Below are 144,179 nucleotides of genomic sequence, written 5' to 3' on the forward strand. Positions count from 1 at the left end.
CCCCGCCATCGCCCTCCACATAAACACACACACATGCACCCTCCCTCCACATAAACACACACCCCTCCTCCACACAAACACAACCCCCCTCCACTTTCCACATACACACACACCTTTCTCTCTAATTCAGACAACACTTTTATCTCCTAGTTCAGGAAACATGACTCACAGCCAAAGACTGTATCCTCCATGAAGGAACTGGAATGGTGTCAGCAACATGGTGGAAGCTTAGGGTTGAGGCTTACTGCAAACACTGAAGGGCTTGCGGGTTGTTTTTGGAACAGGCAGAAATGAACCAGAAACCCAACCCCAATAGCAATATCAGCAGGTCAGTGACACCGGCACATGGATAAATATGTTTTAATGATATTTATAAGGTCAGCCAGTTGAGAGATACAGTAACAGTCAAAAGTTTGTACACACCCACTCATTCAACGTTTTTTTCTATATTTATACTACTTTCTACATTGTAGAATAATAGTGACGACATCAAAACTATGAAATAGCACATTTCATAGTGTGTCCAAACTTTTGACTGGTACTGTACATAGATACAGATGAGTTGAAGTGCAGAAATGGGAACTGTGAGTGAATTATAGCACAGATCAGGTAATGTAGTTCAATAGAATCTGTCCCTGTCTGGTCTCCACTCCTTTGGCTGGCCGGGCAAGTCGGTTAGGACATCTGCTTTGTGCATGACAAGTCATTTTTCAAACAATTGTTTAAAGATTGTTTCACTTATAATTCACTGTATCACAATTCCAGTAAGTCAGAAGTTTACATACACTAAGTTGACTGTGCCTTTAAACAGCTTGGAAAATTCCAGACAATGATGTCATGGCTTTAGAAGCTTCTGATAGGCTAATTTACATCATTTGTGTCAATTTGAGGTGTACCTATGGATGTATTTCAAGGCCTACCTTCAAACTCAGTGCCTCTTTGCTTGACATCATGGAAAAATCTAAAGAAATCAGCCAAGACCTCATAAAGAACTATTGTAGACCTCCACAAGTCTGGTTCATCCTTTGGAGCAATTTCCAAATGCCTGAAGGTACCACTTTCATCTGTACAAACAATAGTATGCAAGTATAAACACCATGGGACCACGCAGCCGTCATACCGCTCAGGAAGGAGACGCGTTCTGTCTAATAGAGATGAACGTACTTTGGTGTGAAAAGTGCAAATCAATCCGAGAACAACAGCAAAGGACCTTGTGAAGATGCTGAAGGAAACAGGAACAAAAGTATCTATAACCACAGTAAAACATATGTCGACATAACCTGAAAGTCTCTCAGCAAGGAAGAAGCCACTGTTATAAAACCACCATAAAAAAGCCAGACTCCATTTTTCAACTGCACATGGGGACATGGTCCTTTGGTCTGATGAAACAAAAATAGAACTGTTTGACCATAATGACCATCGTTATTATTTGGAGTAAAAAGGGGGAGGCTTACAAGTTGAAGAACACCATCCCAACCGTGAAGCACGGGGTGGAGGCATCATGTTGTGGGGATGTTTTGCTGCAGGAGGGACTGGTGCACTTCACAAAATAGATGGCATCATGAGGACGGAAAATTATGTGGATATATTGAAGCAACATGAAGACATCATTCAGGAAGGTAAAGCTTGGTCGCAATTGGGTCTTCCAAATGGACAATGACCCCAAGCATATTTCCAAAGTTGTGGCAAAATGGCTTAAGGACAACAAAGTCAAGGTATTGGAGTGGCCATCACAAAGCCAAGACCTCAATCCTATAGAACATTTGTGGGCAGAACTGAGAAAGTGTGTGTGAGCAAGGAGGCCTACAAACCCTACAGTTACACCAGCTCTGTCAGGAGGAATGGGCCAAATTTCACTCAACTTGTTGTGGGAAGCTTGTGGAAGGCTACCTGAAACATTTGACCCAAGTTAAACAATTTAAAGGCAATGCTACCAAATACTAATTGTGTGTATGTAAACTTCTGACCCACTGGGAATGTGATGAAAGAAAAAAAGCTGAAATAAATCATTCTCTCTACTGTTATTCTGACATTTCACATTCTTAAGATAAAGTGGTGATCCTAACTGACCTAAGACAGGGACTTTTTACTTGGATTAAATGTCAGAAACTGAGTTTAAATGTTTTTGGCTGAGGTGTATGTAAACTTCAGACTTGAACTGTAAGTAGAGGATGAGTGGAGAGAAGTGCTGTAATGCTGTGGTTTTATAGAGCACCAGAGGAGTATTTAGGGTGAAGGTGTAAGATCAAATCTGCATTGTGTGTTGGGGTCTGTGAGGTGAGACTTGGAGCTCCCGCAGCCATGTGTTTCCTGTTTCACCACCTTTTCTCTCTGACTGCCTCAAGTTCCTAGATGAGGGGTCACACGACAGGCCTCGCTCACACATGCACCACCACACACCACTACCACCACCTTGCTCTGAGCTGTAGATGAAATATATCAATACATGTTGTTTTTCAGTCTCTGTACTGTACTGTTCCTTCTCTTTGTCCAAAGGGATTGGCTACAGAGGGGTTAGGGGGGGAGGGAGGGAGGGAGGGAGGGAGGGAGGGAGGGAGGGGAGGGGGTCATGGTTAGGGTTGGAGAGGATAGAGTTTGGGGTAATCAGACCACATAAGCATGAGTACTAAGTCAAAATGTACTTTTTTGGAGTATGTATCTTGTATTTCTGCATACTATTCAAATGAATATTTTGTTGCAAGTCCTTATTTGACAGCAAAGCCACAAAGTCCCCTCCTAACCATCACTGACGCAAGAGATGTGTGGTTTGTGTGTGTGTCACAAATTCATTTAAATGTAAAAACTGACAGAACTAAGAGTCTCCACACAAAATCAACTAGATTAGAGATTGTCACTCATAAAGCAAAGCTTTTAATCTCTTTAAATGTAACACTGGTGTGTGTGTGCCGTGTTCAGCTTTTTAACGTGTGTCTGTGTAATCTTTTTAAGGCAAAGCATCAGGTAATTCAGGTAATTGAATCGTCCCTGAGTCTCAGATGAGCTGAGGTTGCTATGCCACCCGAACAGCTTTAGCTCACACACATGCACACGCACACGCACACAAAGCTGAATCACATCATCAAAATAAACCAACTCCATGACTGTTGCTCCAGGCTCTTTCTCACCTCTGTCCTGTTCTCATTAACTCCATATGAGCCTCTTAGAAACCCAGATTTAGAAATGAAGTGTCTTTAGATTCATACATACCACTGCCTCTATTATTTAATAGTGCTAATTGAATATTCATACCCAGATCAAAGCTGTTCTATAATGTAGAGAGAGATAGGATGAGGGAGAGAAAGAGAGAGCAGAGGGAGAAATGGGGAGGGAGAAAGAGAGAGGGAGAGACAGTGAGAGAGGGAAAGGGGAGGGAGAGATTCCATGAGGGAGGGAGAGATAGAGCATGAGGGAGACAGAGGAAGAGGGGGAGAGGGAAGGAGATACATTGGGAGAGGGGAGGGAGAGAGAGGGAGCGGGAGAGAGGGAGCGGGAGAGAGGGAGCGGGAGAGAGAGAGAGAGAGGAAGAGAGGATGAGAGAGGATGAGGTATGGAGAGAGAGAGGAGTGGGAGAGAGAGGAATAGGGAGAGAGGGGTGGGAGAGAGAGAGTGAGGAGGAGGGAGGGAGTGAGGAGGGAGAGAGTGAGAGGATGAGGGAGAGAGTACACAGAGGCAGAATACCTGATCACAAGCATTTTGCTACACTCGCATTAACATCTGCTAACCATGTGTATGTGACAAATAAAATTGGATTTGATTTGATTAGATTTTTGACCCAAACTTAAGGAAAACTTTGACTATGTACATACTCAGTGAGCATAGCCTTGCTATTGAGAAAGGCCGGCAGACCTGGTTCTTAAGAGAAGACAGGCTATGTGCACACTGTCCACAACATGAGGTGGAAACTGAGCTGTACTTCCTAACCTCCTGCCAAATTTATGACCATATTAGAGACAAATATTTCCCTCAGATTACACAGATCCACAAGGAATTCGAAAACAAATCCAATTTTGATCAACTCCAATATCTACTGGGTGGAATACCACAGTGTGCCATCACAGCAGCAAGATGTGTGACCTGTTGCCAAAAGAGTGCCTTTTGTACTTGAACTATTTGCACATCGTTACAACACTGTATATAGACATAATATTACATTTGAAATGTCTTTATTATTTTGGAACTTCTGTGAGTATAATGTTTACTGTTAATATTTATTGTTTATTTCACTTTTGTTTATTATCTTCTTCACTTGCTTTGGCAATGTAAACATATGTTTCCCATGACAATAAAACCCTTTGAATTGAATTGAGAGAGGATGAGGGAGAAAAATGGGAGGGAGATAAGAAGCATGATGGAGAGGGTGAGAGCGAGAGGACAAGAAGTGACGGATAGAGGATGAGGGAGAGAGAGGATGAGGGAGAGAGAGAGAGGATGAGAGCAAGAGAGGACGAGAAGTGAGGGAGAGAGGATGAGGGAGAGAGAGAGGATGAGGGAGAGAGAGAGAGAAGATGAGGGGAAGGATGAGGAGGGAGGTAGAGATGATGAGAGGGAGGGAGAGAGAGAGAGGACGAGGAGGAAGGTAGAGAGGATGAGGTAGAGAGAGGGAATATATAATTATTAATTATTACTATTAGTCTCTGTTTCAGTGGTTAACTGAAGTCATATCACTTATATTATTTTACTACCACTCTCTTCTTCACTCCCTTCCCTCTCTCTTCCTCCGTCACTCTTTCAAAATAAAATGTGTATTTGTCACGTGCACCGAATACAACACATGTAGTAGACCTTACAGTAATAGTTACTGTCCAGCTCTTTCCCAATGATTCCTACCTCTCCCCCTAAATTCTTTCCACTACAATTATCTGTTACCAACGTCCTCAGCTTCCTCGGTCCCTGGGCTTTTAATACTTGGCATTAAGCGCTGAATTTCTGCAAAAATGACTCTGGAGTCTCGCCAAACCCTTGGCTACAGATACACACAGCTAACTGCAACGCAACACTAACAAAATGGGACTCATAATATGAGATATGGGTGTGCAGTGTAGCCAACTCACTAGTGCATAAATACATGAAGCTTACAGAACACCATCACAGCTTTAGCTAGAAAGCACATGTGTAGACACACGCACACACACACACACACATACATATGTAGTGCATGAGGAGAAAGGAACTATAGAGCTATGAGAACGCAGTTGTGACTTGTGCATGTTGTTCAGTTGTGCATCAAATCAAAGTTTATTGGTTGTGTATAAATCTGTTATAGTAGGTGCAGTGAAATGCTTGTTACTAGCACAAACAGTACAGTAGAATGTCTCGCAAAACAATACAAATGCAGAAATAATAATCAAGAAATGTCAGAACGAACCATTATAAATACGTGATGTGTATAGACAGTATCATTTCTAAAAGAAAATGAGTGTACAAAACATTAGGAACGCCTGCTATGACAGACTGACCTGCTGAAAGTTATGATCCCTTATTGATGTCCTCCATTTATTTACATTTTATTACCCAATCCACAACCCACCCTCTTGGAGGACACTTGTTAAATCCACTACAATCAGTGTAGATGAAGGGGAAGTGACAGGTTGAATATGTTTTTAACATTAAGGGATGGATTGCATGTCTGTGCCATTCAGAGGGTGAACGGGCAAGACAAAAGATTTAAGTGCTTTTGAACAGGGTATGGTAGTAGTTGCCAGGTGCACTGGTTTAAGTGTTTCAAGAACTGCAATGCTGCTGGGATTTTCACACTCAACAGTTCCCATGTGTATCAAGTATGGTCCACCACCAAAACGACATCCAGCCAATGTGACAACTGTGGGAAGCACTGGCGGCAACATGGGCTAGCATCACTGTGGAATGCCTACGACATTTTGTAGAGTCCATGCCCTGATGAATTGAGGCAGTTCTGAGGGCAAAAGGGGGTGCAACTGTATATTAGGAAGGTGTTCTTAATGTTTTGTGCACTCAGTGTATGTTAGAATAGAGTATGTGAAGAATACAGTACATACAGTTGAAGTCAAAAGTTTACATACACAGCTTGGAGTCATTAAAACTTGTTTTTCAACCACTCCACAAATGTCTTGTTATCAAACTATAGTTTTGGAAAGTTGGTTAGGACATCTACTTTGTGCATGACAAGTCATTTTTCCAACAATTGTTTACAGATTATTTCACTTATAATTCACTGTATCACAATTCCAGTGGTTCAGAAGTTTACATACACTAAGTTGACTGTGCCTTTAAACAGCTTGGAAAATTCCAAAAAATGATGTAATGGCTTTAGAAGCTTCTGATAGGCTAATTGAGGTGTAACTATGGATGCATTTCAAGGCCTACCTTCACACTCAGTGCCTCTTTGCTTAACATCATGGGGAAATCAATAGAAATCAGCTAAGACTTCCACATATTGTAAACCTCCACAAGTCTGGTTCATCCTTGGGAGCAAATTCCAAACGCCTGAAGGTACCACGTTCATCTGTACAAACAATAGTTTGTAAGTATAAACACAATGGGACCACGCAGCCGTCACACCGCTCAGGACAAAGGTACTCAGGCCCCTGACATTCTGTCTCCTAGAGATGAACGTACTTTGGTGCGAAAAGTACAAATCAATCCCAGAACAACAGCAAAGGACCTTGTGAAGATGCTGGAGGAAACAGGTACAAAAGTATCTATATCCACAGTAAAATGAGTCCTATATCGACATAACCTGAAAGGCCGCTCAGCAAGGAAGAAGCCACTGCTCTAAAACTGCCATAAAAAAGTCAGACTACGGTTTGCAACTGCACATGGGGACAAAGATGGTACATTTGGAGAAAAAAAAGGTCTGATGAAACAAAAATAGAACTGTTTGACCATAATGATCATCGTTATGTTTGGAGGAAAAAGGGGGAGGCTTGCAAGCCGAAGAACACCATCCCAACCGTGAAGCACGGGGTGGCAGCATTATGTTATGGGGGCGCTTTGTCACAGGAGGGACTGCACTTCACAAAATAGATGGCTTCATGAGGTGGGAAAATTATGTGGATATATTGAACTCTCATCTCAAAAAATTAGTCGGGATGTTAAAGCTTGGTCGCAAATGTGTCTTCTAAATGGACAATAACCCCAAGCACATTTACAGTTGTGGCAAAATGGCTTATGTACAACAAAGTAAAGGTACTGGAGTGGCCATCACAAAGCCCTGACCTCAATCCCATAGAACATTTGTGGGCAGAACTGAAAAAGCCTGTGCGAGCACGGAGGCCTACAAACCTGACTCAGTTACACCAGCTCTGTCAGGAGGAATGGGCCAAAATTCACCCAACTTATTGTGGGAAGCTTGTGGAAGGCTGCCTGAAACGTTTGACCCAAGTTAAACCATTTAAAGGCAATGCTACCAAATACTAATTGAGTGCATGTAAACTTCTGACCCACTGGGAATGTGATGAAGGAAACAAAAGCTGAAATAAATCATTCTCTCTACTATTATTCTGACATTTCACATTCTTAAAATAAAAGTAGTGATCCTAACTGACCTAAGAAAGATCATTTTTACAAGGATCAAACGTCAGGAATTGTGAATAACTGAGTTTAAATATATTTGGTTGAGGTGTATGTAACCTTCAACTGTACATACACAGTGATTAAACAACAGTATAGAAACAGTACATGAGGTGACCAGTGTTCAATGACTCTATATATATAGGGCATCAGTCTCAATGTGCAGGGCAGACTACCGACTAGCTGGCTTGTGATGGCTGGTCAACAACAGTCTGATGGCCTGGAGATAGTGTGTTTCTGTGTCTGTGTACCGTTAGCAGGTGGTAGCCCACTGCTGCTAAATTGTTGCCACCAATTTCTGCTGAGACACACTTTTAAACAGATGGTCCTTAGCTCAATAACTGGAAGTCTATGGGAACAGCTGGCATGTCATTGCGCTAACGGCCCACTACTACCCTTACACCTCTGTGTGTATACTACTGTGTGAGTGCCTATCTGTGATAGCCAGGCAACTCACACGGTGGTATACACTATCTGTGATGAATCTCAAAAAATGACTAAGCCTGCCAATATGGTGCTGATCAGAGAGAGTGTGGGGGATGGAGACAAAGAGAAGTCTGAATGACCAATCCAAGGTGTTTAAAACATTAAAGAAACTACCTTTATTATGCTTTTATGACAATAAAATGCCATGATCTTCATCATAATCAACCTCAACTGTCCATCAAGTGAGTTCAAAACATGGGGATTGGTTTCTACGGTTACAGACTGTGTAGCACGATGTTCGTGTGTGGTAGTGCGAGAGGAAATTAAAGTGGAGGTGTGAAAGAATCTCAGAGGCATTTATACACACAACCATACCAATAACCAAACACACACAACGCTTCTACTCCAAGGTCCAGGTTGAGCTCAGTTCTGTTTCAATTCAGTCATAAATGGAAAAGTCCACATAGAAGATATACAGTTGAAGTCGGAAGTTTACATACTCTTAGGTTGGAGTCATTAAAACTCGTTATTCACGCAACCTAATGTGGGAAGCTTGTGGAAGGCTACCTGAAATGTTTCACCAAATTTAAACAATTTGAAGGCTATGCTACCAAATACTAATTGAGTGTGTAAACTTCTGACCCACTGGGAATGTGATGAAAGAAATAAAAGCTGAAATAAATCATTCTCTCTACTATATCTGACATTTCACATTTTAAAATAAAGTGGTGATCCAAACTGATGTAAGGAATTGTAAAAAACGGAGTTTAAAAATATTTGGCTAAGGGTGTATGTCCACTTCTATCTTCAACCTTATCTACCGTCAGCCTGAATCTTTCACATCAGCATTGCTACGGTGATTGATTTGTGAATAATCCTCCCCCTGCTGTGTTTTAGAGTGAAAAGTTCTATATTCAGAAACATTTTATGCGTGAAAAACTTTATTTATCAAAACACAACCAGCGGATATCGTTAATAAAACAAACACAATAAATGAATGACTAAAGCCTCCTGATGTTTCAGGGATGAAACAAAGCTATTCAGGCCCCTGACACATTTGTTTTGATCAAACTAAAGGCTGTAACTTTTCTGCATTTCTTTGTGAATGTTGCATTAAAAACATTCAAATAACAGAAATGAACAAACCGGTTATTTGAACAAAAAACAGAGTGGAATGTCACTTACAACCCGAGGTCAAGGAATGTGCTGAAAACTGGCAATGCCAGAGGATGCGCACGCACACACACACACACACACACACACACACACACACACACACACACACACACACACACACACACACACACACACACACACACACACACACACACACACACACACACACACTTACTCATGCCTAACTGAATAAATAGGTTTTTGCAGAGACTGCGGCATTAGGTTAAGGAGAGACTAGCATACAGTAAGCTATGTATTATACATTGTGGTCTGCAGTGACACTGACATACACAATGAGAACAGTCACAGAAGGAATCAGAACAACATGAATATGGGAAAGGACATCAAACCAAACGAAAAACTGGGTCCATTTTAAATCTAATGGAAAAAAAACATGATCTATGGTTCACGCATGTGTCTGTGAACAGGACTGAGACGGGGGAAAGTCATGTGTCTGTGAACAGGACTGAGACGGGGGAAAGTCATGTGTCTAATACCTTGGAGCCTGACAGTCCCACAACTGTATTCCACATGAGCAAGCATAGTCCTTCACCAGTACATGTTTCTGTACGAAGAGGCTCTCTGTTTCAGATCCCGTGACACACACACACACACACACACATACATACATACATACATACACACACACACACACACACACACACACACACACACACACACACACACACACACACACACACACACACACACACACACACACACACACACACACACACACACACACACACACACACACACCTCAACAGCTAGCTATTTAATAATTCTGCTCACCATAATGTTTAATCAAAGCCTTTTCTTAAAGCTTAATTACAATTTTCCCCTCTCCATCTCTCAGTGCCCTGTTTTGCCTTTTTAGCATGTATTAATAGCGCTTCAGTCTGTATGGCTGAGGACTTGATGTTTGCGGCTGAGGCCAGCTCCTCAGTGGAATGTGAATGGACCTTTATGAAGCCTAGAGGGGAAGCAAGAAGATCTTTGCTGTTTCTATATCACAGTGAGGGAGACGGGGAGGGAGTGACTGGTCTTGTGTTCTGAGAATGTTTCAAGGTCTTTGATACACCGTCTCTCACACATGATCACAGATACAGTGCAACAGATAGTCTCTCTCACTATCCCCCCCCCCACACACACACACCTAGAATGCAGAAGATTATATAGTGACGACTCGGTGGATTATGCTTGGGGATTAATTGTCTGAAAACTGTGTTCATTAAGACTACACAACTCAAGGTCCAACCCGAAATAGATCTAACACCCATTCCATAGTGCAGTTCAGATACAAGGCCTGCAAATATTGCAGATATAAAATATTACAGAAATTCCAACCACATAACCCTTCCACCTGGGGTGTACAATTGTCTTTCTTCGTTTGGGATGAACAATTCTCTTCATATGGGATGAACAATTATCTTGCTCTTCGTTTGGGGTGTACAATTCTGATTCTCCACGTTGGGAACATTTCTGGTTTGGCTGTTGATATGATTGGAACGTCGTGTAGGGCGGAATGTTCCGGTCCAAACACATTCGTCTTTGATCTGTCGGAGCAGGGGAGAGGGAGGGAGGGGGGAATATTTGTGGAGAGGAATAAAAACAGAATGTTTTTAACTCGGCCTGGCTCTATATCCCTCCTTTTGACAAATGAAGGAGGGCGAGAAAAACAACAGCATCACAGAACAAAGCAGAACTTCACAGGAAAAGCAAATAAATAATGTTGTCTTTAGGGAGGAGTGGGAAACTGGGGTCAGCTGGGTGGGGGGGTGTGGATGTGATCGGGCTAACAGTGTTGTTCTGCCTCTCCATCCTCCTTCCCCAATGATTGTACAAAAACGGTTGCAGGAGAAGGACGTTCAAATATGAACATGAAAAACATAGAAAATGGCATAGACATTGTATGAACACACACACAAACACACATACACACCAGTGGTGGTTGCTGAGGGGAGGATGGCTCATAATAATGGCTGGAATGGCGCGAATGGAATGGCATCAAACACATGTGGTCTGTGTATTTGATACCATTCCACCTTATCCGCTCCAGCCATTAACACGAGCCCTTCCACCAACTTCCTGTCATACACACATGAACAGCTCTTCAATACCTCAGTGGATCAGCCATGTTGGGGGCTCAGGTAGTGGGGGGGGGTCATACCTCAGTGGATCAGCCATACTGGGGGCTCAGGTAGTGGGGGGGGGGGTCATACCTCAGTGGATCAGCCATGTTAGGGGCTCAGGTAGTGGGGGGGGGGTCATACCTCAGTGGATCAGCCATGTTGGGGGCTCAGGTACTGGGGGGGTGGTCATACCTCAGTGGATCAGCCATGTTGGGGGCTCAGGTAGTGGGGGCGGGTCATACCTCAGTGGATCAGCCATGTTAGGGGCTCAGGTAGTGGGGGGGTCATACCTCAGTGGATCAGCCATGTTGGGGGCTCAGGTAGTGTGGGGGGGGGTCATACCTCAGTGGATCAGCCATGTTGGGGGCTCAGGTAGTGGGGGGGGGGTCATACCTCAGTGGATCAGCCATGTTGGGGGCTCAGGTAGTGGGGGGGGTCATACCTCAGTGGATCATGCTGGGGCTTGGGCAGTGGGGGGGGTACATTTGGGTTTTGGCTGGGTGGAAGCAGGGCACAGTTCATGGTCAGAAGAGGGGTATGGGTGGCTGTGGGTGACTAGGTTTGTAACAGGTTGGTATGTGGATGGATGGCAGGGGAGCGCTACAGAGAGAGAGAGATGGAGATATAAACAGCAGTTAGTCCTAGAGCTGTGTCCCCCTGTCCCATTGTCTCTCAGCGGGGTGGTCTGGAGGGACAAACACAGTCACAGCGCTCGTGGTGCGTCAAGTGGACCTCCTCTAGGGCCCAGCTGACACGAACTGTCTGACGCCGTGAATAACCTCCCACCTCAGGAGCATACTTCAACACCTAGAGAGGGGGAGGGGGGAGAAGGGGAAAGGGGAGGAAAGGCAAAAGGGGGAGGAGAGGAGGAAAAGTGGAGAGCAGGGGAGAGGAGAAAGGGGTAGGAGAAATGTGGAGGAGACGCAGGGAAGAAAGGGGGATGAGAAATGGAAAGGGCGAGGAGAGGTGAGAGAAAGGCAGAGTTGAGAGAAAGGCAAAGGTGAGGAGAGGAGAGAAAAAAGGGGAGAGGAGAAGAGAGGAGAGAGAAAGGGGAGGAGAGGAGAAAGTGGAGAAGAGAAAGGCAAAGGGGAGGAGAGGAGAAAGGGGAGGAGAGGAGAGGAGAAAATGGGGAGAGAAAATAACTTCAATGGAATAACAATGAGATGGTGGTTGTCTTGCTGCTAACTTGACTAATAGTTATCTCCTCCCTCCCGTATCAAACCTCAGAACAGTTATATTCACAATTTGCTCACACACACATACGGCAGGAGGGTTCTCTCAACCAGCTTCATGAGGTAGTCACCTGGTATGCATTTCAATTATCAGGTGTGCCTTGTTAAAAGTTAATTTGTGGAATTTCTTTCCGTCTTAATGCGTTTGAGCCAATCAGTTGTGTTGTGTGAAAAAGTAGGGGTGGTATATAGAAGATAGCCCTATTTGGTAAAAGACCAAGTCCATATTATGGCAAGAACAGCTGAAATAAGCAAAGAGAAACGACAGTCCATTATTACTTTAAAACACATTTCAAGAACATTCCGCATTTGAGGTTTTTGGTTCCAAACACTGTGTACCTTTGTGAGACGCAGAGTAGGAAAACAGATGATCTCTGCATGTGTGGTTCCCACCATGAAGCATGGAGGAGGAGATGTGATGATGTGTGGGTGCTTTGCTGGTGACACTGTCAGTAATTTATTTATAATTCAAGGCACAGTTAACCAGCATGGCTACCCCAGCATTATGCAGTGATAAGCCGTCCCATCTGGTTTGGGCTTAAGTGCCAAATAATTTGTTTTTCAACAGTACAATGACCCAACACATCTCCAGGCTGTGTAAGGGCTATTTGACCAAGAAGGAGAGTGATGGAGTGCTGCATCAGATGACCTGGCCTCCACAATCATCTGACCTCAACCCAATTGAGATGGGTTGGGATGAGTTGGACGGCAGAGTGAAAGAAAGCAGCCAAGTTCTCAGCATATGTGGGAACTCCTCCAAGACTGTTACAAAAGCATTCCAGGTGAAGCTGGTTGAGAGAATGCCAAGAATGTTCAAAACGGCCATCAAGGCAAAGGGTGGCTACTTTGAATAATATAAAATATATTTAAATTTGTTTAACACTTTTCTGGTTACTACATAATTTTATATGTGTTATTTCATAATGTTGATGTCTTCACTATTATTCTACAATGTATAAAATAAAGAAAAACCCTTGAATGACTAGATGTGTGTCCAAACTTTTGACTGGTAGTGTATATAACAGTCCCTTGCTCCAACCTCGACATGCGTCTTTCAGAGGGGTTGGGATAAAGTAGAATTCAAACTTCGTTTGGACCTTGTGTACAATTGACAAATAATATGATCTTAATCTTATTTGGTCAACGTGTTAGAGGGAGGCTACAGGTAGGAGACAGGAGACAGGAAATTACTATCTCACACACACACCAAACCCCTACAGCATAAACAGAGAAGCAGCATAAAGAGGCAGATGCTTCCAGAAAATGTATCAATGACATAATTGAGAGAGAAGACAGAAGAGGTGAAAAGGAAGGAGAGAAAGACTGGTGCTGCAGTGCTGTCGGATTGCCGATGTGGTGCTGTCTCATTGCCGATGCGGTGCTGTCTGATTGCCGATGCGGTGCTGTCTGATTGCCGATGCGGTGCTGTCTGATTGCCGATGCGGTGCTGTCTGATTGCCGATGCGGTGCTGTCTGATTGCCGATGAGGTGCTGTCTGATTGCCGTTGCGGTGCTGTCTGATTGCCGATGCGGTGCTGTCTGATTGCCGATGCGGTGCTGTCTGATTGCCGATGCGGTGCTGTCTGATTGACGATGCGGTGCTGTCTGATTGACGATGCGGTGCTGTCTGATTGACGATGCGGTGCTGTCTGATTGCCGATGCGGTGCTGTCTGATTGCCGATGCGGTGCTGTCTGATTGCCGATGCGGTGCTGTCTGATTGACGATGCGGTGCTGTCTGATTGCCGATGCGGTGCTGTCTGAATGCCGATGCGGTGCTGTCTGATTGCCGATGCGGTGCTGTCTGTTTGCCGATGCGGTGCTGTCTGATTGCCGATGCGGTGCTGTCTGATTGCCGATGAGGTGCTGTCTGATTGCCGTTGCGGTGCTGTCTGATTGACGATGCGGTGCTGTCTGATTGCCGATGCGGTGCTGTCTGATTGACGATGCGGTGCTGTCTGATTGCCGATGCGGTTCTAGGCCCAGAGTCTGTCTCTCTCCATCTCTGATTATACTGTAGCTGGTTTATAATAAGATATATTTATAATGTCTGTCTGTCAATCTGTCTGTCTGTCTGTCTGTGTGTACGTGCCCAGCCAGTCTTGATAAGAGCAGAGTGGGAGCTATAGCGGCCAAATAGGAAAGAAAGGAAACATGAACTAAGAGCTGGGCATCGGCCAAAGACGAAACACACAGCAGTCATATGAAGTCTTGGCTGGGCTACAGGTACAGCAATGGGTACAGGTACAGCCGTACCACAGCCATTCCTAATACTACATAACAGGGCATGGTGTGTGTACCTCGTGTAGTTTGTCACTGGTCTTGGCCGGGCTGCAGGTACAGCTGTTCCAGTTGTCCGTCCCACAGGCACAGTTCCCCCCACAGCGCTGCACCAGTAGGCATCGTGGGAAGAACACGGCGTTGGTGGCCCTCAGCTCCTCCCTCAGGTTGACAGAGTAGTTCCGAGGTGTACAGCTGTAGCGCTTCACGTCATCATACAGACGGTCCAGGTCAACTATGGGGGAGAGAGGGAGGGAGAGAAGGGAGGGAGGGAGAGAAGGGGAGGACAGAACATCATTGATTGCTGATTGCAATTTGTATTTACAGTCAATACCTTTAAATTAACTGTATTGGCAACATTGTTTAATTTCAACAAAGCATCTTAATGTAAATGCATGGAACTGAATGAGAAGGGGATGGGGCGAATAGAGAGGCTGGTAGGTAGGAGAGATATGAGAGTAGGAGAGATATGGAAAGAACACAGAAGAGAGAGGGGGTTGGTGTCTGCTAGGTGTGTTTGTGTCTAGGTGCTAGGTGTGTTTGTGTCACAGACAGTAAGAGCTCTAATCCATGTGTAGTGTGTCTGTGCAGGCAGACTATTCCTGGAGTGTTGACTAGCGTGCTAGCAAGCATACCAGACAGACTAGGCCCTATGGGCAGCATAATGTATGTATGTATGTATGTATGTATGTGTGTGTGTGCGTGCATGCGAAGACTAAATCAGGACACCATTTAGCCGTGTGGAAACAGATGGAACAGCTTCTATAGTAGCAGCTATCATCAACCCTAACTCCTCATCATGTAGATCTGAGAGGATGGGTGTACGTGCTGTGGAGAGGGCTCTGACTAGCCTATCAGAGAGTGAGAAATTGTGCATTGAGACCAACAAGATCTCACGGTTTTACCAATTTGACTTCATATTCCGACGCGTGTCCATGTTTATCCAAACGTCAAATGAACAAGACCCTTGTAGCTGGAGCTTGAGGCATACACCCACAACGCCCTAGCAAACCGCAAGCCTATTTGATGGTGAAAGTGCTCACCGTTGCCCTTAGTGGGTGGTTTTCAAGCCATCTCCAGACGTCCAGGTTAGCTGGATGGATGTTGAATTGCCTAGGATCGTGACAGCAGGTCTATGTTCTCACCGTGCTGACAGACCCTATACTGTCCTAATGTTGCATAACAGGGGAGGGGACATGTGTGTGTGTGTGTGTGTGTGTAGGGGTGTCAGTGGTCTAGGAGAATGAGTGTAATCTCCAAAAGGCAGTGGTGTGGAACACTGCTCTGATACTGGCTCTGAGAGAGCGCTCCGAACAGGATGAGTATGTCACTCACACACTCCAGAGAAAATGAATAGTGTGTGTGTGTGACCGCAAGTGTGTGCAAGTGTAAAGTATATGTGAGTGTGTGTGTCAGTATGTGAGTGTGTAAACAGGGTTACTGGGTTCTGTACACCAGGGAGAGATTGAGCTTTGCGTTCCTTGATTACATGGCTTGAGGAGAGCATAAAGATTGCTTTCAATAAGGTGGTGGTGGTGGGGGACAAAACAGAAGTGAGAGACAGGAGAGTGTGTGTGTGTGTGTGTGTGAATGAAAACAAAGCTAGGTGCTGACTAGGGAACATTTCTGCTCAGCTGCACAGTTTGAATTTCTAATTAGAGTGTGATGTGGGAAAAGCCTACCAAAGACATGCAGCAACCCTGCTACTGCCACAACACACACAGATCAAATCTTATTGGTCGCATAAACATATTTAGCAGATGTTATTGCAGGTGTAGCAAAATGCTTGTGTTTCTAGCTCAAACAGTGCAGTAATATCTAACAATTCACAACAATACACACATTTGAATGTAAAATAATGGAATTAAGAAATATATAAATATTAGGACGAGCAATGTCGGAGTATGTATGTATATATACACACATACATAAACAGTACTAGTCAAAAGTTTGAACACACCTACTCATTCAAGGGTTTTTCTTTATTTTTAAATTCTACATTGTAGAATAATAGTGAAAACATCAAACCCATGAAATAACACATATGGAATCAAAAAAAGCGTTGAACAAGTCAAAATATATAATATATTCTTCAATGTAGCCACCCTTTGTCTTGATGACAGCTTGGCGCACTCTTGTCATTCTTTCAACCAGCTTTAAGAGATTCTTGAAGGAGTTCCCACATATGCTGAGCACTTGTTGGCTGCTTTTCCTTTACTCTGCGGTCCAACTCATCCCAAACCATCTCAATTGGGTTGAGATCGGGTGATTGTGGAGGCCAGGTCATCTGATGCAGCACTCCATCACTCTCCTTCTTGCTCAAATAGTACTTACACAGTTTGGAGGTGTGTTGGGTCATTGTCCTGTTGAAAAACAAATGATTGTGGCACAAACCAGATGGAATGGCATATCGCTGTAGAATGCTGTGGTAGCCATGCTGGTTAAGTGTGCCTTGAATTCTAAATAAATCACTGACAGTGTCACCAGCAAAGCACCCCCACACCATCACACCTCCTCCTCCATGCTTCACGGTGGGAACCACACATGCAGAGATCATACTTCACATTCTTTGTGTCTCACAAAGGCAAGGCGGTTAGAAACCCCCAAAATATTTTGATTTGTTTAACACTTTTTCAGTTACTACATGAATTCATAGTTTTGATGTCTTCACTATAATTGTACAATGGAGAAGAAAAAAATTATTAGGAAAAATGCTTGAATGAGTGGCTGTGTCCAATATTTTGACTGGTCGGGAGAACAAAGGAACCTGAGTTTCTGTACGTTTCCACACTCACACCATGAGCAGTTAATCATGAAACATACACCTCCGCTGTTCTTCTTCCCGGAGAGCTTGTTATGCCTATCTGCAAGATGTACTGAGAACCCAGCTGGCTGTATGGACAGGGACAATATATCTGGAGAGAGATGGACTGAGAACCCAGCTGGCTGTATGGACGGGGACAGTACATCTGGAGAGAGATGGACTGAGAACACAGCTGGCTGTATGGACGGGGACAGCATATCTGGAGAGAGATGGACTGAGAACCCAGCTGGCTGTATGGACCGGGACAGCATATCTGGAGAGAGATGGACTGATAATCCAGCTGGCTGTATGGACGGGGACAGTATATGGGGCGGCAGGGTAGCCTAGTGGTTAGAGCATTGGACTAGTAAACGGAAGGTTGCAAGTTCAAACCCCCGAGCTGACAAGGTACAAATATGTTGTTCTGCCCCTGAACAGGCAGTTAACCCACTGTTCCTAGGCCGTCATTGAAAATAAGAATTTGTTCTTAACCCGACTTGCCTGGTTAAATAAAGGTAAAAAAATAAATATATATATATATATATATATATATATATATCTGGAGAGAGATGGACTGAGAACCCAGCTAGCTGTATGGACGGGGACAGTATATCTGGAGAGAGATGGACTGAGAACCCAGCTAGCTGTATGGACGGGGACAGTATATCTGGAGAGAGATGGACTGAGAACCCAGCTAGCTGTATGGACGGGGACAGTATATCCGTAGAGAGCCATGATTCTGTGAAACAGAGTATGTTAAAGTCCCTGATGTCTCTCTGGAAGCAAATCCTTGCCCTGACCTCATCTACTTTATTGTCCAGAGACAACATTAGCGAGTAATATAATCAAAAGCGGTGGATGGTGTACACACCACCTGAGTCAGACTAGAAGTCCACTTCAAATACCTTTTCTCTGCCGGTGGAGTCTTGGAGCAGCCTCTGGGATAAGTTAAATTGCCTGGGAGGGTACAAACAAAGGATCTAATTCGGGAAAGTCCATTTTCTGGTAGTAATGCTGGTGAGTTACCACCGCTCTGATATCCAAAAGCTATTTCCGACTGTATGTAATAACACAAAAAACGTCCAGGGCACATAATGTAAGAAATAACACACGCAAAGTTGCTAATGAGCTAGACACACAAACACACAGAGAGAGAGAGAGATGCAAACACACATGCACACAGATGCACACACAGATAAACACACACACAGATAAGCAGACACACAGATAAACACACACACAGATAAACACACACAGACGCACACGGATAAACACACACACACAGAGATGCAAACACAGATGCACACACACACACACACACACACACACACACACAGAACCTAGATTCACAAACACGCACTTTTACACAAACACAGATGTTCACAGTAAGCTCTGTATGGAGATACATAAACTCAACACACACTTAGCTTTGTACGGAGGTACATAAACTCAACACACACACATAAGAGTAGCTGACAGTACTTGGAGTCTTAGCCAACCCCAACTATTTACTCCGGAACAGGAGATCAATCAGGTGGAGAGAGAAAAAGATGGAAGAGCGAGCGAGGAAGGGAAAAGGTGGGAAAAAGGAGAAAGAAAATAATAACAAGGGACAAGTGTGATGAAGAAATAAAGGACAAGAGAATAAGGCGAGCGACAGTGTTGTGATGTGTCTGGTCCAGTCTGTTGAACACAGTGATGTGTCAGGTCCAGTCTGTTGAACACAGTGATGTGTCTGGTCCAGTCTGTTGAACACAGTGTTGTGATGTGTCTGGTCCAGTCTGTTGAACACAGTGTTGTGATGTGTCTGGTCCAGTCTGTTGAACACAGTGATGTGTCTGGTCCAGTCTGTTGAACACAGTGTTGTGATGTGTCTGGTCCAGTCTGTTGAACACAGTGTTGTGATGTGTCTGGTCCAGTCTGTTGAACACAGTGATGTGTCTGGTCCAGTCTGTTGAACACAGTGTTGTGATGTGTCTGGTCCAGTCTGTTGAACACAGTGATGTGTCTGGTCCAGTCTGTTGAACACAGTGTTGTGATGTGTCTGGTCCAGTCTGTTGAACACAGTGTGTGTGTCTGGTCCAGTCTGTGAACACTGGTCCAGTCTGTTGAACACAGTGTTGTGATGTGTCTGGTCGTCTGTTGAACACAGTGTTGTGATGTGTCTGGTCGTCTGTTGAACACAGTGTTGTGATGTGTCTGGTCCAGTCTGTTGAACACAGTGATGTGTCTGGTCGTCTGTTGAACACAGTGTTGTGATGTGTCAGGTCCAGTCTGTTGAACACAGTGATGTGTCTGGTCGTCTGTTGAACACAGTGTTGTGATGTGTCTGGTCCAGTCTGTTGAACACAGTGTTGTGATGTGTCTGGTCCAGTCTGTTGAACACAGTGTTGTGATGTGTCTGGTCCAGTCTGTTGAACACAGTGTTGTGATGTGTCTGGTCATCTGTTGAACACAGTGATGTGTCTGGTCCAGTCTGTTGAACACAGTGATGTGTCTGGTCGTCTGTTGAACACAGTGTTGTGATGTGTCTGGTCGTCTGTTGAACACAGTGTTGTGATGTGTCTGGTCCAGTCTGTTGAACACAGTGTTTGACACATCACATGTGTTGTCTCTGAGAGGGAGGAAAGATACACGTTTACCTCTGACCAACTACAACAAGCACCAACAGAGAAACTTCACATATCTTCCCCTCCACCACACACACGTTTGCCGTGAAGCCCCAGTCTCTCTATAAGAGCTGGGTGAACATTTAACTTCTCTCATACTCCCAAGGTCACCTTGAAGGTTTTCTACTGGCTGACTAAGAAACTTGCACACGCAGTGTTGGTGCAAGGGAAGGAGGAAGGCTGAATTATTTGTGTTATCAATGTCTCCCTTCAGTGAAGCACAGACCACAATATGTACTCCTTTGAAATGGCTTTTCTTTGTGTGTGTAAGCACCTGTGTGTGTGTGTCCGTGTGTGTGCGCATGTCCAGTATGTTATTACTCTTGTTCTGTCTGTTGTGCTGGTAGGCCCGGGGTCTGTACATGGCTGTCTCTCTGTACAAGCTGTCCAGGTCCTGTCTCCAGCTGTCAGGGTTGAGGTGGCGGAGGAGCTGCTCCACTGTGTTGAAGGCTGCTATGGTCTGGTCCAATGCCACTGCTGTCAGAGGAACATCAGTCACCGCTGGAGCCAACACTGACAGACTGTCCTCCTGGAGGAAGGGTGGAGAAGGAGGGGGAGGGGGGGTAAAAAGTTCTGAGCAGGGACACAAGGTCTTCTTTAGTCTTTGAGAGCATTCTAGTGTGTCTGTGTGTGTGTGAGTCTATGGAATGCTCAGCACCAGTATCTGAGCTGCCCTCTGACTGTGCTTGTGAAAGCTTTACAAAGGCCAGGGGACAACCTTGATCTTTTAAAATCAGCCGAATGACTGGGCACTAGAGCCCTCTAACTGTCTCCAGGCTGGGACCAGGAGTTTCTCCTGCTGCTGATCAGGAGGGTTAGGGGCCAACACAGGTAGGTGTGTGTGTTTGTGTTGAGCATGCTTGCATGTCAAATCAAATCAAATTTTATTTGTCACATACACATGGTTAGCAGATGTTAATGCGAGTGTAGCGAAATGCTTGTGCTTCTAGTTCCGACAATGCAGTGATAACCAACAAGTAATCTAACTAACAATTCCAAAACTACTGTCTTATACACAGTGTAAGGGGATAAGGAATATGTACATAAGGATATATGAATGAGTGATGGTACAGAGCAGCATACAGTAGACTCATACATAACATGTATCAATGTCCAACTCACCATCAGGGTCACAGTCTCCCAGTTGGTCTTTGACGCTGCAGGAAGAGAATCATCCTGGAGGAAGGAAGGAGAGAGAGAATGGAGGAGTGGTATTTGGGTTATTCTGGTGCGTTTACATAACTCCTGTCAGAACATCAGGATAATCCCTGGTTGAATTCCAGGTGATGGTATCGGGAGCTGGTCAGGATGTGTCTGTCTGTGTTGGATTAGCATTCATCTGTCTAACATTGTGCTAATGGGAGTTTGCTACACAGCTGCTGAGATAAGTTCACAGACAGTCCCTAATGATTGAGCAGTGTTCCTCTGCAGGGCCCAGATTCACACAACACTTCTTCCACAATAACTTAACTACGGGATCTGTGACCCCCCACATGGGACAGTTGAGCTAAAGTGTGCTAATGTGATTAGCATGAGGTTGGAAGTAACAAGAACATTTCCCAAGACATAGACATATCTGATATGGGCAGAATGCTTAAATTATTATTAATCTAACTGCACTGTCCAATTTACAGTAGCTATTACAGTGAACTAATGCCATGCTATTGTTTGAGGAGAGTGCACAGCAATGAACTTGAACATGTATCAATGAACCAATTAGGCACATTTGGGCAGACATGATACAACATTTTGAACAGAAATGCAATGGTTCATTGGATCAGCCTAAAACTTTGCACATACACTTCTGCCATCTAGAGGCCGGAATCTAAATTGCACCTAAACTGAAATAATATATTGTGGCCTTTTGCTTGCATTTCATTATTATCTTTTACCAGATCTAACGTGTTATATTCCCCGACATTCCACAAACTTCAAAGTATTTTCTTTCAAATGGTATCATGAATATGCATATCCTTGCTTCAGGTCCTGAGCTACAGGTAGTTAGATTTGGGTATGTCCTTTTAGGCGAAAATTGAAAAAAGGGGTCTGATCCTTAAGAAGTTTCTTAGGAAAAAATACTAAATACATAAGATCGTTCGTAAGAGCAATTCCTCAACAATATCTTAAGATTGAATGATTTTCTTACGAACTTCTCAAATATCTTCTTACGAATCTTCTTAAGATGTTTGTTGCTAGGAACTAATTTAGCTAGCTACCTATTTAGCAATGTAAATCATGTTAGCATATTTCCTACTGAGATTATGGTTATAAAAACAAGTTATTGGGTTTAAAATAATCAATACTGAAACTTGCATATGAAGTTTGTGAGTGAATTAAACATGTTCAAATGCTTTCATGAGCTTTTTCTCTCACTGCCCTGAGTTTAAGACAAGGGTTTAGCCATCTTGGGTCTGTTCTCCTCACAGACCCCTTCATCAGACACAGAGAGATGAGGTGCTCTATGTAGAGAAGAGGAGACAACACACTCACTGTTTGTGAAAAGTGACTTGTGAACACACCCCTTGCAGATGTGCAACTGCCTCTGGTTGATATTATATTCTATGTAATGGGTAATGCTCTCCTAAAAACACACTCTGCAGTTCATAGTGAACCTGAGGGAAGAATATACATCTGCATAACATGCAGTCTGAACCCACTTAAAAAACTGTGTGTACTCTGTGTGTGTGTGTTCATGTTATGTATGAGTCTGCAAATGTGTGTGTGTGTTATACTGTATTTGTGCATGCTGTGTGTGTGTGTCTATATTATGTCTGATCCTTCGAATGTATGTGTGGGTGTGTCATATGAAATCAGAGATGACTTAAAAAGTTTACTGACTAATCTTTCATTTTATAGCATCTGTTTCTCGTGTGCAACCCACAGATACACACTGTGCTTTGATAGGAACCTCTGACTTCATACACAGCTGGGGTGTGGGTGTGTGTGTGTGTGTGTGTGTGTGTGTGTGTGTGTGTGTGTGTGTATGTGTGTGTGTGTGTGTGTAGACTTCCTCATAAATGAGGCTCATGGTGTGTGTGTGTGTGTGGCCCCTGCAGCAGCCCCAGATGTGTATCTCTGTCAGCATCTGACCTTATTAGGCAATACGCAGTCAGATTCAGTAAACTGTCCCACAGTCCTGTGCTTCAGAGGGGAATGCAGGGACAGCTGGGCTAAGGCCACAAACACGCACCTGGGACTTTTCATAGGAAGAACAGTTTACAGTGCCTTTAGAGAGTAGGTCAACAGGGACATGAAACCACGTCTGGTAGCTGGAGGGTCGTGACAGACTAGACTAGGTCCTCCTGGGTAGAAACGTTTTCAGGAGATGGTCACGGGGTAAGAAGGGTTTGGGGAGCAGTGCTTTCAGGGTGAAACAAAAATTAACAGATATTGCAATAAAAATGTGTATTGCCATAATTGACTTGCGTTTCCCTGCACCTGCTACTAATAATGTGTCTGTAATACCTCCTCTCAGACATGTTCTTTCTGGAGGAGATTAATGGTATCGCTTTGCCACAGACAGTCTTGGTTTATGGGAATATCCATTTATGTATGTATTTATGGGAAAATCTCAATGGGTCCCAGAACAGCTGCAGAGCCTGTCAACATCTGGGAGTGTCTGGGAACAGAGTAGCGTTCCTGGATCATATTCCTGCCTGGATGGATCGGATGTTCTGAGGAACTCCACAATTGTTTTTATCTAAGCAAGTCAGTTAAGAAAAAAAGTATTATTTTACAATGACTGCCTACACCAGCCAGATCCGGACAATGCTGGGCCAATCACGGCCGGTTGTGAGACAGCCTGGAATCGAACCAGGGTGTCTGAAGTAACACCTCTAGCACTGGGATGCAGTGCCTTAGACCGCTGCGCCACTTGGGAGTCCAAATTCCCTAAGCCTGAATCACTGGTTCTAGAGGATTCCTCGATAAGGAAATTATGAAAAGCACTACAGCGTTCAGTCATGGTCATGTTATTGCATTGTGTTGTTGAGCTTGTGTGTGTGTGTGTGTGTGTGTGTGTGTGTGTGTGTGTGTGTGTGTGTGTGTGTGTGTGTGTGTGTGTGTGTGTGTGTGTGTGTGTGTGCAGTGCATTCGGAAAGTATTCAGACCTCTTGACTTTTTCCACATTTTGTTGCATTACAGCCTTTTTCTAAAATTTGTGAATTTTTCTCCCATCATCAATCTACACACAATACTCCATAATGAAAATAGCCCATTATATTTGAAATATGACATTTACATAAGTATTCAGACCCTTTACTCAGTACTTTGTTGAAGCACCTTTGACAGTGATTAAAGCCTTGAGTCTTGGGTATGACACTACAAGCTTGGCACAGCTGTATTTGAAGAGTTTCTTCCATTCTTCTCTGCAGATCCTCTCAAGCTCTGTCAGGTTGGATGGGGAGCGTTGCTGCACAGCTATTTTCAGGTCTCTCCAGAGATGTTAGATCGGGTTCAAGTCCGGGTTCTGGCTGGGCCACTCTAGAACATTCAGAGACTTGTCCCGAATCCACTCCTGCATTGTCTTGGCTGTGTGCTTAGGGTTGTTGTCCTGGTGGAAGGTGAACTTTCACCCCAGTCGGAGGTCCTGAAAGCTTTGGAGCAGGTTTTCATCAAGGATTTCTCTGTACTTTGCTCCGATCATCTTTTTCTCAATTCTGACTAGTCTTGCAGTCCCTGCCGCTGAAAAACATCCCCACAGCATGATGCTGCCACCACCATGCTTCACCGTAGAGTGAATGCTTGGCATGCTTGGCATTCAGGATAAACAGTTCAATCTTGATTTCATCAGACCAGAGAATCTTATTTCTCATGGTCAGAGTCCTTTAGGTGCCTTTTGGCAAACTCTGAAGAGTGGCTTCCATCTGGCCACTCTGCCATAAAGACCTGATTGGTGAAGTGCAGCAGAGATGGTTGTCCTTCTGGATCTCCTATCTCCACAGAGGAACTCTGGAGCTCTGTCAGAGTCACCATCGGGTCTTGGTCACCTCCCTGACCAATGTGCTTCTCCCCCGATTGCTCAGTTTGGACGGGTGGCTAGCTCTAAGAAGAGTCTTGGTGGTTCCAAACTTATTCCATGTAAGAATAAATGGGGCCACTGTGTTCTTGGGGATCTTCAATGATGCAGACATTTTTTGGTACCCTTCTCCAGATCTGTGCCTCTACATAATCCTGTCTCAGAGTTCTACGAACATTTCCTTCAACCTCATGGCTTGGTTTTTGCTCTGACATACACTGTCAACTGTGGGACCTTATATAGACAGGTGTGTGCCTTTCCAAATCATGTTCAATGAATTTAATTCACGGATGATCAATGGAAACAGGATGCACCTGAGCTACATTGTGTCATAGCGTGTCATACAAAGGGTCTGAATAATTATGTAAATCAGGTATGGTTTTTTAATATTTAATACGTTTGCAAACATTTTGGCTTTGTCATTATGGGGTATTGTGTGTAGATTTATGAGGATGTATTTATGTATTTATAATTAGGTTGTAACAACAAAATGTGGACGGGTCTGAATACTTTCTGAATGGAGGTTTTGGGTTAAAGCAGAAGACGTATTGTGGTTTTGTTATGGTTGTTTTCTGGCTATGGTTGCATTGGGGTTATGTTGTTTTGTGTTTGTGGATGTGTTGTGGTTGCATTGTGGATGAGTAATGGTTGTATTGTGGTTGTGTAATGGTTGTACTGTGGTTGTGTTTTGTGGTTGTGATGACAAATTACTGATTTGTAGGAACTAGACTCTCTCTCTCGTAACACTCCCTCTTCGCTCTCTCTCTCCTCAAACTCCCTCTCTTTTTGTTTTGTAGGAGTTATCGGCTGTCAGCATGATAGGATCTGAGACACCGGTTCTCTACCTTTCTCTCTCTCTCTCCCTTCTCCACCTTATCTATACAGCATGGCAGAACAAATTAGAGCTGTTAAATGAAGCCTCTCACAGCCCTAGAGGTGGTGGAGGGGAAAGTGTGTGGGTACTGGGAGGCCAATCTAATGGCAGCTTCCCTGTCAGGGAAAGTGTGTGGGTACTGGGAGGCCAATCTAATGGCAGCTTCCCTGTCTGGGAAAGTGTGTGGGTACTGGGAGGCCAATCTAATGGCAGCTTCCCTGTCAGGGAAAGTGTGTGGGTACTGGGAGGCCAATCTAATGGCAGCTTCCTGTCTGTCTGGGAGGCCAATCTAATGGCAGCTTCCCTGTCTGGGAAAGTGTGTGGGTACTGGGAGGCCAATCTAATGGCAGCTTCCCTGTCTGGGAAAGTGTGTGGGTACTGGGAGGCCAATCTAACGGCAGCTTCCCTGTCTGGGAAAGTGTGTGGGTACTGGGAGGCCAATCTAACGGCAGCTTCCCTGTCTGGGAAAATGTGTTGGTTTCTCACACGCACACCCGCCCCCACGTACAGGGTGTCACTGTGCCGAGGACACAAAGCAGGCAGCTAACACACAAGGACAAAGGAATAACAAAGAACAAAAGGAGAACCTGAGGCGCTGTGGAGAAGGAATAATAATGGACATATGCCGACCTCTCCAGGCGTAAGAGACGGGAGAGAGATGAGGGGGAGGAGAAATAGAGAGGAGAGAGATGAGGGGGAGGAGAGATAGAGGGGAGAGAGATGAGAGATGAAGGGGAGGAGAGAGAGAGGAGAGACGGGAAAGAGATGAGGGGAGAGAGATAGAGAGGAGAGAGGGGAGAGAGAGAGAGAGGGAAGAGAGATGAGGGGGAGGAGAGATAGAGATGAGAGATGGGGGAGGAGAGATAGAGAGTAGAGAGAGGAAAGAGATGAGGGGGAGGAGAGATAGAGAGGAGAGACGGGAGAGAGATGAGGGGGAGGAGAGATAGAGAGGGGAGAGAGATGAGGGGGAGGAGAGATAGAGAGGAGAGAGGGGAGAGAGATGAGGGGGAGGAGAGATAGAGAGGAAAGAGGGGAGGGGGAGAGAGATGAGGGGGAGGAGAGATAGAGAGGAGAGAGGGGAGAGAGAGGGGAGAGAGATGAGGGGGAGGAGAGATAGAGAGGAGAGAGGGGAGAGAGATGAGGGGGAGGAGATATAGAGAGGAGAGAGATGAGGGGGAGGAGAGATAGAGAGGAGAGAGAGATGAGAGATGAGGGGGAGGAGAGAGAGAGGGAGAGACGGGGAAAGAGATGAGGGGGGAGGAGAGATAGAGAGGAGAGAGGGGAGAGAGATGAGGGGGAGGAGAGATAGAGAGGGGAGAGAGATGAGGGGAGGAGAGATAGAGAGGAGAGAGATGAGGGGAGGAGAGAGAGAGGAGAGACAGGAGATAGATGAGGGGGAGGAGAGATATAGAGGGGAGAGAGGAGAGAGATGAGGGGAGGAGAGATAGAGAGGAGAGAGGGGAGAGAGAGGGGAGAGAGACAGGGGAGAGAGATGAGGGGAGGGGAGATAGAGAGGGGAGAGAGAGAGGGGGAGAGAGAGGAGGGGGAGGAGAGATAGAGAGATGAGGGGGAGGAGAGATAGAGAGGGGACAGAGATGAGAGATGAGGGGGAGGAGAGAGAAAGGAGAGACGGGAGAGAGAGGGGAGAGAGAGGGAAGAGAGATGAGGGGGAGGAGAGATAGAGAGGAGAGAGGGGAGAGAGATGGGGGAGAGAGATAGAGAGTAGAGAGGGGAAAGAGATGAGGGGAGGAGAGATAGAGAGGGGAGAGAGAGAGATGAGGGGGAGGAGAGATAGAGAGGAGAGAGGGGGGGAGATGAGGGGAGGAGAGAGAGAGGGAGAGGGGAGATAGAGGGGATATAGAGGGGAGAGAGAGAGAGAGGAGAGAGAGGTGAGAGGGGAGAGAGAGAGGAGAGAGAGGTGAGAGGGGAGAGAGAGAGGTGAGAGGGAGAGAGGTGAGAGAGGTGAGAGAGGAGAGAGAGAGGAGAGAGAGGTGAGATGGGAGAGAGAGAGGAGAGAGGTGAGAGGGGAGAGGGGAGAGAGGAGAGAGGGGAGGAGGAGAGAGAGGAGAGAGAGGAGAGAGAGGTGAGATGGGAGAGAGAGAGGAGAGAGAGGTGAGAGAGGTGAGAGGGGGGAGAGAGAGGAGAGAGAGGTGAGAGGTGAGAGAGGAGAGAGAGAGGAGAGAGAGGTGAGAGGGGAGAGAGAGGAGAGAGAGGTGAGAGGGGAGAGAGAGAGGAGAGAGAGGTGAGATGGGAGAGAGAGAGAGGGGAAAGAGATTTTCATAATATTTTAGAATGGAGAGGAGTGCAGAGGGGAATAGGAATATGTGTTTAAAGTGAAATGCTTTAGAGGGCAAAATAAAAAACCTCTTCCTCTCTTCAGTAATGTAATGTGTCTGAAAGCCAAGGGAACATCTACACATCTAAATCTTCCTCCGCTATTCAACTACTGACGTAGCTAATCTTCTGATCCAGACTGGGCTTTATAAAGAGTACATACTCAGCCTCCCTCCATCCGTCTACTACATCCCTCCCTCCCCCTCCTCATTTGTCAAGATAGACGTCTTACAAAGGAAACAGACGTTAATGGGTTTAGTCATCTAATTCCCACAGCTAGTTACCTCAGGAAGGATTTTGGTAGCATCGTACTTGAACCCTCTATCATATAGACCACATTAGACTGTCATAAGGATGACAAAAGAGATTCATTGGCCGTTATAACACCAGCTTTGGGTCTTTATGTTTCAACACCTTTGTGGAATGAGATGCAGTCACATTCCGATTTTCACTCACCTGTAGAGAGAAGTGGAGTTTGAAGCCAGGCTTTGCCACGAAGTAGTCGTCTGACTTGAAGGAGACTTTGAGGGTGTTGGTTTTGGAGGTAAGACGAGGGGGGACTCTCTGACCACACCATCTCCCCCAGACAATAGTACTGGTCTCTGAGATGTCCTCCACCTCCACAAAGTCATATCTGCAAGGGAAGGGGGAGAGGAGCGGCTCACTAGATTTTCAATCAATGGATTTAATATAAGAACGGATCAATCAATGGATATAATATATCAAAGGATAAATAAATGAATAATCACTGTTCATTAGAAAAGGTATAATTGTTGGCGAGCCAATCACGAGTCACCTCCCCCTCTCTCGCGTTCTGTTCCTCTCCCCTCTCGCGTTCTGTTCCTCTCCCCTCTCGCGTTCTGTTCCTCTCCCCTCTCGCTTTCTGTTCCTCTCCCCTCTCCCCTCCTGTTCCTCTCCCCTCTCCCCTCCTGTTCCTCTCCCCTCTCCCCTCCTGTTCCTCTCCCCTCTCGCTTTCTGTTCCTCTCCCCTCCTGTTCCTCTCCCCTGTCGCTTTCTGTTCCTCTCCCCTCTCGCTTTCTGTTCCTCTCCTCTCGCTTTCTGTTCCTCTCCCCTCTCGCTTTCTGTTCCTCTCCCCTCCTGTTCCTCTCCCCTCTCGCTTTCTGTTCCTCTCCCCTCCTGTTCCTCTCCCCTCTCGCTTTCTGTTCCTCTCCCCTCCTGTTCCTCTCTCCTCTCGCTTTCTGTTCCTCTCCCCTCCTATTCCCTTCCCCTCTCGCTTTCTGTTCCCCTCCCCTCTCGCTTTCTATTAGTCTCCCCTCCAGTTCCTCTCTCCTCTCGCTTTCTGTTCCTCTCTCCTCTCGCTTTCTGTTCCTCTCCCCTCCTCTTCCTCTCTCTTTTCACTTTCTGTGCCTCTCCCCTCATAGGTTTCTGTCCCTCTCCCCTCTCACTTTCTGGTCCTCTCCCCTCCTGTTCCTCTCTCCTCTCCACTACTGTTCCTCTCCCCTCTCGCTTTCTGTTCCTCTCCCCTCCTGTTCCTCTCCCCTCTCGCTTTCTGTTCCTCTCCCCTCCTGTTCCTCTCCCCTCTCGCTTTCTGTTCCTCTCCCCTCTCGCTTTCTGTTCCTCTCCCCTCTGGCTTTCTGTACCTCTCCCCTCTTGCTTTCTGTTCCTCTCCCCTCTCGCTTTCTGTGCCTCTCCCCTCCTGTCCTCTCCCCTGTCGCTTTCTGTTCCTCTCCACTCGGTTTCTGTTCCTCTCCCCTCTCACTTTCTGTTCCTCTCCCCTCCTGTCCCTCTCCCCTCTCGCTTTCTGTTCCTCTCCCCTCCTGTCCTCTCCCTCTCGCTTTCTGTTCCTCCTCTGTTCCTCTCCCCCGCTTTCTGTTCCTCTCCCTCTCGCTTTCTGTTCCTCTCCCCCTCCTCTGTTCCTCTCCCCTCCTGTTCCTCTCCTCTGTTCCTCTCCTCTGTGCTTTCTCGCTTTCTGTTCCTCTCCCCTCCTGTTCCTCTCCTCCTCGCTTTCTGTTCCTCTCCCCTCCTGTTCCTCTCTGCTTTCTGTTCCTCTGTTCCCCCTCCTGTTCCCTCTTGTCCCTCTCTGTTCCTCTCCCCTCCTGTTCCTCTCCCCTCTCGCTTTCTGTTCCTCTCCCCTCCTGTTCCTCTCCTCCTCTCGCTTTCTTTTCTGTTCCCTTCCTCTCTTTCCTCTCCCCTCTCGCTTTCTGTTCCTCTCCCTCTCTGCTTTCTGTCCCTTCCTCTCCCTCCCCTCGCTTTCTGTTCCCGCTTTCTGTTCCTCTCCCCTCCTCTCGCTTTCTGTCCCCTCCTGTTCCTCTCTCCCCTCTCGCTTTCTGTTCCTCTCCCCTCCTCCAGTTCCTTTCTCGTTCTGTTCCTCTCCTCCTGTTCCTCCTCCCTTCGCTTTCTGTTCCTCTCCCTCATAGGTTTCTGTCCCTCTCCCCTCTCACTTTCTGTTCCTCTCCTCCTGTCTCCTCTCCCTCTGTCCTCTTCCTCTCGCTTTCTGTTCCTCTCCCCTCCTGTTCCTCTCCCCTCTCGCTTTCTGTTCCTCTCCCCTCTCGTTCACCCTCTCCTCCTGTTCCTCTCCCCTCTCGCTTTCTGTTCCTCTCTCCTCCTTTCTGTTCTCTCCTCTGTTCCTCCCTCTCGCTCTGTTCCTCTTTTTCCTCTCCTCTCCTCTCGCTTTCTGTTCCTCCCTGTCCCTCTCCCCTTCTGTTCCTCTCCCCTCCTGTTCCTCTCCCTCTCCTTTCTGTTCCTCTCCCTCTCCTTTCTGTTCCTCTCCCCCCTCTGTTCTCTCCTCTCGCTTTCTGTTCCTCTCCCTAGGTTTCTGTTCCTCTCCCCTCTCCTTTCTGTTCCTCTCCCTCCTATTCTGTTCCCCTCTCGCTTTCTGTTCCTCTCCCTCTCGCTTTCTGTTCCTTTCCTCCTATTCCTCCTCTCTGTTCCTCTCGCTTTCTGTTCCCTCTCCTGTTCCCTCTCTTTTCGCTTTCTGTTCCTCTCCCCTCATAGGTTTCTGTCCCTCTCCCCTCACTTTCTGGTCCTCTCCCTCCTGTTCCTCTCTGTTCCTCTCGCTTTCTGTTCCTCTCCCCTCCTGTTCTCTCCTCTGTTCCTCTCCCTTGTTCCTCTCCCCTCTCCGCTTTCTGTTCTCCCTCCCGCTCTGTTCCTGTTCCTCTCCCTGTTCTCCCTCTCGCTTTCTGTTCCTCTCCTCTCGCTTTCTGTTCCTCTCCCCTCGCTTTCTGTTCCTCTCCCTCCTGTTCCTCTCCCCTCTCGCTTTCTGTTCCTCTCCCTCCTGTTCCTCTCCCCTCTCGCTGTTTCCTGTTCCTCTCCCCTCTCGCTTTCTGTTCCTCTCCCCTCCTCTTTCTGTTCCTCTCCTCCTGTTCTGTTCTCCCTCTCGCTTTCTGTTCCTCCTCCTCCTGTTCTCTCCCCTCTCTTTCTGTTCCCTCCCCTCCTGTTCCTCTCCCTCCTCTGCTTCCTGTTCCTCTCCCCTCCTATTCTGTTCCTCTCCCCTCTCCTTTCTGTTCCTCCTCCTCCTCTCGCTTTCTGTTCCTCTCCCTCCTGTTCCCTCCTCCTCTCGCTTTCTGTTCCTCTCCTCCTCTCCTCTCGCTTTCTGTCTGTTCCTCTCTCCTCCTCTTTCTGTTCCTCCCTCCTTCTCTCCCTTTCACTTTCTGTTCCTCTCCCTCATAGGTTTCTGTCCCTCTCCTCTCACTTTCTGGTCCTCTCCCCTCCTGTTCCTCTCTCCTCTCGCTTTCTGTTCCTCTCCCTCCTGTTCCTCTCTTTCGTTCCTCTCCTGTTCCTCTCCCCTCTCCCTTTCTTTCTTGTTCCTCTTCCTCCTGTTCCTCTCTCCCCTCTCTCCCTTCCTGTTCCTCTCCCTCGCTTTCTGTTCCTCTCCCTCCTGTTCCTCTCCCTCCCTCTCGCTTTCTGTTCCTCTCCCCCTCCCTCTCTTGTTCTGTTTCTGTCCCTCCTCTCCCCTCTCGCTTTCTGTTCCTCTCCCTCCCTCTCCCCTCTCGCTTTCTGTTCCTCTCCCTCCTGTTCCTCTGTTCCTCTCTCGCTTTCTGTTCCTCTCCCCTCCTTTCTGTTCCTCTCCCTCTCCTTTCTGTTCCTCTCCCCTCTCCTTTCTGTTCCTCTGTTCTCTCCCCTCCTGTTCCTCTCCCTCCTGTTCCTCTCTCCTCTCGCTTTCTGTTCCTCTCCCCTCATAGGTTTCTGTTCCCTCTCCCTCTCGCTTTCTGTTCCTCTCCCCTCCTGTTCCTCTCCCCTCCGCTTGTTCCTCTCCCTCCTGTTCACTCTCCCTCGCTTTCTGTCCTTCCCTCCTCTCCCTCCTGTTCCTCTCCCCTCTCGCTTTCTGTTCCTCTCCCCTCCTGTTCCTCTCCCCTCTCGCCTGTTCCCTCCTGTTCCTCTCCCTGTTCCTCCCTCCTGCTTTCCTCTCGCTGTTCCTCTCCCCTCTCGCTTTCTGTCCTCCTCCTGTTCCTCCCTCTCGCCTGTTCCTCTCCCTCCTGTTCCTCTCCCCTCTCGCTTTCTGTTCCTCTCCCCTCCTGTTCCTCTCCCTCTCGCTTTCTGTTCCTCTCTCCTCTCGCTTTCTGTTCCTCTCCCCTCCTGTTCCTCTCTCTCCTCTCACTTTCTGTTCCCTCCCCTCATAGGTTTCTGTCCCTCTCCCCTCTCACTTTCTGTTCCTCTCCCCTCCTGTTCCTCTCTTTCTGTTCCTCTCCCTCCTGTTCCTCTCCTCTCGCTTTCTGTTCCTCTCCCTCTCCTGTTCCTCTCCCCTCTCCTTTCTGTTCCTCTCTCCCTCCTGTTCCCCTCCCCTCTCGCTTTCTGTTCCTCTCCCCTCTCTGCTTCCCCTCTGTTCCTCTCCCCCTGGCTTTCTGTTCCTCTCCCCTCTTGCTTTCTGTTCCTCTCCCTCTCGCTTTCTGTTCCTCTCCCTCCTGCTTTCTGTTCCTCTCCTGTCGCTTTCTGTTCCTTCCCCTCTCCCCTTCTGTTCCTCTCCCCTCTCGCTTTCTGTTCCTCTCCCCTCCTGTTCCTCTCCCTCTCGCTTTCTGTTCCTCTCCCCTCCTGTTCCTCTCCCTCTCGCTTTCTGTTCCTCTCCCCCTCCCCTCTCGCTTTCTGTTCCCTCTCCCCTCATAGGTGTCCCTCCCTCTCACTTTCTGTTCCTCTCCCCCTCTGGCTTTCTGTTCCTCTCTCCTCTCGCTTTCTGTTCCTCTCCCCTCCTGTTCCTTCCCCTCTCGCTTTCTGTTCCCTCCCTCTCGCTTTCTGTTCCTCTCCCTCCTGTTCCTCTCTGTTCCTTTCTGTTCCTCTCCTCTAGGTTTCTGTTCCTCTCCCCTCTCGCTTTCTGTTCCTCTCCCCTCTCGCTTTCTGTTCCTCTCCCCTCCTGTTCCTCTCCCTCTCGCTTTCTGTTTCCTCCTCTCCTTCTGTTCCCTCTCTCGCTTTCTGTTCCTCTCCCTCCTGTTCCTCTCCCTCTCCTGTTCCTCTCCTCTCTTTCTGTTCCTCTCCCTCCTGTTCCTCTCCCCTCTCGCTTTCCTGTTCCTATTCCCCCCTCTCCTTTCTGTTCCTCCCCTCTCTCTGTTCGTCTCCCCTCCTGTTCCTCTCCCCCTCTGTTCCTCTCCTCCTCTCGCTTTCTGTTCCTCTCCCCTCTAGGTTTCTGTCCCTCCTCTCCTTTCTGTCCTCTCCCCTCCTGTTCCTCTCCCCTCTGGCTGTTCCTCTCCCCGGTTTCGCTCTCCCCTCTGTTCTGTTCCTCTCCCTCCTGTTCCTCTCCCCTCTCGCTTTCTGTTCCTCTCCCTCCTGTTCCTCTCCCCTCTCGCTTTCTGTTCCTCCCCCTCCCTGTCCTCTCCCTCCCCTCTCCCTTTCTGTTCCTCTCCTCTCGCTCCTGTTCCTCTCCCCTCTCGCTTTCTGTTCCTCTCCCCTCCTGTTCCTCTCCCTCTCCTGTTCTCTCCCCTCCTGTTCCTCTCCCTCTCGCTTTCTGTTCCTCTCCCCTCTCTGTTCCTTTCTGCTTTTGTTCCTCTCCCCTCTCGCTTTCTGTTCCTCTCCCTCCTGTTCCTCTCCCTCTCGCTTTCTGTTCCTCTCCCTCCTGTTCCTCTCCCTTTCTGTTCCTCTCCCTCCTGTTCCTCTCCCTCTCTTTCTTCCTGTTCCCTCTCCTCGCTTTCTGTTCCTCTCCCTCCTGTTCCCTCTGTTCCTCTTTCCTCTTCTCCTGTTCCTTCTGTCCCTCTCTGTTCCTCTCTAGCTTTCTGTTCCCTCTCCCCTCCTTTCTGTCCCCTCCTGTTCCTCCCCTCTCGCTTTCTGTTCCTCTCCCCTCCTGTTCCTCTCCCCTCTCGCTTTTGTTCCTCTCCTCCTCTGTTCCCTCCCCTCTGTTCCTCTCCCCTCTGTTCCTCTCTCCTCTCGCTTTCTGTTCCTCTCCCCCTCCTGTTCCTCTCCCCTCTCGCTTTCTGTTCCTCTCCCCTCCTGTTCCTCTCCCCTCTCTGTTCCCTCTCCCTCGCTGTTCTGTTCCTCTCCCTCCCTCCTCGCTTTCTGTTCCTCTCTCCTCTCGCTTTCTGTTCCTTCCCCTCCTGTTCCTCCTCTTCCCCTCCTGTTCCTCTCTCCCTCTAGGGCTTTCTGTTCCTCTCCCCTCCTGTTCCTTTCCCTCCGCTTTCTGTTCCTCTCCCCTCCTGTTCCTCTCCCCTCTCGCTTTCTGTTCTCCCCTCTCCCTCTCGCTTTCTGTTCCTCTCTCCCTCTCTGTTCCTCTCCCCTCTCGCTTTCTGTTCCTCTCCCCTCCTGTTCCTCTCCCCTCTCGTCCTTTCTGTTCCTCTCCCCCTTTCTGTTCCTCTCCCCTCTCGCTTTCTGTTCCTCTCCCCTCCTGTTCCTCTCTCCTCTCGCTTTCTGTTCCTCTCCCCTCCTCCCCTTTTCTCCCCTCCCCCTCCTATTAGCTTTCTGTTCCTCTCTCCCCTCTCGCTTTCTGTTCCTCTCCCCTCCTGTTCCTCTCTCTTTTCACTTTCTGTTCCTCTCCCCTCATAGGTTTCTGTCCCTCTCCCTCTCACTTTCTGGTCCTCTCCCCTCCTGTTCCTCTCCCTCTCCTGTTCCTCTCCCTCTCGCTTTCTGTTCCTCTCCCCTCCTATTCCCTCTCCCTCTCTGTTCCTTTCTGTTCCTCTCTCCTCTCGCTTTCTGTTCCTTCCCCTCCTGTTCCTCTTTTCCTTTCTGTTCCTCTCCCCTCTGGCTTTCTGTTCCTCTCCCCTCTCACTTTCTGTTCCTCTCCCTCCCCTGTCCTCTCCTCTCGCTTTTGTTCCTGTTCCTCCTGTTTCTCTCCCCTCTCGCTTTCTGTTCCTCTGTCCCTCTCCCCTCTCGCTCTGTTCCTCCCCTCCTGTTCCTCTCCTCTCGCTTTCTGTTCCTCCTCCCCTCCTGTTCCTCTCCTCCCTCCTTTCTGTTCCTCTCCCCTCGCTTTCTGTTCCTCTCCCCTCTCGCCTCCTGTTCCTCTCTCCTCTCGCTTTCTGTTCCTCTCCCCTCTCGCTTTCTGTTCCTCTCCCCTCCTGTTCCTCTCCCTCTCGCTTTCTGTTCCTCTCCCCTCCTGTTCCTCTCTCCTCTCGCTTTCTGTTCCTCTCCCCTCCTATTCCCTTCCCCTCTCGCTTTCTGTTCCTCTCTGCTCTCGCTTTCTGTTCCTCTCCCCTCCTGTTCCTCTCTCTTTTCACTTTCTGTTCCTCTCCCCTCATAGGTTTCTGTCCCTCTCCCTCTCACTTTCTGGTCCTCTCCCCTCCTGTTCCTCTCTCCTTCTCGCTTTCTGTTCCTCTCCCCTCCTGTTCCTCTCCCCTCTCGCTTTCTGTTCCTCTCCTCCTTGTTCCTCTCCCTCTGTTCTTTCTGTTCCTCTCTCCTCTGCTTTCTGTTCCTCTCCCCTCGCTTTCTGTTCCTCTCCTCTCTGTTCCTCTCCCTCTGCTTTCTGTTCCTCTCCCCTCCTGTTCCTCTCTCCTCTCGCTTTCTGTTCCTCTCCCCTCCTCGGTTCCTCTCCCTCTCGCTTTCTGTTCCTCTCCCCTCTCGCTTTCTGTTCCTCTCTCTCCTCTGTTCCTCTCCCCTCTCGCTTTCTGTTCCTCTCCTCTGGCTTTCTGTTCCTCTCTCCCTCTCGCTTTCTGTTCCTTCCTCTTTCTGTTCCTCTCCTCCCTCTCGCTTTCTGTTCCTCTCCCCTCCTGTTCCTCTCCCTCTCGCTTTCTGTTCCTCTCCCTCCTGTTCCTCTCCCCTCTCGCTTTCTGTTCTCTCCCCTCCTGTTCCTCTCCCCTCTCGCTTTCTGTTCCTCTCCCCCCCTCGCTTTCTGTTCCTCTCCCCTCTGTTCCTCTCCCCTCTCGCTTTCTGTTCCTCTCCCTCCTCTGTTCCTCTCCCCTCTGCTTTCTGTTCCTCTCCCTCTCCTTTCCTCTCCTCTCCTCCTCTGTTCCTCTCCCCTCGCTTTCTGTTCTCTCTCCCCTCCTGTTCCTCTCTCCCCTCTCGCTTTCTGTTCCTCTCCCTCCTATTCTTCCTCGCTCTGTTCCCCTCCTCTCCCTTTCTGTCTCCTCCTGTTCCCTCTCCCTCTCGCTTTCTGTTCCTCTCCCCTCCTGTTCCTCTCCCTCCTCTTTTCGCTTTCTGTTCCTCTCCCCTCCTGTCCTCTCCCTCTCACTTTCTGCTTTCTGTTCCTCTCCCCTCTCCTTTCTGTTCTCTCCCCTCCTTTCTGTTTCTCCTCCTCCTCTTCACTTTCTGTTCCTCCCTCCCCCTCCTGTGCCTCTCCCCCTCTGTTCCTCCTCCCCCTCTGTTCCTCTCCCTCTCTTTCTGTTCCTCTCCCTCTGGCTTTCTGTTCCTCTCCCCTCTGGCTTTCTGTTCCTCTCTCCTCTCGCTTTCTGTTCCTCTCCCCTCCTGTTCCTCTCTCTTTTCGCTTTCTGTTCCTCTCCCCTCATAGGTTTCTGTCCCTCTCCCTCTCACTTTCTGGTCCTCTCCCCTCCTGTTCCTCTCTCCTCTCGCTTTCTGTTCCTCTCCCCTCCTGTTCCTCTCCCCTCTCGCTTTCTGTTCCTCTCCCCTCCTGTTCCTCTCCCCTCTCGCTTTCTGTTCCTCTCCTCTCGCTTTCTGTTCCTCTCCCCTCTCGCTTTCTGTTCCTCTCCCTCCTCTCCCCTTCTGTTTCCTCTCCCCTCTCGTTCCTCTCTGTTCCTCTCCTCCTGTTCCTCTCCCCTCTCGTTTCTGTTCCTCTCCTCCTGTTCCTCTCCCCTCTCGCTTTCTGTTCCTCTCCCCTCCTGTTCCTCTCCCCTCTCGCTTTCTGTTCCTCTCCCCTCTCGCTTTCTGTTCCTCTCCCCTCCTGTTCCTCTCCCCTCTCGCTTTCTGTTCCTCTCTCCTCTCGCTTTCTGTTCCTCTCCCTCCTGTTCCTCTCCCCTCTCGCTTTCTGTCCTCTCCCTCATAGGTTTCTGTCCCTCTCCCTCTCACTTTCTGTTCCTCTCCCCTCCTGTTCCTCTCCCCTCTCGCTTTCTGTTCCTCTCTCCTCTCGCTTTCTGTTCCTCTCCCCTCCTATTCCCTTCCCCTCTCGCTTTCTGTTCCTCTCTCCTCTCGCTTTCTGTTCCTCTCCCCTCCTGTTCCTCTCTCTTTTCGCTTTCTGTCCCTCTCCCCTCATAGGTTTCTGTCCCTCTCCCCTCTCGCTTTCTGTTCCTCTCCCCTCTCGCTTTCTGTTCCTCTCCCCTCCTGTTCCGCTCCCCTCTCGCTTTCTGTTCCTCTCTCCTCTCGCTTTCTGTTCCTCTCCCCTCTCGCTTTCTGTTCCTCTACCCTCCTGTTCCTCTCCCCTCTCGCTTTCTGTTCCTCTCCCTCTCGCTTCTGTTCCTCTCCCCTCCTGTTCCTCTCTCCTCTCGCTTTCTGTTCTCTCCCCTCCTATTCCTCCCTCTCTTTCTGTTCCTCTCCTCTTTTCCTTCCTCTCTCTCTCGCTTTCTGTTCCTCCCCTCCTCCCTCTCTCTTTTCGCTTTCTGTTCCTCTCCCTCATAGGTTTCTGTCCCTCTCCCTCTCACTTTCTGTTCCTTCCTCTTGTTCTTCCTCTCTCACTTTCTTCCTCTCCTCTACTTTCTGTTCCTTTCTGTTCCTCTCCCCCTCCTGTTCCTCTCCCCTCTCGCTTTCTGTTCCTCTCCCTCCTGTTCCCTCTCCCTCTTTCTGTTCCTCTCCCCTCTCGCTTTCTGTTCCTCTCCCCTCGCTTTCTGTTCCTCTTCCCTCTCAAACTTTCTTTCCTCTCTCCTCTCGCTTTCTGTTCCTCTCCCTCCTGTTCCTCTCCCCTCTCGCTTTCTGTTCCTCTCCCTCCCTCTTGTTCTGTTCCTCTCCCTCCGCTTTCTGTTCCTCTCCCCTCTCCTGTTCCTCTCCCTCTCGCTTTCTGTTCCTCTCCCCTCTCGCTTTCTGTTCCTCTCCCTCCTGTTCCTCTCCTCTCGCTTTCTGTTCCTCTCCTCCGCTGTTCCTCTCCCTCCTGTTCCTCTCCCTCTGCTTTCTGTTCCTCTCCCTCTCGCTTTCTGTTCCTCTCCTCCTGTTCCTCTCTGGTCTTTCTGTTCCTCTCCCTCCCCTCTGTCCTCTCCTCTCACTTTCTGTTCCTCTCCCCTCCTGTTCCTCTCCCCTCTCGCTTTCTGTTCCTCTCCCCTCCTGTTCCTCTCCCCTCTCGCTTTCTGTTCCTCTCCCTCCTGTTCCTCTCCCCTCGCTTTCTGTTCCTTCCTCTCGCTTTCTGTTCCTCTCCCTCTGGCTTTCTGTTCCTCTCCCCTCTCGCTTTCTGTTCCTCTCCCCTCCTGTTCCTCTCCCCTCCTCTCCCTCCTGTTCCTCTCTCCTCTCCTCTGTTCCTCTCCCCTCCTTTCTGTTCCTCTCCTTTCTGTTCCTCTCCCCTCTCGCTTTCTGTTCCTCTCCCCTCCTGTTCCTCTCTCTTTTCGCTTTCTGTTCCTCTCCCCTCATAGGTTTCTGTCCCTCTCCCCTCTCACTTTCTGTTCCTCTCCTCCTCTCTCCTCTCGCTTTCTGTTCCTCTCCCCTCTCGCTTTCTGTTCCTCTCCCTCCTGTTCCTCTCCTCTCGCTTTCTGTTCCTCTCCCCTCCTGTTCCTCTCCCCTTCGCTTTCTGTTCCTCTCCCTATTCCTCTCCCTCTCGCTTTCTGTTCCTCTCTCCCCTCTCGCTTTCTGTTCCTCTCCCCTGTTCCTCTCCTTTCTGTTCCTCTCCTCTAGCTTTCTGTTCCTCTCCTCCTCTCTCCTCTCTCTTCCTGTTCCTCCTCCTGTTCCTCTCTGTTCCTCTCCTTTCTGTTCCTCTCCTCTCGCTTTCTGTTCCTCTCCCCTCCCTGTTCCTCTGTTCCTCTCCTTTCTGTTCCTCTCCCCTCTCGCTTTCTGTTCCTCTCCCCTCCTGTTCCCTCTCCTTTCTCGCTTTCTGTTCTCTCCCCTCCTTTCTGTTCTCTCTCCTCTCGCTTTCTGTTCCTCTCCCCTCCTGTTCCTCTCCTGTTCCTCTCGCTTTCTGTTCCCTCTCCTCTGTTCCTCTCCCCTTCTGTTCCTCTCTCTCTCTCCTTTTTCCTCTCCCCCCTGTTCCTCTCCCTCTCGCTTTCTGTTCCTCTCCCCTCCTGCTTCCCTCCCCCTCCTTTCTGTCCCCCCTCCTGTTCCTCTCCCTCTCGCTTTCTGTTCCTCTCCCCTCTCGCTTTCTGTTCCCTCTCCCCTCCGCTTTCTGTTCCCTCTCCCTCTCGCTTTCTGTTCCTCTCCCCTCCTCTGTTCCTCTCCCCTCCCCTCCCTCTCGCTTTCTGTTCCTCTCCCCTCCTGTTCCTCTCCCCTCTCGCTTTCTGTTCCTCTCCCCTCCTGTTCCTCTCCCCTCTCGCTTTCTGTTCCTCTCCCTCCTGTTCCCTCCCCTCTCCTGTTCCTCTCCCCTGTTGTTCCTCTCCCCTCTCGCTTTCTGTTCCTCTCCCCTCCTTTCTGTTCCTCTCCCCTCTCGCTTTCTGTTCCTCTCTCCCTCTCGCTTTCTGTTCCTCTCCCCTCCTGTTCCTGTTCCTCTCTCCTCTCGCTTTCTGTTCCTCTCCCCTCTGTTCCCTCCCCTCTCGCTTTCTGTTCCTCTCCCCTCTCGCTTTCTGTTCCTCTCCCTCTCGCTTTCTGTTCCTCTCCCTCCTGTTCCTCTCCCCTCTCGTTCCTCTCCCCTTCGCTTTCTGTTCCTCTCCCCTCCTGTTCCTCTCTCCTCTTCTGTTCCTTCCCCTCCTGTTCCTCTCCCTCCTGGTTTCTGTCCCTCTCTCCTCTCACTTTCTGTTCCTCTCCCCTCCTGTCCTCTCTCTTCTCGCTTTCTGTTCCTCCCCTCGGGTTTCTGTCCCTCTCCCCTCTCCTTTCTGTTCCTCTCCCTCCTCCTGTTCTCTCTCCTCTCGCTTTTCTGTTCCTCTCCCCTCCTGTTCCTCTCTCCTCTCGCTTTCTGTTCCTCTCCCCCCTCCTGTTCCTCTCCCCTCTCGCTTTCTGTTCCTCTCCCTCTGCTTTCTGTTCCTCCCCTCTGGCTTTCTGTTCCTCCCTCTCTTTCTGTTCCTCTCCCTCTCGCTTTCTGTTCCTCTCCCCTCCCTTTCTGTTCCTCTCCCCTCCTGTTCCTCTCCCCCTCTCGCTGTTCCTCTCCCCTCCTGTTCCCTCCTCTCGCTCTGTTCCTCTCCTGTTCCTCTCCCCTCTCGCTTTCTGTTCCTCTCCCCTCCTTTCCTGTTCCTTCCCCTCCTGTTCCTCTCCTCCTGTTCCTCTCCCCTCGCTTTCTGTTCCTCTCTCTCTTTCTGTTCCTCTCCCCTCTCGCTTTCTGTTCCTCTCCCCTCTCGCTTTCTGTTCCTCTCCCCTCCTGTTCCTCTCCCCTCTGGCTTTCTGTTCCTCTCCCCTCCTGTTCCTCTCTCCTCTTTCGTTCCCTCTGTTCCTTCGTGCTTTCTGTTCCTCTCTGCTCTCGCTTTCTGTTCCTCTCCCCTCCTGTTCCTCTCTCTTTTCACTTTCTGTTCCTCTCCCCTCATAGGTTTCTGTCCCTCTCCCTCTCACTTTCTGGTCCTCTCCCCTCCTGTTCCTCTCTCCTTTCGCTTTCTGTTCCCTCTCCCTCCTGTCCCCTCTCCTCTCGCTTTCTGTTCCTCTCCCCTCTGCTTTCCTCTCCTCTCTCGCTTTCTGTTCCTCTCCCCTCTCGCTTTCTGTTCCTCTCCCCTCTCGCTTTCTGTTCCTCCCCTCCTGTTCCTCTCCCCTCTCGCTTTCTGTTCCTCTCCCCTCTCGCTTTCTGTTCCTCTCCCCTCTCGCTTTCTGTTCCTCTCCCCTCCTGTTCCTCTCCCCTCTCGCTTTCTGTTCCTCTCCCCTCCTGTTCCTCTCCCCTCTCGCTTTCTGTTCCTCTCCCCTCTGTTCCCTCCCTCTCGCTTTCTGTTCCTCTCCCCTCTCGCTTTCTGTTCCTCTCCCCTCCTGTTCTCTCCCCTCTCGCTTTCTGTTCCTCTCCTCTCCTGTTCCTCTCTCCTCTTTCTGTTCCTCTCCTCTCTGTTCCTCTCCCTCCGCTTTCTGTTCCTCTCCTCTGTTCCTCTCCTCTCGCTTTCTGTTCCTCTCCCCTCCTGTTCCTCTCTCCTCTCCTTTCTGTTCCTCTCACCCTCGCTTTCTGTCTCCTCTCCTCCTTGTTCCCTCTCCCTCTAGGTTTCTGTTCCCTCTCCCTCTCGCTTTCTGTTCCTCTCCTCCTGTTCCTCTCCTCTCGCTTTCTGTTCCTCTCCCTCTCCTGTTCCTCCCCTCCCCTTTCTGTTCCTCTCTTCCCTCCTGTCCCTCTCCCTCTCGCTTTCTGTTCCTCTCCCCTCCTGTTCCTTCCCCTCTCGCTTTCTGTTCTCCCTCTCCTGTTCCTCTCCCTCTCTTTCTGTTCCTCTCCCTCTCCTTTCTGTTCCTTCTCCTCTAGTGCTTTCTGTTCCTCTCCCCTCTCACTTTCTGTTCCTCTCCCCTCCTGTTCCTCTCCCCTCTCGCTTTCTGTTCCTCTCCCTCCTGTTCCTCTCCCCTCTCTCTGTTCCTCTCCTCCTGTTCCTCTCCCCTCTCGCTTTCTGTTCCTCCTCTCCTCTCGCTTTCTGTTCCTCTCCCTCTGTTCTCTCTCCTTCACTTTCTGTTCCTCTCCTCTCGCTTTCTGTTCCTCTCCCTCTCCTCTTTCTGTTCCTCTCCCTCCTGTTCCTCTCTCCTCTCGCTTTCTGTTCCTCTCCCCTCCTGTTCCTCTCCTTCCTCTCCCCTCCCCTTTCTGTTCCTCTCCCCTCCTGTTCCTCTCCCCTCTGCTTTCTGTTCCTCTCTCCCTCTTTCTGTTCCTCTCCTCTCGCTTTCTGTTCCTCTCCCCTCCTGTTCCTCTCCCCTCGATTTGTTCTCCCCTCTGTTCCCTCTCTCCTCTCGCTTTCTGTTCCTCTCCCCTCCTGTTCCTCTCCCCTCTCGCTTTCTGTTCCTCTCCCTCCTGTTCCTCTCCCCTCTCGCTTTCTGTTCCTCTCCCCTCCCTGTTCCTCTCCCCTCTCGCTTTCTGTTCCTCTCCCTCCTGTTCCTCTCCCCTCCCGCTTTCTGTTCCTCTCCCCTCCTGTTCCTCTCCCCTCTTGCTTTCTGTTCCTCTCCCCTCTCGCTTTCTGTTCCTCTCCCCTCCTGTTCCTCTCCCTCTCGCTTTCTGTTCCTCTCCCTCTCCTTTGTTCCTCTCCCCTCTAGGCTTTCTGTTCCTCTCCCCTCTGTTCCTCTTTCTGTTCCTCTCCTCTCGCTTTCTGTTCCTCTCCCCTTCTGTTCCTCTCCTCCCTCCTGTTCCTCTCTCCTCTCGCTTTCTGTTCCTCTCCCCTCCTGTTCCCTCTCCCCTCTCTGCTCTTCTGTTCCTCTCTCCTCTCCCTTTCTGTTCCTCTCCTCTCTTTCTGTTCCTCTCCCCTCCTGTTCCTCTCCCCTCTCGCTTTCTGTTCCTCTCCCTCTCCTTTCTGTTCCTCTCCCTCTCGCTTTCTGTTCTCTCTCCTGTTCCTCTCCTCTCTTTCTGTTCCTCTCCCTCTCGCTTTCTGTTCCTCTCCCCTCCTGTTCCTCTCCCCTCTCGCTTTCTGTTCCTCTCCCCTCCTGTTCCTCTCCTCCTCTCGCTTTCTGTTCCTCTCCTCCCCTCTCGCTTTCTGTTCCTCTCCTCCTGTTCCCTCTCTCTCTTTCTGTTCCTCTCCCCTGGCTTTCTGTTCCTCTCTCCTCTCGCTTTCTGTTCCTCTCCCCTCTCGGCTTTCTGTTCCTCTCCCCTCTCGCTTTCTGTTCCTCTCCCCTCCTGTTCCTCTCTCCTCTCGCTTTCTGTTCCTCTCCCCTCCTGTTCCTCTCCCCTCTCGCTTTCTGTTCCTCTCCCCTCCTGTTCCTCTCCCCTCTGCTTTCTGTTCCTCTCCCCTCTCGCTTTCTGTTCCTCTCCCCTCTCTGTTCCTCTCTCCCTTCTCTCTTTCTGTTCCTCTCCCTCTTCTTTCTGTTCTCTCCCTCACTGTTCTCTCCTCTCCTCCTGTTCCTCTCCCCTCTCGCTTTCTGTTCCTCTCCCCTCCTGTTCCTCTCCCCTCTCGCTTTCTGTTCCTCTCCCCTCTCTCTTTCTGTTCCTCTCCCCTCTGGCTTTCTGTTCCTCTCCCCTCTCGCTTTCTGTTCCTCTCCCCTCTCCTTTCTGTCCCTCTCCCTCTCCTTTCTGTTCCTCTCTCCTCTCGCTTTCTGTTCCTCTCCCCTCTCCTTTCTGTTCCCCTCTCGGTTTCTGTTCCTCCTCCTCTGTTCCTCTTCCTCCTCTCTTTCTGTTCCTCTCCCCTCCTGTTCCCTTCCCCTCTGCTTTCTGTTCCTCTCCCTCTCGCTTTCTGTTCCTCTCCCCTCCTGTTCCTCTCTCCTCTCGCTTTCTGTTCCTCTCCCCTCTCCTGTTCCTCCCCTCTCGCTTTCTGTTCCTCTCCCCTCCTGTTCCTCTCCCCTCTGCTTTCTGTTCCTCTCCCCCTCGCTTTCTGTTCCTCCCCCCTCCTGTTTCTGTTCCTCTCCCCTTCTGTTCCTCTCCCCTCTCGCTTTCTGTTCCTCTCCCTCTCTTTCTGTTCCTCTCCCCTCTCGCTTTCTGTTCCTCTCCCCTCCTCCTCCCTCTCGCTTTCTGTTCCTCTCCCCTCCTGTTCCTCTCCCCTCTCGCTTTCTGTTCCTCTCCCCCTCCTGTTCCTCTCCCCTCTCGCTTTCTGTTCCTCTCCCTCCTGTTCCTCTCTCCTCTCGCTTTCTGTTCCTCTCTCCCTCTTTCTGTTTCCTCTCCCCTCTCTGTTCCTCTCTCCTCTCGCTTTCTTCCTCTCCCTCCTGTTCCTCTCCTCTCGCTTTCTGTTCCTCTCCCCTCCTGTTCCTCTCCTCCTCTCGCTTTCTGTTCCTCTCCCTCCTGTTCTCTCCCCTCTCGCTTTCTGTTCCTCTCCCCTCCTGTTCCTCTCCCCTCTCGCTTTCTGTTCCTCTCTCCTCTCGCTTTCTGTTCCTCTCCCCTCTCCCCTCCTGTTCCTCTCCCCTCTCGCTTTCTGTTCCTCTCCCCTCCTGTTCCTCCCCTCTCGCTTTCTGTTCCTCTCCCCTCCTGTTCCTCTCCCTCTCGCTTTCTGTTCCTCTGTTCCCTCCTGCTTTCTGTTCCTCTCCTCTCCTTTCTGTGCCTCTCCCCTCTCGTTTCTGTTCCTCTCCCCTCCTGTTCCTCTCCCTCTCGCTTTCTGTTCCTCTCCCTCCTGTTCCTCTCCCCTCTCGCTTTCTGTTCCTCTCCCCTCCTGTTCCTCTCCCCTCTCGCTTTCTGTTCCTCTCCCTCCTGTTCCTCTCTCCTGTTCCTCTCCTCTCGCTTTCTGTTCCTCTCCCCTCCTGTTTCTGTCCCTCTCCCTCTCACTTTCTGTTCCCTCTCCCCTCCTGTTCCTCTCCCTCTCGCTTTCTGTTCCTTCCCTCCTGTTCCTCTCCCTCTCGCTTTCTGTTCCTCTCCTCCTGTTCCTCTCCCCCCTCTGGCTTTCTGTTCCTCTCCCCTCTCGCTTTCTGTTCCTCTCCCTCTCCTGTTCCTCTCCCCTCCTGTTCCTCTCTCCTCTCGCTTTCTGTTCCTCTCCCCTCCTGTTCCTCTCCCCTCTCGCTTTCTGTTCCTCTCCCCTCGCTTTCTGTTCCTCTCCCCTGGCTTTCTGTTCCTCTCCCTCTCGCTTTCTGTTCCTCTCCCCTCCTGTTCCTCTCTCCTCTCGCTTTCTGTTCCTCTCCCCTCCTGTTCCTCTCCCTCTTTCTGTTCCTCTCCCCTCTCGCTTTCTGTTCCTCTCCCCTCCTGTTCCTCTCTCCTCTCGCTTTCTGTTCCTCTCCCCTCCTGTTCCCTCCCCCTCTCGCTTTCTGTTCCTCTCCCCTCCTGTTCCTCTCCCTCTCGCTTTCTGTTCCTCTCCCCTCCTGTTCCTCTCCCCTCTCGCTTTCTGTTCCTCTCCCCTCTCCCCTCCTGTTCCTCTCCCCTCTCGCTTTCTGTTCCTCTCCCCTCCCTGTTCCTCTCTCCTCTCCTTTCTGTGCCTCCCCTCCTGTTCCTCTCCTCTCGCTTTCTGTTCCTCTCCCTCCTGTTCCTCTCCCTCTCGCTTTCTGTTCCTCTCCCCTCTCCTGTTCCCTCTCCCTCTTTCTGTTCCTCTCTCCTCTCCTTTCTGTTCCTCTCCCCTCTCGCTTTCTGTTCCTCTCCCCTCCCTGTTCCCCTCCTCTCGCTTTCTGTTCCTCTCCCCTCCTGTTCCTCCTCCTCTCGCTTTCTGTTCCTCTCCCCTCCTGTTCCTCTCCCCTCTCGCTTTCTGTTCCTCTCCCCTCCTGTTCCTCTCCTCTCGCTTTCTGTTCCTCTCCCCCCTCCTGTTCCCTCTCCCTCTCGCTTTCTGTTCCTCTCCCCTCCTGTTCCTCTCTCCTCTCGCTTTCTGTTTCCTCTCCCTCCTGTTCCCCTCTCTCCTCTCCTCCTGTTCCTCTCCCCTCCTGTTCCTCTCCCCTCTCGCTTTCTGTTCCTCTCCTCTGTTCCTCTCTCCTCTCGCTTTCTGTTCCTCTCCCCTCTTGCTTTCCTCCTCTCCCCTCTGTTCCCTCTCCTCTCGCTTTCTGTTCCTCTCCCCTCTGTTCCTCTCCCCTCTCGCTTTCTGTTCCTCTCCCCTCCTGTTCCTCTCTCCTCTGCTTTCTGTTCCTCTCCCCTCCTGTTCCTCTCCCCTCTCGCTTTCTGTTCCTCTCCCCTCTCGCTTTCTGTTCCTCTCCCCTCCTGTTCCTCTCTCCTCTCGCTTTCTGTTCCTCTCCCCTCCTGCTTCCCTGTCCCCTCTCGCTTTCTGTTCCCTCTCCTCTCTCTGTTCCTCTCCCCTCTCGCTTTCTGTTCCTCTCCCTCTCCTCTGTTCCTCTCCCCTCTCGCTTTCTGTTCCTCTCCCCTCTCTCCTCCTGTGCCTCTCCCCTCTCGCTTTCTGTTCCTCTCCCCTCCTGTTCCTCTCTCCTCTCGCTTTCTGTTCCTCTCCCCTCCTGTTCCTCTCCCCTCTCTGTTCCTCTCCCCTCCTGTGCCTCTCTCCTCTCGCTTTCTGTTCCTCTCCCCTCCTCTGTTCCTCCATTCCCCTCCCCTCTCGCTTTCTGTTCCTCTCCTCCTGTTCCTCTCTCCTCGCTTTCTGTTCCTCTCCTCCTGTTCCTCTCCCCTCTCGCTTTCTGTTCCTCTCCCCCTCCTGTTCCTCCCCCTCTCGCTTTCTGTTCCTTCCCTCCTGTTCCTCCCTCTCGTTTCTGTTCCTCCTCCTCTCGCTTTCTGTTCCTCCCCTGTTTTCCCTCACCTCTCACTTTCTGTTCCTCTCCCCTCCTGTTCCCTCTCCTCTCGCTTTCTGTTCCTCTCCCCTCTCGCTTTCTGTTCCTCTCCCCCTCCTGTTCCTCTCTCCTCTCGCTTTCTGTTCCTCTCCCCTCTAGCTTTCTGTTCCTCTCCCCTCTCGCTTGTTCCTCTCCCCTCTGTCCTCTCCTCCCTTCCTGTTCCTCTCTCCTCTCGCTTTCTGTTCCTCTCCCCTCCTGTTCCTCTCCCCTCTCGCTTTCTGTTCCTCTCCCCTCTCGCTTTCTGTTCCTCTCCCCTCTCTGTTCCTCTCTCCTCTCGCTTTCTGTTCCTCTCCCCCCCTCCTTCTGTTCCTCTCTCCCTCTCGCTTTCTGTTCCTCTCCCCTCCTGTTCCTCTCTCCTCTCGCTTTCTGTTCCTCTCCCCTCCTGTTCCTCTTCCTCTCCTTTCTGTTCCTCTCCCCTCCTATTCTCTCCTTCTCGCTTTCTGTTCCTCTCCCCTTTCTGTTCCTCTCCCCTCTCGCTTTCTGTTCCTCTCCCCTCTCTGTTCCTCTTTCTCGCTTTCTGTTCCTCTCCCCTCCTGTTCCTTCCCCTCTCGCTTTCTGTTCCTCTCTCCCTCTCGCTTTCTGTTCCTCTCCCCTCCTGTTCCTCTCTCCTCTCGCTTTCTGTTCCTCTCTCCTCCTCTGTTCCTCTCCCCTCTCGCTTTCTGTTCCTCTCCCCTCCTGTTCCTCTCCCTCTCGCTTTCTGTTCCTCTCCCCTCCTGTTCCTCTCCCCTCTCGCTTTCTGTTCCTCTCTCCTCTCGCTTTCTGTTCCTCTCCCCTCTCTTTCTGTTCCCTCTCCTCCTGTTCCCTGTCCTCTCCTTTCTGTTCCTCTCTCCCTCCTCTGTTCCTCTCCTCTCCCCTCCTGTTCCTCTCCCCTCGCTTTCTGTTCCCTCCCCTCCTGTTCCTCTCCTCTCTCTTTCTGTTCCTCCCTCTCCTCCTGTTCCTCTCCCCTCTCCTTTCTGTTCCTCTCCCTCTTTCTGTTCCTCTCCTCCTGTTCCTTTCTGTTCCTCTCCCCTCTCTCCTTTCTGTTCCTCTCCCTCCTGTTCATCTCTCCTCTCACTTTCTGTTCCTCTCCCCTCCTGTTCCTCTCTCCTCTCGCTGTGCCTCTCCCCTCCTGTTCCTCTCTCTCCTTTCTGTTCCTCTCCCCTCTGTTCCTCTCCCCTCCTGTTCCTCTCCCCTCTCGCTTTCTGTTCCTCTCCCCTCTCGCTTTCTGTTCCTCTCCCCTCTCGCTTTCTGTTCCTCTCCTCCTGTTCCTCTCCCCTCTCGCTTTCTGTTCCTCTCCCTCTCGCTTTCTGTTCTCCCCTCTCGCTTTCTGTTCCTCTCCTCCTTCTGTTCCTCTCTGTTCCTCTCTCCCTCTCGCTTTCTGTTCCTCTCCCCTCTCGCTTTCTGTTCCTCTCCCCTCCTGTTCCTCTCCCCTCTCGCTTTCTGTTCCTCTCCCCTCTCGCTTTCTGTTCCTCTCCCCTCTCGCTTTCTGTTCCTCTCCCCTCTCGCTTTCTGTTCCTCTCCTCCTGTTCTCTCCCTCTCGCTCTGTTCCTCTCCCCTCGCTTTCCTCTCTCCTCTCTTTCTGTTCCCTCTGTTTCTGTTCCTCTCCCCTCTCGCTTTCTGTTCCTCTCCCATCTCGCTTTCTGTTCCTCTCCCCTCTCGCTTTCCGTTCCTTTCCCCTCTCTCTTGTCTAAATTGCTTACAAAGACAAATGCCTTTGGTTTGGGGATTAAAAGCCTATTCTCTCTTCTCACCCTCAAGGACATATTCTTCATTACTGCAAAGACGGCAACCTTCATCCATCCCTCCCCCTCTCTCTTTCCCTCCTCTCTTTAGTCTCTGTAGATGTTGATACCCTCATCAGAGGGATGACAGCCTACTCTCTTCCAGCCTACTCTCTTCACTCAAATCTCCCTTTTCATCGGTTACAAACTCAGCCAACTTTCTCTCTCCCTGGCACCTCAATCTTTCACCTCTCTATCCTCTCCTCCCTCTCTCACCTGCAGACTTCGTTCTCTGGTTCCTCCAGTGCAAAGTGGGAGTCAAACTCCAGGGTGATGCGGGTGTTGTGGGGCGACAGTAGTTTCCATGACAACTGCAGGTTCCTGGGATAGGCGTTAGGAAAGCGGGGGCTCTGAATGACTCCTCCCGTTGCCGTTACCGTGACGACCTCTTCTTTCCGGAACAAGTCTGTAAGGTGATTGCTGTCTGTTAGCAGTTATAACTGGTGTAGGTTAGTGAGTTTACTCTCTGGGATTTCCTACACAGTGTTACAGAGTCAGAGAGAGAGCGAGAGAGAAACAGAGAAAAACAGAGACCGAGACCAAGAGAAACAGAGACCGAAACCGAGAGAGAGACCGAGAGAGAAACAGAGAAAAACAGAGACCAAGAGAAACAGAGACCGAAACCGAGAGAGAGACCGAGAGAGAGACCGAGACCGAGACAGAGAGAGAGACAGAGACCGAGAGAGAGACTGACAGAGACCGAGCGAGAGAGAGAACGACAGAGACCGACAGAGACTGACAGAGAGACAGAGACCGACAGAGAGACAGAGACCGACAGAGAGACAGAGACACCGAGAGAGAGACAGAGACACCGAGAGAGACAGACCAAGACAGAGAGACCGAGGGAGCGAGACCGAGGGAGAGAGCGAGGCCAAAACAGAGAGCGAGATAGAGAGAGAGAGCGAAACAGAGCGAGAGAGCGAGACAGAGAGCGAGACAGAGAGATAGAGTGAGAAGAGAGAGAGAGCGAGACAGAGAGAGAGCGAGAAGAGAGAGAGCAAGAAGAGAGAGCGAGCAAGACAGAGAGAGAGAAAGAGAGAAAGACAATGAGAGAAAGAGAGAGAGACAGGGACAGAGCCAGAGAGCCAGCGAAAGAGAGACAGTAAAAAAACAGTAAATTAAGCTGTTCAAATAAATACAGTTTATATTCCTACATAGTCCTAATGCTCTGTGACTACATAGTCCTAATGCTCTGTGACTATAGTCCTAATGCTCTGTGACTACATAGTCCTAATGCTCTGTGACTATAGTCCTAATGCTCTGTGACTACATAGTCCTAATGCTCTGTGACTATAGTCCTAATGCTCTGTGACTACATAGTCCTAATGCTCTGTGACTATAGTCCTAATGCTCTGTGACTACATAGTCCTAATGCTCTGTGACTATAGTCCTAATGCTCTGTGACTACATAGTCCTAATGCTCTGTGACTACATAGTCCTAATGCTCTGTGACTACATAGTCATAATGCTCTGTGACTACATAGTCCTAATGCTCTGTGACAACATAGTCCTAATGCTCTGTGACTACATAGTCCTCCTAATGCTCTGTGACAACATAGTCCTAATGCTCTGTGACTACATAGTCCTAATGCTCTGTGACTACATAGTCCTAATGCTCTGTGACTACATAGTCCTAATGCTCTGTGACTACATAGTCCTAATGCTCTGTGACTACATAGTCCTAATGCTCTGTGACTACATAGTCCTACATATCATAGTCCTAATGCTCTGTGACTACATAGTCCTAATGCTCTGTGACTACATAGTCCTAATGCTCTGTGACTACATAGTCATAATGCTCTGTGACTACATAGTCATAATGCTCTGTGACTACATAGTCCTAATGCTCTGTGACAACATAGTCCTAATGCTCTGTGACTACATAGTCCTAATGCTCTGTGACTACATAGTCTCTAATGCTCTGTGACTACATAGTCCTAATGCTCTGTGACTACATAGTCCTAATGCTCTGTGACTACATAGTCCCTCCTAATGCTCTGTGACTACATAGTCCTAATGCTCTGTGACTACATAGTCCTAATGCTCTGTGACTACATAGTCCTAATGCTCTGTGACTACATAGTCCTAATGCTCTGTGACTACATAGTCCTAATGCTCTGTGACTACATAGTCCTAATGCTCTGTGACTACATAGTCCTAATGCTCTGTGACTACATAGTCCTAATGCTCTGTGACTACATAGTCCTCCTAGTGCTACTAGTCCTACATAGTCCCTCCTAATGCTCTGTGACTACATAGTCCTCCCTAGTGCTCTGTGACTACATAGTCCTAATGCTCTGTGACTACATAGTCCTAATGCTCTGTGACTATAGTCCTCCTAATGCTCTGTGACTACATAGTCCTCCTAATGCTCTGTGACTACATAGTCCTAATGCTCTGTGACTACATAGTCCTCTAATACATGTCCTAATCTGTGACTACATAGTCCTAATGCTCTGTGACTACATAGTGCTCTGTGACTACATAGTCCTCCTAATGCTATGCGACTACATAGTCCTCCTAATGCTCTGTGACTACATAGTCCTAATGCTCTGTGACTACATAGTCATAATGCTCTGTGACTACATAGTCCTAATGCTCTGTGACAACATAGTCCTAATGCTCTGTGACTACATAGTCCTAATGCTCTGTGACTACATAGTCCTAATGCTCTGTGACTACATAGTCCTAATGCTCTGTGACTACATAGTCCTAATGCTCTGTGACTACATAGTCCTAATGCTCTGTGACTACATAGTCCTAATGCTCTGTGACTACATAGTCCCTAATGCTCTGTGACTACATAGTCCTAATGCTCTGTGACTACATAGTCCTAATGCTCTGTGACTACATAGTCCTAATGCTCTGTGACTACATAGTCCTAATGCTCTGTGACTACATAGTCCTAATGCTCTGTGACTACATAGTCCTAATGCTCTGTGACTACATAGTCCTAATGCTCTGTGACTACATAGTCCTAATGCTCTGTGACTACATAGTCCTAATGCTCTGTGACTACATAGTCCTAATGCTCTGTGACAACATAGTCATAATGCTCTGTGACTACATAGTCCTACATATCCCTCCTAATGCTATGTGACTACATAGTCCTAATGCTCTGTGACTACATAGTCCTAATGCTCTGTGACTACATAGTCCTAATGCTCTGTGACTACATAGTCCTAATGCTCTGTGACTACATAGTCCCTAATGCTCTGTGACTACATAGTCCTAATGCTCTGTGACTACATAGTCCTTGACAACATAGTCATAATGCTCTGTGACTACATAGTCCTACATATCCCTCCTAATGCTATGTGACTACATAGTCCTAATGCTCTGTGACTACATAGTCCTAATGCTCTGTGACTACATAGTCCTAATGCTCTGTGACTACATAGTCATAATGCTCTGTGACAACATAGTCATAATGCTCTGTGACTACATAGTCCTAATGCTCTGTGACTACATAGTCCTAATGCTCTAGTGACTACATAGTCTAATGTCTGACTACATAGATAATGCTCTGTGACTACATAGTCATAATGCTCTGTGACTACATAGTCCTAATGCTCTGTGACTACATAGTCCTAATGCTCTGTGACATAGTCCTAATGCTCTGTGACTACATAGTCCTAATCTCTGTGACAACATAGTCATAATGCTCTGTGACTACATAGTCCTAATGCTCTGTGACAACATAGTCATAATGCTCTGTGACTACATAGTCCTCTGTGACAACATAGTCATAATGCTCTGTGACTACATAGTCCTAATGCTCTGTGACAACATAGTCCTCCTAATGCTCTGTGACTACATAGTCCTAATGCTCTGTGACTACATAGTCCTAATGCTCTGTGACTACATAGTCATAATGCTCTGTGACTACATAGTCCTAATGCTCTGTGACTACATAGTCCTAATGCTCTGTGACAACATAGTCATAATGCTCTGTGACTACATAGTCCTAATGCTCTGTGACAACATAGTCATAATGCTCTGTGACTACATAGTCCTAATGCTCTGTGACAACATAGTCATAATGCTCTGTGACTACATAGTCCTAATGCTCTGTGACTACATAGTCATAATGCTCTGTGACTACATAGTCCTAATGCTCTGTGACTACATAGTCCTAATGCTCTGTGACTACATAGTCCTAATGCTCTGTGACTACATAGTCCTACATATCCCTCCTAATGCTATGCGACTACATAGTCCTACATATCCCTCCTAATGCTATGCGACTACATAGTCCTCCTAATGCTCTGTGACTACATAGTCCTAATGCTCTGTGACTATAGTCCTAATGATCTGTGACTACATAGTCCTCCTAATGCTCTATGACTACATAGTCCTAATGCTCTGTGACTACATAGTCCTCCTAATGCTCTGTGACAACATAGTCATAATGCTCTGTGACTACATAGTCCTAATGCTCTGTGACTACATAGTCCTAATGCTCTGTGACTACATAGTCCTACATATCCCTCCTAATGCTATGCGACTACATAGTCCTCCTAATGCTCTGTGACTACATAGTCCTAATGCTCTGTGACTACATAGTCCTAATGCTCTGTGACTATAGTCCTAATGATCTGTGACTACATAGTCCTCCTAATGCTCTATGACTACATAGTCCTAATGCTCTGTGACTGCATAGTCCTACATAGTCCTCCTAATGCTCTGTGACAACATAGTCCTAATGCTCTGCGACTACATAGTCCTCCTAATGCTCTGTGACTAAATAGTCCTAATGCTCTGTGACTACATAGTCCTTCTAAAGCTCTGCGATTATTTTCCTCCTAATGCTCTGTGACTACATAGTCCTACATAGTCCTAATGTTCTGTGACTACATAGTCCTCCTAATGCTCTGTGGCTACATAGTCCTAATGCTCTGTGACTACATAGTCCTAATGCTCTGTGACTATAGTCCTAATGCTCTGTGACTACATAGTCCTCCTAATGCTCTGTGACAACATAGTCATAATCCTGTGACTACATAGCTCTGTGACTACATAGTCCTAATGCTCTGTGACTACATAGTCCTACATATCCTCCTAATGCTATGCGACTACATAGTCCTCCTAATGCTCTGTGACTACATAGTCCTAATGCTCTGTGACTACATAGTCCTAATGCTCTGTGACTACATAGTCCTAATGATTCTGACTACATAGTCCTCCTAATGCTCTATGACTACATAGTCCTAATGCTGACTGCATGACTACATAGTCCTCCTAATGCTCTGTGACAACATAGTCCTAATGCTCTACATAGTCCTCCTAATGACTACATAGTCCTCCTAATGCCCTGTGATTATATTCCTAATGCTCTGTGACTACATAGTCCTGTGACTGCATAGTCCTAATGCTCTGTGACTACATAGTCCTAGTGCCTAATGCTCTGTGACTACATAGTCCTCCTAATGCTCTGTGACTACATAGTCCTCCTAATGCTCTGTGACTACATAGTCCTCCTAGTGCTCTGTGACTACATAGTCCTCCTAGTGCTCTGTGGCTACATAGTCCTCCTAGTGCTCTGACTACATAGTCCTAATGCTCTGTGACTACATAGTCCTCCTAATGCGATTATATTCCTCCTAATAGTCTGACTACATAGTCCTACATATCCTCCTAATGCTCTGACAACATAGTCCTAATGACTACATAGTCCTACATAGTCCTCCTAATGCTCTGTGACTACATAGTCCTAATGCTCTGTGACTACATAGTCCTAATGCTCTGTGACTACATAGTCCTAATGCTCTGTGACTACATAGTCCTCCTAATGCTCTGTGACTACATAGTCCTAATGCTCTGACTGACATAGTCCTACATAGTCCTCCTAATGCTCTGTGACAACATAGTCCTAATGCTCTGTGACTACATAGTCCTCCTAATGCTCTGTGACTACATAGTCCTAATGCTCTGTGACTACATAGTCCTAACCTCTGTGACTACATAGTCCTTCTAATTATCTGTGACTACATAGTCCTAATGCTCTGTGACTACATAGTCCTCCTAATGCTCTGTGACTAAATAGTCCTAATGCTCTGTGACTACATAGTCCTTCTAATGCTCTGTGACTACATTTCCTCCTAATGCTCTGTGACTACATAGTCCTAATGCTCTGTGACTACATAGTCCTCCTAATGCTCTGTGACTACATAGTCCTCCTAATGCCCTGTGATTATATTCCTCTTAATGCTCTGTGACTACATAGTCCTAATGCTCTGTGACTGCATAGTCCTACATAGTCCTAATGCTCTGCGACTACATAGTCCTCCTAGTGCTCTGTGACGAAATTGTCCTAATGCTCTGTGAATACATAGTCCTCCTAGTGCTCTGTGACTACATAGTCCTAATGCTCTGACTACATAGTCCCCCTAGTGCTCTGTGACTACATAGTCCTCCTAGTGCTCTGTGACTACATAGTCCTCATAGTGCTCTGTGGCTACATAGTCCTCCTAATGCTCTGTGACTACATAGTCCTCCTAGTGCTCTGTGGCTACATAGTCCTCCTAGTGCTCTGTGACTACATAGTCCTCCTAGTGCTCTGCGATTATATTCCTCCTAATGCTCTCTGACTACATAGTCCTCCTAATGCTCTGCGATTATATTCCTCCTAATAGTCTGTGACTACATAGTCCTACATATCCCTCCTAATGCTCTGCGACAACATAGTCCTAATGCTCTGTGACTACATAGTCCTACATAGTCCTCCTAATGCTCTGTGACTACATAGTCCTAATGCTCTGTGACTACATAGTCCTAATGCTCTGTGACTACATAGTCCTAATGCTATGTGACTACATAGTCCTCCTAATGCTCTGTGACTACATAGTCCTAATGCTCTGTGACTACATAGTCCTAATGCTCTGTGACTATAGTCCTAATGATCTGTGACTACATAGTCCTCCTAATGCTCTATGACTACATAGTCCCAATGCTCTGTGACTACATAGTCCTACATAGTCCTCCTAATGCTCTGTGACAACATAGTCCTAATGCTCTGTGACTACATAGTCCTCCTAATGCTCTGTGACTACATAGTCCTAATGCTCTGTGACTACATAGTCCTAACCCTCTGTGACTACATAGTCCTTCTAATTATCTGTGACTACATAGTCCTAATGCTCTGCGACTACATAGTCCTCCTAATGCTCTGTGACTAAATAGTCCTAATGCTCTGTGACTACATAGTCCTTCTAAAGCTCTGCGATTATTTTCCTCCTAATGCTCTGTGACTACATAGTCCTACATAGTCCTAATGTTCTGTGACTACATAGTCCTCCTAATGCTCTGTGACTACATAGTCCTCCTAATGCCCTGTGATTATATTCCTCTTAATGCTCTGTGACTACATAGTCCTAATGCTCTGTGACTGCATAGTCCTACATAGTCCTAATGCTCTGCGACTACATAGTCCTCCTAGTGCTCTGTGACGAAATTGTCCTAATGCTCTGTGAATACATAGTCCTCCTAGTGCTCTGTGACTACATAGTCCTAATGCTCTGACTACATAGTCCCCCTAGTGCTCTGTGACTACATAGTCCTCCTAGTGCTCTGTGACTACATAGTCCTCATAGTGCTCTGTGGCTACATAGTCCTCCTAATGCTCTGTGACTACATAGTCCTCCTAGTGCTCTGTGGCTACATAGTCCTCATAGTGCTCTGTGGCTACATAGTCCTCCTAATGCGCTGTGACTACATAGTCCTCCTAGTGCTCTGCGATTATATTCCTCCTAATGCTCTCTGACTACATAGTCCTCCTAATGCTCTGCGATTATATTCCTCCTAATGCTCTGACTACATAGTCCTACATATCCCTCCTAATGCTCTGTGACTACATAGTCCTACATAGTCCTCCTAATGCTCTGTGACTACATAGTCCTAATGCTCTGTGACTACATAGTCCTAATGCTCTGTGACTACATAGTCCTAATGCTATGTGACTACATAGTCCTCCTAATGCTCTGTGACTACATAGTCCTAATGCTCTGTGACTACATAGTCCTAATGCTCTGTGACTAATGTCCTGACTAATATCTGTGACCTCCTAATGCTCTGTTGCTACATAGTCCTAATGCTCTGCGACTACATAGTCCTCCTAATGCTCTGTGACTACATAGTCCTAATGCTCTGTGACTATATAGTCCTAATGCTCTGTGACTACATAGTCCTAATGCTCTGTGACTACATAGTCCTAATGCTCTGTGACTACATAGTCCTAATGCTCTGTGACTTCATAGTCCTTCTAATTATCTGTGACTGCATAGTCCTAATTCTCTGTGACTACATAGTCCTCCTAAGGCTCTGTGACTAAATAGTCCTAATGCTCTGTGACTACATAGTCCTTCTAATGCTCTGCGATTATTTTCCTCCTAATGCTCTGTAACTACATAGTCTAATGCTCTGTGACTACATAGTCCTCCTAATGCTCTGTGGCTACATAGTCTAGTGCTCTGTGACTACATAGTCCTCCTAATGCTCTGTGACTACATAGTCCTCCTAATGCTCTGCGATTATATTCCTCTTAATGCTCTGTGACTACATAGTCCTCCTAATGCTCTGTGACTACATAGTCCTCCTAATGCTCTGCGATTATATTCCTCTTAATGATCTGTGACTACATAGTCCTCCTAATGCTCTGCGATTATATTCCTCTTAATGCTCTGTGACTGCATAGTCCTACATAGTCCTAATGCTCTGTGACTGCATAGTCCTACATAGTCCTAATGCTCTGTGACTGCATAGTCCTACATAGTCCTAATGCTCTGTGACTACATAGTCCTCCTAGTGCTCTGTGACGACATTGTCCTAATGCTCTGTGAATACATAGTCCTCCTAGTGCTCTGTGACTACATAGTCCTAATGCTCTGACTACATAGTCCCCCTAGTGCTCTGTGACTACATAGTCCTCCTAGTGCTCTGTGACCACATAGTCCTCCTAGTGCTCTGTGACTACATAGTCCTCCTAGTGCTCTGTGGCTACATAGTCCTCCTAGTGCTCTGTGACTACTTAGTCCTCCTAATGCTATGCGGTTATATTCCTCCTAATGCGCTGTGACTACATAGTCCTCCTAGTGCTCTGCGATCATATTCCTCCTAATGCTCTGTGACTACATAGTCCTACATATCCCTCCTAATGCTCTGCGACAACATAGTCCTACATAGTCCTCCTAATGCTCTGTGACTACATAGTCCTAATGCTCTGTGACTACAGAGTCCTAATGCTCTGTGACTACATAGTCCTTCCAATTATCTGTGACTGCATAGTCCTAATGCTCTGTTGCTACATAGTCCTAATGCTCTGCGGCTACATATTCCTCCTAATGCTCTGTGACAACATAGTCCTAATGCTCTGTGACTACATAGTCCTAATGCTCTGTGACTACATAGTCCTAATGCTCTGTGACTACATAGTCCTAACCCTCAGTGACTACATAGTCCTTCTAATTCTCTGTGACTACATAGTCATAATGCTCTGTGACTACATAGTCCTCCTAATGCTCTGTGACTACATAGTCCTCCTAATGCTCTATGACTATATAGTCATAATGCTCTGTGACTACATAGTCCTAATGCTCTGTGACTACATAGTCCTAATGCTCTGTGACTACACAGTCCTAACCCTCTGTGACTACATATTCCTTCTAATTCTCTGTGACTGCACAGTCCTAATGCTCTGTGACTACATGTCTTAATGCTCTGTGGCTACATAGTCCTCCTAATGCTCTGTGACTGCATAGTCCTACATAGTCCTAATGCTCTGTGACTACATAGTCCTAATAGAGTGCTCTGCGATTATATTCCTCCTAATGCTCTCTGACTACATAGTTCTCCTAATGCTCTGCGATTATATTCCTCCTAATGCTCTGTGACTACATAGTCCTACATAGTCCTCCTAATGCTCTGTGACTACATAGTCCTAATGCTCTGTGACTACATAGTCCTAATGCTCTGTGACTTCATAGTCCTTCTAATTATCTGTGACTGCATAGTCCTAATGCTCTGTTGCTACATAGTCCTAATGCTCTGTGACTACATAGTCCTCCTAATGCTCTGTGACAACATAGTCCTAATGCTCTTTGACTACATAGTCCTAATGCTCTGTGACTAATGCTCTGTGACTACATAGTCCTCCTAATGCTCTGCGATTATATTCCTCTTAATGCTCTGTGACTACATAGTCCTCCTAATGCTCTGTGACTACATAGTCCTCCTAATGCTCTGTGACTACATAGTCCTAATGCTCTGTGACTACATAGTCCTAATGCTCTGTGACTGCATAGTCCTACAAAGTCCTAATGCTCTGTGACTACATAGTCCTCCTAGTGCTCTGTGACGACATTGTCCTAATGCTCTGTGAATACATAGTCCTCCTAGTGCTCTGTGACTACATAGTCCTAATGCTCTGACTACATAGTCCCCCTATAGTGCTCTGTGACTACATAGTCCTCCTAGTGCTCTGTGACCACATAGTCCTCCTAGTGCTCTGTGACTACATAGTCCTCCTAGTGCTCTGTGACTACATAGTCCTCCTAGTGCTCTGTGACTACATAGTCCTCCTAGTGCTCTGTGACTACATAGTCCTCCTAGTGCTCTGTGACTACATAGTCCTCCTAGTGCTCTGCGATTATAGTCCTCCTAATGCTCTGCGATTATATTCCTCTTAATGCTCTGTGACTACATAGTCCTCCTAGTGCTCTGTGACCACATAGCCCTCCTAGTGCTCTGTGACTACATAGTCCTCCTAGTGCTCTGTGACCACATAGTCCTCCTAGTGCTCTGTGACGACATTGTCCTCCTAGTGCTCTGTGACCACATAGTCCTCCTAGTGCGATTATATTCCTCCTAATGCTCTCTGACTACATAGTCCTCCTAATGCTCTGCGATTATATTCCTCCTAATGCGCTGTGACTACATAGTCCTCCTAGTGCTCTGTGACTACATATTCCTCCTAATGCTCTCTGACTACATAGTCCTCCTAATGCTCTGCGATTATATTCCTCCTAATGCTCTGTGACTACATAGTCCTAATGCTCTGTGACTACATAGTCCTAATGCTCTGTGACTACATAGTCCTTCTAATTATCTGTGACTGCATAGTCCTAATGCTCTGTTGCTACATAGTCCGAATGCTCTGCGACTACATAGTCCTCCTAATGCTCTGTGACAACATAGTCCTAATGCTCTGTGACTACATAGTCCTAATGCTCTGTGACTACATAGTCCTAATGCTCTGTGACTACATAGTCCTAATGCTCTGTGACTACATAGTCCTAATGCTCTGTGACTACATAGTCCTAACCCTCTGTGACTACATAGTCCTTCTAATTCTCTGTGACTACATAGTCATAATGCTCTGTGACTACATAGTCCTTCTAATTCTCTGTGACTACATAGTCCTAACCCTCTGTGACTACATAGTCCTTCTAATTCTCTGTGACTACATAGTCATAATGCTCTGTGACTACATAGTCCTTCTAATTCTCTGTGACTACATAGTCCTACGTAGTCCTAATGTTCTGTGACTACATAGTCCTAATGCTCTGTGACTACATAGTCCTAATGCTCTGTGACTACATAGTCCTAATGCTCTGCGACTACATAGTCCTCCTAATGCTCTGTGACTAAATAGTCTTAATGCTCTGTGACTACATAGTCCTCCTAATGCTCTGTGACTACATAGTCCTCCTAATGCTCTGCGATTATATTCCTCTTAATGCTCTGTGACTACATAGTCCTCCTAATGCTCTGTGACTACATAGTCCTCCTAATGCTCTGTGACTGCATATTCCTCCTAATGCTCTGTGACTACATAGTCCTCCTAATGCTCTGTGACTGCATAGTCCTACATAGTCCTAATGCTCTGTGACTACATAGTCCTCCTAGTGCTCTGTGACGACATAGTCCTAATGCTCTGACTACATAGTCCCCCTATTGCTCTGTGACTACATAGTCCTCCTAGTGCTCTGTGACCACATAGTCTTCCTAGTGCTCTGTGACTACATAGTCCTAATGCTCTGACTACATAGTCCCCCTATTGCTCTGTGACTACATAGTCCTCCTAGTGCTCTGTGGCTACTTAGTCCTCCTAGTGCTCTGTGACTACATAGTCCTCCTAATGCTCTGTGACTACATAGTCCTCCTAATGCTCTGCGATTATATTCTTCCTAATGCTCTGTGACTACATATTCCTCCTAATGCTCTGCGATTATATTCCTCCTAATGCTCTGTGACTACATAGTCCTCCTAATGCTCTGTGACTGAATCTGAGGACATTAATCCATCTCTCTACTGCTCTCACTCAGTGGAAGTAGTTATTGTGACCCATACAGGGGCACAGGGTTAGTGAGTTGTGTCAAATGAGGAAAGGTGTTGAATATCTGCTCGACCCCACATGATCGCTAGCCACTGTAGAAACACACTTCTCTCCCCCTCCCGCCATCATTTCTCTCTCACACGCCCTCCGTCATGTCTCTCTCCCTGACGAGTGGTAGTACCTGTATCCATAGTGATGTTAATTACGCCATGTGAAACAAGGAATATGATGTGCGTGCGTCTGTGTGTGTATGGAGGTAAGTGCGTCAATAGAACACACAGCAGAGGGAGAGGAGGAGGAGAGCAGTGATGCATGGAGTGGCCAATCCAACTCAATCCCAAATGTAACCATTTACATATACAGTGCATTCGGAAAGTATTCAGACCCATTGACTTTTTCCACATTTTGTTAAGTTACAATCTTATTCTAAAATTGATTAAATATATATTTCCCCCTCAATCTACACACAGTACCCAATAATGAAGAAGCTAAGAGTGTTTAGACATTTTTGCTAATTTATATTAAAAATGTCAAAAAACAGAAATACCTTATATGCATAAGTATTCAGAATAGGGATGCACGACACATCGGTAAACATGTCGGAATCGGAGGATATTATCTAAAAATGGCAACATCCGCATCGGCCAGATGTCTAGTTTAACGCAGATCTGCAAAACCAATATCAAAGCTGACATGCATACCGATATGTGGCCCGTTTCAGGAAACTAGGCGTATGTCACGGCTTCACGGGAGAGTTATATTTTTTCTGAAAAATTATAAATATTTTTTATCAAAATGCATTTTTTGGCAGAAATGCCTTCTCAAACATGTGAACTTTCATGTGCCTTAATATCAAACTTGTATGACATCTGTAGATACAAATACAATTGTGAAATTACAAGCCTAGTTGGTTTAGCCATAGAAAAAGTGAAAGCAACCTTCCTGCTAGCCATAATTGGCTGAGAGAATGAGCGGGTTGGACATGCCGAGAGATGCGTTTGGATTGGTCTACCATATAGCAGGAATCTGCCTATATGAGCCGGTCAGTATGTTTAGGTAATCGTGTCGATGTGGCTTTAATTTTTTTAAATTGTGTAGTAAAAATGCATAACCATAATATCAAGTTAAAGTGTACTGTTAGCTAGCTAACATTAGCTGGCTGGCTCACTAGCTAACGTTATGTGTATGCTCTCCACTTTCTGGAGAACCGAGTTTTGAAATCAGTGGAATTCTAATATGATAGCTAAGCAGATGGAGAAAACACCAGTCTGGATTACATCATCAACCTAAGGCAACCATGCATGGCATCAGACAGGAGACGCGTCCAACCATGATGTAAACTGGTAAGATTTTCAGATAATACACGTTTCTTATTTTGACAGAGAGTGGTTTCATTTCAAATGTACTGTTAGCTAGCTAACGTTAGCTGGCTGGGTCATTAGCTAATGTTATGTATATCATCTTATTCTTCGTATCTCAGACACATTTGATTTAGTTATAGCGATAGAACCTGGTGGTTAGCTACCTGCAGATTCATGCAAGGTAGAAACATCATCAGTTGTGATTATGGTCCATTGTTTAGCTAGCTAGCTACAGGTCGCAATTGTAAATGAGAACTTGTTCTCAACTTGCCTACCTGGTTAAATAAAGGTGAAATAAAAAAAATAAAATAAACATGTTTTAACAAAAGACTCCACTCTAATTTGGACAAAGTATTTTCATTTCAATTTAAAGTGTACTGTTAACTATCTAGCAAACGTCAGCTGGCTGGCTCGCTAACTAACTAATGTTACATCATGTCATGTGTTGGGATTCATTGATTACCTAGCTAGCTATCTAGCTACATTTCGTAACAAAAGACTCTCGTCTTAGTGTGCCAGAGCGCAGACTAACTGAAGCATTTTTGAAAGCTCAACACCCGCTGAATATGTCCGTTGTCAGTAAACGTCGGCAACAAAGCGGAACTCAATTGTTGCCAGCAGCACAGGTACAGTCACCAACGCTCTGGATGACAAGAAAACTGTCTAACCAGCTCTGCTAGGGCGAGTAAAATGATCCGAGTGGGGTGTTCTCTCATTATGTGTCTGGAAGTAGCTAGCCAACGTTTGCCAGTTAGCTTGGGTGCTTGACTGTAGTTGTGAGGTCAGGGCATTCGGAACAACCCTACTTATTGGCCAGAGCATCCAGTGTGTGCTCTGAACAAGAAACCACAGCTAGAGCAATAGGGCGAGTAATGTTCAGTGAGCTGTTCTCTCTCTATTAGATGTCTGGAAGTAGCTGGAAAGTTAGTACAGAACGGTTGAATCAACCCTTAATGAGATGGGTGGGGCTAAGGCTTAAGAGGCCGTGATCAATGCTGAATGGGTGGGGTTAAGGCTTAAGAGGCTGTGATCAATGCTGAATGGGTGGGGTTAAAGCTTTAAGAGGCTGTGATCAATGCTGAATGGGTGGGATTAAGGCTTAAGAGGGTGTGAACAATGCTGAATGGTTGTAGACAAAGGGCTCTCCAATAGTAGTATCAAAACACTGAAAGAGGGTTTTCTCAAAAGTGAGTTTACAAGTTTATCAACTTTCAAAGCAGAATTACTTTCCCATTGTTTCCTCAAATACAGTGTATGATATACCATTTTGTAGCTCTGTGTCTCTCTGTAGCTCTGTGCTTTTATCCAATGTAAAACACAGAAATTCAAATGTTGCTACATGAGCGGATCCAGCTGGTGAGTCAGATAACGTAGGCAGATGATTTAATGACACCATGAAAAATACAGTGTTACACAGAAAAGCAGAAAAATACTAAGCGCTACACTTTCAACAACTAAACAAGTTCAAGTCCAGCAGTCATTTGAAAGAGTAAGAACATTTCAGCGAGGCAACTCAAAGGCAAATACCATTAATGACAAAATAATGGATTGAATTGCCGTTGACAATCAAGCGTTCTCGGTCGAGGATGATGTTGGCTTTCGCCGACTAGTCGAGCACCGGTACACACTACAAAGTAGGCGCTATTTTTCAGATGTTGCCCTACCGGAGTTACACAGTAACTGCTATTAGCTTCACAACTGACATTTAGAAAAGCGATGTCAGCCCCATGAGCATGCTGAGTCTGACAGCAAAGTGGGTAGACGAGGATTTTGTACTGTATTTCGTCATATTGCATGCTCAAGAATGTGCTGGTTCTCATACAACTGCTGCTATTTCAATGGCATTTGAGAACATGTTTGAAACCTGGAAACATGAACACACTCCTCATTTGAACAACTGACTGGAGAAAGAAGCTCATCAACTGCGTCTGCAGACGTGATACCCCTCTGTCATGGCTTTGAAATGGCTGCTCAACAAAACTGCCCACACAGACCGTGGGGTTAAAACGTGCAAAAGTCCTGAAGGCTGTGAACAAGCAAAACAGGGTTTACGTGAAATGTTAGAGACATAGCTGGAAAAGATGGATACGGACAAAGTGACAGTGCGCACCAAGGAGGAGACTGACAGACAGAGCTGAAACTGCTTGACATGTCTGGTGGGTTGGCAGCGCACTACATTGCTGCCTGCTATAAGTTGAGGGACAGTGTCTGGCAGACCAATCAACCTACACATGTACTCTACTGTATGTTTATTGTTATTGTCCAATGAATGGCTATTTTGACCCTTGGTTATTGTTGTCGTCCCGTTGACAATTTTGATTCTCATTATTTTCATATTGTAAATATCCAAAGTAAGCTTTGGCAATATGTACAAATTGAATTGAATACCTGGTTGAGACTGAAGAAATAAACAACGAACCAGCACAGCAAGTAAGTGAACAATAGGTTTTGATCATGTCTTTCTGGTAATGGGGACATACGTAAAAGCCAACAAAATAACTTTTTGTTCAGTGTGTGTGTGTTAACTATTTATCTGTACTAGAATGCTTGAAAGGCTGCTAAAATTGTAAATATCAGTTATCAGTATCATTTTTTTTGCCAAGGAAAATGTTGGATATCGGATTGGCCAAAAATGTCATATTGGTGCATCCCTAATTCAGGCCATCTGCCATGAGAGTCTAAATTGAGCTCAGGTGCGTCCTGTTTCCATTGATCATCCTTGACATGTTTCTACAACTTAGAGTCCACCTGTGGTAAATTAATTTGATTGGACATGATGTGGAAAGACACACACCTGTCTATATAAGGTCCCACAGTTGACATTGCATGTCAGAGCAAAAACCAAGCCATGAGATCGAAGGAATTGTCTGTAGAGCTCCGAGACAGGTTTGTGTGTACAGGGTAAAACATTTCCGCAGCATTGAAGGTCCCCAAGAACACAGTGGCCTCCATCATTCTTAAATGGAATAAGTTTGGAACCACCAAGACTATTCCTAGAGCTGGCCGCCCGAGCAAACTGAGCAATTGGGGGAGAAGGGCCTTGGTCAGGGAGGTGACCAAGAAGCCGGTGTTCACTCTGACAGAGCTCCAGAGGTCCTCTGTGGAGAAAGGGAGAACCCTCCAGAAGGACAACCATCTCTGCAGCAGTCCACCAATCAGGCCTTTAAGGTAGAGTGGCCAGATGGAAACCATTCCTCAAAAAAAGGTACATGACAGCACGCTTGAAGTTTGCCAAAAGGCATCTAAAGGACTCTCAGACCATGAGAAACAAGATTCTCTGTTCTGATGAAACCAAGATTTTACTCTTTCGCCTGAATGCCAAGCGTCATGTCTGGAGGAAACCGGGCACAATCCCTATGGTGAAGCAGAACCCAGATTTGAACATCTCTGGAGAGACCAGCAACGCTCCCCATCCAACCTGACAGAGCTTGAAAGGATCTGCAGAGAAGAATGGGAGAAACTCCCCAAATACAGCTGTGCCAAGCTTGTAGCGTCATACCCAAGAAGACGCAAGGCTGTAAATGCTGCCAAAGGTGCTTCAACAAAGTACTGAGTAAATGGTCTGAATACTTATGCAAATGTTATTTCAGTATTGTATATATATATTTTCTAATTGCAAAAATGTAAAAAAAAACTATTTTTCTTTGTCATTATAGTGTAATTGACTGTAGATTGACGAGTATGACTCCATCCGTCAGTCAGTCAGTCTGTGTCTCAGTCTGTCTCCCTGTCTCTCTTTCCCTGTCTCTCTTTCCCTGTCTCTCTCTCTCCCTAAGTCTGTCTGCCTCTCGCTCTAAGTCTGTCTGCCTCTCGCTCTGTCTGTCTGCCTCTCGCTCTAAGTCTGTCTGCCTCTCGCTCTAAGTCTGTCTGCCTCTCGCTCTAAGTCTGTCTGCCTCTCGCTCTAAGTCTGTCTGCCTCTCGCTCTAAGTCTGTCTGCCTCTCGCTCTAAGTCTGTCTGCCTCTCGCTCTAAGTCTATCTGCCTCTCGCTCTAAGTCTGTCTGACTCTGGCTCTCTCTTTGGCTCTGGCTCTCTCGCTGGCTGGCTCTGGCTGTCCCGCTGTCAATAAGGCTGGCTGTCTGGCTGACTCTGGTTAAGTCTGTCTGGCTAAGTCTGTCTAGCTGGCTGGCCAAGTCTGGCTGACTCTGGCCTGGCTGGCAGACTCTGTCTGTCTGTCTGTCTGTCTGTCTGTCTGTCTGTCTGTCTGTCTGTCTGTCTGTCTGTATGGCTCTGTCTGTCTGTCAGTATGGCTCTGTCTCTGTCTGTCTGTCTGTATGGCTCTGTCTGTCTGTCTGTCTGTCTGTCTGTATGGCTCTGTCCGTCTGTCTGTCTGTATGGCTCTGTCCGTCTGTCTGTCTGTATGGCTCTGTCTGTCTGTCCGTCAGTATGACTCTGTATGTCTGTCTGTCCGTCTGTCAGTATGACTGTCTGTCTGTCCGTCTGTCTGTCAGTATGACTCTGTCTGTCTGTCTTTCTGTCTGTTCGTCTGTCTGTATGGCTCTGCCTGTCTGTCCGTCTGTCTGTCTTTCCGTCTGTCAGTATGGCTCTGTCTGTCCTTCTGTCAGTATGGCTTTCTGTCCGTATGGCTCTGTCTGTCCTTCTGTCAGTATGGCTTTCTGTCCGTATGGCTCTGTCTGTCCTTCTGTCAGTATGGCTTTCTGTCCGTCTGTCAGTATGGCTGTCTGTCCGTCCGTCTGTCATTATGGCTCTGTCTGTCTGGCTGTCAGTATGACTGTTTGTATGTCTGTCAGTATGACTGACTGTGTGTATGTCTGTCAGTATGACCGTCTGTGTGTGTCAGTATGGCTCTGGGTGTCTGTCAGTATGGCTCTGGGTGTCTGTCAGTATGGCTCTGGGTGTCTGTCAGTATGGCTCTGGGTGTCTGTCAGTATGGCTCTGGGTGTCTGTCAGTATGGCTCTGGGTGTCTGTCAGTATGGCTCTGGGTGTCTGTCAGTATGGCTCTGGGTGTCTGTCAGTATGGCTCTGGGTGTCTGTCAGTATGGCTCTGGGTGTCTGTCAGTATGGCTCTGGGTGTCTGTCAGTATGGCTCTGGGTGTCTGTCAGTATGGCTCTGGGTGTCTGTCAGTATGACTCTGGGTGTCTGTCAGTATGGCTCTGGGTGTCTGTCAGTATGGCTCTGGGTGTCTGTCAGTATGGGTAGTGAGTACACTAAACCCTTTCATCCTCTACCATAAGAAGCAGTACTATATGATCAGTAGTACCACATGATCCAGTATAGGCAGCATTAGATGTGGAAAAATGGTTTAAATACAAACTAGCTTAGAGCTGGAGAAAGAAAGAAAGAAATGACGTCTCTGCTCTGTAAGATATGCTGCTATGGCAGTAGAGAAGCAAGTGATTGTGCAGGGGAGGGATGCAGTGAAGGAGAGCAGAATGTTTCAACTAAACTGGGATTGTTAACCTTTTAGAAAAAAATCATTGAGTTCTAGAGTGAATACAAGGCGCTGATATACACATAACATAGCCTACTGCTCTGGCTCTACTGGACCAATCCTCTGTGCCCTCATTGGCTGGGGGTCCCTGATGCGTAAGCACCTTCACGACTGAATGGAGAGCCCAGCCAGACCTCTGATTAACAGAGTGGAACAATGCCATTAGATGCTCTCATCAGCCAGATCACTCAAGATTGACCTTGAAAATGGATGTTGGGAAATGCCATCAAAACCGGCCAGTAGGAGCAACACTATTACCAGAGGGTGTTGTGGATGGAGGTGACGGTTGGGCATTCAATCCCAGTGGTAGACACTTTTTTATGCCCTATTCCAAAGTTTAACCCTTAACCATTCCGAATGATGGAGAGCAGGAGGAGCAACCTAGGGTGTCAAAAAAACTCAATTAGATGCTGTCTGAAACGTGGATAAACGTCAGAATCTGAAGTCAAATTGTTAAAAAAAAGGGAGATCTCGTTGCTTTCACACGATAAAACAATTACATGCCAACACACACGGACACACTGTTTTGAATATTTAACAACACTGGTGAGCGACACGCATGGCAAGATGAAAGACAGGAGGGAGGAAGGGGAGGAGGGCAGGAAGAGAATGGTACGAGAGAGAGGTCTCATTCTGTCTCAGCTGTGTATGCTAAACTCAGCACCCAGGGGAGTAGGCCCAAACGTTATTATGCATGCGGCAACTCTCCACTAAAACAACATACACCTCAGAAAATACAGTCCAGCCAGCTCAGCAGGTCACGCAGTCCGTGTGTGTGTGTGTGTGTGTGTGTGTGTGTGTGTGTGTGTGTGTCAGGGTTTCTGTTAGCCGTCAGGACTAATAGCGTTTTTTGGCCGATAAAAAAATTGAAAAGACAATAAATAAAATTGCACCAGCCAATTGTCCAGGAGATGCTTTTAAGCCTATTCATTTAGCCTATTCATTTAGCCTCTTCATTGAAGGAACTACCAGTCGATGAACTACATTTGACTGGTCCTGCTTATCGGCTTATAGGTTAATTGACATCATTTAGTGGAATTAAACTGGCGCGTGTACAGTATATTCATTATGTATCTGATTTATCACACGAATACAGATATAGAGTGGAAAATCTGTCAGACAGCGTGAGAGCTGCTGCTACATGATCTCAAACAGCAAGGCATAGGCAACAGAAGGCAGGCTTCATCAGCACCTCACACAGCATAGGCAACAGAAGGCAGGCTTCATCAGCACCTCACACAGCATAGGCAACAGAAGGCAGGCTTCATCAGCACCTCACACAGCATAGGCAACAGAAGACAGGCTTCATCAGCACCTCACACAGCATAGGCAACAGAAGGCAAGCTTCATCAGCACCTCACACAGCATAGGCAACAGAAGGCAGGCTTCATCAGCACCTCACACAGTATAGGCAACAGAAGGCAGGCTTCATCAGCACCTCACACAGCATAGGCAACAGAAGGCAGGCTTCATCAGCACCTCACACAGCATAGACAACAGAAGGCAGGCTTCATCAGCGCCTCACACAGCATAGGCAACAGAAGGCAGGCTTCAACAGCACCACACAGCATAGGCAACAGAAGGCAGGCTTCATCAGCACCTCACACAGCATAGGCAGGCTTCATCAGCACATCACACAGCATAGGCAACAGAAGGCAGGCTTCATCAGCACATCACACAGCATAGGCAGGCTTCATCAGCACCTCACACAGCATAGGCAACAGAAGGCAGGCTTCATCAGCACCTCACACAGCATAGGCAACAGAAGGCAGGCTTCATCAGCACCTCACACAGCATAGACAGGCTTCATCAGCACCTCATACAGCATAGACAGGCTTCATCAGCACCTCACACAGCATAGGCAACTAGTCCAACGCTCTAACCACTAGGCTACCCTGCCGCCCCAATGAGCTGGAGGCAGTATGCATTTTAAGAAAACGTACTTCATTGTTTGAAACCTGAATGTTTTACTACATATTATGAGGCATGTCTTACCTTGCTTTAAAGTAGCCTGGACAACATCAGACCATATCTGTGTAGGCAATTGTTTTATATCAACTTTCTTTCATTGTCCAGTAGCTAAAAGGCACAAACATAGTCATATTAGCAACCCATGCTAGATGTTGCATATTAGATCTCCCCTCTTTCTAAATGTCTAAAGGATATTTTAACTGCTGGCAAGCGGTGGGCTTGAGACATTTGTCCTCGCTAATTGCATTATGGGACAAACATTGGCAATTAGCCTGGGATACTGCCTTGTGCGCATTGCTGAACTTATAATGTGAAGAAATAATATCAACATTTTAAACTAAACGTTCTGATCTGGTGCATCAGACTCATTGCTTTTTACAAGTTTTTTGGTTGTATAAATTTGGGATTTATCATCCCACAACTGTCCCATAGTGTGTTTGGAATAGGCCATTTCTTTCTCGACTAGCTAACCCAATAAAATAATGAAACCTTCAAACTATGGGGATAGCAGATTAACGATTAAACCTTCATACTATGGGGATAGCAGATTAACGATTAAACCTTCATACTATGGGGATAGCAGATTAACGATTAAACCTTCATACTATGGGGATAGCAGATTAACGATTAAACCTTCATACTATGGGGATAGCAGATTAATGATTAAACCTTCATACTATGGGGATAGCACATTAACGATTAAACCTTCATACTATGGGGATAGCAGATTAACGATTAAACCTTCATACTATGGGGATAGCAGATTAACGATTAAACCTTCATACTATGGGGATAGCAGATTAATGATTAAACCTTCATACTATGGGGATAGCAGATTAACGATTAAACCTTCATACTATGGGGATAGCAGATTAACGATTAAACCTTCATACTATGGGGATAGTAGATTAACGATTAAACCTTCATACTATGGGGATAGCAGATTAATGATTAAACCTTCATACTATGGGGATAGCAGATTAACGATTAAACCTTCATACTATGGGGATAGCAGATTAACGATTAAACCTTCATACTATGGGGATAGCAGATTAACGATTAAACCTTCATACTATGGGGATAGCAGATTAATGATTAAACCTTCATACTATGGGGATAGCAGATTAACGATTAAACCTTCATACTATGGGGATAGCAGATTAACGATTAAACCTTCATACTATGGGGATAGCAGATTAATGATTAAACCTTCATACTATGGGGATAGCAGATTAATGATTAAACCTTCATACTATGGGGATAGCAGATTAACGATTAAACCTTCATACTATGGGGATAGTAGATTAATGATTAAACCTTCATACTATTGGGGATAGCAGATTAACGGCTAATGATTTGTATCTTCGTTACTCGTCCTGTTAACACATTGTTGCATCCAAGACTTGAATGTTGTGGTAATACGAGTTACCATTATCTAAATGTGATTTCTGTCATTCTGAGCACCGTTGGTGGACGGCTTCAATCAGGTTACGCACGCAATGCATATGAGTCTGGAACATTTATCAAAATGTCTGGTCAATTAAAATGCTGCCGGTCTTATGTCCAGCGCCACATTTTCCTAACGGAAACCCTGGTATGTGTGTGTTTGTGCCTGTTGGTTGTCCTAGTGTGTATATGCGCTCGTTCACCGTGCATGTGAAAGAATGTACAGAATATTTCATATTCTATGTCTAACAAAACAGTGTTGTCTTCAGAGCCAGAGAGACTTAGTAAATAGTAAAGTTGTATTTTTAAATTAAACTGTCTAAAGGCATGATGTCAACAGAGCTGATATAATCACAGAGAGCAGTTTGACTCACAAGGCTCAAGTTAGACAGACATCACACTTCATTAAACAGATCTGACTTCCCACACTTACATTATGTAGGTATGTGTGTGCGCAGTCTGTGTAGTGTTGCCTCACTGTGGGCTGAACCTGATCGTCACACCGACACCAGCAGAGTGTGATGTTCTACCAGCACCCTGGAATCTATTTCTGCTGAGTGACGATCACAGCAACACATCACTGTCAGCCGAAGAATTAGACTGCATTAAAACAGTGACACAGTGAGTGTGTGTGTGTGACATGGTGAGGTCTAAAAGTATGAGGACATTGACGCATGTGTTGCTGTTTTAGCTCTGTACTACAGCACATTGTATCTGAAATACAAAGTGCAGCTATAATTTGAGGGGATTTTCATCAATATAAATTGAACTGTACAGGACCTTTTGTACATGGTCCCCCCATTTTAGGGAACCAAAAGTATTTGGACAATTTCAGTTATGGGTCGTTCAATATGACTTCAATCACTGACTGCTCCCCTTTTGATTTGAACGAGACTTTACATACAGTGGCCTTGCACTGAAAAAAATAACTTGATTCAAAAAAAATTCAAAAGAGAAAAGTGGTGCGTACATATGTATTCACCCTCTTTGCATATGTATTCACCCTCTTTGCATATGTATTCACCCTCTTTGCATATGTATTCACCCTCTTTGCATATGTATTCACCCTCTTTGCATATGTATTCACATATGTATTCACTCTTTGCATATGTATTCACTCCCTTTGCATATGTATTCACCCTCTTTGCATATGTATTCACCCTCTTTGCATATGTATTCACCCTCTTTGCATATGTATTCACACTCTTTGCATATGTATTCACTCCCTTTGCATATGTATTCACTCCCTTTGCACATGTATTCACTCCCTTTGCACATGTATTCACTCCCTTTGCATATGTATTCACTCCCTTTGCACATGTATTCTCTCCCTTTGCATATGTATTCTCTCCCTTTACATATGTATTCACCCCCTTTACTATGAAGCCCCTAAATAAGATCTGGTGCAACCAATTACCTTCAGAAGTCACATAATTACTTAAATAAAGTCCACCTGTGCGCAATCTAAGTGTCACATGATCTGTCACATGATCTCAGTATATATACCTGTTCTGAAAGGCCCCAGAGTCTTCAACACCACTAAGCAAGGGACACCATCAAGCAAGCGGCACTATGAAGACCTAGGAGCTCTCCAAACAGGCCAGGGACAAAGTTGTGGAGAAGTACAGATCAGGGTTGGGTTCTAAAAAAATATGCCAAACTTTGAACATCACACGGAGCACCATTAAATCCATTATTTAAAAAATTGAAAGAATATGGCACCACAACAAACCTGCCAAGAGAGGGCCGCCCACCAAAACTCACAGACCAGGCACAGAGGGCATTGATCAGAGAGGCAACACGGAGACCAAAGATAACCCTGAAGGAGCTGAAAAGATCCACAGTGGAGATTGGAGTATCTGTCCATAGGACCACTTTAAGCCATACACTCCACAAAACTGGGCTTAAGGAAGAGTGGCCAGAAAAAAAACATTGCATTAAGAAAAAAACAAGCAAACACATTTTGCATGCGCCAAAAGAAAAGTGGGAGACTCCACAAAAATATGGAAGAAGGTACTCTGGTCAGATGAGACAAAAATGTAGCTTTTTAGCCATCAAGGAAAATGCTATGTCCGGCGCGAACCCATCACCTCTCATCACCCCGAGAACACCATCCTGCTGTGGGGATGTTTTTAATCAGCAGGGACTGGGAAAGTGGTCAGAATTGAAGGAATGATGGGTGGTGCTAAATACAGAGAAATTGTTGAGGGAAACCTGTTTCAGTCTTCCAGAGATTTGAGACTGGGACGGAGGTTCACCTTCCAGCGGGACAATGACTCTAAGCATACTGCTAAAGCAACACTTGAGTGGTTTAAGGGGAAACATTTAAATGTATTGGAATGGCCTAGTCAAAGCCCAGACCTCAATCCAATTGAAAATCTGTGGTATGACTTCAATATTGCTGTACACCAGCAGAACACATCCAACTTGAAGGAGCTGGAGCAGTTTTGCCTTGAAGAATGGGCAAAGATCTCAGTGGCTAGATGTGCCAAGCTTATAGAGACATACCCCAAGAGACTTGCAGCTGTAATTTCTGCAAAAGGTGTCTCTAAAAAGTATCGACTTTGAGGGGGTGAATAGTTATGTACACTCAAGTTCTCTGTTTGTCTTATTTCTTGTTTGTTTCAAAATAAAAATATTTTGCATCTTCAAAGTGGTAGGCATGTTGTGTAAATCAAATGATACAAACCCCCCCCCAAAAAAAAAATGAATTTTAATTTGAGGTTGTAATGTGGCAAAATTCCAAGGAGGCTAATACTTTCACAAGCCACTGTACCTGTTTGCCCAAGGTAGAAGGGTACATACATTATGTCCCGTCCTCATCTCAACCCTCTGAGGAGAACAGGCCAAGTCACAGTGTGACATGCATCCATCTCTCCACTCACTCACACATACAGAAACTGGACACGCAGATGTGAGGCAGACGGACTGGGGGCAGATTTCAAGAGCAAGATGGCTGTCAAAATACACACACACACGCAGCTCAGAGGGGTCAGGTCTGACATCCAAATAAACCCTACTCAGGCTAGAGCCCAGCCAGGCACACAAGCAGGTTTACCAACAGGGTGTTTGTATGTGTGTGTGTTGGTGCACTGTCAGTGCTGTAAACTAGGTGTCTGTCTGTCACTCAGTGAAGGTTCATGCTGAAGGCGTCTCTGAATCTGAGTCTCTCAGAGTGTGCGTGTGTGTTTGGAGTAGGGTAAATTGCTTTTTGTGCTGCGGTAGCTTGCTGTCAGCACGTGTGTGTGTGTGTGTGTGTGTGTCAGTGTTAATCATTATTTTGGGTTAATACTAATTCAGGAATGTTAGTATCACAAAATCAATGATATTGAGCTGGGCTCTGTACACTTCAGATAGACTCAAGACCACACACACAGCATATTGTAACCTGTGAACACACAGTGGTGTAAAGTACTTAAGTAAAATTAATTTAAAGTACTACTTAAGTAGATTTTTGGGGTATCTGTACTTTACTATTTATATTTTAACAACCTTTATTTCACTACATTCCTAAAGAAAATGTACTTTTTACTCCATACATTTTCATTGACACCCAAAAGTACTAGTTACATTTTGAATGGTTAACAGGACAGGAAAATGGTCCAATTCAAGCACTTATCAAGAGAACATCCCTGGTCATCTACTGCCTCTGATCGAGCGGACTCAGTGAACAGAGAACATCCCTGGTCATCTACTGCCTCTGATCGAGCGGACTCAGTGAACAGAGAACATCCCTGGTCATCTACTGCCTTTGATCTGAGAGGACTCAGTGAACAGAGAACATCCCTGGTCATCTACTGCCTTGATCTGTAGGACTCACTGAACAGAGAACATCCCTGGTCATCCCTACTGCCTCTGATCTGGAGGACTCACTAAACAGAGAACATCCCTGGTCATCTACTGCCTCTGATCGAGCGGACTCACTGAACAGAGAACATCCCTGGTCATCTACTGCCTCTGATCTGGAGGACTCACTGAATAGAGAACATGCCTGGTCATCCCTACTGCCTCTGATCTGGAGGACTCACTGAACAGAGAACATCCCTGGTCATCTACTGCCTCTGATCTGGAGGACTCACTAAACAGAGAACAGCCCTGGTCATCCCTACTGCCTCTGATCTGGAGGACTCACTAAACAGAGAACATCCCTGGTCATCTACTGCCTCTGATCGAGCGGACGCACTGAACAGAGAACATCCCTGGTCATCTACTGCCTCTGATCGAGAGGACTCACTGAACAGAGAACATCCCTGGTCATCTACTGCCTCTGATCGAGCGGACTCACTGAACAGAAAACATCCCTGGTCATCTACTGCATCTGATCTGGCAGACTCACTGAACAAAGAACATCCCTGGTCATCCCTACTGCCTCTGATCTGGAGGACTCACTGAACAGAGAACACCCCTGGTCATCTACTGCCTCTGATCGAGCAGACTCAATGAACAGAGACCATCCCTGGTCATCCCTACTGCCTCTGATCTGGAGGACTCACTGAACAGAGAACACCCCTGGTCATCTACTGCCTCTGATCGAGCGGACTCAGTGAACAGAGAACATCCCTGGTCATCTACTGCCTCTGATCGAGCGGACTCACTAAACATAAATGCTTCATTTGTAAATAATGTATGAGTGTTAGAGTGTGCCCCTGGCTATCCATAAAAAAAAACAAGAAAAGGTGCCGTCTGGTTTTCTTAAAATAATGAATTTGAAATATTTTATTTAACCAAACACTTCTAGAGTTTTACTCAAGAAGTACATTTACTGGGTGACTTTCACTTTTATTTGAGTCATTTTCTATTAACTTTACTTTTAGTAAGACAACTGGATACTTTTTCCACCACTGGAACACACACACAAACATAACCTATGAACACACACACAAACATAACCTATAAACACACACACAAACATAACCTATGAACACACACAATTGTTTGTAAATATTGCATCACCCATCTCACATGTATATGCTATACACAATATTTTTGCCCAATGCCACTCTGACATATGTGTGTGTGTGTGTGTGCATGTATATATAAACTCAGCAACAACAAAAAAACTTCCCTTTTTCAGGACCCTGTCTTTCAAAGATAATTCGTAAAAATCCAAATAACTTCACAGATCTTCTTTGTAAAGGGTTTAATTAATTTTAAACACTGTTTCCCATGCTTGTTCAGTGAACCATAAAAAATTAAATAAACATGCACCTGTGGAACGGTCATTAAGACATTAACAGCTTACAGACGGTAGGCAATTAAGGTCACAGTTATGAACATTTTGGACACGAAAGAGGCCTTTCTACTGACTCTGAAAAACACCAACAGAAAGATGCCCAGTGTCCCTGCTCATCTGTGTGAACGTGCCTTAGGCATGCTGCAATGAGGACTGCAGATGTGGCCAGGGCAATAAATTGGAATGTCCGTACTGTGAGACGCCTAAGATAGCGCTACAGGGAGACAAGACGTACAGCTGATCGTCCTCGCAGTGGCAGACCACGTGTAACAACAACTGCACAGGATCGGTATATCCGAACATCACACCTGCGGGACAGGTATAGAATGGCAACAACAACTGCCCGAGTTACACCAGGAACGCACAGTCCCTCCATCAGTGGTCAAACTGTCCGCAATAGGCTGAGAGAGGCTGGACTGAGGGCTTGTAGGCCTGTTGTAAGGCAGGTCCCCACCAGACATCACCGGCAACAACGTCGCCTATTGGCACAAACCCACCATTGCTGGTCCAGACAGGACTGGCAAAAAGTGCTCTTCACTGACGAGTCGGGGTTGTGTCTCACCGGGGTGATGGTCGGATTCATGTTTATCGTCGAAGGAATGAGCGTTACACCGAGGCCTGTACTCTGGAGCAGGATCGATTTGGAAGTGGAGGGTCCGTCATGGTCTGGGGCGGAGTGTCACAGCATCATCGGACTGAGCTTGTTGTCACTGCAGGCCATCTCAACGCTGTGCGTTAAAGGGAAGACATCCTCCTCCCTTATGTGTAGAGGTCGACCAATTAATCGGAATGGCCGATCAGTGTTTTGCCATGGCCAGTGAAAAGCCCGGATCTCAATCCCATTAAGCACGTCTGGACCTGTTGGATCGGAGGGTGAGGGTTAGGGCCATTCCCCCCCAGAAATGTCCGGGAACTTGCAGGTGCCTTGGTTTGAAGTGGGGTAACATCTCACGGCAAGAACTGGCAAATCTGGTACAGTCCATGAGGAGGAGATGCACTGCAGTACTTAATGCAGCTGGTTGCCACATTAGATACTGACTGTTACTTTTTGTTCAGGGACACATTATTCCATGTCTGTTAGTCACATGTCTATGGAACTTGTTCAGTTTATGTCTCAGTTGTTGAATCTTGTTATGTTCATACAAATATTTACACATGTTAAGTTTGCTGAAAATAAACGCAGTTGACAGTGAGAGGACATTTAGTTTTTTGCTGATATATATATATTCTTAATCCATAGATTTACGTGTATTTCGGGTATATGTTGTGAAACTGTTAGACATTACTGCACTGTGGGAGATAGAAGCACAAGCATTGTGACAAATACATTTGAATTCACACACACACACACACACACACACACACACACACACACACACACACACACACACACACACACACACACACACACACACACACACACACACAGCTAATCTTTCCTGTCTTTCCTTCTCCTTGTCCCCTCTCTCTTTCTCCGTTTACTCTGTGTTCTTCAAGGGAATGTGTTATTCATTCTGTTTATCAACTTAAGGAGATGGATCTCACACACACAACTGCTTATTCAGGAAAACAGATCCACTCTGACTCCTCCTCCTTCCGCCTTCACAGCAGTGTGTGTGTGTGCGCCGGCATGTGTGTGTGTGTGTGTGTGTGTGTATGAGAGCGAGAGAGACACCACCCCCTGTATAGAGAGGAGGCTTGTAGAACATTCTTGCATCTTCACACCGATAGGATAGAGTTACCAAAACGCCATGTGGAGTTAAGAGGTAGCCACCAACCAGACCACATGACTTATTACATGGCATGTTTGTATCAGTGTGTATGTGTGTGTTTGAGTGACAGCCTGCCAAAGACAGTCAGCTGATGTCCCTGATGGCCTGGCCAAAGCACTGAGTCAGCAAAGGTGCGATCTGCATTATTCAGCAGGTGTAGCCAAGGTGTTAAAGAGATGTCTCACTGGAGAGGCTAACTTTGCTAAATGGACCAGCACAGGTAAGGCCTGAAGAGAAAGGGGATGTGCTAGCCGAGCATCCTTTCTGTTACTGGCCCAATGCTCTAAGCACTAGGCTATCTGCCGCCACTACGTGCGCGTAGTGTTGAATAAGGACAGGAGAGCTCCAAACAAAAGATAATGACTAAATTAACAAAACTCGTTAATGGAATAAAATAAACCAAAACTTGTTTCTCACAAGTGTAGCATAGGTTGTGCACTCTGCAAACAATGTGTCCACCAGACAATGGAATAGCGGAAGGACTAGCGGACTACAGGACGGAGAACAGGACTAGCGGAATAATACTCAATGGATTAAAATAAACTACCATAACCAAAGTAACAAACATTGTGGATTAGAAATCATATGAATTAACGGTAAACATACTACTGGTGATATGGGGAAGTGATATACACTAACAATAAAAACCAAACAATTTACACAATGTAGTGATGAAACAATGAATGTGCACTAATTGGCAGTAGAGAAGTGCATTGTGGAGAGAGAAGTGCATTGTGCACCTGGGTGCATGGTTTACGGTGATACGGCCTCAGCAGAAGTCAAGGCAAGAACGGCCTCAGTAGTAGTCTATACAGAGCCCTCCACATTGGTACAACATTTGGGAGGGACATAGTGAAGTGGTATAGAGCTCCATTTGGCCTCTGGAGGCTCCTCCACATTGGTACAACATTTGGGAGGGACATAGTGAAGCGGTATAGAGCTCCATTTGGCCTCTGGAGGCTCCTCCACATTGGTACAACATTTGGGAGGGACATAGTGAAGCGGTATAGAGCTCCATTTGGCCTCTGGAGGCTCCTCCACATTGGTACAACATTTGGGAGGGACATAGTGAAGCGGTATAGAGCTCCATTTGGCCTCTGGAGGCTCCTCCACATTGGTACAACATTTGGGAGGGACATAGTGAAGCGGTATAGAGCTCCATTTGGCCTCTGGAGGCTCCTCCACATTGGTACAACATTTGGGAGGGACATAGTGAAGTGGTATAGAGCTCCATTTGGCCTCTGGAGGCTCCTCCACATTGGTACAACATTTGGGAGGGACATAGTGAAGTGGTATAGAGCTCCATTTGGCCTCTGGAGGCTCCTCCACATTGGTACAACATTTGGGAGGGACATAGTGAAGTGGTATAGAGCTCCATTTGGCCTCTGGAGGCTCCTCCACATTGGTACAACATTTGGGAGGGACATAGTGAAGCGGTATAGAGCTCCATTTGGCCTCTGCATGCCTCCTAAGGCTCAGCAATTGCATCACACCCTCTATATGGAACCTTTGACCACATATCGGATCAAGCATAAATTACATTTTAGAATAAGCTCCAATGGATTAGTTCCCTGACATGGGAGCATATAAATATATTAGAGGTCGACCGGTTAATCGGAATGGCCGATTAATTAGGGCCGATTTCAAGTTTTCGTAACAATCGGAAATCGGTATTTTGGGGCGCCGATTTGCCGATTGTTTAATTTTTTTACACCTTTATTTAACTAGGCAAGTCAGTTAAGAACACATTCTTACTTTCAAAGACGGCCTAGGAACGGTGGGTTAACTGCCTCGTTCAGGGGCAGAAAGACAGATTTTCACATTGTCAGCTCGGGGGATCCAATCTTGCAACCTTACAGTTAACTAGTCCAACGCAATAACGACCTGCCTTTCTTTCTCGTTGCACTCCACAAGGAGTTACGCAAATGCCGTAAGCCAAGGTAAGTTGCTAGCTAGCATTAAACTTATCTTATAAAAAACAATCAATCATAATCACTAGTTAACTACACATGGTTGATGATATTACTAGATATTATCTAGCATGTCCTGTGTTGCATATAATCTGACTGAGTTTACAAGTATCTAAGTATCTGACTGAGCGGTGGTAGGCAGAAGCAGGCGCGTAAACATTCATTCAAACAGCACTTTCGTGCGTTTTGCCAGCAGCTCTTCGTTGTGCATCAAGCATTGCGCTGTTTATGACTTCAAACCTATCAACTCCCGAGATGAGGCTGGTGTAACCGAAGTAAAATGGCTGGCTAGTTAGCGCGTGCTAATAGCGTTTCAAACTTCACTCACGCTGAGCCTTGGGGTGGTTTTTTCCCTTCCTCTGCAAGGGTAACGCTGCTTCGATGTGGTGGCTGTTGTCGTTGTGTTGCTGGTTCGAGCCCAGGGAGGAGCCAGCGAGGAGAGGGACGGAAACTATACTGTTACACTGGCAATACTAAAGTGTCTATTAGAACATCCAATAGTCAAAGGTTAATGAAATACAAATGGGATAGAGGGAAATAGTCCTATAATAACTACAACCTAAACTTCTTACCTGGGAATATTGAAGACTCATGTTAAAAGGAACCACCAGCTTTCATATGTTCTCATGTTCTGAGAAAGGAACTGAAACGTTAGCTTTCTTACATGGCACATATAGCACTTTTACGTTCTTCTCCAACACTTTGTCTTTGCATTATTTAAACCAAATTGAACATGTTTCATTAACTACTTGAGGCTAAATTGATTTTATTGATGTATTATATTAAGTTAAAATAAGTGTTAATTCAGTATTGTTGTAATTGTTATTATTACAAATACATTTTTTTTTTTTAATCGGATGATTAGTCGGTATCGGCTTTTTTGGTCCTTGGTATCGGTATCGGCGTTGAAAAATCATAATGGTATATATATATATATACATACATACATACATACATACACACACACACACACACACACACACATACAGTGGGGCAAAAAAGTATCTAGTCAGCCACCAATTGTGCAAGTTCTCCCACTTAAAAAGATGAGAGAGGCCTGGAATTTTCATCATAGGTACACTTCAACTATGACAGACAAAATGAGAAAAAAATCCAGAAAATCACATTGTAGGATTTGTAATGAATTTATTTGCAAATGATGGTGGAAAATAAGTATTTGGTCAATAACAAAAGTTTATCTCAATACTTTGTTATATACCCTTTGTTGGTCAAACGTTTTCTGTAAGTCTTCACAAGGTTTTCACACACTGTTGCTGGCATTTTGGCCCATTCCTCCATGCAGATCTCCTCTAGAGCAGTGATGTTTTGGGGCTGTTGCTTGGCAACAAGGACTTTCAACTCCCTCCAAAGATTTTCTATGGGGTTGAGATCTGGAGACTGGCTAGGCCACTCCAGGACCTTGAAATGCTTCTTACGAAGCCACTCCTTCGTTGCCCGGGCGGTGTGTTTGGGATCACTGTCATGCTGAAAGACCCAGCCACGTTTCATCTTCAATGCCCTTGCTGATGGAAGGAGGTTTTCACTCAAAATCTCACGATACATGGCCCCATTCATTCTTTCCCTAACATGGATCAGTCGTCCTGGTCCCTTTGCAGAAAAATAGCCCCAAAGCATGATGTTTCCACCCCCATGCTTCACAGTAGGTATGGTGTTCTTTGGATGCAACTCAGCATTCTTTGTCCTCCAAATACGACGAGTTGAGTTTTTACCAAAAAGTTATATTTTGGTTTCATCTGACCATATGACATTCTCCCAATCTTCTTCTAGATCATCCAAATGCTCTCTAGCAAACTTCAGACGGGCCTGGACATGTACTGGCTTAAGCAGGGGGACACGTCTGGCACTGCAGGATTTGAGTCCCTGGCGGCGTAGTGTGTTACTGATGCTAGGCTTTGTTACTTTGGTCCCAGCTCTCTGCAGGTCATTCACTAGGTCCCCCCAAGTTCATGCTTCCGGGTTGGAGCGATCTGATCGCATCCGCGCTTCGGTCTGCAGGTTGTATAACTTTTTCATTACATTTCATTACATTTCATTATAGTACAACGGTCTGATTTGTCTAATCTAGCAATTTCTTCTTAGCTAGCTACATAGTCTCTGTATCAAAGATAATTGCTAATTATCGTACTGGTGTCCCCTATCTGTCCAACACGTTCACCGTCTACCGTAGCACTTCTAACTATCACACTCAACTGAACACTTGATTAGTGTAGTGTTAGCTAACATAGCTAGCTACATAGTTGTCTTTGCTGTCTTCGTATCCAAGATAATTGTGTAGCTTAGAGTGTGGAGTCTTAGAGTGATAATTGCGTTATTATCCTCGCTCCTCCTATCTGCCTAGCAGCTAGCCAGCTAGCATACGTTCACCGGCACCGTAGCACTGTAGTAACTATCACACTCACTGAACGACTTGATTAGTGTAGTGTTAGCTACCTACATAGCTAGCTACATAGTTGTCTTTGCTGTCTTCGTATCCAAGATAATTGTGTAGCTTAGAGTGTGGAGTCTTAGAGTGATAATTGCGTTATTATCGTATTTGTCTCCTCTCCTATCTGCCTAGCAGCTAGCCACATACGCTCACCGGCTACCGTAGCACTGTAGTAACTATCACACTCAACTGAACGACTTGATTAGTGTAGTGTTAGCTAGCTACATAGCTAGCTACATAGTTGTCTTTGCTGTCTTCGTATCCAAGATAATTGTGTAGCTTAGAGTGTGGAGTCTTAGAGTGATAATTGCGTTATTATCGTATTTCGTCGCCTCCTATCTGCCTAGCAGCTAGCCAGCTAGCATACGTTCACCGGCTACCGTAGCACTGTAGTAACTTCACACTCAACCAACATCTTGATTAGTGTAGTATTAGATAGCTACATAGTTGTCTTTGCTGTCTTCGTATCCAAGATAATTGTGTAGTTTAGAGTGTGTAGTCTTAGAGTGATTATCTTAATTCACCGAGGTTAGCAGCCAGCTATTTTGTCGTCCTTAACGTAGGAGACACTCCTAGCTAGCCAATAGCCAGCCAACGTCTACTGAATAGAACTTTCGCATTCCGGTCCATTCGCGTCGCTCCACAGGTAGTATCACTTTTTCATTTCATTTCATTACAGTCCCAACGGTGTGATTTGTTTGATCGTAGCAGCTACATAGCTAGCTAATAGCCGTCTTTGTTTCAAAGATAATTGTGTAGTCTAGAGCGATTCTCTAGGTTAGCTAGCCAGCTATTGTCGTTCTCCTAACGCAACGTAACGTCAACACTGCTAGCTAGCCAGTTAGCTCCCGAAAAGCAGCATTGTAGAAACTTCACACTCAACGGTACGACTTGATTAGGTAGTGTCAACAACGCAGCTAGCCTACCCCAGCAGTACTCTATCATTTTAATCATTTTAGTCAATTAGATTCTTGCTACACTTAACTTTCTGAACATTCGAGACGTGTAGTCCACTTGTCATTCCAATCTCCTCTGCATTAGCGTAGCCTCTTCTCTAGCCTGTCAACTATGTGTCTGTCTATCCCTGTTCTCTCCTCTCTGCACAGACCATACAAACGCTCCACACCGCATGGCCGCAGCCACCCTAATCTGGTGGTCCCAGCCGCACGACCCACGTGGAGTTCCAGGTCTCCGGTAGCCTCTGGAACTGCCGATCTGCGGCCAACAAGGCAGAGTTCATCTCAGCCTATGCCTCCCTCCAGTCCTCGACTTTTGGCTCTGACGGAAACATGGATCACCACAGACAACACCGTACTCCTACTGCTCTCTCTTCGTCCGCCCACGTGCTCTCGCACACCCGAGAGCTTCTGGTCAGCGGGGTGGTGGCACCGGGATCCTCATCTCTCCCAAGTGGTCATTCTCTTTCTCCCCTTACCCATCTGTCTATCGCCTCCTTTGAATTCCATGCTGTCACAGTTACCAGCCCTTTCAAGCTTAACATCCTTATCATTTATCGCCCTCCAGGTTCCTCGGAGAGTTCATCAATGAGCTTGATGCCTTGATAAGCTCCTTTCCTGAGGATTTTTGCTCACCTCTCACAGTTCTGGGCGACTTTAACCTCCCCACGTCTACCTTTGACTCATTCCCTCTGCCTCCTTCTTTCCACTCCTCTCCTCTTTGACCTCACCCTCTCACTTTCCCCCTACTCACAAGGCAGGCAATACGCTAACCTCATCTTTACTAGATGCTGTTCCTCCACTAACCTCATTGCAACTCCCCTCCAAGTCTCCGACCACTACCTTGTATCCTTTCCCTCTCGCTCTCATCCAACACTTCCCACACTGCCCCTACTGGATGGTATGAGCCGTCCCAACCTGCTCTCTCTCCCCCGCTACTCTCTCCTCTTCCATCCTATCATCTCTTCCCTCTGCTCAAACCTTCTCCAACCTATCTCCTGATTCTGCCTCCTCAACCCTCCTCTCCTCCCTTTCTGCATCCTTTGACTCTCTATGTCCCCTATCCTCCAGGCCGGCTCGGTCCTCCCCTCCCGCTCCGTGGCTCGACGACTCATTGCGAGCTTACAGAACAGGGCTCCGGGCAGAGCGGAAATGGAGGAAAACTCGCCTCCTGCGGACCTGGCATCCTTTCACTCCCTCCTCTCTACATTTTCCTCCTCTGTCTCTGCTGACCTAAAGCCACTTTCTACCATTTGCTAAATTCCAAGCATCTGCCTCCTAACCCTAGTGAAGCTCTTTGCTGGATTTCCTCCCCTCTTGAATCCTCCTCCCCTGCCCCCCTCCTCCTCTCTGCAGATGACTTGGTCAACCATTTTGAAAAGAAGGTCGACGACATCCGATCCTCGTTTATGGTCAAACGACACCGCTGGTTCTGCTCACACTGCCCTACCCTGTGCTCTGACCTCTTTCTCCCCTCTCTCTCCAGATGACACGCGTCTTGTGACGGCCGGCCGCCCAACAACCTGCCATTTTTGACCCTATCCCCTCCTCTCTTCTCCAGACCATCTCCGGTGACCTTCTCCTTACCTCACCTCGCTCATCAACTCATCCCTGACTCTGCGCTACGTCCCTCCCGTCTTCAAGAGAGCGAGAGTTGAACCCCTTCTGAAAAAACCTACACTCGATCCCTCCGATGTCAACAACTACAGACCAGTATCCCTTCTTTCTTTTCTCTCCAAAACTCTTGAACGTGCCGTCCTTGGCCAGCTCTCCGCTATCTCTCTCAGAATGACCTTCTGATCCAAATCAGTCAGGTTTCAAGACTAGTCATTCAACTGAGACTGCTCTTCTCTGTATCACTTCCGCACTGCTAAAGCTAACTCTCTCCTCTGCTCTCATCCTTCTAGACCTATCGGCTGCCTTCGATACTGTGAACCATCAGATCCTCCTCTCCACCCTCTCCGAGTTGGGCATCTCTTGCCCACGCTGGATTGCGTCCTACCTGACAGGTCGCTCCTACCAGGTGGCGTGGCGAGCATTCTCTCCTCACCACGTGCTCTCACCACTGGTGTCCCCCAGGGCTCTGTTCTAGGCCCTCTCCTATTCTCGCTATACACCAAGTCACTTGGCTCTTCCCTCACATGGTCTCTCCTATCATTGCTATGCCGACACACAATTAATCTTCTCCTTTCCCCTTCTGACGACCAGGTGGCTCTCGCATCTCTGCATGTCTGGCAGACATATCAGTGTGGATGACGGATCATCACCTCAAGCTGAACCTCGGCAAGACGGAGCTGCTCTTCCTCCCGGGAAGGACTGCCCGTTCCATGATCTCGCCATCACGGTTGACAACTCCATTGTGTCCTCGTCCCAGAGCGCTAAGAACCTTGGCGTGATCCTGGACAACACCCTCGTTCTCAAATAACATCAAGGCGGTGGCCCGTTCCTGTAGGTTCATGCTCTACAACATCCGCAGAGTACGACCCTGCCTCACACAGGAAGCGGCGCAGGTCCTAATCCAGGCATTTGTCATCTCCCGTCTGGATTACTGCAACTCGCTGTTGGCTGGGCTCCCTGCCTGTGCCATTAAACCCCTACAACTCATCCAGAACACCTCTTCCTGGTGTTCAACCTTCCCAAGTTCTCTCACGTCCCCGCTCCTCCGCTCTCTCCACTGGCTTCCAGTTGAAGCTCGTATCCGCTACAAGACCATGGTGCTTGCCTACGGAGCTGTGAGGGGAACGGCACCTCAGTACCTCCAGGCTCTGATCAGGCCCTACACCCAAACAAGGGCACTCGTTCATCCACCTCTGGCCTGCTCGCCTCCCTACCACTTTACAGTTCCCGCTCAGCCCAGTCAAAACTGTTCGCTGCTCTGGCCCCCAATGGTGGAACAAACTCCCTCCGACGCCAGGACAGCGGAGTCAATCACCACCTTCCGGAGACACCTGAAACCCCACCTCTTTAAGGAATACCTAGGATAGGATAAAGTAATCCTTCTCCCCCCCCTTAAAAGACCTAGATGCACTATTGTAAAGTGGCTGTTCCACTGGATGTCATAAGGTGAAAGCACCAATTTGTAAGTCGCTCTGGATAAGAGCGTCTGCTAAATGACTTAAATGTAAAAATGTAAATGTGTGGTTCTGGGATTTTTGCTCACCATTCTTGTCATCGTTTTGACCCCACGGGGTGAGATCTTGCGTGGAGCCCCAGATCGAGGGAGATTATCAGTGGTCTTTCATTTCCTAATAATTGCTCCCACAGTTGATTTCTTCAAACCAAGTTGCTTACCTATTGCAGATTCAGTCTTCCCAGCCTGGTGAAGGTCTACAATTTTATTTCTGGTGTCCTTTGACAGCTCTTTGGTCTTGGCCATAGTGGAGTTTGGAGTGTGACTGTTTGATGTTGTGGACAGGTGTCTTTTATACTGATAACAAGTTCAAACAGGTGCCATTAATACAGGTAACGAGTGGAGGACAGAGGAGCCTCTTAAAGAAGAAGTTACAGGTCTGTGAGAGCCAGAAATCTTGCTTGTTTTTAGGTGACCAAATACTTATTTTCCACAATAATTTGCTAATTAAATTCATTACAAATCCAACATTGTGATTTTCTGGATTTATTTTCTCATTTTGTCTGTCATAGTTGAAGTGTACTATGATGAAAATGACAGGCCTCTCTCATCTTTTTATGGTGGCTGACTAAATACTTTTTTGCCCAACTGTATATACACACACTTGCGACTTTATGAACATTTTTGGTTTTCGCGCTTCCTTTCCCTCCCTCTCTCTCTCTGCGCTCTTCCTTTCCCTCCCTCTCTCTCTCTTCCTTTCCCCTCCCTCTCTCTCTCTCCCTGCTCTCTTCCTTTCCCTCCCTCTCTCTCTCTCCCTGCTCTCTTCCTTTCCCTCCCTCTCTCTCTCTCCCTGCGCTCTTCCTTTCCCTCCCTCTCTCTCTCCCTGCTCTCTTCCTTTCCCCTCCCTCTCTCTCTCTCCCTGCTCTCTTGCTTTCCCTCCCTCTCTCTCTCTCCCTGCACTCTTCCTTTCCCTCCCTCTCTCGCTCTCCCTGCGCTCTTCCTTTCCCTCCCTCTCTCTCTCCCTGCGCTCTTCCTTTCCCCTCCCTCTCTCTCTCTCCCTGCGCTCTTCCTTTCCCTCCCTCTCTCTCTCCCTGCTCTCTTCCTTTCCTCTCCGCCTTCCTTTCCCTCCCTCTCTCTCTCTCCCTGCGCTCTTCCTTTCCCTCCCTCTCTCTCTCTCCCTGCGCTCTTCCTTTCCCCTCCCTCTCTCTCTCCCTGCTCTCTTCCTTTCCTCTCCACCTTCCTTTCCCTCCCTCTCTCTCTCCCTGCGCTCTTCCTTTCCCTCCCTCTCTCTCTCTCCCTGCGCTCTTCCTTTCCCCTCCCTCTCTCTCTCCCTGTTCTCTTCCTTTCCTCTCTACCTTCCTTTCCCTCCCTCTATCTCTCTCCCTGCGCTCTTCCTTTCCCTCTCTCTCTCCCTGCGCTCTTCCTTTCCTCTCCAGCTTCATTTCCCTCCCTCTCTCTCCCTGCGCACTTCTTTCCCTCCCTCTCTCTCTCTCCCTGCGCTCTTCCTTTCCCTCCCTCTCTCTCTCTCCCTGCGCTCTTCCTTTCCATCCCTCTCTCTCTCCCTGCGCTCTTCCTTTCCCCTCCCTCTCTCTCTCTCCCTGCGCTCTTCCTTTCCCTCCCTCTCTCTCTCCCTGCTCTCTTCCTTTCCTCTCCACCTTCCTTTCCCTCCCTCTCTCTCTCTCCCTTCGCTCTTCCTTTCCCTCCCTCTCTCTCTCTCTCCCTGCGCTCTTCCTTTCCCCTCCCTCTCTCTCTCTCCCTGCTCTCTTCCTTTCCTCTCTACTTTCCTTTCCCTCCCTCTCTCTCTCTCCCTGCACTCTTCCTTTCCCTCCCTCTCTCTCTCTCTCTCCCTCTCCCTGCGCTCTTCCTTTCCCTCCCTCTCTCTCCCTGCGCTCTTCCTTTCCCACCCTCTCTCTCTCTCCCTGCTCTCTTCCTTTCCCTCCCTCTCTCTCTCTCTCCCTGCGCTCTTCCTTTCCCTCCTCTCTCTCTCTCTCCCTGCACTCTTCCTTTCCCTCCCTCTCTCTCTCTCTCCCTGCACTCTTCCTTTCCCTCCCCCTCTCCCTGTGCTCTTCCTTTTCCCTCTCCTCTCTCTCTCTCTCTCTCTCCCTGCGCTCTTCCTTTCCCTCCCCCTCTCCCTGTGCTCTTCCTTTCCCTCCCTCTCTCTCTCTCTCTCTCCCTGCGCTCTTCCTTTCCCTCCCCCTCTCCCTGTGCTCTTCCTTTCCCTCCCTCTCTCTCCCTGCGCTTTTCCTTTCCTCTACACCTTTCTTTCTCCCTCCCTTTTTTCTCTTTCTCTCTGAGGATGTTTCTATAGAGGGTATCAGAGCATGTGAATAAATGAATTAGCTTCACCACAGTGTCCGTGTAACCCCCTTACTCTCTGTGTCAATGGACATGAATTTGTCATGCTTAAAAGAAACACACATGCTCGTGCACACACAAACAAACTCCGTCACACGCAGTCATACTTTTTCACCCCCCTAAGTGCGGCGAATGGAGCAGGCCACACACCCTGTGGTGTTTTGGATTAGCCTAGAATTGCTCCTTTATGGGGGGTTATGGGAATGTATCTAATGTACTTTTATCCTCTTTGCCCTAGTTTGTGTGTGTGTGTTAGTGAGTGAGTGAGTGAGGCATTCTTTATCTACTGGTAAACCTCCAGTGTTGTCCCATGAAGTTGACTCATATACATTATACAGTTGAAGTCGGAAGTTTACATTACATGCACCTTAGCCGAATACATTTAAAGTCCGTTTTTCACAATTCCTGAAATTTAATCCTAGTAAGAATTCCCGGTTTTAGGTCAGTTAGGATTACCATTTTATTTTAAGAATGTGTAATGTTAGAATAATAGTAGAGAGAATGATTTATTTCAGGTTTTATTTCATTCATCATTTTCCAAGTGGGTCAGAAGTGTACATACACTAAATTAGTATTTGGTAGCATTGCCATTAAAATTGTTTAACCTTGGGTAGCCTTCCATAATCTTCACCCAATAAGTTGGGTGAATTTTGGAGCATTCCTCCTGACAGAGCTGGTGTAACGGAGTCAGGTGTGTAGGCCTCCGTGCTCGCACACGCTTTTTCAGTTCTGCCCACAAATGTTCTATAGGATTGAGGTCAGGGCTTTGTGATGGCTACTCCAATACCTTGACTTTGTTGTCCTTAAGCCATTTTGCCACAACGTTGGAAGTATACTTGGGGTCATTGTCCATTTGGAAGACCCATTGGCGACCAAGCTTTAACTTCCTGACTGATTTCTTGAGATATTGCTTCAATATATCCACATCATCTTCCTTCCTCAATATGACATCTATTTTGTGAAGTGCACCAGTCCCTCCTGCAGAAAAGCACCCCCAATAGATGATGCTGCCACCCTCTGGCTTTTTTATGGTGGTTTTTGAGCAGTGGCTTCTTCCTTGCTGAGCAGACTTCCAGGTTGTGTCGATTTCGGACTCGTTTTACTGTGGATATAGATACTTTTGTACCAGTTTCCTCCAGAATCTTCACAAGGTCCTTTGCTGTTGTTCTGGGATTGATTTGTACTTTTCACACCAAATAACGTTAATCTCTAGGAGACAGAATGCATCTTCTTCCTGAGCTGTATGACGGCTGTGTGGTCCAATGGTGTTTATTCTTGCGTACTGTTGTTTGTACAGATGAACGTGGTACCTTCAGGCGTTTGGAAATTGCTCACAAGGATGAACCAGACTTGTGGAGGTCTACAATATTTTTCTGAAGTATTGGCTGATTTCTTTAGATTTTTCCATGCTGTCAAGCAAAGAGGCACTGAGTTTGAAGGTAGGCCTTGAAATACATCCACAGGTACACCTCTAATTTACTCAAATTATGTCAATGAGCCTATCAGAAGCTTCTAAAGCCATGACATCTTTTTCTGGAATTTTCCAATGTGTTTAAAGGCACAGTCAACTTAGTGTATGTAAACTTCTGACCCACTGAAATTGTGATACAGTGAATTATAAGTGAAATAATGTCTGAAAACAATTTTTTGAAAAATTATTTGTGTCATGCACAAATTAGATGTCCTACCGACTTGCCAAAACTATACTTTGTTAACAAGAATTTTGTGAAGTGGTTGAAAAACGAGTAAATGACTCCAACTTAAACGTATGTAAACGTCCAACTTCAACTGTAACTCTTATATTATGAGGAATCTGCTGAAATCATTCTGTTCTGATTATTCTGATTTTAGGCTCTCCAGATTTACGTCAAGCTACGGAAGTGGCCTTTAAAAATGTGTGCCAGTGTTAAAATGCTCTGTGTGTGTGTGTGTGTTAGCTCAAGTGCAGCTAATGGAATTAAACCAATCAAAGCCTCTCTCTATTCTCTCTATCTCTGCAGAGATGGATAAAAAACATGTAACAAGCGAGAGAGCGAGAAAGACTCTAAATGATAGTTTCTCTGGGTTAGGGATTCCTTCCTGAAGCCTTTATACTAAGCATGTGACTTCAGCGGCAGCGTGACTAGAAGCCACATTTACCACTTCACTCTAACGTCTGCTAGACTGACAGGACCAACCAGGTCACTCTCATCCGTGTGTGTGTGTGTGTGTGTGTATGTGTGTATGTGTGTATGTGTGTGTGTGTGTGTGTGTGTGACAGGATAACAAGTCTCATTCAGCTGAGGTAATGCTCTATCGTCAGAGTGACCGAGGCATCAGTCTTAAACTCTAATTGAGTCAGCTATTAGACATAGACAAACACAGTAATCTCTCACACACAATTGTGACTGGCTTCCTGTCTTCACATGAACACGTCGTCAATTCTGGCATTTTCTCCATCATTTCTGTCAATTTATATCATTCAGAAGTCCACTACACAGCAGATAACTCTCAGGAGGGGAAAGAGGAAGAGGATGAGGGAGAGAGAAAGTTAGAGAATGAGGGAGAGAGAACGCTAGAGAATGAGGGAGAGAGAGAAACAGTGAGAATGAGGAAGAGAGAGAGGATGAGGGAGAGAGAAAGCTAGAGATTGAGGGAGAGAGAAAGCTAGAGAATGAGGGAGAGAGAAAGCTAGAGAATGAGGGAGAGAAAGCTAGAGAATGAGGGAGAGAGAGGAACAGTGAGAATGAGGGAGAGAGAGAGGATGAGGGAGAGAGAAAGCTAGAGAATGAGGGAGAGAGAGGAACAGTGAGAATGAGGGAGAGAGAGGAACAGTGAGAATGAGGAAGAGAGAGAGGATGAGGGAGAGAGCAAGCTAGAGAATGAGGGAGAGAGAGAGGATGAGGGAGTCACTGTAGAAAGTCACTAAATTCATGCATCCATGCAAAAAGAAGTAGACAAATGCATAAAGGAACACAGCATGATCAGCACTTTGTCCTTCTCATCAGGCAGTTAGAAATTGATGTCATGTCAGCTTTATTTCTGTCAAACTAATGGAGTCCCCTCCTCTCACCTCCCCTCTTTCTCTCTCGCTCTCTCTCCTCGTCAGCTGTATGTATAAATTGAGGAACAGCCTCAGCTTCTTTCCTCCACATACCCTCTCTCTCTATATATATCTCCTCGTCAGCTGTAAGTTGAGGGCCAGCCTCTCAGCTTCTTACCCCCACGTACCCCCTCTCTCTATCTATCTATCCATCCATCCGTCTCGTCAGCTGTAAGTTGAGGGCCAGCCTCTCAGCTTCTTACCCCCACGTACCCCCTCTCTATCTATCTATCCATCCATCTCCTCGTCAGCTGTAAGTTGAGGGCCAGCCTCTCAGTGCCCCCTCTCTATCTATCTTCCATCCATCCCCACGTGAGGGCCCCTCTTTATCTATCCATCCATCCATCTCCTCGTCAGCTGTAAGTTGAGGGCCAGCCTCTCAGCTTCTTACCCCCACGTAGCCCCTCTCTATCTATCCATCCATCCATCTCCTCGTCAGCTGTAAGTTGAGAGCCTCTCAGCTTCTTTCTATCCCCATCTTTCACCTGTTTACCCAATGTATCCCCCTTTCTCATCCCTACATCGTCACTGTTCTCCATAGTGTTGTCAGATGGCTCTGGTCCAAAGCTGACAAGGCACTATGGTGACATCTTCTCTTAGCCTCACTCCTCTCTTCTGCTCTTCCTATCTTCTCACAGATTCATCTCCCTGAAAACTACAGAAAGAATGGCACTCTAATAACACAGATGCTAAGCACACACACACACACACACACACACACTCTCTCTTTTGCTCTTCCATCGTCAGTTCCATTACTCAGTGTTGACAGGTGCCTTCAGCCTATCCACGCCACCCTATTGTCTGCATAGAGGAGAGGAAAACACAGGCTGCCAAAGTCTAGGGGCGGGGGCTCTTTAGCTGTTACAATTTGGCATGGTGTGTGTGTTAACTGGGGATTCCCTGGGAGGAGTGATCCTGTAATGTTGTGTGTGTGTAGGGTTGTCCCAGTTTAACTCATTCTAACCAATGACTCATGAGTTTCTGGAGTTCAGACGACTTTACAGACCCCCTCCCTTCCCTCCACAAAGGAGACACACGCCCAAGTGTCAACCTATAAACCATCAAAATCACTTCAGAACCATACTGATCAAGTCCACATGGTTTGGAGAGTCTTTCACTCCAGTGGTAGAGTATGTGATCATAGCTGCATGTGCATGTGTGTGTTTCGCCTTGGAGAGACAAGGCCCCCCAGTCCCCAGACTCAGCCAAGTCTAATAACATCACATACTGACACTATCAAATCTGTTCCATTTTTTTTTGCCTGATTCTGTTTAATCTTTCCGCAAATTCCACTTTCTGTTTGTCCATGTTTTCGTTTTTCCCAGTATTTCAAAATCAAAATCTCACTTTTTTCAAAGAAAAACAACAACATTTGATGTTGTAAGTCCACAACCCTGCTTAAACCACATCAGGAGACCATTTTAGGTCTGAGAAAAATAAAATAAATTATAGATTTTGGTGTGTAGTTACACTGTATTGCAACTGTGCACCGGCAAGAGACCATCATCTGGTTAGCGATGTTCCTGTAGCGAGAGACCGTGGTCTGGTTAGCGATGTTCCTGTAGCGAGAGACCGTGGTCTGGTTAGCGATGTTCCTGTAGCGAGAGACCGTGGTCTGGTTAGCGATGTTCCTGTAGCGAGAGACCGTGGTCTGGTTAGCGATGTTCCTGTAGCGAGAGACCGTGGTCTGGTTAGCGATGTTCCTGTAGCGAGAGACCGTGGTCTGGTTAGCGATGTTCCTGTAGCGAGAGACCGTGGTCTGGTTAGCGATGTTCCTGTAGCGAGAGACCGTGGTCTGGTTAGCGATGTTCCTGTAGCGAGAGACCGTGGTCTGGTTAGCGATGTTCCTGTAGCGAGAGACCGTGGTCTGGTTAGCGATGTTCCTGTAGCGAGAGACCGTGGTCTGGTTAGCGATGTTCATATAGAGCTCATTTGATTGCAGAATTTGCTAAACAAATGGCCACTGAATGATGCAAATAATGATATTCTGCCAGGTAGGAATAGGCTACTTTGTAGTTAACATTTACTTGACAAGGTTTTGGGACAACCTTTACAGGTCTACCAGAAAAATGGTTAACGTTAGCATAATTGCTAATGGCTAAACAAAGCACAGGTGCCATTTCAGAAAGTTGCAGACAAATCTGATTCACTGATGTATTTTGTTTATGATAACTTAAGCGAATTAATGCATTTTCATTATCACTTTCTTGGATAGTCCATCTGAAGCTGCCCTACAGACTATCAGTAACAATTCAACCATAAACTGTACTAATCCTAACCCTTATCTTAACCCTTTCACTAACCTTTGCACGCAGTTACTTATTAACAGATAATATGACCATGTGTAGAGCATCTACAGATGGACTATCTGACTATCCCCAAAAAACTGACCACATTTTCTAATAAATTCAATACATTTAGTTGATTTCCTACTACACTGAACCAAATTAACAGTTATGGATTTTAAGGAAATCAGTCAATTGAAATAAATTCATTAGGCCCTAATCTATGGATTTCACATGACTGGGGAAAACAGATATGCATCTGTGGTTATGTGGACACCTGCTCGTTCAACATCTCATTCCAAAATAATGGGCATTAATATGGAGTTGGTCCCCCTTTGCTGCTATAACAGCCTCCACTCTTCTGGGAAGGCTTTCCACTAATGTCCGAACATTGCTGCGGGGACTTGCTTCCAATCAGCCACAAAGGCATTAGTGAGGTTGTGCACTGATGTTGGGCAAACAGGCCTGGCTCGCAGTCGGCATTCCAATTCATCCCAAAGGTGTTCGATGGGGTTGAGGTCAGGGCTCTGCCTAAAACCCCAAACAGCAAGCAATGAAGATGTAGAAGCACGGTAGCTAGGAAAACTCCCTAGAAAGGCAGGAACCTAGGAAGAACCCTAGAGAATAACCAGGCTCTGAGGGGTGGCCAGTCCTCTTCTGGCTGTGCCGGGTGGAGATTATTAGAGTACATGGAACAATAAGGCCAGATTCTTCTTCAAGATGTTCAAACGTTCATAGATGACCAGCAGGGTCAAATAATAATCACATTGGTTGTAGAGGGTGCAACATGTCATCACCTCAGGAGTAAAAGACAGAGAGAACAGCAGGTCTGGGACAGGTAGCAAATCCGGTGAACAAGTCAGGATTCCATAGCCACAGGCAGAACAGTTGAAACTGGAGCAGCAGCACGACCAGCTGGACTGGGGACAGCCAGGAGTCATCAGACCAGGTAGTGAGGCATGGTCCTAGGGCTCAGTTCCTCCGGGAGGGAGAGAGACAAGCTCTATACCACTCCAGCTGATGCTTGGCATTGCGCATGGTGATCATAGGCTTGTGTGCGGCTGCTCGGCCATGGAAACCCAGTTCATGAAGCTCCCGACAAACAGTTTTTGTGCCGACGTTGCTTCCAGAGGCAGTTTGGAACTCAGTAGTGAGTGTTGCAACCAAGGACAGATGCTTTTTAGAATTTTTTTGATTGTGCAAACCCACAGTTTCATCAGCTGTCCGGGTGGCTGGTCTCAGACGATCCCACGGGTGAAGAAGCCGGATGTGGAGGTCCTGGGCTGGCGTGGTTACACTCGGCCTGCGATTGTGAGGTCGGTTGGACGTACTGCCAAATTCTCTAAAATGACGTTGGAGGCAGCTCATGGTAGAGAAATTAAACATTCAATTATCTGGCAACAGCTCTAGTGGACATTCCTGCAGTCAGCACAACAATTGCACGCTCCCTCAAAATGTGAGACATCTGTGGCACTGTGTTGTGTAACAAAACAGCACATTTTAGAGTGACCCTTTATTGTCCCCAGCACAAGATGCACCTGTGTAATTATCATGCTGTTTAATCGGCTTCTTGATATGCCACACCTGTCAGGTGGATGGATTATCTTGGCAAAGGAGAAATGCTCACTAAGAGGAAAGAAAACAAATTTGTGCACAAAATTAGAGAAATAAGCTTTTTGTGCGTATGGAACATTTCTGGGATATTTTATTTGAGCTCATGAAACATGGGACCACACTTCACATGTTACGTTTATATTTTGTTAAGTACAAGTTCAATACATGTTGGAATGTTGAATTCCATTTTAATGTCTGGATTCCATGATTCGGAGCAGATTTTATAGGGCCCTAGAGAAGGCCACTGAGATCACCAACGGTCAGAGGACACCGCCTAACATTCCATCCACCCTCCCTTACATTTGGGAACAGCCTCCTTTACATTTGGGAACAGCCTCATTTACATTTGGGAACAGCCTCCTTTACATTCGGGAACAGCCTCCCTTGCATTCGGGAACAGCCTCCCTTGCATTTGGGAACAGCCTCCCTTGCATTTGGGAACAGCCTCCCTTGCATTCGGGAACAGCCTCCCTTGCATTCGGGAACAGCCTCCCTTGCATTCGGGAACAGCCTGCCTTGCATTCGGGAACAGCCTCCCTTGCATTCGGAAACAGCCTCCCTTGCATTCGGGAACAGCCTCCCTTGCATTCGGGAACAGCCTCCCTTGCATTCGGGAACAGCCTCCCTTGCATTCGGGAACAGCCTCCCTTACATTCGGGAACAGCCTCCCTTGCATTCGGGAACAGCCTCCCTTGCATTCGGGAACAGCCTCCCTTGCATTCGGGAACAGCCTCCCTTGCATTTGGGAACAGCCTCCTTTACATTCGGGAACTGCCTCCCTTGCATTTGGGAACAGCCTCCTTTACATTCGGGAACAGCCTCCCTTGCATTGGGAACAGCCTCCCTTGCATTTGGGAACAGCCTCCCTTGCATTTGGGAACAGCCTCCCTTGCATTCGGGAACAGCCCCCATTCTCCAGCAGACGTTGAAGTCTAATCAGACTGTTGTCAATGTGTGTGTGCGAATGTGTGTGTTATGTGCAAACACTCTTTGACACATTAGATTTTCTCTGAGACCCACAGCGGAAGAAGCTTTTGATTAAAGAAGAGAAAGAAAGATGGAGAGATTGAGGAAGGAATAAGCAAGAGCAAGATTGATGGTGGGGGTAGATGTATAGAGTGATATGAAATTATGCAGACTAGATAGTGGGTGATAAGAGGAGATGAGAGAGAAATATTAAATGGAGTGGTGGGCCTCTGCGGTCTATCCTTTATATGGTCTTTACTAAATTAAAAACCCTTTGATTTGACCAGAGGAGGTTGGGAGTTTGCCACTGAGTATACCTGGTTGTGTGTCGGACAGGGAGTCGGTCCTCTGTAACAAAACATCAAAGTATTCTCACACTTTCATTTTACTCCTGCGATTCACATTCAGATTATGATATTATGTCTGATCACTAACAATGTAGAGTACGTATAGAGGCGTGATCTAGAGCCAAGGTGTTGATTTTTAATCTGAGGGCATCCTGCTATTGACAAACGTGTTGAATTGTGCAACAGAACGTGACAACAACAGTAATTAATGAGGCAGTCACCAAAAACCCCTAACTTCATGATGTGTCTGTGCCAGTAAAATGTTTTATGTGCTAGAATTCAGTAAATAACAAATGGATTTTAAAAATCTTTGGAGTATCTTCTTCCATTGTCCAACTGTTGCATTTATTACAATTGATATTAGAACCTTTTAACAATATTGATGAGTGTTGCTATTGTACACACACACACACACACACACACACACACACACACACACACACACACACACACACAAGAATTGACTGAATCCAAACACTAAGGATCAGATCCACCTCGCAACACTCAGACCCAGTCCAACAAAATACTTAGGATGGGCCTTCCTCCCGCCCCTTCGTTGAGAACCATTAGTTGATACAGCACAAATACACACACTTATGAGTTTGAGGTGAACCTGGGCCTAGTGCAAGTTTCCCAAAGTCGTCGCCCCCCTGGGTGCACGTTTTGGTTTTTACCCCCAGCACTATACAGCTGATTCAAATCACCAACTCATCATCAAGCTTTGATTATTTGAATCAGCTGTGTAGTGCTAGGGGCAAATAACAAAATGTGCACCCGGGGGGCAGGAAACCCTGGGCTAGAGCACGGGTCCAGAGGCCAAAATGATACTCTGGTATTTTCTTGTTTCTCCGCCAAGAAAGAGGCTCACAAGCAGGCAGCTGTATGTGATGAGAGACAGCCTGTTATAGTCAGTCTGCTGAAGATGTGGCTGTAGTCTCCAGGCCAAACTAAATGACACCTGTGGGTTGTTAGTGTTACTGTGGCTCTAGAACACTGAGGACAACCATGTCAACAAGGTAGCTATGACCACAGGTCAGAAAAGAACACAGAACACTGAGGACAATGTTACGGTGAATCTAAAACACTGAGGCCAACCAGGTCAACAGGGTAGCTATGACCACAGGTCAGACAAGTAAACTGGTATGCTCTCTTCTCCTGCTGCCTGTGCCCTATACCCTAAATGATGTTTCTCTCCCCCTCTTCTTTCCCTGGCCCCACGCAGCTCATCTGTCTTCCCTCCCCCGCTGTCTCTATCTCAGACAAAGTAACAATAGAGTGTCTAGGTCATTTGAACAGGTCAACACAGGAAGCTGACTTCCCTGGTGTAGGCAGGTCGTTCATCACCACTGACTAAGACATACACACCCCTAGATGAAACAACATCTAGGCTTCTCCTGACAGGCCACTTATGACATGGACTATATTCTATATTCACCTTAAATTGTTTCAATTACAATTGAGTAATGTTTATTTAGATATCTTAGAATGTATTGTAGAAGTCTGATTGTGTCTAGGCCTAATCATCCAACATATCTGTAACAAAACAATTGCAAGTACAAACCCATTGTGATCAAAATATTAAATTCACTAATAATACTGACCATACCCATTATAGGCTACAGCCAGTCTGCCTAAAACACCAGTTGCTTTGTTGTTGAAACACTTGTTATGGTTCTTTCATACAAAACAAATGCACACATCAAAAACTGGGACTCACCATGTTGCCTCACGTTAGAAGACCGCACCACCTTGGCGGACACTACCTGGCCTTGTGTGCCCCGGGTAAAGCCCACGAGCAGCGCGAGCAACAGCGCCAGTGCCACGCGCCCAGAGCTGTTCATTCTATCCGTGGCGGTTACACACTAAACTAAAATCCCAAGCGTGGAAGAACCACCTATTGTTCTGAAAAGAGACCAATTAGCTACTTGTGTTTTCCCTGGAGACTCAAGTAAAAGTTTTCTTAAAACGTTCGTGCTGTTCACATCATTTCTCCCGAGTCGCTATTCACAGTAGACTGGAGCGACCTGCCTGTCTCAAACTCACCATAAACCAGCTCCGCCGCTACAGAATGCTGAGCAGGTTCATATATTCATGTCCACAGACAAGTACGGGCGCCGATTTTTTTTATCGCTTTACCGCGAGTTAATCCACACTGGTAATGCCATGTGAAATTATCCTCCTTAGTTCAATTTCTCTGATATCAGAGCGAGCTCGACATGCTTTCCAACAATTTAACTTCAAGGCTGGGAGTGTGCGTGTCTCTCACTGTAGCTCTACACGCGCGCTGGTTTGTGTGAAACTTCAGTCGGTGAATTGATCAGAGAGGAGGATTGTCACGTTTACGCGAACCGGGACAAGGAAATAGACCAGAAGGAACATTTTTAGCAGCGACAAGGAAACTTTGGAGGTAAAGTCAGACACACACTCACACAGAGTGAGAAGGAGACAGGAAGGAATTTTTCATCGAGAAGGAAACTTGATTGGAGGCGAAATAAACTGGAGGAAAATAGTGTGTTGGGCACTGACAACAATAGAGTATTTACTCGGGCGGGAATTTGTCCAGGGAAGAACTCACTTGTTAATTCACTTGTTGAAGCGGCTGATGAATAAGTGAGACCATATCTGACACTGTTCATCATTTCATAATTTCACTGAGCAAATGCAACCATGTCTATAACAGTTACAGGCTATTACACTGTATTATGAATGTATAACATTTGTGCGCCGTCCTACAATTGGCCCAGCTTCGTCCGAGGTTTTGCCTAGTTAGGAAAAAGAAAAATGATTTCACTAATTTGGTTTATGTAGGTCTTGTATTCTGTTAATTTACATGTAATAGCATGACGTTCATAGCCTATTATTTTGCCAGGGATAGCCCATTCAAACTATTGAAGTTTATGCGAATATCTGCGGACATTTCTGTAATGCCTATATTATATTATATTGAGGGACTGTAATGAATGTATAAATTATTTTCTCATTTTCTAGGTACTGTAATGAAACAGGAAGGGAGCAGGTCTCGAACCCTCGACCTTCTATCCCGAGGTCCGGCACGCTATCGACTGTGCCGCAAAAGCATGCTCTGCCGGCAGGGTCGATTTCCTCGCTTATAAACCCAGGGTCTTTACACTACTCCCTCCTTTCAAAGAGCGCGTCCTTGCGACTAGCTTGCGACTTTACGTCTTACAGGCCAAGCACACGCACTGTCGTGGATGGGAGGTCCGATCCCATCTGACACCAATGTAATGAAACAGCAGGGAGCAGGTCTCGAACCCTCGACCTTCTAGCCTGAGGTCCGATCCCTTCTGACACCAATGTAATGAAACAGCAGGGAGCAGGTCTCGAACCCTCCACCTTCTAGCCTGAAGTCCGATCCCTTCTGACACCAATGTAATGAAACAGCAGGGAGCAGGTCTCGAACCCTCCACCTTCTAGCCTGAGGTCCGATCCCTTCTGACACCAATGTAATGAAACAACAGGGAGCAGGTCTCGAACCCTCCACCTTCTAGCCCGAAGTCCGATCCCATCTGACACCAATGTAATGAAACAGCAGGGAGCAGGTCTCGAACCCTCCACCTTCTAGCCTGAGGTCCGATCCCTTCTGACACCAATGTAATGAAACAGCAGGGAGCAGGTCTCGAACCCTCCACCTTCTAGCCTGAGGTCCGATCCCTTCTGACACCAATGTAATGAAACAACAGGGAGCAGGTCTCGAACCCTCCACCTTCTAGCCCGAAGTCCGATCCCATCTGACACCAATGTAATGAAACAGCAGGGAGCAGGTCTCGAACCCTCCACCTTCTAGCCCGAGGTCCGATCCCTTCTGACACCAATGTAATGAAACAGCAGGGAGCAGGTCTCGAACCCTCCACCTAGCCCGAAGTCCGATCCCTTCTGACACCAATGTAATGAAACAGCAGGGAGCAGGTCTCGAACCCTCCACCTTCTAGCCCGAAGTCCGATCCCTTCTGACACCAATGTAATGAAACAGCAGGGAGCAGGTCTCGACCCCTCCACCTTCTAGCCTGAGGTCCGATCCCTTCTGACACCAATGTAATGAAACAGCAGGGAGCAGGTCTCGACCCCTCCACCTTCTAGCCTGAGGTCCGATCCCTTCTGACACCAATGTAATGAAACAGCAGGGAGCAGGTCTCGACCCCTCCACCTTCTAGCCTGAGGTCCGATCCCTTCTGACACCAATGTAATGAAACAGCAGGGAGCAGGTCTCGAACCCTCCACCTTCTAGCCTGAGGTGCGATCCCTTCTGACACCAATGTAATGAAACAGCAGGGAGCAGGTCTCGAACCCTCCACCTTCTAGCCTGAGGTCTGATCCCTTCTGACACCAATGTAATGAAACAGCAGGGAGCAGGTCTCAAACCCTCCACCTTCTAGCCCGAAGTCCAATCCCATCTGACACCAATGTAATGAAACAGCAGGGAGCAGGTCTCGAACCCTCCACCTTCTAGCCCGAAGTCCGATCCCATCTGACACCAATGTAATGAAACAGCAGGGAGCAGGTCTCGAACCCTCCACCTTCTAGCCCGAAGTCCGATCCCTTCTGACACCAATGTAATGAAACAGGAGGGAGCAGGTCTCGACCCCTCCACCTTCTAGCCTGAGGTCCGATCCCTTCTGACACCAATGTAATGAAACAGCAGGGAGCAGGTCTCGAACCCTCAACCTTCTAGCCCGAGGTCCGATCCCTTCTGACACCAATGTAATGAAACAGCAGGGAGCAGGTCTTGAACCCTCGACCTTCTAGCCCGAAGTCTGATCCCTTCTGACACCAATGTAATGAAACAGCAGGGAGCAGGTCTCGACCCCTCCACCTTCTAGCCTGAGGTCCGATCCCTTCTGACACCAATGTAATGAAACAGCAGGGAGCAGGTCTCGACCCCTCCACCTTCTAGCCTGAGGTCCGATCCCTTCTGACACCAATGTAATGAAACAGCAGGTAACAGGTCTCGAACCCTCAACCTTCTAGCCCGAAGTCCGATCCCTTCTGACACCAATGTAATGAAACAGCAGGGAGCAGGTCTCGACCCCTCCACCTTCTAGCCTGAGGTCCGATCCCTTCTGACACCAATGTAATGAAACAGCAGGGAGCAGGTCTCGAACCCTCAACCTTCTAGCCTGAGGTCCGATCCCATCTGACACCAATGTAATGAAACAGCAGGGAGCAGGTCTCGAACCCTCCACCTTCTAGCCTGAGGTCCGATCCCTTCTGACACCAATGTAATGAAACAGCAGGGAGCAGGTCTCGAACCCTCCACCTTCTAGCCTGAGGTCCGATCCCTTCTGACACCAATGTAATGAAACAGCAGGGAGCAGGTCTCGAACCCTCGACCTTCTAGCCCGAGGTCCGATCCCTTCTGACACCATTGTAATGAAACAGCAGGGAGCAGGTCTCGACCCCTCCACCTTCTAGCTCGAGGTCCGATCCCTTCTGACACCAATGTAATGAAACAGCAAGGAGCAGGTCTCGACCCCTCCACCTTCTAGCCCGAGGTCCGGCGCGCTATCGACTGTGCAGTAAAAGCATGCTCGGCTGGCAGGGTCGATTTCCGCGTTTATAAACCCAGGGTCATTACACTACTATAGAATATGCTTTGTATTGTACCAAGACAGCAGCCTCTCCCTCAAGGTCAGCAAAACAAGGAAGTTGATTGTTGACTTCAGAGATTAGAGGAGTGAACATGCCCGGATCCACATTAATGAGACTGCAGTAGAGAGAATCAGCAGTTTTAAGTTCATTGGCATCCACATCACCGAGGACCAACAACATCTCTACTTCCTAAGGCGGAGGAAGAAATTCACCATGCCACCCCAGGTCCTCTCCAAATACTACCGCTGCACCAACGAGAGCATCCTGACCGGTTGCATCACGGCCTAAGGCCCTCCAGCGGGTGGTGAAAAGAGCCCAGTACATCACTGGGACTGTGCTCCCACCCATCCAGGACACCTACTCGAAACGATGCATGATACAGGCCCGCAGCATCATCAAAGAGCCCACACACTCCAGCCATGAGCTGTTCACTCCTTTACCATCGGGCAGACGGTATAAAAGCATGGGGTCTGATACCAACAGGCTCAGAGGACGTTTCTATAGTATCTACAAGACATCAGACTGCTGAACACTTGAACTGGACTGACCACCTGGTCTGATTCTCCACACACACACACACACACACACACACACACACACACACACACACATTCATGCTACACACACATCACAACTGCTGACTCTATTTTGAATTGCTAAATACTGCACAATTTAAACACTTGCCCCCCAATCTCCCCCTTCCCCTAAACACGTGTAAATATTGGACTATAAATTGTGCCTTCCTGTATTATACTGTACTGTACATATGCCAAGAAATGTATTCTATTCTACTGAGCCATTTAGTGTGTAAGTGAATATGTACTAATGAGAGTGAGTGAGTGAGTGAGTGAGTGAGTGAGTGAGTGAGTGAGTGAGTGAGTGAGTGAGTGAGTGAGTGAGTGAGTGAGTGACATATGTGGAGATACTACCAGTCATGTGGAGGTGAGATCTGAGGAGTGGTATTAACATTGATTAGTAACAGATACATTCATTTAACTTTTTCTCATAATTCTCTATGTAAAGTCTCACTTTACACACACAGACACACACAGTTATTACAAGGAATTTACAGAAATAACTGGCATAGACTCAGACACCAGTTAGTCTATGATGGAGAGATTCCTTTGGGACATTCTAGTTCTCTCGGAAAGACAGTCTGTATGAAGTAAGAATATAACACTGATGGTGTCACTCACCAACAGTCTCATCCTGCCAGTCCACATCTCATAACTGAGTTACCTTCAACCACCTTGTCATCCTCCATACCCTCAACCTTTGACCTTCCCCACAGTTTCCCCCTCCCTTCCCACTGCCCTACCTATCTAAGCCTATGCCACTGTTCTAGAGCCAGAGTTGTTGACTTTGACAGGATGTAGTTAATGTGTGACAGTCATTGACAGTGAGGTGTACACAGTTGATAATCAGGATTGCTGAGCACACAATCAAAAGCCATTCTGTCTCCCTGGGAGACTAATTAATAGAGATACAATCAGTCTTTCTGCCTAGCCGTGTGTGAGAGACTTCATCACCTATCCTCAATAGAGGACATTTAATTGTAAACAAACATGAGATTTATCCTTCCGACCCAGTGGTTGCCAAACTTTTTAAAGTCACGTACCCCTTCAAACATTCAACCTCTAGCTGCATACCCCCTCTAGCACCAGGGTCAGCGCACTCTCAAGTGTTGTTTTTGCCATCATTGTAAGCTTGCCACACACACTATATATTAAACATAAGAATGAATGAGTTTTTGTCACAATCCAGCTCGTGGGAAGTGACAAAGGGCTCTTATAGGACCAGCGCACAAATAATAATATAATAATAATCAATATTTTAGCTCTTTATTTATCCATCTTACATATAAAACCTTATTTGTTCATCAAAAATTATGAATTACTCACCACTGGTTAATGAGAAGAGTGTGCTTGAAAGGATGCACATAACTCTGCAATTTTGGATTGTATTGGAGAGAGTGTCCATCTTAAATCATTTTCCACACACAGTCTGTGCCTGTATTTAGTGAGGGCCAAGAATCCACTCTCACATAAGTATTTGGTCTCAAAGGGCATCAGTGTCTTAACAGTGCGATTTTCCAAGGCAAGAAACTCTGAGCGCAACCCTATCCAGAAATCTGGCAGTGGCTTCTGATTAAATTAAATTTTCACAGAACTGCTTGTTGCAATTACGATGAGGCTCTCTTGTTCAGATATCGGTAAGTGGACTGGAGGCAGGGCATGAAAGGGATAAGGAATCCAGTTGTTTGTGTGGTCCATTCTGGGAAAGTAATTGCGCACACAGCTCACTCAGGTGCTTCGCTATATCACATTGAGTTGCACACAAAAAATCATGCATTGATGGAAAGACCTGTTTGTTGTCCTTGTTAATGCAGACAAAAAAGAGCTCCAACTTCTTAATCACAGCCTCAATTTTGTCCCACACACTGAATATAGTTGTGGAGAGTCCCTGTAATCCTAGATTCAGATCATTCAGGCGAGAAAAAAACATCACACAGATAGGCCAGTCGTGTGAGAAACTCCTCATCATGCAAGTGGTCAGACAAGTGAAAATTATGGTCAGTAAAGAAAATTTAAGCTCTTCTCTCAATTCCAAAAAACGTGTCAATTCTTTGCCTCTTGATAACCAGCACACTTCTTCTGTATGTTGTAAACTCATTAAATGGTCACTGCCCATATCATTGCATAATGCAGAAAACACATGAGAGTTCAGGGTTAACAAAGTTAACAATTTTCGCTGTAGTGTCCAAAATGTCTTTCAAGCTGTCAGGCATTCCCTTGGCAACAAGATCCTCTCGGTGGATGCTGCAGTGGCATCGGGAGCAACTGCTTGCACACGCGTTACCACTCAACTCTGTCTCCCTGTCATGGCTTTTGCGCCATCAGTACAGATACCAACACGTCTTGACCACCAATGTCCATTTGATGTCACAAAGCTGTCCAGTACTTTAAAAATATCCTCATATCATGTTGTCCTGGTTTCCAGTGTTTTGCAGAAGAGGATGTCTTCTTTAATTGACCCCCCATAAACGTAGCAGACATATACAGTTGAAGTGGGAAGTTTACATACACCTCAGCCAAATACATTTAAACTCAGTTTTTCACAATTTCTGACATTTAATCCTAGTAAAAATGATTCCCTGTTTTAGGTCAGTGCAGATCACCACTTTATTTTAAGAATGCAAACTGTCAGAATAATAGTAGAGAGAATTAATTTATTTCAGTTTTTATTTCTTTCATCACATTCCCAGTGGGTCAGAAGATTACATACTCAATTAGTATTTGATAGCATTGTTTTTAAATTGTTTAACTTGGGTCAAACATTTCGGGTAGCCTTCCACAAGCTTCCCACAATAACTCCTGACAGAGCTGGAGTAACTGAGTCAGGTTTGTAGGCCTCCTTGCTTGCACATGCTTTTTCAGTTCTGCCCACAAATCTTCTGTATGATTGAGGCCAGGACTTTGTGACGGCCACTCCAATACCTTTACTTTTTTGTCCTTAAGCCACGTTGGAAGTATGCTTTGGATCATTGTCCATTTGGAAGACCCATTTGTGACCAAGCTTTAACTTCCAGATTGATGTCTTGAGATGTTGCTTCAATATAGCCACATATTTTCCCCTCCTTATGATGCCATCTATTTTCTGAAGTGCACCAGTCCCTCCTGCAGCAAAGCACCCCCACAACATGATGCTGCCACCCCCGTGCTTCACGGTTGGGATGGTGTTCTTCGGCATGCAAACCTCCGTCTTTTTCCTCCAAACATAATTATGGTCATTATGGCCAAACAGTTCTATTTTTGTTTCATCAGACCAAAAAGTACGATCTTTGTCCCCATGTGCAGTTGCAAATCGTACTGGCTTTTTTAATGGTGGTTTTGGAGCAGTGGTTTCTTCCTTGCTGAGCGGCCTTTCAGGTTATGTTGATATAGGACTCATTTTACAGTGGATATAGATACTTTTGTAACGGTTTCCTCCAGCATCTTCACAAGGTCCTTTGCTGTTGTTCTGGGATTGATTTACACTTTTCGCACCAAAGTACATTCATCTCTAGGAGACAGAACACGTCTCCTTCCTGAGCAGTATAACGGCTATGTGGTCCCATGGTGTTTATACTTGGGTGCTATTGTTTGTACAGGTGAATGTAAACTTCTGGGAATGTGAAGAAAGAAAGAAAAGTTGAAATAAATCATTCTCTCTAATATTATTCTGACATTTCACATTCTTAAAATAAAGTTGTGATCCTAACTGACCTAATACAGCGAATTGTTACTAGGATTAAATGTCAGGAATTGTGAAAAACTGAGTTTAAATGTATTTGGCTAGAGCATATATAAACTTCTGACTTCAACTGTATAATGTATATACATTATATACTGTGAGAGCTTGTTGCATACAATATAATAATATATCCCCAATGGCATTGCGCATACCCCTGGGGGTACCTGCTCTAATCAATCAGCACTGGACACATTCAAGACTCTTAACCAATCAACACTGGACATACTCAAGAGTCTAAACAATCAAATTCTGATGATCTACTCTACACCACTCATATGCAACAAGCTCTCACAGTCTCATGTCAGAATTAGAGATTCATCCATTTTCTAAACATAACATTTTCAAAGTTGTTAAGATTAGGCATTAACTTAAAAATCCTAAGGTTAGGCATTAACTCTGAATGGTTAAGATTTGGGACAGGCTTAAAACCAAAATCACAAAAGCAACTTTCTATTGCTGGATTTGAACATGCCCATCCACCACCCCTGTCCCCATCCGCCATCCCTGTCCCCATCCGCCATCCCTGTCCCCATCCGCCATCCCTGTCCCCATCCGCCACCCCTGTCCCCATCCGCCATCCCTGTCCCCATCCGCCATCCCTGTCCCCATCCGCCACCCCTGTCCCCATCCGCCATCCCTGTCCCCATCCGCCATCCCTGTCCCCATCCGCCACCCCTGTCCCCATCCGCCATCCCTGTCCCCATCCGCCACCCCTGTCCCCATCCGCCATCCCTGTCCCCATCCGCCACCCCTGTCCCCATCCGCCATCCCTGTCCCCATCCGCCATCCCTGTCCCCATCCGCCACCCCTGTCCCCATCCGCCACCCCTGTCCCCATCCGCCATCCCTGTCCCCATCCGCCATCCCTGTCCCCATCCGCCACCCCTGTCCCCATCCGCCATCCCTGTCCCCATCCGCCATCCCTGTCCACAATACTCGTGCAAAACAGAAACATGAACATTTTAGTCAGTTAGCAGATGCTCCTTTTCAGATTGACTTACAGGAGCAGATAGGGTTAAGTGCTTTGCTCAATAGCACATTGACACATTTTTCACCTAGTTGGCTTGGGGATTTTAACAACTGACCTTTCGGTCACTCGCCCAACGCTCTTAACTGCAAGGCTACCTGCCACCCTACTTGAAGGTAACTGCACTCACTGTTGCCCCTAGTGGCCGGTTTCCACGTCATCTCCCAGCGTCCTCAGACATAGATGGACATCGAATACTGACTTGACCTGGCTACTCATATGAACACACACTCACTACACACTTCCACTCATACCAACACATTCACTACAGACTCTACACACTTCCACTCCACTCAATCATCCCAGTTACCTGGTCTGGATCAGAAGAGCTGTTTTCCAACCACTCTGTGAGGAGCGATAAAGCTTTGCTACTTCTCATCCTTTATTTCTTTATTTAAGGAGAATCAGTGGGATACGTGGTGATATGGAGGCTTTGGCTGAGGGGGAGGAGAGACGGCTAAAGGAGAGGTAGAGACGAACAAGAGTGGTGGTGGTTTTGGGAAAAGCTCAAAACTGACACAGAAGGAGGAGCAGTGGCGACCCGACATTCAGGGTTCAGGGCCCTGAATTGTTTTGAGCAACACATTTTTTTGTAAAAAACAAATAAAGCAATTTGGGGGGCTTTCCTGTTTTGCATGTTATTTTGGAAATAATAACATGTCACATATCAGTTTGCAAGCAATGTAAAACATATATCATTGAGTTAATGAAGCCGCATACAAACATGGTCTCTTTTTTGTTTTCTAGAGTAAGTCAGGTCCAAAATATAGGTGTTTCAGCTTAGATCAGTCCTTTCTGTGGCGGTGGGGCAATCCAGCAGAAAATACGGAGCATTGCTCCGTGATTGTCTCAGCATTCTGTCACTCATGGGGACACTATGTTACCGCCAAGTCTAAGGGTAGAGCTAGAAAATTCAAGCCCCTTTGCTGCTGCCATGGAGTTACATTAGAAGTACCCATCGAAAAAGGCTCAAGGTCATTAGCAACAGATTAAATGACGTCAAATCACATTATATAAACGGTAGCTTTGATTGGACTGATCATGTCAACATCATACTTTAAAAATCTTAGCTAGCTGTCATCATCATGAAGCATGTCGACAATCTACTGTCAAATCCTTTTTAATTCTTGTAATTTGAAGAGAAATAATGAAGAGAAATTATAGGTAAAACATATCGGTGCTCATTTGACATAAAGTTGGAAATCGCAAATTCATCAATGATTGGTTTGGAAGGAATCAGTGGCTAACTGCAAGCATTGCAAAGCAATCATTAGCCTGCTATTCAGATGAGTGGCTGTGTGGTCCGAAGTCTAAGATTAAGGGTCTCTTCTCCTAGTTTAAAATGATAAACATTCAACACTGGTCACAACTTGCAGGCTTGTGCGTTTTGTTGCCAACCTATTTTGCTACCTAACAACTTTACGGTTTTCACTTTTTAATTACCGTTCATATATTTATTTATTTTTTCCTCAACTTTTTCACTCCGGACGCTTTATCTGGACACGATTCGTCAGGACCTCCAACAGCCGAAGCTAAGTAGTAACATTAACATGATGCCTTCTAATTGCAGTGGCTGTACTCGCCTTACAGCGAGGATAGCTGTGCTACAAGCCCAGCTTCAGACGCAATCGTTAGGCAAGGGTAATTTCAGTGTAGGAAAGGATGAAACAGCGTCTGTGCCACCAGTAAGTACAGATAGTAGTATAAATCCCCTGGCACAGTCCCCGCAGCCGGACAACTTTCTCACGGTTTCTGGAAGGAAATGCTGTAGGAACGCTCAACCGGTGTCGCTCATTCAGCCGACAGAAACTTTCAACAGGTTTTCCCCATTAAGCAGGGGGTCGGAGTCAGAGGCCGAGTCTTCTCTGGTCTCTACTCCTCCCGTTACGGGGTCTGAGACGCCGAAGCTTCCCACCATTAGCTCTGACAAATTGAAAACTCTAGTCATTGGCGACTCCATTACCCGCAGTATTAGACTTAAAACGAATCATCCAGCGATCATACACTGTTTACCAGGGGGCAGGGCTACCGACGTTAAGGCTAATCTGAAGATGGTGCTGACTAAAGCTAAAACTGGCGAGTGTAGAGAGTATAGAGATATTGTTATCCACGTGGGCACCAACGATGTTAGGATGAAACAGTCAGAGATCACCAAGCGCAACATAGCTTCTGCGTGCATATCAGCTAGAAAGATGTGTCGGCATCGAGTAATTGTCTCTGGCCCCCTCCCAGTTAGGGGGAGTGATGAGCTCTACAGCAGAGTCTCACAACTCAATCGCTGGTTGAAAACAGTTTTCTGCCCCTCCCAAAAGATAGAATTTGTAGATAATTGGCCCTCTTTCTGGGACTCACCCCCAAACAGGACCAAGCCTGACCTGCTGAGGAGTGACGGACTCCATCCTAGCTGGAGGGGTGCTCTCATCTTATCTACCAACATAGACAGGGCTCTAACTCCTCTAGCTCCACAATGAAATAGGGTGCAGGCCAGGCAGCAGGCTGTTAGCCAGCCTGCCAGCATAGTGGAGTCTGCTCAGCTATCACCATTGAGACCGTGTCTGTGCCTCGACCTAGGTTGGGCAAAACTAAACATGGCGGTGTTCGCCTTAGCAATCTCACTAGGATAAAGACCACCTCCATTCCTGTCATTACTGAAAGAGATCATGATACCTCACATCTCAAAATAGGGCTACTTAATGTTTAGATCCCTTACTTCAAAGGCAATTATAGTCAATGAACTAATCACTGATCATAATCTTGATGTGATTGGCCTGACTGAAACATGGCTTAAGCCTGATGAATTTACTGTTTTAAATGAGGCCTCACCTCCTGGCTACACTAGTGACCATATCCCCCGTGTATCCCGCAAAGGCGGAGGTGTTGCTAACATTTAGATAGCAAATTTCAATTTACAAAAAAAAAAAAAACGTTTTCGTCTTTTGAGCTTCTAGTCATGAAATCTATGCAGCCTACTCAATCACTTTTTATAACTACTGTTTACAGGCCTCCTGGGCCATATACAGCGTTTCTCACTGAGTTCCCTGAATTCCTATCGGACCTTGTAGTCATAGCAGATGATATTCTAATCTTTGGTGACTTTAATATTCACATGGAAAAGTCCACAGACCCACTCTATAAGGCTTTCGGAGCCATCATCGACTCAGTGGGTTTTGTCCAACATGTCTCTGGATCCACTCACTGTCACAGTCATACGCTGGACCTAGTTTTGTCCCATGGAATAAATGTTGTGGATCTTAATGTTTTTCCTCATAATCCTGGACTATCGGACCACCATTTTATTACGTTTGCAATTGCAACAAATAATCTGCTCAGACCCCAACCAAGGAACATCAAAAGTCGTGCTATAAATTCACAGACAACACAAAGATTCCTTGATGCCCTTCCAGACTCCCTCTGCCTACCCAAGGACGCCAGAGGACAAAAATCAGTTAACCACCTAACTGAGGATCTCAATTTAACCTTGCGCAATACCCTAGATGCAGTTGCACCCCTAAAAACTAAAAACATTTCTCATAAGAAACTAGCTCCCTGGTACACAGAAAATACCCGAGCTCTGAAGCAAGCTTCCAGAAAATTGGAACGGAAATGGCGCCACACCAAACTGGAAGTCTTCCGACTAGCTTGGAAAAACGGTACCGTGCAGTACCGAAGAGCCCTTACTGCTGCTCGATCATCCTATTTTTCTAACTTTAATTGAGGAAAATAAGAACAATCCAAAATTCCTTTTTGATACTGTCGCAAAGCTAACTAAAAAGCAGCATTCCCCAAGAGATGATGACTTTCACTTTAGCAGTGATAAATTCATGAACTTCTTTGAGGAAAAGATTATGATTATTAGAAAGCAAATTACGGACTCCTCTTTAAACCTGCGTATTCCTCCAAACCTCAGTTGTCCTGAGTCTGCACAACTCTGCCAGGACCTAGGATCAAGAGAGACGCTCAAGTGTTTTAGTACTATATATATATCTCTTGACACAATGATGAAAATAATCATGGCCTCTAAACCTTCAAGCTGCATACTGGACCCTATTCCAACTAAACTACTGAAAGAGCTGCTTCCTGTGCTTGGCCCTCCTATGTTGAACATAATAAACGGCTCTCTATCCACTGGATGTGTACCAAACTCACTAAAAGTGGCAGTAATAAAGCATCTCTTGAAAAAGCCAAACCTTGACCCAGAAAATATAAAAAACTATCGGCCTATATTGAATCTTCCATTCCTCTCAAAATTTTAGAGAAGGCTGTTGCGCAGCAACTCACTGCCTTCCTGAAGAAAAACAATGTATACGAAATGCTTCAGTCTGGTTTTAGACCCCATCATAGCACTGAGACTGCACTTGTGAAGGTGGTAAATTATATTTTAATGGCATCGGACGGAGGCTCTGCATCTGTCCTCGTGCTCCTAGACGTTAGTGCTGCTTTTGATACCATCGATCACCACATTCTTTTGGAGAGATTGGAAACCCAAATTGGTCTACACGGACATGTTCTGGCCTGGTTTAGATCTTATCTGTCGGAAAGATATCAGTTTGTCTCTGTGAATGGTTTGTCCTCTGACAAATCAACTGTAAATTTCGGTGTACCTCAAGGTTCCGTTTTAGGACCACTATTGTTTTCACTATATATTTTACCTCTTGGGGATGTTATTCGAAAACATAATGTTAACTTTCACTGCTATGCGGATGACACACAGCTGTACATTTCAATGAAACATGGTGAAGCCCCAAAATTGCCCTCGCTAGAAGCATGTGTTTCAGACATAAGGAAGTGGATGGCTGCAAACTTTCTACTATTAAACTCGGACAAAACAGAGATGCTTGTTCTAGGTCCAAAGAAACAAAGAGATCTTCTATTGAATCTGACAATTAATCTTAATGGTTGTACAGTCGTCTCAAATAAAACTGTGAAGGACCTCGGCGTTACTCTGGACCCTGATCTCTCTTTTGAAGAACATATCAAGACCATTTCGAGGACAGCTTTTTTCCATCTACGTAACATTGCAAAAATCAGAAACTTTCTGTCCAAAACTGATGCAGAAAAATTCATCCATGCTTTTGTCACTTCTAGGTTAGACTACTGCAATGCTCTACTTTCCGGCTACCCGGATAAAGCACTAAATAAACTTCAGTTAGTGCTAAATACGGCTGCTAGAATCCTGACTAGAACCAAAACATTTGATCATATTACTCCAGTGCTAGCCTCTCTACACTGGCTTCCTGTCAAAGCAAGGGCTGATTTCAAGGTTTTACTGCTAACCTACAAAGCATTACATGGGCTTGCTCCTACCTAGCTCTCTGATTTGGTCCTGCCGTACATACCTACACGTACGCTACGGTCACAAGACGCAGGCCTCCTAATTGTCCCTAGAATTTCTAAGCAAACAGCTGGAGGCAGGGCTTTCTCCTATAGAGCTCAATTTTTATGGAACGGTCTGCCTACCCATGTCAGAGACGCAAACTCGGTCTCAACCTTTAAGTCTTTACTGAAGACTCATCTCTTCAGTGGGTCATATGATTGAGTGTAGTCTGGCCCAGGAGTGGGAAGGTGAACGGAAAGGCTCTGGAGCAACGAACCGCCCTTGCTGTCTCTGCCTGGCCGGTTCCCCTCTTTCCACTGGGATTCTCTGCCTCTAACCCTATTACAGGGGCTGAGTCACTGGCTAACTGGGGCTCTCTCATGCCGTCCCTGGAGGGGGTGCGTCACCTGAGTGGGTTGATTCACTGTTGTGGTCATCCTGTCTGGGTTGGCGCCCCCCCCCCCCCCTTGGGTTGTGCCAGGGCGGAGATCTTTGTGGGCTATACTCAGCCTTGTCTCAGGATGGTAAGTTGGTGGTTGAAGATATCCCTCTAGTGGTGTGGGGGCTGTGCTTTGGCAAAGTGGGTGGGGTTATATCCTTCCTGTTTGGCCCTGTCCGGGGGTGTCCTTGGATGGGGCCAGCGTGCCTCCTGGCCACCCCACATATGCTCTCTCTAATTCTCTCTTTCTTTCCCTCTCTCGGAGGACCTGAGCCCTAGGACTGTGCCCCAGGATTACCTGACATGATGACTCCTTGCTGTCCCCAGTCCACCTGACTGTGCTGCTGCTCCAGTTTCAACTGTTCTGCCTTATTATTATTCGACCATGCTGGTCATTTATGAACATTTGAACATCTTGGCCATGTTCTGTTATAATCTCCACCCGGCACAGCCAGAAGAGGACTGGCCACCCCACATATCCTGGTTCCTCTCTAGGTTTCTTCCTAGGTTTTGGCCTTTCTAGGGAGTTTTTCCTAGCCACCGTGCTTCTACACCTGCATTGCTTGCTGTTTGGGGTTTTAGGCTGGGTTTCTGTACAGCACTTTGAGATATCAGCTGATGTACGAAGGGCTATATAAATACATTTGATTTGATTTGATTTGGTCATGCTGTCAACGAAGCATGATTGTTTTGCCGCACTCAAAACAACTCCTAACTCGGAACGGCAAAATCAGACTTTAGTGAGTTTGGGAACTTGGGGAAAAACGAGCTACGACTGGGAAAATACATTTTGAAATTTCATCCAACTCGCAATTGTACATTCGGAACTCGGCCCTCTTTCTAGATCTACAACCTGAAGATCACTGATGTCATCATGATTCAACCTTTTTTTTCAGAGTTCCCAGTTGTCTTGAAAGCACCATCAATCCAGAGAGTGCCAGACTTTGATGACAAAGTTTGATGATATAATTTGCCCACGGAGAACCGCCACACCACATGTTCAAGTGAGCACAGCACAATGTTATTTTACTGCTGCTTTTTAATTACTTGATTTCTTATTCTGATTCATATTTTTTAACTGCATTGTTGGTTATGGATTTGTAAGTAAGCATTTCACTGTAAGGTCTACACTTGTTGTATTCGGCGCATGTGACTAATATAATTTGATTTGATTTTTAATACAGTGTAGACCTTACACTGTACAGCTGTACAGCTTACACCTTTTGTTAATCCACCTGTCGTCTCAGATTTTGAAATGATGATTTACAGCGAAAGCAATCGAAGCATTTGTGTACGTTTATCGATAGCATAACATAACATTATGTACACTAAGCATTAAGTAGCTAGGTCACGAAAATCAGAAAAGCAATCAAATTAATCGGTTACCTTTGATGATCTTCGGATATTTTCACTCACGAGACTCCCAGTTACACAACAAATGTTCCTTTTGTTTCATAAAGATTATTTTTATACCCAAAATACCTCTATTTGTTTGTCGCGTTATGTTCAGAAATCCACAGGAAAGAGCGGTCACGACAACGCAGATGTATATTCCAAAAAATATCCATAATGTCCACAGAAACATGTCAAGCGTTTTTTATAATCAATCCTCAGGATGTTTTTTTAAATATATTCGATAATATATCAAACGGGTGTGTAGGTTTTTCAAAAACACCGGGAGAAACAATGGCCACTTTACTCTGTAGCGCAAAACTCACTCTGAGAGCCCCCACCTATCCACTTACGCAATGTGATCTTTCACACTCATTTTTCAAAATAAAAGCCTGAAACTTTAGAGTGGAAACTTTAGAGTGCTTTCTATCCCAATATGACAATTATATGCATATTTTAGTTTCTGGGGCTGAGAAATAGGCAGTTTCAAATGGGTACGTTTTTTTGCCAAAAAACTGCCCCCTACACGCAAAAGGTTAACTCGTCTATTAGGCTCACTGGGCAGCTCTTGGCTGTGCTTCCCTTTGTAGTCTGTAATGGTTTGCAAGCCCTGTAATCCATGGCTTCTGGTTGGGTGATGGACGCACGTACTGTCACTGTGGGGATGACGTCGTAGATGCACTTATTGATGAAGTCAATGACTGATGTGGTGTACTCCTCAATGCCATCGGAGGAATCCCGGAACATATTCCAGTCTGTGCTAGCAAAACAGTCCTGTAGCTTAGCATCTGCTTCATCTGACTACTTTTTTATTTATCTAGTCACTGGTGCTCCTTGCCGTAATTTTTGCTCAGACACGGAGAGGGGATTTAGGGGGTCTCACATCACTCATAGAGCTCTGAGTATAGCTGATTTGGGGTGTGTGTGTCTGTGTGTGCGCATATACGCGTGTGTGTCTGTGTACATGCGCGTGTGTCTAGCCTTTGTGGATTGTCTAGCAACACAGAGGGGCATTGTGGCTTTCAGACACTCATCCCAGAGCCGTGAGACCATGGGTCAGAGGTCAAAGAGCACAGATGCTTTCTGTCTCTCCTCTCCCCTCTCTTCTCCCCTTTCCCATCCCCTCATCCCATCACTCCATCCCTGGGCTTACTGTCACATGACAGAAGATGAGTTGTGGTGGTAGGGGACTTGACTGGACTTTGCATGAATGCTAGTGTGGATGTGAGAGTGGTTTTTGTGTGTGAGATGGGTAAAACTATATCTGGATTGTCCTTCCGTAGATGGTCTACAGTCTATCAGTTACATTTCAACTGTCCATCTACTAACCCTAGCTTTACCCTTAAACTTAACTCTTACCCTAACCCAAACGTTAACCATTACCCTAACCTTTACCTAACCCAAACTTTAACCATTACCATAACCTTTATCCTAACCCAAACTTAAGCCTTACCCTAACCTTTATCCTAACCCTAGCTTTAACCCTTACCATAACCTTTATCCAACCGTAACTTTAACCCTTACCCTAACCTTTATTCTAACCCTAACTTTAACCCCTACCCTAACCTTTATCCTAACCCAAACATAAGCCTTACCCTAACCTTTATCCTAACCCTAAACTGAACCATTATCCTAGCCCTAACCCTAACTTTAACCCTTACCCTAACCTTTATCCTAACCCTAACTTTAACCCTTACCCTAACCTTTATCCTAACCCTAACTTTAACCCTTACCCTAACCTTTATCCTAACCCTAACTTTAACCCTTACCCTTACCCTAACCTTTATCCTAACCCTAACTTTAACCCTTACCCTTACCCTAACCTTTATCCTAACCCTAACTTTAACCCTTACCCTTACCTTTATCCTAACCCTAAACTGAACCCTTATCCTTGTCACGAATATTACCGAAGGTGACTCCCCTTCTTGTTCGGTTGGCGCTCGGCGGTCGTCGTCTCCGGTCTACTAGCTATCGCTGATCCGTTGTTCTGTGTTCGTTTAGTTCTGTCTAATTGGTATCACCTGTTTCTTGTTTGGTTGTTAGGATAGGGTTATATATAGTCTGTTCAGCCCGCTTCTGTTTCGTGCGGGCTTGTTCTCCTGTTTCTTTGTTTGAGTGTATTTTGTTTGCATTTGGGTTTCACGCTGTCCGTTTATATTTCTGTTCATTTGTGTTTCCACTTTTGTACATGTTATGTTTCCAGGACATTAAAGCGTGTTGTTTTTCCCACATCCTTTGCTCTCTGCGCCTGACTCCACACCTCTTCACTCATTTACACGTCACAATCCTAGCCCTAACCCTTACCCTAACCTTTATCCTAACCCTAACTTTAGCTCTTACCCTAATTCTTATCCTAACACTAACGTTAACCCTTACCCTAACCTTTATCCTAACACTAACTTTAACCCTTACCCTAACCTTTATCCTAACCCTAACGTTAACCCTTACCCTAACCTTTATCCTAACCCTATATTTAACCCTTACCTTAACCTTTATCCTAACCCTAACTTTAACCCTTACTCTAACCTTTATCCTAACCCTAAACTGAACCCTTATCCTAGCTCTAACCCTAACCCTAACTTTATCTCTTATCCTAACCCTTATTCTAAACTTAACATTAACCCATATCCTAACGCTTATCCTAACCCTAACTTTAACCCTTGCCCCAACCCTTATCCTAACCCTAAACAGAACCCTTACCCTAGCCCTAACTTTAGCTCTTACCCTAACTCTTATCCTAACACTAACTTTAACCCCTACCCTAACCATTTTCCAAACCTTAAACTTAACCCTTAACCTTACCCTAGCCCTAACTTTAACCCTTACCCTAACCCTAACTTTAACCTTCACCCTAACCCTTATTCTAAACCTAGCCCTAACCGTAACGTTAGCAAGCAGTTGCTTATAAACAGATAGTTTGGTGATAGTCTGACCATCTGTAGAGCATCTACACATGACAAATCCAGACTATCCAAATAAAGTGTGAGCACATTCAGTCCCGGTCCAGTTCAGGTGAGTTACTCCTCTGAAGGTCAATGTTTTAATGGAGTCAGTGGAGGCAGGCCAGCAGGAGAACCACACTAAGTGTTTATGTAATGTTACCCTCCGTTTAAAAGATTCCACTACTGCTATGCAGAGAGAGAGAGAGAGAGACAGAGAGAGAGAGAGAGAGAGAGAGAGACTGAAAGAAAGAAAGAAAGAAAGAAAGAAAGAAAGAAAGAAAGAAAGAAAGAAAGAAAGAAAGAAAGAAAGAAAGAAAGAAAGAAGAGAAGAGAAGAAGGGGGACAGAGAGAGGGATAACCAGATAGAGAGAGAGATAAAGAAAGAGAGGGATAGTGGGGGAAAGAGGGAGGAGAGAGATAGAGAAACTTGGAGAGAAAAGGGGAGACAGAGATAGAGGGAAGAGATGGGGAAAGGATAGAGAGAGAGAGTTGAGGTGTTAGTAAGATATTTGTTAATGGTAGGTTTGGACAGGACATGAATATTTGCTAAATCTATCCCTATTGCAGAAGTTAGAGAATCTGAAAGTAAACAAAAGAGAGTGTTGACAGTGTATCACCACCTTGAATGCTGGAACAGTACAAGGATGTGTATTCTCTCTCAGATGTGTCTTACTGGTCTTTATTCTTCTCTCACCTACCTTTCCGTATCTATCGCCCTTTTATTAGTTGTCATGATTGTACTATGTGCTCTCTCTCTCTCTCTTAAACCCCTCCCCACCCCCCATCCTCTCTCTCATGTTCCCTCCACCATGGGAATCTATGGAGAAGGCTGTTATTCCAAGGACTCCATTGCATAGCTTGTTCATCATTATCTGCTTGAAGCCAGGATATTATTCTCTCAATGTTGATCTGTCTGCCTCTCTGTCTCCTCCCTATCCTCCGCACATACTCCCGCTTTCACTCCAAAATCATCTAGCCTCTGCTCTCATCTACCCTCCCCTCCCCTCCCCTCCCTCCCCTCTCCTCCCATCCCCTCCCCTCCTCTCCTCTCCTCTCCCCCTCCACTACCCTACCATCCCCTCCTCTCCCTTCCATCCCCTCCCCTCCTCTCCCTCCTCTCCCCTCTCCTCCCATCCCCTCCCCTCCTATCCCCTCCTCTCCCTCCTCTCCCCTCTCCTCCCATCCCCTCCCTCCTCTCCCCTCCACTACCCTACCATCCCCTCCTCTCCCTCCCATCCCCTCCCCTCCTCTCCCTCTCCTCACATCCCCTCCCCTCCTCTCCCTCTTCTCTTCTCCCCTCCCATCCACTCCCTCCTCTCCCCTCTCCTCACATCCCCTCCCCTCCTCTCCCTCTTCTCTTCTCCCCTCCCATCCACTCCCTCCTCTCCCCTCTCCTCCCATCCCCTCCTCTCCCCTCCCCTCCCCCCTCCCCTCCCCTCCTCTCCCTCTCCTACCCCCCCTCCTCCTCTCCTCTCCCTCCTCTCTCCTCACCTCCCATCCCCTCTCCTTCCCTCCTCTCCTCTCCTCTCATCCTCTATCTGTGTTGAGGTGTATGAATCCGTAGTGTTCCCACGGTAGTGTTTACATTTACATTTAAGTCATTTAGCAGACGCTCTTATCCAGAGCGACTTACAAATTGGTGCGTTCACCTTAAGACATTGTTCTTCAATCTGATATACTCTGGGAATGTGGGAATCTCTTACTGAGCCTCTCCCTCTCCGACACGCTCTGCTCAACCAGGAGCCTCTCCCGGTTTTCCTTATTAAGGGAAGGACATCAGAATGTTGAAAAGAGAGAAGGCAACGGGCTGGAACAGGAACAGAGATGGCGCTTACAACGCCAGGGTTGTGTGTTCCATTAACTACTGTAAGTATCTCTGGATAAGAGCAATTGCTAAAATGTCAAAGTGACCCTCTGATACATGTGTGATCAAGCCTGTTGTCCAATCAGACAGGGTTTTATTGTAACAGGCTTCTACTGTAGAACTTCTGTCCTAGAGAGATTCTGTGGTTGAACTAGATGCACTGGATGTTGCACCTGATGTTAAGGGAATGTGTCAGAGTTCAGTGGCTCAGTTTTAGTATGTGTTTGACTAGTTTATATGAGGGTCATTGAGAACGTTCTCTTTGGGTATAACTCTGTGTGTGTGTGTGTGTGTGTGTGTGTGTGTGTGTGTGTGTGTGTGTGTGTGTGTGTGTGTGTGTGTGTGTGTGTGTGTGTGTGTGTGTGTGTGTGTGTGTGTGTGTGTGTGTGTGTGTGTGTGTGTGTGTACACACGTCTGACAGAGATTATCAGCAGGTAGCTGTATTAGACAGGTTGGCAGAGCAGGCGTAAAGGATTATTAAGACTGACTTATCTTCTGTTACACACACACACACAACACAACACAACACATACATTCACGGACGCACACTCACACATTCAAACACACAAGCTCACGTGCATTTGCGTACATACACACACTGACAGTTTTCCCTGACAGAACAGACAACAGTTAATCGTCTTAACTCTTCATTATCAAACCAAGAGCATGGTCATAAAATGTGAAATGAAATCCTTTACGCTCATTACATAAACAATCAACACTTCTCCTATCATAAAGCACATACAGCACACTAAAACAACAACGCTATGCATTCAATATCACCAGAAAGTCATTGACACCAAAATCATGCTATAGGCGATTCTTCCCTGTACTGCACAGATCCCTTGCTGTTATCTATGAAGGGGAGGGCAGGGGATGATAGGATTTGGGATGAGGTAAGTGGATGGTGGATGGGAAAGGATTGTCTGTCTGCGGTCTCTAATCAGACCTGTGTGTGTGTTTGTGTTTATATTCCTATAGCGTGTCTGAGATTGTTTACATTCCTGTGTGTGTGTGTATTTTGGCACATCGAGCAATGTTTCCATTCCCTGCAACTGGAGTAGCCTCCAAAATATCAAGTAGCCCCATTAATCCCAACCCCCCCCCACCCACGCACACAAACAGTACACTGAGAGCTGGTGGGCTGCTTTTGTTGCCTTCCAGGAGAGACATAGGCTCTGACTCCAGAGCCCTTTAGTGGGGTGCTTGGTATGAAGAGCTGTGAACATGCACCAAAGGCTTATGGTAGTTGTAGTGCTGTCTGTGTGAATGGGAACTGTGTGGAGGTCTATGCATGCATTTACGGCTAAATTAGGCGCATGTAATGACTCATCCATGTGACGACATTGTTCCAATGAGAGAAAGCATCTGCATTGCAGCTGTATTAACATGGCTGTGTTCCTCTCCCGGACCCATTAACTCAGACTAAAGAATACCAACACGCTTCATCAAGCCTGAACACATTTCATCTCTGCTCTCTTTGACTTCATTATATTAATACGATGTCTCTGCTTTACAGACACACACATTATGTTATGGTACACACAAACATTCTTGCATGCACTGATTGTGTTGATCATATTACCGTAATGTGTTTTTCGGGAAATCAACAGAGCTCAGATAAGGACTCATAAGCCTATCAAACAGGTAGTTGTGATAATGGCTATGGCTAACATGAAGAATGCTCTCTCTCTCTCTCTTCAATTCAATTCAAGTGGTGTAACAGTTTTCTTCTGGTGAAAGAGAGGCGGACCAAAATGCAGCATGGTGGTTATTCATGTTTTTAATAAAGACGACTATAAATGAACAGACTAAACACTCCGAACGCTGAGTGGCAGATCCTGTGTGACTGGCAGATCCTGGCCGACTGGCAGTTCTGGCGGATCCTGGCTGACTGGTGGATCCTGGCTGACTGGTGGATCCTGGCAGACTGGCTGACTGGCAGATCCTGGCCGACTGGTGGATCCTGGCAGACTGGCTGACTGGCAGATCCTGGCCGACTGGAAGTTCTGGCGGATCCTGGCAGACTGGCGGATCATAGCCGACTGGCAGTTCTGGCAGATCCTGGCCGACTGGCAGTTCTGGCGGATCCTGGCTGACTGGTGGATCCTGGCTGAATGGCGGATCTAACTGATCCTGGCTGACTGGCAGATCCTGGCTGACTGGCAGATCCTGGCGGACTGGCAGATCCTGGCGGACTGGCAGATCCTGGCGGACTGGCGGATCCTGGCAGACTGGCGGATCCTGGCAGACTGGCGGATCCTGGCAGACTGGCGGATCCTGGCAGACTGGCGGATCCTGGCAGACTGGCGGATCCTGGCTGACTGGCGGATCTTACTGATCCTGGCAGACTGGCGGCTCTGGCGGATCCTGGCGGCGCTGGGCAGACTGGCGCCGCTGGGCAGACTGGCGGCACTGGCGGCACTGGGCAGACTGGCGGCGCTGGGCAGACTGGCGGCACTGGCGGCGCTGGGCAGACTGGTAGCTAAGACGGCGCTGGGCAGATGGGTAGCTCAGGCGGCGCTGGGCAGACTGGCGGCACTGGCGGCGCTGGGCAGACTGGTAACTCAGATGGCGCTGGGCAGACGGGTAGCTCAGACGGCGCTGGGCAGACTGGCGGCACTGGTGGCGCTGGACAGACTGGCGGCACTGGCGGCGCTGGGCAGACTGGCGGCACTGGCGGCGCTGGGCAGACGGGTAGCTCAGACGGCGCTGGGCAGACTGGCGGCACTGGCGGCGCTGGACAGACTGGCGGCACTGGGCAGACTGGCGGCACTGGGCAGAACGGTAGCTCAGACGGCGCTGGGCAGACTGGCGGCACTGGCGGCACTGGACAGACTGGTAGCTCAGACAGCGCTGGGCAGACGGGTAGCTCAGATGGCGCTGGGCAGACTGGAGAAAAAGGCTCTGACAGCGCTGGACTGAGGAGCACTGGTGCCTCTGGAATGAGGGGCTCTGGCGCCTCTGGCATGAGGGGCGGTAGCTCTGACAGCGCCGGACAGGCGGCAGACTCTGGCTGCGCTGGAGAGGAGGAAGGCTCCGGCAGCGCTGGTTAGGCGGGACGCACTGTAGGCCTGATGCGTGGTGCTGGCACTGGTGGTACTGGGCCACGCACCTCCGGGTGAGTGCAAGGAACAGGACACACCGGGTTGTGAAGGTGTACTGGAGACCTGGTGTGTATAGCCGGCATCAAATCCCCCGGAACTCCAACACACGTTTCAGGCTGAGTACGAGGAACTGACACGGTGACATCGGACAGCAAACACGCTCCTCAGGGCGAATGCCGTGCATACTATGCCAAACCAACAGCTTTCTTTCTACTCTGTCCAATACATCCTCCACACTCTCAGACTCAGCACTCTGCTTCGCCGATAGCTCCAATTCCATCCATGGCTCCTTACGGTAAACAGGGGGGGTTGGCTCAGGTCTGACTCTGCCACACTCTCCCTGTGCCCCCACCCAAGACATTTTTGGGGGTGCCTCTCGGGCTTCCAGCCGCTCTGCCGTGCTAGCTCCTCATAATGCCGCCTCTCTGCTTTCGCTGCCTCCAGCTCGGCTTTGGGGCGGCAATATTCCCCTGGCTCTGCCCAGGGTCCTTTTCCGTCAAGGATCTCCTCCCAAGTCCATTTATCCAAATAGCGCAGCCTCTCCCACTGCTGCTGCTGCCTCCGTTGCTTCTCCTGCTGCTGCCTTTGCTGCTGCTGTTGCTCCTGCTGCACCTGTCGATTCTCCTGCTGCTGCTGTTGCTGCTGCCTCTGTTTACCACGCCGCTTGGTCCTTGGTTGGTGGGTGATTCTGTAACGGTTTTCTTCTGGTGAAAGAGAGGCAGACCAAAATGCAGCGTGGTGGTTATTCATGTTTTTAATAAAGACGACTATACATGAACAGACTAAACAAAACAAGAAGAAGTGAAAACCTAAACAGTCCTACCTGGTGCAAACACAGAGACAGGAACAATCACCCACAAAACCCAACACAAAACAGGCTACCTAAATATGGTTCCAAATCAGAGACAATGACTAACACCTGCCTCTGATTGAGAACCATATCAGGCCAAACATAGAAATAGACAAACCAGACACACAACATAGAATGCCCACCCAGCTCACGTCCTGACCAACACTAAAACAAGGAAAACACATACGAACGATGGACAGAACGTGACAAGTGGCTTTATTGGCATGTGAAACATGTGTTGACATTGCCAAAGCAAGTGAAGTAGATAATATACAAAAGTGAAAAAAACAATAAAAATTAACAGTAAACATTATAGTAGTGGTCTGTAGAGGTCTATAGTGGTCTATAGTGGTATGTAGTGGTATGTAGTGGTCTATAGTGGTCTGTAGTGGTATGTAGTGGTCTATAGTGGCCTGTAGTGGTCTGTAGTGGTATGTAGTGGTCTGTAGGGGTCTGTAGTGGTATGTAGTGGGCTGAGCTAGCCTGAAGAAGCAGGTGGCTCAAACTCTCTCCCTCATATCTCTACTCATTGACATTTGACCTATTGGCTTTAAGCCAGAGAGACACTTCACATCAGAGACATCAGCTGATTGGGGATGTTGGAACCTCACATATTTACCTATTTCCTGGATATTTTTTTGTGTTTTTTGTGAACAGTTTTCCTTGGGATTTTGCCTCCTAAACACGTTCTGTTAGAGCCACAGACATGATTTAACCAGTTTTAAAGACGTCAGAGTGTTTTCTATCCACACATACTAATCATATGCATTTACTATATTCCTTGCATGAGTAGCAGGACGTTGAAATTTTGCGCAATTTTTAACAAAAAGCTGCGAAAATTCGCAGCCTCCCTAACAGGTTAATGCAGAAAGGGCTGGGGATACAGAGAAATGACTCCAGAGACAGTCCAGAGGAATCTTAGAATGAGTAAATATCTCTGGTAGTTTCAGTGTATTCTCAAGGCAGCCACATAGCCTGCCGATTCCACAGTAATGATCAAACGTACCACCCCCCCCCCCCCTCCCCCCCCCCTCCCGTGCCTGAAAGCTCCTCACAGCAAAGCCTTCTGGGAGCTGAGAGAATCCCCCAGAATTCCCTGTCTATATTTATCCCAGGTGGTACATTCTCTGTCGGTTGGGATCTCCATAGCACGGTAGCAAGGATCTGAATATTAAACCAAGATCAGGAATGGTTTCAGAAAAGGTCTCCCCTCTCAGTTCCTCCTCTCCTCTCCCCTCTCTTTCCATTCCCTCCTCTTCCCCTAAGTAATCTTCCTTCCTTTTTAATTTATCCAGCAGACAGCTACAGTGCTGGCCTCTTTAGTCACACTCTTTTAATTAAGAGGATGCAGATTAGAGGAGACCAGTTTCAGCCACTATCTAACGACACACACACACACACACACACACACACATTGTCATCCCCATTAGAATGATGTGTGTTGGCATCAGTGCACCTGCTGATACCTACATTCTGACTATGTACTACTCCCCACCACATAAATAAATAAGAAACACAGAAACAGAAGTTGCAGAAGACAACCCATTACCAGCATGTATCTGTTTCCTCAAACATGCTTGTAAACATGCAAACTCCAGTCACGACGGGTGTTTGTGTGTTTCTGTGTGTGTGTGTGTCTTTTACATCAGTGCTTCTACATGGCTGGTTGTTTTCTCCAGAGAGCCCCTAACAGGTGTGTGTGAACCCCAGGAGAGACAGCTCCAGCCTGGGTACAGAAGCCTGTCCTCGAGGGCTCCAACCAGCCCTGGAGGAACACACACACTGATCAGCTCCCTGTGGATTCAGAGTGATATGTTAACCATTCTTTGTCCATTAGTTTAGTTTAGTTCAGTTCAGCTATTTATTAGATTTAGAAGGTATGAAAACATAGAAATGACATTAGAATAGTGTGCTCATTTGTATTAAATACATGATACACGTCACAGGAGGTTGGTGGCACCTTAATTGGGGAGGACGGGCTTGTGGTAATAGCTGGAATGGTATCAAATACATCAAACACATGGTTTCCACATATTTGATACCAATCCATTGGTTCCGTTCCGGTCATTTTTATGATCCATCCTCCCCTCACTAGCTTCCACTGATACACATATACTGCATTATACATTTATGTACCCTATGGAAATACAGCATCCCTGACCACTGACCTGACCACTGACCTGACCGCTAACCTGACCGCTGACCTGACCACTGATCTGACCGCTAACCTGACCGCTAACCTGACCACTGACCTGACCACTGACCTGACCGCTAACCTGACCACTGACCTGACCACTGACCCGACCGCTAACCTGACCACTGACCTGACCACTGAACTGACCGCTGACCTGACCTGACCGCTGACCTGACCACTGACCTGACCACTGACCTGACCGCTGACCTGACCTGACCGCTGACCTGACCACTGACCTGACCGCTGACCTGACCGCTAACCTGACCGCTGACCTGACCGCTAACCTGACCGCTGACCTGACCACTGACCTGACCACTGACCTGACCGCTGACCTGACCACTGACCTGACCGCTGACCTGACCGCTAACCTGACCGCTGACCTGACCACTGACCTGACCACTAACCTGACCACTGACCTGACCGCTGACCTGACCGCTGACCTGACCGCTGACCTGACCACTGACCTGACCACTAACCTGACCACTGACCTGACCACTGACCTGACCACTGACTTGACCACTGACCTGACCGCTGACCTGACCACTGACCTGACCACTGACCTGACCACTGACCTGACCGCTAACCTGACCACTGAACTAATCGCTGACTTGACCGCTGACCTGACCACTAACCTGACCACTGACCTGACCACTGACCTGACCACTAACCTGACCGCTGACCTGACCACTGAACTGACCGCTGACCTGACTGCTGACCTGACCGCTGACCTGACCGCTGACTTGACCACTGAACTGACCGCTAACCTGACTGCTAAACTGATCGCTGACTTGACCACTGACCTGACCACTGACCTGACCACTGACCTGACCACTGACCTGACCACTGACCTGACCGCTGACCTGACCGCTGACTTGACCACTGAACTGACCGCTAACCTGACTGCTAAACTGATCGCTGACTTGACCACTGACCTGACCACTGACCTGACCACTGACCTGACCACTGACCTGACCACTGACCTGACCGCTGCTACAAAGTAAACTGCCCACTGGGAATGAATGTATTCCTGTGTGTGAGTGTATTACTGTGAGTAAGTGTGTTACTGTGTGTGAATGTATTCCTGTGAGTAAGTGTATTACTGTGTGTGAGTGTATTACTGTGTGTGAGTGTGAGTGTATAACTGTGTGTGAGTGTATTACTGTGTGTGAGTGCATTACTGTGTGTGAGTGTATTCCTGTGTGTGAGTGTATTCCTGTGTGTGAGTGTATTCCTGTCTGTGAGTGTATTCCTGTCTGTGAGTGTATTCCTGTGTGTGAGTGCATTACTGTGTGTGAGTGTGAGTGTATAACTGTGAGTAAGTGTATTACTGTGTGTGAGTGTATTCCTGTGTGGGAGTGTATTACTGTGTGTGAGTGTATTACTGTGTGTGAGTGTATTACTGTGTGTGAGTGTATTACTGTGTGTGAGTGTGAGTGTATAACTGTGTGTGAGTGTATTACTGTGTGTGAGTGCATTACTGTGTGTGAGTGTATTCCTGTCTGTGAGTGTATTCCTGTCTGTGAGTGTATTCCTGTGTGTGAGTGTATTACTGTGTGTGAGTGTGAGTGTATAACTGTGTGTGAGTGTATTACTGTGTGTGAGTGTATTACTGTGTGTGAGTGTATTACTGTGTGTGAGTGCATTACTGTGTGTGAGTGTATTCCTGTCTGTGAGTGTATTCCTGTCTGTGAGTGTATTCCTGTGTGTGAGTGTATTACTGTGTGTGAGTGTGAGTGTATAACTGTGTGTGAGTGTATTACTGTGTGTGAGTGTATTACTGTGTGTGAGTGTATTACTGTGTGTGAGTGTATTACTGTGTGTGAGTGTATTCCTGTCTGTGAGTGTATTCCTGTGTGTGAGTGTATTACTGTGTGTGAGTGTGAGTGTATTACTGTGTGTGAGTGTATTACTGTGTGTGAGTGTATTACTGTGTGTGAGTGTATTACTGTGTGTGAGTGTATTACTGTGTGTGAGTGTATTACTGTGTGTGAGTGTGAGTGTTTTACTGTGTGTGAGTGTATTACTGTGTGTGAGTGTATTACTGTGTGTGAGTGTGAGTGTATTACTGTGTGTGAGTGTATTACTGTGTGTGAGTGTATTACTGTGTGTGGGTGTATTACTGTGTGTGAGTGTATTCCTGTGTGTGAGTGTATTACTGTGTGTGAGTGTATTACTGTGTGTGAGTGTATTACTGTGTGTGGGTGTATTACTGTGTGTGAGTGTATTCCTGTGTGTGAGTGTATAACTGTGTGTGAGTGTATAACTGTGTGTGAGTGTATTACTGTGTGTGAGTGCATTACTGTGTGTGGGTGTATTACTGTGTGTGAGTGTATTCCTGTGTGTGAGTGTATTACTGTGTGTGAGTGTGAGTGTATAACTGTGTGTGAGTGTATAACTGTGTGTGAGTGTATTACTGTGTGTGAGTGCATTACTGTGTGTGGGTGTATTACTGTGTGTGAGTGTATTACTGTGTGTGAGTGTATTACTGTGTGTGAGTGTATTACTGTGTGTGAGTGTATTACTGTGTGTGAGTGTATTACTGTGTGAGTGTATTACTGTGTGTGAGTGTATTACTGTGTGTGAGTGTTTTACTGTGTGTGAGTGTATTACTGTGTGTGAGTGTATTACTGTGTGTGAGTGTATTCCTGTGTGTGAGTGTATTACTGTGTGTGAGTGTGAGTGTATAAATGTGTGTGAGTGTATAAATGTGTGTGAGTGTTAACTGTGTAGTGTATTACTGTGTGTGAGTGTATTCCTCTGTGTGAGTGTATTACTGTGTGTGAGTGTATTACTGTGTGTGAGTGTATTCCTGTCTGTGAGTGTATTACTGTGTGTGAGTGTATTACTGTGTGTGAGTGTATTACTGTGTGTGGGTGTATTACTGTGTGTGAGTGTATTACTGTGTGTGAGTGTATTACTGTGTGTGGGAACTCACAAGATGTTAACCTTCCTCGTTGGTGCCACCATGCATCATTACATCCTCCTTGTGGCAGTGTGTGTGTCAGTGTGTTTGTCCGTGTGCGTCCGTGTGTGTCAGAGTGTGTTAGTGTGTATGTACATACTGCTGTTTGAGTAATGACGGTCAGCAAACTGATCTCCAGATGTTTATATAGCGTGTGTGTGTGTGTGTGTGTGTGTGTGTGTGTGTGTGTGTGTGTGTGTGTGTGTGTGTGTGTGTGTGTGTGTGTGTGTGTGTGTGTGTGTGTGTGTGTGTGTGTGTGTGTGTGTGTGTGTGTGTGTGTGTGTGTGTGTGTGTGTGTGTGTGTGTGTGTGTAAGAGAATATGTTTGTGACCGACTGAATAAACACCAGTGTTTTCTTGGGGTTTGTCCTTTCCCTTTTCTTGCCCTGCAGTGTTGTGGGACAGTAAATGCCATCTCCCTCCTCTCCTGGCTTCTTGATATAGCCTCACCTATATCACTGAGAGATGAGAATAAATTCGATTTAAAAGTGATATTCGGCCTAACATGGCTCACATGATGAGAAACGGACTGGTATTAGCTTCCACAGCTATTGTCTAGGTTTTAGCTCAATAAAAACAGGTTAACATCAAGTTGACTAGCAGAGCTCTACAGTGCGACCATTTTACTCACATTTGCGACAGAAAAATGTACCCAAAAGACTAAAGTGAGGCTTTGTCCTATTGTTTCTTGGCTATTTACACTGTTTTGTTCACATGCCTTAAAGGGGCAGTTGAAATGTTTTGTCTTACCTAAGTGACACAAATGTTTAAGGTTACATTGTGCTTGCTTGAACATAGAACACCCCAAAAACATTTATTTCATGAAATAACTTTGTATTTTATTAGCATTAAAACACTCTTCCTCCTATACTGTTAGTGTGCTCCTAAATGTATTTTTGTGCTCCTAAATGTATGTTTGTGCTCCTAAATGTATGTTTGTGCTCCTAAATGTATTTTTGTGCTCCTAAATGTATTTCTGTGCTCCTAAATGTATTTTTGTGCTCCTAAATGTATTTCTGTGCTCCTAAATGTATTTTTGTGCTCCTAAATGTATTTCTGTGCTCCTAAATGTATTTTTGTGCTCCTAAATGTATTTCTGTGCTCCTACATTTTTCAACATCCTTGTAAAACATGTCAGCGTAGAGCCCTGACTTGAATTATTGTCTTCCTGACGCTTATTGTTTTCCTGCCTCTCTCTCTTCCTCTCTCTCGCTGTCCTTCTCGCTTGTTTCTTCTCTCTCTTCCTCCCTTGTTTCCTCTCTCGCTTCCTCTCTCTCTCTTCCTCCCTTGTTTCGTCTCTCTTTCTCTCTCTCCCTTGTTTCCTCTCTCCATTTGAAGCTGATTAAATGATCCCACAGAGTAAATTAGTGATGCGTTAATTTGAGCAGGAGAGAAAGCAGCTGTCTTTCTTCTGGTGTGTGCCTGGCTGGCTATCTGGCTGGCTATCTGGCTGGCTGGCTATCTGCCTGACTGGCTATCTGGCTGGCTGGCTATCTGGATGGCTGGCTATCTGCCTGGCTGGCTATCTGGCTGGCTGGCTATCTGGCTGGCTGGCTATCTGGCTGGCTATCTGGCTGGCTGGCTATCTGCCTGGCTGGCTATCTGGCTGGCTATCTGGCTGGCTGGCTATCTGGCTGGCTATCTGGCTGGCTGGCTATCTGCCTGGCTGGCTATCTGGCTGGCTATCTGGCTGGCTGGCTGGCTATCTGGCTGGCTATCTGGCTGGCTGGCTATCTGGCTGGCTGGCTATCTGGCTGGCTGCCTGCTGATAATACAGAGAAGGATATGCCCTCTGAAGCGAATACAAGAGCAGCTAATACCCGAACTGCAACAGAAAAAGAACAACCCTCTCTCTCTCTCTCTCATGCATGCACACACGTGCACACTGCATAGCTCTGCTACAAAAAGTTGAGAAAATAAAACCCATGTAAAGCAATGAAACACCTTACTTTCCTCCTCTCCCTCACTCCCTCTCCTCTTCCTCACTCCTTCTCTCCTCCTCTCCCTCACTCCCCTCCTCTCTCTCACTCCCCTCCTCTCCCTCACTCCCTCTCCTCTTCCTCACTCCCTCTCTCCTCCTCTCCCTCACTCCCCTTCTCTCCCTCACTCCCCTACTCTCCCTCACTCCCTCTCCTCTTCCTCACTCCCTCTCCCCTCCTCTCCCTCACTCCCCTCCTCTCCCTCACTTCCCTCTACCTCACTCCTCTCCTTTTCCTCACTCCTCTCCCTCCCTCACTCACTCCTCTCACTCCCCTCCTCTCCCTCCACTTCTCTCCTCTCCCTCCACTTCTCTCCTCTCCCTCCACTTCTCTCCTCTCCCTCATCCTCACTCCTCTCCCTCATCTCCTTATCCCTCTAGCATGTCAGTCAGATATTTCTCTCTTTCTAGTCAGCTACACTATGCTCGTCTTTCAATGTCTTCTTCCCTGTTCCTACCTCTCTTGTATCACCTCCTTCTAAAGGATATTTTGTAGTGCTGATCTTTTGTCTGTGTGTGTGTATCTGTGTGTCTGTGTGTGTGTGATTGTCTCAATGAGCCGTGACAGGCATACTGATGGGAAACTACCTGTCAATCAAATGAAAAGATGCAGGTGGGCAGTCCCACCTCTCTCTAAAGGCCGTGACAAATCGCTGCAGCTAATTAGCCGTGATGCTAATGACTCCACTCTTCAGTGCAGATAGGGCTAACACTAATTAACACTAATGCTAGTAATTCACAGCTGATAGTGTTATTAGTCATTATTTCAAGCCCAATAGGCCACATTAAACTCTGCTTAACTTAATAGCTACAAACCACTCCCAGCTGTAACTATGAGAAATGCCGTGTGCTTTGATATTGTGTCACATACAAACACAAATGCACACGCAAACGCACACACACACACACACACACACACACACACACACACACACACACACACACACACACACATAAACCTGTCAATTAAATTCTAGTGCTTTATCTCTCTCTCTTTCTCTTCATCTTTCCCTCCTCTCCCCTCCTCTTTTCATCCCCCTCCTCCTCTTCCTCCTCTCCTCCTCTTCTCCCCTCCTCGTCTTCACGTCCTCTCATCCTCCTCTTTTTCTTCCTCCTCTCCTCTCTTTCTCCTCTTCCACCTCTTCATCATTTCCCTCTCCCCTCCTCTCCTCCTCTCCCCTCTCCTCCTCTTTCTCATCTTCATGTCCTCTTTTCCTCTTCTTTTTCTTCCTCCTCTCCTCTCTTTCTCCTCTTTCTCCTCTTCTTCCTCCTCTTCATTATCCTCGTCCTCCTCCTCTTCCTTCTCTCCTTTGACCTTGTTGTTGTGACAGATTAAACATGATTAAAGGTGCTCAATTAAAAATGCCCTCTGAAGTGAAGCATGTGAGTGTGAGTGTGCATGTGTATATGTACGTGTGTGTGCCTTGAGTCCTCATTGTCACAAGTTTACATTTTATTTATATTTTGGGAAAATGGCGCCGGAGGGGAGGGGTGACATTTTATCGGCTCTTAACCAACCATGCTATTTTGTTTGTTTTTTCACGTTGTTTGCATCTTGTTTTGTACATAATGTATTTGCAACTACCATCTCTTATGACTAAAAAGAACTGAACTGGGATTACTCACCTGAAATTGGATTAAGAGTTTTTCTTCAATGACCAGGCCCAGATCCCCATGATTCGCTGGAAAAGGAAACGGAGGTGTCGCGGAAAGAGATCAGGGTGCCTTGTGAGGATCAGGCGACGAGTGGCTAATCTGTCTTTGCCTTCCATCCTGCTAGCTAACGTTCAATCCTTGGAAAATAAGTGGGACAAACTGAAAGCCTGTATATCCTACCAACGGGACAATAAAAACTGTAATATCTGTTTCACAGAGTCGTGGCTGAACGACGACATTAAAAACATACAGCTGGCGCACTCTATTGGCAGGACACAACATCAGCCTTTGGTAAGACACGGGGCAGGGACCTATGCATATTTGTAAACAATAGCTGGTGAACGATATCTAAGGAAGTCTCAAGGCTTTGCTCACCTGAGGTAGAGTATCTCATGATAAGCTGTACACCACACTATCTACCAAGAGAGTTTTCATCTGTATTTTTAATAGTTGTCTACATACCACCACACACTGATGCTGGCAGTAAAACCACACTCAATGACATGTATAATGTTATAAGCAAACAGGAAAACGCTCATCCAGAAGTGGCGCTCCTAGTGGCCGGGGCCTTTAATGCAGGGAAACTTAAATCAGTTTTACTTCATTTCTTTCAGCATGTTAAATGTGCAACCAGAGGAAAATAAATTCCAGACCACCTTTACTCCACACACAGAGACGCATACAAAGCTCTCCCTCGCCCTCCATTTGGCAAATCTGACCAGAACTCTATCCTCCTGATTCCTGCTTACAAGCCAAAATTAAAGCAGGAAGCACCAGTGACTTGGTCAATGAAAAAGTGGTCAGATGAAGAAGATGCTAAACTACAGGACTGTTTTGCTAGCACAGACTGGAATATGTTCCGGGATTCTTACGATGGCATTGAGTAGTACACAACATCACACGGGTGTGACTGTACGCTTCAGGGACCACTGTAGAACGATCACACCTGTGTGATGGTACGTGTGAAAGGGTTAAGTACTGCAGTGCATCTCCTCCTCATGGACTGCACCAGATTTTCCAGTTCTTGCTGTGAGATGTTACCCCACTCTTTCACCAAGGCACTTGCAAGTTCCCAGACATTTTTGGGGGGAATGGCCCTAGCCCTCACCCTCCGATTCAACAAGTCCCAGACGTGCTCAATGGGATTGAGATCCGGGATCTTCGCTGGCCATGGCAGAACACTGACATTCCCGTCTTGCAGGGCAAAGACAGGAAGAAATGGCAGCAGTTTTACGGGCGCCCAACCAATTATGATATTATGTGGGGTTTTTTGCGTTATTTGTTACTTATTTTGTACATAATGTTTCTGCAACCATATCTAATGGCAAAAAAGAGCCTCTGGATATCAGGACAGCGATCAATCACCTCGGATTAGACAAAGAGCTTCTGGATATCAGGACAGCGATCACTCACCTCGGATTAGACAAAGATCTTCTGGATATCAGGAGAGTGATCACTCACCTCGGATTAGACAAATACTTTTTCTACAACAAGGAGGACTCACAAGACATTCTCCAAACACCACACAGGGCCGACATCCCCGTTGTTTGCAAGAGGAAGCGACACAGGTACAGAGGACAAAGAGCCGGATGCCTGGTCAGGACCCGGAGAAAGCGAGTGGGAAAGCTGCCATTATCGTCAATACTACGCGCCAACGTGCAATCATTGGACAAAAAATTAGACGAGGTACGGTCACGAATATCTTACCAATGGGACATCCAAAACTGTAATATCCTATGTTTCACAGAATCATGGCTGAATGACGACATGGATATTCAGCTAGCGGGATACACGCTGCACAGCACACTCCGGTAAGATGAGGGGGTGTGGTCTGTGCATATTTGTAAACAACAGCTGGTGCACGAAATCTAAGGAAGTCTCTAGATTTTGCTCGCCTGAAGTAGAGTATACTGTGATAAATTGCAGGCCACACTACTTGTCGAGAGAGTTTTCAGCTATACTTTTCGTGGCTGTTTATTTACCACCACAGACAAATGCTGGCACGTAGACCGCACTCAGTCAGCTATATAAGGAAATAAGCAAACAGGAAACCACTCACACAGAGGCGGCACTCCTAGTGAAACTAGGAAACTGAACTGAAATCAGTTCTATCAAACTTCTATCAACATGTTAAATGTGCAACCAGAGGGAAAAATATTCTATGTAACCTGTACTCCACACACAGAGACGTGTACAAAGCTCTCCCTCGCCCTCCATTTGGTAAATCCGACCACAACTCTATCCTCCTGATTCCTGCTTACAAGCAAAAATTAAAGCAGGAAGCACCAGTGACTCGGCCTATAAAAAAAATGATCAGATGAAGCAGATGCTAAACTACAGGACTGTTTTGCTATCACAGACTGGAACATGTTCCGGGATTCTTCCAATAGCATTGAGGAGTACACCACATCAGTCACGGGCTTTATCAATAAGTACACCGAGGGCGCTGTCCCGACAGTGACTGTACGTACATACCCCAACCAGAAGCCATGGATTACAGGAAACTAAAGGATAGAGCTGCAGCTTTCGAGGTGCGGGACTCTAACCCAGAAGCTTACAAGAAATCCTGTGACTAAACACCTCCCTCTGCAACTGGATCCTGGACTTCCGGACTGGCCGCCTCCAGGTGGTGAGGGTAGGTAGCAACACATCTGCCATGCTGATCCTCAACACAGGGGTGCGTGCTCAGTCCTCTCCTGTACTCCCTGTTCACCCACGATTGCATGGCCAGGCACGACTCCAACATCATCCTTAAGTTTGCAGATGACACAACAGTGGTAGGCCTGATCACCGACAACAATGAGACAGCCAATAGGGAGGAGGTCAGAGACCTGGCCGGGTGGTGCCAGAATAACAACCTATCCCTCAACGAAACCAAGACTAAGGAGATGATTGTGGACTACAGGAAAAGGAGGTCAGAGTACACCCACATTCTCATCAACAGGGTTGTAGTGGAGAAGGTTGAGAGCTTGGTTGAGAGCCAAGTTCCTTGGTGTCCACATCAACAACAAACTAGAATGGTCCAAACACACCAAGACAGTTGTGAGAGGGCACGACAAAGCCTATTCCCCCTCAAGAAACTAAAAAGACTTGGCATTGGTCTGGGCTCCTCAAAAGGTTCTACAGCTGCAACATCGAGAGCATTCTGACTTGTTGCATCACTGCCTGGTATAGCAATTGCTCGGCCTCCGACCGCAAGGCACTACAGAGGGTAGTGCGTATGGCCTAGTACATCACTGGGACTAAGCAGCCTGCCATCCAGGACCTCTACACCAGGCAGTGTCAGAGGAAGGCCCTAAAAATTGTCAAAGACCCCAGCCACCCCAGTCATAGACTGTTCTCTCTACTACCGCATGGCAAAATGTACTGGTGTTCCAAGTCTAGGACAAAAAGGCTTCCCATCAGTTTTTACCCCCAAGCCATAAGGCCTCTTAACTGTTTTCATAACTGTGACCCAACATGGCCCAAGCACACCAAGACAGTTGTGAAAAAGGCACGACAAAACCTATTCCCCCTCAGGAGACGGAAAAGATTTGGCATGGGTCCTCAGATCCTCAAAAGGTTTTACAGCTGCACAATCGAGAGCATCCTGACTTGTTGCATCACTGCCTGGTATGGCAACTGCTCGGCCTCTGACCGCAAGGTACTTACAGAGGGTAGTGCGTACGGCCCAGTACATCACTGGGGCGAAGCTTCCGGCCATCCCAGACCTCTATTCCAGGCGATGTCAGAGGAAGGACCTAAAAACTGTCAAAGACTCAAGCCACCCTAGTCATAGACTGTCCTCTCTGCTACCGCAGAGCGCCAAGTCTCGGTCCAACCCCCCCCACACACACACACACTTATTTCATGCTGCTACTCTCTGTTATTATCTAATCATAGTCACTTTAAGAACTCTACCATTATGTACATATTACCTAAATTACCTTTACACCGGAGCCCCCGCACATTGACTCTGTACCGATACCCCCTGTATCTAACCTAGCTATTGTTATTTACTGCTGCTCTTTAATTATTTGTTGGTCTTATCTATTATTTTTTAGGGGGGGATTTTCTTAAAACTGCATTGTTGGTTAAGGGCTTGGAAGTAAGCATTTCACTGTAAGGTCTACTACACCTGTTGTATTGTGACAAATACAATTTGATTTGATTTGTTTTGAGTCACAGAACTTGCCTGCGTCCACTTCCAAAAACAGATGCTCACTCTTTAAAAAAATGTGTTTTCCTTTCTTTCTCTCTCTACCTCTCGGCCTCTCTGTCTGTCTTTTGCTGTCTTGACTCTCCCCATCAATGTCCATATCTGTCCTAATCCCCACCCCCCACACACATATATATATACAAACAGAACACACATACCCATTCCCCAAGGTTTGTACCAGTGCAGAATCGTACCCCTTTCAGTGTCCCTCCTCTCCTCTCCCTCTCGCTACCTCTCCTACACCACTTTTCAATTAGAGAGTGAATGGGTTGGGAAATAGACAATACAGCTGCCTATTTCAGTTTGCTGAATAGCAGCCTATTTAATACTAGATGAGGGAAAGGGAATCTGCCGAGCTGGTAGATATTATAGAAACCTGCTCATCTCTCTCTCTCAGCACTCTCTTGTCTCTAGATGTTATAGAAACATGCTCATCTTGCTATATTCTTAATGAGCCTGTTTTTAGACATGCTGTAGTTGAAGGTTGAAATTTTTTTCTGTTAGCAGCATTTTCACACCTTTAAACAACAATCCTCTCTTTCTATCTCTCCTTCTCTCTCTCACACTATCGCTCCATCTCTCTATGAGATGCATAATGACAGTAGGATTTAGTAATGCATTAGGGTTATGGTTAATGCATTAGGGTTAGGGTTAATGCATTAGGGTTAGGGTTAATGCATTAGGGTTAGGGTTGATGCATTAGTATTAGGGTTAATGCATTAGGGTTAATGCATTAGGGTTAATGCATTAGGATATGTATTTGGGTTAGGGTTGATGCATTAGGGTTCGGGGGTTTGAACTTGAAACCTTCCGGTTACTAGTCCAACGCTCTAACCACTAGATTTAGGGTTAATGCATTAGGGTTAATGCATTAGGGTTAGGGTTAATGCACTAGGGTTGATGCATTAGGGTTAATGCATTAGGGTTAATGCATTATGGTTAATGCATTAGGGTTAGGGTTGATGCATTAGGGTTAATGCATTAGGGTTAGGGTTAATGCATTAGGGTTAGGGTTGATGCATTAGGGTTAGGGTTGATGCATTAGGGTTCGGGGGTTTGAACTTGAAACCTTCCGGTTACTAGTCCAACGCTCTAACCACTAGATTTAGGGTTAATGCATTAGGGTTAATGCATTAGGGTTAGGGTTAATGCATTAGGGTTGATGCATTAGGGTTAATGCATTAGGGTTAATGCATTATGGTTAATGCATTAGGGTTAGGGTTGATGCATTAGGGTTAATGCATTAGGGTTAGGGTTAATGCATTAGGGTTAGGGTTAATGCATTAGGGTTGATGCATTAGGGTTAATGCATTAGGGTTAGGGTTAATGCATTAGAATTAGGGTTAATGCATTAGGGTTAGGGTTAATGCATTAGGGTTAGGGTTAATGGATTAGAGTTAGGGTTGATGCATTAGGGTTAATGCATTAGGATATGTATTTGGGTTAGGGTTGATGTATTAGGGTTAGGGTTGATGCATTAGGGTTCGGGGGTTTGAACTTGAAACCTTCCGGTTACTAGTCCAACGCTCTAACCACTAGATTTAGGGTTAATGCATTAGGGTTAATGCATTGGGGTTAGGATTAATGCATTAGGGTTGATGCATTAGGGTTAATGCATTAGGGTTAATGCATTAGGGTTAATGCATTAGGGTTAGGGTTGATGCATTAGGGTTAATGCGTTAGGGTTAATGCATTAGGGTTGATGCATTAGGGTTAATGCATTAGGGTTAGGGTTAATGCATTAGGGTTAGGGTTAATGCATTAGGATTAGGGTTAATACATTATGGCTAGGGTTGATGCATTAGCGTTAGGGTTGATGCATTAGAGTTAGGGTTAATGCATTAGGGTTAATGCATTAGGGTTGATGCATTAGTGTTAGGGTTAATGCATTAGGGTCAGGGTTAATGCACTAGAGTTTGGGTTAATGCACTAGGGTTAGGGTTGATGCATTAGGGTTAATTCACTAGAGTTAGGGTTAATGCACTAGGGTTAGGGTTGATGCATTAGGGTTAATGCACTAGGGTTAGAGTTGATGCATTAGGGTTAATGCACTAGGGTTAGGGTTGATGCATTAGGGTTGATGGGTTAGGGTTGATGCATTATGGTTAGAGTTAATGCATTAGGGTTAGGGTTGATGCATTATGGTTAGGGTTAATGCATTAGTGTTAGGGTTAATGTATTAGAGTTAGGGTTATTGCATTAGGGTTAGGGCATTAGGTTTAGGGTTAATGCATTAGGTTTAGGGTTAATGCATTAGGGTCAGGGTTAATGCACTAGAGTTAGGGTGAATGCGTTATGGTTAGGGTTGATGCATTATGGTTAGGGTTAATGCATTAGGGTTAGGGTTAATGCATTACCTCCCCTCTCACTGTTTTCATCTAACTCTCTCTCTCTTTAACCTCCATTACTTTTACGACCCCATTTGTTTGTGTGTGCGTGTCTCTGTGAGTGTGTGTGCGTGTACCGGGACAGAATACAGGTGATTAGGAAACAGAGAACTCCAGGAAATTCCAGTGTTTCATCTCAGGGCCACAGGGAGCTGGAAGAGTGCCAGCCACACACATACACGCATGCAGGCACACAGGCACACACACATGCTTGAGAAAGTCCACAGAGAGAGAGAGAGAGAGGGGGAGAGAGAGATGGGGAGGGAGAGGGAGGGAGAGGCTATAAAGAAAGTTTACTACCATCAATCAAACATTAAAATGTTAAACGGGGTGGAATCATCATTTGGTATATGCAGGATTTAGCACTGAATGAAATTTAAAAAGTTACTAAACACATTTGGCAAAAACGTAACAAAGGTATAATCTATTGTGACAATGATGTATACATAAGTGCATCTTAACTCCTCCTTTAGATTCATCATATTTTGATGACCAAATCTCCGTACAGAAATCTTTCAATTTCAGGCAGAGGGAAAAGTGCTTCTTTGTGAAGATTTCAATGCAATAACAGGTTCTAAGCCTGACTACACTGATGCAGGAGGTAACCACCACTTATTTGGACACCCCTCCTATTATAAATAATAGAAACAGTCCTGACCAAATACTGAACAAAAACGGGAAGGAGTTAGCAGATCTCTTTTGAGCCTTAGGCCTGTACATGCTTAATGGTAGAATCAGGAGGGACTCTTTAGGTAGGTGTACCTACTTTGCAGCTCTTGGGACAAGTGTAGTCGATTATGCAGTCACTGACATGGACTCCTCCTCCATTAGTGCAGTCACTGTCAGACCACAGACACCATTGTCAGATCACAGTCAGATCAACGTGTTTCTGAAGATATTAACCAGCAATACCCATTCAAAAAAACAGCCCAATAAACTCTACAACATGAACCAATCATAGAGATGGGCTCCAAACAGTGCAGAGAAATTCATTGAAACATTGAACTCAAATGAAATGATGAACTCTATACAGGTTTTCAATAATTCACAATACTAAAAGAATAAAGAAGATGTCAATTCGGCGAATCAAAACATCAATTACATATTCCAAAAAGCAGTGGCAAAAGAAATTCAAAGAAATGCATCTTCAGAAACAAAAAACGAAATGTTTCTGAAAAATGGTTTGATAACGAATGTAAAACAATTAGAAAACACCTAAAACAAAATGTCAAATGAAAACATAAGCAGAAAAACAACCCAGAGCTGCGCTGTGAATATTTTGAAACTCTGAAACAGTATAAACATACACTGAATTTTTTTTTTTTTAATTGCCAACAAGACACTTGATGAAATTGAAAACGCAATTGACCAAAATCAGTTCTGGGATATGTGGAACAATTTGAGATTGACAAAGCCACAAGAATTAGCCATACAAGATTATTATGGAATTTGGAAAACCTATTTTGATAATCTGTACAAAACACCCCACAAAAGGACTTACAACATAACCAATTAGAAGAAAAAAATGGAACATATTTGAATTAGTCATTAAAAACAACCAAAATCCATTAGATTACCCAATAACCCAACAAGAACTAAATGAAAAGCATTTATAAAAACAAAGAAGGCTTGTGGTCTAGATAACTTCAGAAATGAAATGTTGAAAAACATTTTTATAACAGCAACTTGGGAAAGGTTTTCTGTTGCATTTTGAAGTAAATGTCAATTTGGCTTTCTCCCCAACCATCGCACACACTACTGACCATATATACACCTTACACACACTAATTAATAAACACCATCACACTACTGACCATATATACACCTCACACACTAATTAATAACCACCATCACACTACTGACCATATATACACCTCACACACACTAATTAATAACCACCATCACACTACTGACCATAAATACACCTCACACACTAATTAATAACCACCATCACACTACTGACCATATATACACCTCACATACACTAATTAATAAACACCATCACACTACTGACCATATATACACCTCACATACACTAATGAATAAACACGTCCACCAAAAAAAAGAAGCCAAAGATCTTTGCTTGCTTTATTGACATTAAAATAGCATTTGATTCTATTTGGCACGAAGGGCTATTCTTCAAAATTCTCTAAAGTGGGCTTGGTGGTAAGGTATATGACTCAATGAAATGTATGTACACAGAAAACAAGTGTGCAAAAAAAAAAAAAAAAAACATGTATTTTTGCAATGTCGAGGTGTGAGACATGGCTACAATTTGAGTCCAAACCTTTTAAACATTTATATAAATTAATTAGTTGACATGTTGGACCATTTTGCAGCCCCAGGACTCACTATTTAAGGTTCTGTTGAAGACCTTTGTTTGGTGATAGAATAGGTATTTTACCTCTGTGTTAACATTCTAGAGCAATATTGCCATAATTGAGCACTGGCAATATGTTAAGGTTTTCTTCCTCCTCTTCCTCCTCTTCCGAGGTGTAGCAGGGATCGGAGCAAAATGCAGCGTGGTTATCTTCATACACCTTTAATAAAGATAATGACGAACAATACTAAACGTAACGTGAAAAAACCAAACCAGCCCTCTCTGCTGCAAACAAACACAGAGACAGGAACAATCACCCACGAAACACTCAAAGAATATGGCTGCCTAAATATGGTTCCCAATCAGAGACAACGATAAACACCTGCCTCTGATTGAGAACCACTCCAGGCAACCATAGACTTTCCTAGACTACTATACTATACCACAATCCCATAACCTACAAAAAATATTATAAATATTCCTGATGATGGTAGTTATAATGATGATGGTAGTTGTAATGATGATGGTAGTAGTATTGATGATGGTAGTTGTGATGATGATGGTAACTGTAATGATGATGGTAGCTGTAATGATGATGGTAGTTGTAATGATGATGGTAGTTGTAATGATGATGGTAGTAGTGATGATGATGGTAGTAGTAATGATGATGGTAGTAGTAATGATGATGGTAGTAGTAATGATGATGGTAGTAGTGATGATGATGGTAGTAGTGATGATGATGGTAGTTGTAATGATGATGGTAGTAGTGATGATGATGGTAGTTGTCCCTCAGCCTGAGGGACACTGAATAATAACATCAGTATAGTAAGCAGTGCCTTACTTATTATTAGTATTATTGTTATTACTATTATTATTATTACTGTTATTGTTATCATTATTGTTGTGTTTATTATTCAAAATAGTAGTGGTATGGGCAGTAGGGTGGATGATAATGATAGCAGTTTAATGGTGGGCATGGTAGTAGTTGTATTGATGATGGTAGTTGTATTGATGATGGTAGTTGTAATGACAGTTGACAGTTAAGTTAGTTATAAGTTAGTTATAGTTTTATTTTCCATGTTTAGCCTTTTATTTTTATTTGATATCTATTATATATATATTCTACTATTGACTATTACCATTTTATTGTTGCTATTATCATAGATTTTTTCTTGTATTATTTACTTATTTTCTTATATCCCTCTTTATTCTGCATTATTATTTTTTACTATGCACAGTATATTGTATACAATGTTGCTTTGGCAATATTGACGCAATGTTTTTCATGCCAATAAAGCAGCTTGATTTTAAATGTGAATTTGAGGAAGGCAGTTGCCTGGGGTGATCGAGTGCTTGATTTTCCTCATCTCTTCCCCTTCCCTCCATTCAGCCTTCTAACCCCACACCCCTCAGTTCTGTAACCAATCAAGATGAGTCTTTTTGATGACAGATTAATAAACATCAAACAGAGGCTAGCTGTGAGAACTGTTTGGAAGAGAGGAGAAGAGAAGAGAGGAGAGGAGAGGGAGGAGTGGCTTAGGGGGGAAAGGAGAGGACGAGGAGAGAGAGGAGAGGGTCAGGGGGGAAAGGAGAGGATGAGGAGAGAGAGGAGAGGAGAGGCTAAGGGGAAAGGAGAGGACGAGGAGAGAAAGGGAGAGGCTAAGTGGAAAGGAGAGGACGAGGAGAGAGAGGAGAGGCGAAGAGGAAAGGACAGAACGAGGAGAGAGAGGAGAGGCTAAGGGGAAAGGACAGAACGAGGAGAGAGAGGAGAGGCTAAGGGGGGAAAGGACAGAACGAGGAGAGAGAAGAGAGGCTAAGGGGAAAGGAGAGGACAAGGAGAGAGAGGAGAGGCTAAGGGGAAAGGAGAGGACGAGGAGAGAGAGGAGAGGCTAAGGGGGGAAAGGAGAGGACGAGGAGAGAGAGGAGAGGCTAAGGGGAAAGGACAGAACGAGAAGTGAGGATAGGCTAAGGGGGGAAAGGAGAGGATGAGGAGCGAGAGGAGAGGCTAAGGGGAAAGGAGAGGACGAGGAGAGAGAGGAGAGGATAAGGGGAAGGAGAGGACGAGGAGAGAGAGGAGAGGCTAAGGGGAAAAGAGAGGACGCGGAGAGAGAGGAGAGGCTAAGCGGGGAAAGGAGAGGATGAGGAGAGAGAGGAGAGGCTAAGGGG

General features: G+C 46.4%; 1 protein-coding gene across 1 annotated transcript; it reads right to left on the reverse strand.

Moving 5' to 3' along the window:
* Nucleotides 1–11,567: 11,567 nt before the first annotated feature.
* LOC115119294 (platelet derived growth factor d) lies at nucleotides 11,568–99,892 on the reverse strand. Its single transcript, XM_065024273.1, has 7 exons — nucleotides 99,203–99,892; nucleotides 49,045–49,234; nucleotides 28,947–29,124; nucleotides 21,388–21,441; nucleotides 20,587–20,794; nucleotides 14,814–15,028; nucleotides 11,568–12,089 (listed from the first exon to the last, which is right to left on the reverse strand). The coding sequence occupies exons 1-7, from the start codon at nucleotides 99,324–99,326 to the stop codon at nucleotides 11,955–11,957; spliced, it is 1,104 nt and encodes a 367-aa protein (XP_064880345.1). The 5' UTR covers nucleotides 99,327–99,892; the 3' UTR covers nucleotides 11,568–11,954.
* Between the last annotated feature and the right edge of the window lie 44,287 nt (nucleotides 99,893–144,179).

This window comes from Oncorhynchus nerka, linkage group LG11 (assembly GCF_034236695.1).
Source record: "Oncorhynchus nerka isolate Pitt River linkage group LG11, Oner_Uvic_2.0, whole genome shotgun sequence".
In the NCBI taxonomy this organism is placed as follows: Eukaryota; Metazoa; Chordata; class Actinopteri; order Salmoniformes; family Salmonidae; genus Oncorhynchus; species Oncorhynchus nerka.

Coding starts and splice junctions, on each gene's coding strand:
- LOC115119294 (XM_065024273.1), bottom strand. CDS start 99,326: ATGAACAGCTCTGGGCGCGTGGCACTGGCGCTGTTGCTCGCGCTGCTC. Junction 15,029..20,586: donor GCACAACAGACAGAACAAGA/GTAATAACATAC, acceptor TCTCCCCCATAG/TTGACCTGGACCGTCTGTAT. Junction 12,090..14,813: donor CCAGTGACAAACTACACGAG/GTACACACACCA, acceptor CCCCCTCTCTAG/GTGTTGAAGTATGCTCCTGA.